Source organism: Sander vitreus, chromosome 1, assembly GCF_031162955.1.
Source record: "Sander vitreus isolate 19-12246 chromosome 1, sanVit1, whole genome shotgun sequence".
Taxonomy (NCBI): Eukaryota; Metazoa; Chordata; class Actinopteri; order Perciformes; family Percidae; genus Sander; species Sander vitreus.
The window spans coordinates 12,089,848-12,234,026 of NC_135855.1; the positions used below are offsets into that span (position 1 = coordinate 12,089,848).

Here is a 144,179-nt window from a genome sequence, read left to right on the forward strand (position 1 = left end):
GTATACTCCTTTTGCCTTAATGCTAAGCTAGCTACCGTACTACATGTGGCTGTTTAAAGATTGATCTCATAAAGAACAAAATGGGCAACTGTGTGTTCAGACCGAAGTCGTTGCTCATGAAAAGCATATAATGAAGTCCAGTGACTGTGTGTCATTGCAGTTTTATGGCCGTTGAATCATATTTGGCTTCTGAGGATGTTACAATAAATGTTATATGGCACTTGGAAATAAAGTATCACACTTCATTTTCTCTGAAAATGTTGAAATCTGAATGCATTTGATTTCTCATTGGTCTCCACAGAAATAATGACGAAACACCCACTGTCCTAACTCCAATTCTTTTCTGCCATAAAAACAAGTTCACATGAGGTTCACTGTGGGGAAGTATTCCCTGTTTCTCAAAGATCAATCAAGCCACACATGTGCGCGGACACAGCGCCAGTTCAAATCCTTGCTTTGCTGTCTATTAGTCAGAACTGTCTTCATTTTACACAGTGAGTCAAAGGATGTGAGCCAGCCTGAAAAGCAACAGCTGGAGCCTGCCAGGGGCAGGGAAGAAGACCATGATTTGAAACAGACAAGAACTTGGAAACATTCAGGCAATAGCAATTTCATTTCATTATTTATCTTGAACAATCAACAATGTTGCAAAAGAAAAAAAATAATAATTAAAACCACAAAATACAATAATATACAACAATACCTTTACAACAATACCTTTACATTACAATTCCATTCCTGTGTTTCGGTCTATTCTTTTCTGTATTGGTCAAGTAATGATTTTTTCCCGATTTACAGCCTCCCTCTCTTGGCTTAAAATAATTCTCCTTTGTCGGCTACGGCCGCTGAACAGGCTACATGTTGTAAACAGCCGTTGCCCGCTTGCCTGGTCCTCCGGTAACGTTAGCAGTTAGCAGGGTTAGCATGGCATGGCCAGTCGGGATCACTTTACTAGCTGTGTCTCAATTTGTTTTTGCGAATAACCAACTCGGGTACTCTAGCTATATAATTCATAATTCATGTGAGTACACAAATGTTGAAATGACATAAAATGCCCGTCCCTAGTAGCCTGAAGCTAATGCTTAACTGTTCAGGAGGAAATTAGCCAACTCTGCGTCCTTTTGGGCTCTAAGCTGTCCCCATCTTTCAAATACATCTCCAATATTTACCCGTGGTTTGTTATGTCTCTGGTCACACAACTGTTAGAAACATGGCGTTTTTTTTTAGGTTGGGTAGAATCTGCTTTCATGGCTGTAGTAACGTTACAGCTGTAGCGTGCTGGTTTACGTTTTTACAGGTATATCTGGCAACCTGGCCTGGCTGTCAAACTGGGCAGTTAATATGAGGCCTAATATCTTTTGGATTTTATTACAGTAAATATATTACATGGTGGACCTTTAAAAAAACTCTTGATGGTGTTTTAAGCCCCCAACGTTTCCTTCCAGGCAGCGCTGTGACCGTTGACTTCAAGGCACCTAACCATAACCTTAACCATTGCCTAATCCTAGTGCCTTCCAGGCAGCGCTGCCTGGAAGGAGATGTTGGGGTCTGAAAACACCAATAAACTAAAAAAACAAATGGCACTGGCATATCAAGCAAGGATAACTTTCTCCATAGTTGTCAGGCACATCCAATTATCAATCACAAATCATGTTAAGTAATAATGCTGCATTCCAATTAATGAACGCCAAAACAAAATTACGTGCCAAGAAACATCTTATTTTAATCCTGCACGTCTCTCAGGGTCAGTAATTAATGTTTGACTTGCTAAAAGAATCATACAGTTATCTTGCAATAAACATCCCCAGTGTGAAAATGGCTTCACTGAGGAAGAGATCAAAAGTGGATCCACATTAGCACAAAAGTATTTCCAAAGCAAAACTGAATTACCAGCCACTCTGAGATGTCTTTTGTAATGACACAGGCATTGAGTGTGCAGACAAATGGATTTGTTCTTGGGCTATTATCTCAGGCTGAAAAGAAATAACTCCATTAGCGTGGGGGGACTGTGGGCCTGGGTTTCTGGAGCAAGGAGAAGATAGACATGGGAAGGAAAGGAAGAAAAGAATAAATGGTGGATGGAATACATTTGGCGGAAGTAAACTTAATACAAACAGCAGTTAGTAAACAATATTCGTATTGCAAGAATTAAAAACAGGAGATGCATGAAAAAAAGCTTGTATCCTGTGTGTTCAAACTCTAACCTCTGATTTCCGATATAATATTTAAAATATTCAGTATACAAATGTGAAAATAAAAACATTAAGTGCCATAATTTAATATTGACAAAAGGATTGAATGTGTAATATACGTATAACTGTGCATTATAGTGTATATATATATGTATGTTTCCATTATCAGTCCAGCTCAGAGTTGTTTTCATCAAAGATTATGTGGAACGGTATACATGAAGACAAAATGAGTGCTACTATGTGCTACATTCTTAAGACACTGACTCAAAGCTGAGGTAGATTAGATCTCTGTCTGTTCTTTCTGCCTGTCTGCTCCTATTTGGACTTGTTTGCCTCTGCTGACAGCTAACTTCTGTTCTGAAGTAAACCCCACTTTTATTTCACCTGCTCTCCCTTCGCATTCTGCTTTTTGACACACACACCTACAGTACACCTACAGTATCAGAACAGTGACAATAAGTGGATCCATTAATGTTCATGCTGGTTTAAATATATTAATGAACTAAATTTCCAATAACATAATACAGTGCAGAAGTCGGTCCAGATAATCCTCTGGGAAAAATATGTGCCTGTGTAAAATTTCACGGCAATCCATCCAGTAGTTAGGTATTTCAGTACGGACCAAACCGGTAGACGGGCTTTGCCAAAAACCACGGAGCTAGCACAGTTAAAACATCAATTTTGTTGCAGTGCACGTGCCCGCCAAAGTGTATTTCTAGTTAGCCAGGCAGGAAGTTGGTTAAAAAGACTAATTGCTCTGGAGCATATCATGTTATGAACATCGGTAAAACCGCTGCCTGTTTGAGACGTCCACCCACATCTGCACAGCAGGATAGTGCTAAAAGAAAAAAAATGATGATCCATCACATCTGTTCATATGGAAATAAGGTATATGATTTATTCTGCATACTAGAGTTATAGGCCTTATGTGAAGGCTGGAACGGGTCCAGAGACTTGTTACACTCACATAAAAGACTAACACTAAACCAACAGGATGGCCAACATTTATTACAGCTGTAAGAAGAGAGAACCTCACACGTACACGAGTTCTGCCTCGCCAGAGCAGAGAGACACTTTAATACACAAAAAAATGATAGGAGAGTTGACTTTACAGATACAAAGGACATTTGGCTTTACAGATACATACTGTAGTTTGACGTTCTGCAGACAAGGCCATGCATCTTCAGCACTGGCTGTCTCCCTGCTGTTCTATCTAAATCCTCCCTGGCCCACAAACTGTCTGGGAATACAAAAGATTCGCTGACGAGGAGAAACAACTGATAATGAAAAAGGATAAGAATGAATATTGGAATTTCTCTTCGTGTTACATTTTGCAGTCTGAGTTGCTGCACAAACAGATTCTTAAAGGTCCACATGATTTATGATGTCACTGGCACCATCCTGTAGTCACTACGCTGGGTCATCATTTTTTTTGGCTTGAAGCAGAGTGCCAGAGGGTTTTGTGAGAGCGTTACAAAGTATGGTGTCTGAATATAATTTGAAGCCAACTGTGACATAAGGGCTCAAAGAGAGCAATGTTGTAAGAAACGTAGCCAAAAACATTTTCATGGGTTTTTTTTAATTATGCTTAATTGGGTGAAACTGAGTGTGGCAGAATTTTCAGCAGACATTTCACAATAGAGCAACTCTGGACTCTGGTCTGGACATATATATATTTATATATTTTATAAATATTTTATTCTCATAGTTATAATACTTATATGTCATACCAAATTATTTGAAACAAGATCAGTATCAGAAAAGAAAATCTTGTGATATTGTTAAATTGTTTATGGACGGTAAATGTTTCTTTTACACAGACTACAACTCATTAATTAACTAGTTAATTAATTAGTTAAATTAAAAAATAATTATGACTGAGTTGCAAATCCAACAACTTCTTAAAAGAGATTGATGTGATTCATTTGTTGAAACTGATTTCTACATTTTATGTATGTAATTAGTACAATTACAACAATTAAACATTTATGCTTCCACAACAGTCAACTACTATGTGTTTTACTTGATATAGGAATAGACTGTCCTTTAAAGCTATAGTGTGTAGTTTCTGTCTCCTCCATGAGGAATTCTAAGTAATGACTGCAATTGTCGTTGCATCCACATGACGCACACGTGTACCGAGTTGACCGTTTTCTGGGACACGTTTTCATGCTAATCGAATGTGTCTATAGCTTGAAACAAAATAGCGCAAACCGCTGATTAGCTTATAAAGCTATTCGTCGGGGCACGGGTAAAGTAAAAAGAAATCGCTATTTCTATACCACTAACAAGGCTCAAAATAGCACCACACTTCAACGGTAGCATAATGAGGGTCCCTACATGTAAACTAGGGGCGGACCATCTGGCAACTCTAGTAAATGCCAGAGGGACCGGACCATTTTTTTAATGTGGGCCAGTCAGATATTTTTTTTGAATATACATAAAATTGTCTTTACAATGCGCAGAGGACGGGTTTTTATCGCTTGCACGATTTCACTATGGTTATAATAATAATAATAATAATTATTATTATTATTATTATTATTATTATTATTATTATTAAGCATTTGGCCAGTTGGCAACAGCCGGGCTGTTTCCGAGATGGGCCGACTGACCCAATCAGAAGTTACTCAAATTGGGACATTCAGTCAAAATCAAGCACTTGCTCTGGGAGACCGGCTGCAGCAGCGAGAAGCTGCTGCTGACGGGCAGAGAGCTCTGACTGCTGTCCATCCGCGCAGCCGTCTGATGGCATCAGTATTAAATTGACAGTTTCATTACCGGTTAAAAACGTCTCATTGTCGCGTTAAATAGTAGTCCAATTCAGTGTTTTGGTACAGTTGATTTTAACGAGTGATGCGAAGTGTAGGCCTATGGGAGTACACATGAAAACCCTGAACAAGCAGCGTCGTTCTGCTCCGTCTTTCTGCTGTGCCCCATTCACGTAGTGTCACGTTTTACACTATGTAGGTTAAACTCTGCAATTAATGCATGGTTCACATGTACATGGGGAGAACAAGTATTTGATACACTGCCGATTTTGCAGGTTTTCCCACTTACAAAGCATGTAGAGGTCTGTAATTTTTATCATAGGTACACTTCAACTGTGAGAGACGGAATCTAAAACAAAAATCCAGAAAATCACATTGTATGATTTTTAAATAATTAATTTGCATTTTATTGCATGACATAAGTATTTGATCACCTACCAACCAGTAAGAATTCCGGCTCTCACAGACCTGTTAGTTTTTCTTTAAGAAGCCCTCCTGTTCTCCACTCATTACCTGTATTAACTGCACCTGTTTGAACTCGTTACCTGTATAAAAGACACCTGTCCACACACTCAAACAAACAGACTCCAACCTCTCCACAATGGCCAAGACCAGAGAGCTGTGTAAGGACATCAGGGATAAAATTGTAGACCTGCCCAAGGCTGGGATGGGCTACAGGACAATAGGCAAGCAGCTTGGTGAGAAGGCAACAACTGTTGGCGCAATTATTAGAAAATGGAAGAAGTTCAAGATGACGGTCAATCTCCCTCGGTCTGGGGCTCCATGCAAGATCTCACCTCGTGGGGCATCAATGATCACGAGGAAGGTAAGGGATCAGCTCAGAACTACACGGCAGGACCTGGTCAATGACCTGAAGAGAGCTGGGACCACAGTCTCAAAGAAAACCATTAGTAACACACTACGCCGTCATGGATTAAAATCCTGCAGCACACGCAAGGTCCCCCTGCTCAAGCCAGCGCATGTCCAGGCCCGTCTGAAGTTTGCCAATGACCATCTGGATGATCCAGAGGAGGAATGGGAGAAGGTCATGTGGTCTGATGAGACAAAAATAGAGCTTTTTGGTCTAAACTCCACTCGCTGTGTTTGGAGGAATAAGAAGGATGAGTACAACCCCAAGAACACCATCCCAACCGTGAAACATGGAGGTGGAAACATCATTCTTTGGGGATGCTTTTCTGCAAAGGGGACAGGACGACTGCACCGTATTGAGGGGAGGATGGATGGGGCCATGTATCGCGAGATCTTGGCCAACAACCTCCTTCCCTCAGTAAGAGCATTGAAGATGGGTCGTGGCTGGGTCTTCCAGCATGACAACGACCCGAAACACACAGCCAGGGCAACTAAGGAGTGGCTCCGTAAGAAGCATCTCAAGGTCCTGGAGTGACCTAGCCAGTCTCCAGACCTGAACCCAATAGAAAATCTTTGGAGGGAGCTGAAAGTCCGTATCTCCCAGCGACAGCCCCGAAACCTGAAGGATCTGGAGAAGGTCTGTATGGAGGGGTGGGCCAAAATCCCCGCTGCAGTGTGTGCAAACCTGGTAAAGAACTACAGGAAACGTAGATCTCTGTAATTGCAAACAAAGGTTTCTGTACCAAATATTAAGTTCTGCTTTTCTGATGTATCAAATACTTATGTCATGCAATAAAATGCAAATTAATTACTTAAAAATCATACAATGTGATTTTCTGGATTTTTGTTTTAGATTCCGTCACTCACAGTTGAAGAGTACCTATGATAAAAAATTACAGACTTCTACATGCTTTGTAAGTGGGAAAACCTGCAAAATTGTATCAAATACTTCTTCTCCCCACTGTATGCATGAACTGTGGTGGTCCGTTACACTGTAGTCTCAACATCACTGATCATTTTTGATCAATAGAATATCGAAAACATTACACTTCATAACGTTTTGTATCCATAACATGATTGTGTTATTGTACAATTTAGCAGTAAAAGCAGTAGCCTATGTAAGTCAATCCTACATTTTCCAACTTGGGAGCAAAACGTGCTCCTTGGGGAAAAAAGTTACCATAAAGCCAAACTAAACAACTGGACTTTAGGGTCAAGTGTTGTTGTATCTGGCCCATGTCCCAGGTGTGAAAGCCCCCTTTACTGGACTACTGAATATAATAATATTCCATTATATTTTGTATTTTAAATTGTTACCTGCCACCAGAATTTTGTGATTTCCTTGCCATAAATATAGACATTTTTATCATAAATTGGTGCCCAAATATTCATCAGAATGCAGGAATTGAAGTCTTTTACCCTCAAAATTTCCTGGGGGAGACCAGACCCCCCCCCTGCTTTATGTGTTCCCCCAAAGGCCAATTCTGAGCAGGGGACAGACAGTAACAACAAAGAACAACATACTGTAAAGAATGACAGTAACAGCATACAAACGGCATAAACAGACAATATGTGTACATTTGTTATAAACGTGTGCTCTTTAAAAAGTAGTAAGCATTGTTTGCCAGTTACTTACATTAAATGTTTAAAAATCTGTTACATAAGGTACTGCTTATATTATTTCACCATCTGTACACAAATGTAATTAGTGAATGCACGTGCCCGTGGGTGGGGTTGCATGGTAATGTGGGCTAGTGTGACTACAGTGCCAGGGCTGAATTTTGGTCCCAGTCCGCCCCTGATAAAACCGAAGCATTGAGAACTTTTTAAGTGTACAGACAGTTTATTACAAAGCTAGATTATAAAGACAGTAGCGTTCACATATACAAGCAGGCGTCATGACGGAAAAAAAAACATCCCAGAGAACGGTTCACTCAGCACAGATGTGTTATTAACCCCTAGGTCATGTTACGCCGGAATTGTCCTTTAAGACAAATATAAGTTTGTTTTTATTTTTTATCTATTTTATTTTGTCCTCGTTAGGGTCAACTTTTGTGATCCAGGCTTAGGTCCCTGATGTGAAAGCCCCCTTACTTTATATTCCATTATATTCTTGATATATTTTAAATGTCATCTGTGATTTCCTTCTCATAGGATAAATAAAGGTATTCCCACCATAAATTGGTGCAGGATATTAGTCTTTGATACTCAAAATAACCCTGGGGGAGGACACCCAGACCCCACACTTTGATTGACATTTTTATAAAAGAAGCAATAACACAAGGGTGTAACAAAAGACCCCCGAACCCAACCCAGGAGCTCTACTAACCATGTTAACAAAAAGGAGTAAGCTTGCATTGCTCAGGAAAGGAAATAAAGACAGAGTAGTAATTGCTGTTATAACTCAACACCCAACACCCAAACAAATGGTAATAAGTATAAGTGGTGACAGCATTATTACTAGTAACAATGAAAAACAAAACAAAACAAAAAAAACAGTGTTCAGTCAAGAGTTCCAGTCAAGCTCAGCAAAGTCAGGAAGTTAAGGCACTGGTAGTGGCAGGGTGAAGTGAGTTATTTCCGTGCCTATTGTAACACCAATGGAAGAGGTTGCCCAGCAGGCTGAAGCGTATTTTTAAGCCATATATGAGGTAACCTCCTTCAACCATAAGGATACAAGAGGGGGAAGTTCACTTTTCCACATGATAGCAATGCACTTGTTCCCAGCGATCAAGGCTAGTTTGATAAAGCGTATATTTTTCCTCCTATCAGCTGGCAGAGCCCCCTAACAAAGTCCTGGCAAATGAGGGATTTCGACTCCTAAGACCTTTTCAAGCCCCAATAGTGTGTTCATTTTGTACAGCTCCAAAACATATGCATCAGGTTACCTGTGTCTGTCTTGCATCTAGTGCAGGTTTCTGAGATAGCACTGTTCATTCTATGAAGTCTTTCCGGTGTGTAATAAATTCGATGGATAAGATTAAGCTGTAAGAGTTTGTGGCGGCTGTTGTAGGAGAAGTTTTGGGCTTCTGCACATATTGCCTTCCAGTCACTATCCCTGAAGGTGCGATCCAAACATTAGTATTTATGACAGGAACATTGTATCAGACTGGATTACACTGCATAAATGTGGACTTTGTAGTGTTCACTCCCTATAGGTGTCACAGCGACAACTCCATCATATAATAATCAGTCCTGTCATTTCAGACCCTGTCATTTCTCGCCTGAACAATAGTCGTCGGTTGATTCCCACCACTCCCTAGTCATCAGGTCATCACCTGCCAGCAGCACACCTGTCCCTCATCCCCTATAATCAGGCACTTAAGTATATGCTCACAAAGACTAGCCCCAATGTAGCATTAGGCCATTGTGTTTCAGCCATCTATTCCATGTTCTGCTTGTTTGTAAGTTTTGGTTGCTGCCATTTTTTTAAATCTTTTATCTGCTCCTGTGTGGCCTTGTTTGCCCTTGCGGACAGTCAACTTCTGTTCTGAAGTAAACCCTTCGCCTTCTGCTTTTTGACACGCAACACCTACTGTGCCAGAACAGTGACAATAAGTGGATCCATTAATAATCATGTTATCATAAATATATGAACAACAAGGTTTCCAATAACGTAACACGGTTCAGTCAAGAAGTCAATCTCAGTTGGTCCCAAAAATGCAAAATAAACGCATTTCTGCAATCACAGGAAACACTCTTTGAGCCAAATTTCCTAATCACTTTGAGTCAAGCTCAGTTTAGGAAGTAGAGGTTTGCCAAACTGGGATCTAATCCCAGCTTGCCCAATTAAGCTCAAAGTTGGAGGCACTTTATCACAAATGAGTTGTTAAATGTTGCTATGTATTGTTAAATTCCAATTTCATCCAATATCCAGACTGAGGGGAACAAAACAGATGCTTCAGCAGCTCACACTGCAGAGAACTGGTTGAGAAAAAACAATAACTGGATTGTGTTTTTGCGTTTTAGCTTTAATGCAAAAAAAAAGAGGAAGGTCACCAACAACAATCTCCTATGTGAGTAGGTGGAGTTCTTCTCCTCTTCAAAATGATTTTATGTAAATGTTAGCATGCCACAAAAGACTTCAAATCAAAGCAAGAGGGACACACCCTAAACCCATAACATGACTTCATTTTCCATTTTCCTTTTCGTCTGACACATTGAAATTCCTGCTGCAGAATAATGTCACAGGGGAGCCACTCTGGTCTCTGACAGCATACTGTATGCCCTGTTTTTAGTGGGGCTGGCACTGCAGGTTTCTAATAAAGGCGGAGTTGCAAACATGCTAACACATCGTATTACTGCTGAAGCAGCGGATAAAATGTGTAATTGTAAAATCTTCAGAAACGTGGGAGCAACAGTGACACTGTGACAAGGACTTAGTGACAGGCAATGTCAAATTATGTTTTTTCAATTATTATTATTGAGGTTAGATACAGTCATGATGAATAGTTCCCCACGTCATAAATCAGACGGATGCACATGACCCTGGTTTATGTAACTTATGTAACATAGTCATTCACTCACTGTTTTTGTATTATAATACGATATTTTATCAGAATCAGAAAGTTTCATTATTTAGGTTTGCTCATACAAGAAATTAATTTTTAACAATGAGTTTAGCACTTAAAACTCGTTCGGTTCTGCTCAAGCTTTAATTTATGCAGGTCACAACACTGAGTGATCACTCGTGCAGTGGAAAAATGAGAGACTCCTCAGAGGTAGGTGATGGTGTAATGTCTGCTGTTTCCACTGGAAAGATTAGGCACACATTGAGTGGAATTGTGGGTTTATCTAATTAGATTGCTCTTAACATGTTAGTTCTTGAGATATAAGATTACATTTATTATTCCCCTGGGGCTTTGCTTTTGTAACTCTAGCGGCTTTAAGCACACTGGAAAAGTACTACACATCTTAAAATGTGTCTTCTAGGAAATTTCACAACTTTGCTGTCACAAGTACAGTTATACCCAGTGTAGTGAAATATCTGGACAAAGTAATAGGTCTAAACTGAAACAAAGCTTTAGCTCAACAGGTGACCATCACATGCACTTCTATTTCCTTTCAACTAAACTAGACTTGTAATTTGATGCCAGCAGGTGACTAAGGAGCAGGTGGTCACTAACAGAAGCTCAGCAAACATGTTTTTAGGCCTTCTGGATTCAACTTGTAGTCTATGTACTGCCAACTACACAGGCCAGACATATGCTTTACAACATTATTTCTGGTGTTAGATGATTACACTTAGTTATATTGTTGAGTACATAATGATCAATTGCAGATTTAAAAAAAAAAAAAGCCTTATTAAGTTGAATTGAACTGTTTTATTCTTGGATATGTTTCAACTGCTGTGGAGAGTGAAGAATATTTATTTACAGTAGATCAGTAAATAACTGATGTAGCCTACTTTTATAGTAGGCTATATTATAGGCAGTGGAGTGAGAAGTAAAAATGGCAATACCATAATGTAAAAACACTCAGAAACAAGTATATTGAATTATTGAATATTGAAGAAAAAAAGTGATAATAAAGAAATCCCATTCACGGCAGCTATGCACTATTTTTCGAGCCATTTGATAAGAGAATGCCTACAAATCTGTACCTGATTTGGGAAAAACAGACAGTTACCAAGGAAAAAAGCATTCTGTAGAACCTACATGCTATTTTGTATCTAATAGTTCTCCAACTGTCTTAATCATTCTGAAACCAGAACACAACAAATGTTAAGGGTGACTCATTTTTACTCCTACGGAGCCCCGGAAGGGTCATGGCAAGAAGTTTTGAGGGGACTACTTTCAATATGTTTTGCGTTCTCTTGCAATTGTATATTGCATTCCCTCGCAATATATATTAATAATAATTTCTTCTTCCATTCCTTCTGAGCCATGTGTCTGTGTTGCATTCAGCTGCCCAGCGCAACGCCACATTATGGATCAGCTTGTTGAATTTTACTTTGAAATGGGAATGCTAATATACTGCTTAATGGGCATATTCATATCTGTTCTATAATCAATATTTCTTGAATGTATGAAAAGATCATTTCCGATGTCAGAGGTGTCGCATGTGGCGATGAACCAATGCTGAATTATCAGAGAATCTGCAGCTCCCCTCTGCCGTATATATATATATACATATATATATATATATATATATATATATATATATATATATATATATATATATATATATTATAGAGAGGTAACGCAAAATATATTGCGTGAGAATGCAAAACAGATTGCTGTGACCATTCTGGGGCTCCGTACACTCCTGCCACCTAAAGTTTGCATAACACAGGTAGGTTAGGAATTTGATGTAAACAGCATTACTAATCTTGAAACCTATTTTTATTACACACAGAATGAATGTTTAGCTGACAAATCTGCTACATTTGAATCCATCCCAAAATAATCTAGGCTGCTTTAACTGCAATACACTTAAGAAAGCCATACATCCTCTGAATGCCCTAGGTTTCTAGTTTGTGGTCATAACGTTTCATGAGGCTGTGATTATCCTAGAGGTCACAACAGGTCATTTTAAACTGTGTCGTCAAGTTGAAAAAAAAATGGTCTCATTACAATGAAATGGCCACTATGGGATCACACATGAATAGAATTGGGCTCATTGAATCCGCAAGAGTCTCTGCTTTCCAGTGAGACTCAATTTATGCAATTCCAAGACTGTTTAGGGGCCCCAGTATGCACAAATATTCAAATACACCATTTTAAAATAGGTGAATATATCAAATCTATACTGCATGGTTTTTGCCCAAAACTGCACAGGATTAGCATAAAGTGGGCATGTCTGTAAAGGGGAGACTCGTTGGTACCCATATAATACATTTTCAGGATTAAAATGGACGGCTAAAGCCTCTGAAAGAGAGTAAAGTCGGCCCAAAGGATTTGGGGGTTTTGAGAAAACATTTGTGCTGTAGCCCCAGAAGCCACCCCGCCCGCCACCCCGCCCCAGACAGTGCATCATATTTTGTGATCTTATGTTTTGTATGTAAAAAGTACTACTACAGTAAATGACAGTATAAAGTGAAAGAAAATGTAAATAGTGAAGTATAAGTAGGCTACAGTAGACTACATTATATTAAGAATCGTTTCTAGTATTTTGTCTTTTTTTTGCAAACATTCTGTCTTTGTAACAGTGTCAAAAGACAACACAACACAAACACACTATACATAATATTGACCACTGTTTCTGATATTTTGTCCTCCACATCTCAGCAAAACTAAAATCCACAACTGCATAACTCAACAATGAATGTAAAAATGATTGTCAAAAGTCTAAAGAATTAGCCTACTATATAAGTTAAATCTACATTTCTGCCACATGTCATCTGGTAGCCTATTTAAAATTATACGTTATATAAATGTAGCTACTGGACTTTAATTAGGCTACAGGACTGTTGTGTTGGATTACGTTTCAACTTTTATAAATGTGGTCATTTTTCAATACTCCCTTAACTTGTCTAACCATCTACACCAACTTGTCACAGTTATGTGAATTAACACTGGTTTCAGTGGGGCTTTAACAGCTTGGCTGCCGCTCCAGACTGAATGCAGCCTTTTAAAGTGACGGAGAGGCTGTAATTTGAGAGTAGCAGAGAGGTATTATTAGCCAAAAACCGAAGCGCGGCACTTGAGACATCCAGATGTTGCGTTTGAGGCACCAAGTGAAGTCGGAGTACAACTGTTTCCACGCTGAAACAAACTTTAATACATTGCTTTTCCTGTTCACTAGCAGTAATGGAAACTGACAGGCTCGATTAAAGGAAGAGAAGTGAGGCTGTTATAACATTTTTACGCCATTTTTACCTGTTTGGACAAAAGGACAACAACAAAGCCTGAATTTAACTGCGCAGCTTGGACGTTTAAACCTGACTGAAATGTTTGTGTTTCTACGCCGGGTTGGAGTTAAATAGTCCATCAAGCTGACACTGTCGCTAAAATAACGTTTCAAACTTTAACATTTAATATCTGTCAGCGTGTTTGGGACAAGTGGGCATCATGGTTTTTCTTCACTTGCTCCTGTGTGCCGGGGTGTTATCACTGCCTATGTGTGGAGCCTTTTTCACCGGACCGTTACAACCGGAGATGTCTAACGGCACTTTTCATCATTATTTCGTGCCGGACGGAGACTACGAGGACAACGACGACCCGGAGAAATGTCAGATGCTATTCAAAATGACCGACGAGCGAAAGTGCGGTCTCGACGAGGACCAGGACGCCGTCATACGGGATGATTTCACTATCATCAAGAGGCAGATTGAGGACTCGGCCAGGGTGCTGGAGGGGATCGGCAAAAGCATCTCGTACGACCTGGACGGAGAGGACAGCTACGGGAAATACCTGCGGAGGGAGACGGCTCAGATAAGCGAGGCGTTTACAAACTCGGAGAAATCTCTGCTGGAGCTGGAGGTGAAATTCAAGCAGAGCCAGGAGAGTGAGCTAAAGGAGGAGCACCGGCTCAATGACGACTTTCTGAACATGATTGTACACACACGGGACGTCCTGAAGGATACGGTGGACATTTCTCTGGGACTGAAGGACAAGCACGAGCTCCTGTCTCTGATCATCCGCAGCCACGGCACAAGGCTGAGCAGACTGAAGAACGAATACATGAAGTTCTGAGAGAAAGTAGTTCCTACACGTCTCATTACAGTACTATTTTTTATTTTCGTTATGGTGGAGTGTGTGACCATGAGGCAGAGGCAGAGGCAGGAGTTGAGCAATTTGAGCAGTCATATCAGGGATACAAACTAAACTTAACGGGCCAGTTCAACTAAATAAAAAAATAAATAAAAAAAATAAAATACATTTTCTTGTTTAACTCTAGAGCAGTGTTTCCCAACTTGGGTTTTCTTCCAAAGGGTCAAAACGAAACCATATGTCTGAGGTCACAAGATGGTTAATGGGAAAGGTAAGAAGAACTATTTGAAATTCATTTCTGACTTTTCTCTCATCTTCGCCGTTTCTTTTTGTAAAATACTCAACAGTTCCCCTTTTGATTGATGCTCAAAAGTATTCAAACTAAATGATCTCATCAGTTTTGTAAGGGAAGTTGTTCACTGCTCATGAGGTTGCAGGTAGCCTACACTTTGTTTCACTTTAAAGGGTCAGAGACAAAAACGTTTGGGATTCACTGCTCTAGAGGTTTGTAGCCATGCAGCTAGTTTTGGTTGAAATCTCCAAAGCTGGATTACCAAACGGGCAAAGAAGGCAACTGCCCCAATGCCTGAGACTCCCAGGGGCCCTAAAAAAACGCCCCCCATATTCACTGCGTGTCAATTGTGCTTTGGTAATTTGGTTCCTTGCAAATGTTGCAGATTTATACTACTAAAGTAAAATATCAGCTATGATGGGTCCTGCACCTGATTTCACGGCCCTGTTTTGTAGAGGCACCATGTGTCAGAATCAGTTTAAGACCGTAATTATTTTTAGCTCATGTTGGTCAATATTCCTAAATGAAAGTTGTGCTTCAAAAAATGTAATTGTAATATCGTGAGAGAAACAAACAGTGGTCCATTCATTGCAGAAATCTCCGTTGAGGGATGACATAAAAACCATGGCATATAAAACCAAAACTATCTCCGTTGCTAGGAACTGCTGCTGGTAAAGTAAGAAAACGTGTTGTTTTGAACTTAAAAAAAAAAAAAAAGAAGAGTCTGTTGGACTGTATGTGACACCAACAATTTTAATATTTATAAGGCAATGAGGAGTGGGCAATGTGGATAATATCCTCTTTCACAGTAAATGCAATTTTATATGACGATATTGTCAAGCCAATTAAGAAATTGTTAAGGAATAAAATAACCAGAAAGAAATGTCTGTTTTTGGCAGACCCAGCAAACTAAATACCAAACAAATCAAAGTACTTTATCATATTGATGCAAATAAAAAATCCAATATTGCCATACAGTGGTCCTGCTCAGTGATTTGCGATGCACCCAGAGATATTAAAGAGCTACCGAGCTATAAACAGTATGGGATAATCTTTACACAAATATCACCTGACTGTGTGAACTGTCATATTGACCACTCCTAGAGACCCATGGTAATGGTCATTGCAAACCATACAAACACACAATAGTACAATTACTTCATTCTGAATACAAATTACAGTTATATTTTCCAATAAATAATGTATGGCAATAATGTTAGTTAACATTATCGGTCCGCCAATCAATGTGCCTCTTATGGCCATTTTTGGTAAGTGCATTGAATTTGACTGTACACAGTCACAGGTTTGTGTGTGTGTGTTAGTGTGGGTGTGTGCGTATGTGTAAAAACAACGGCTTCAAACATGAGTCGGCCAATTGAAAAAGTGAGAACAGGAACTATCAGTTTTCAAAACACTAGTACTGAAGTCAGTTTAAGGGTTTTCCAAAAACCCATTCTGTCCTCTGTGACCAAAACAAACGGAGTGCGTATTGGAGAGAAAGAATGAAGTAGAATTTTGGACACATTGGACAGCTTATGTTTTAGTATCCATATTCACTATAGTGAATGCTATGTGTTTGGTTTGATTTTTGACCCAAAAGTTGGATAAATGAGTTTTGGATAACTCTTCACATAGGGTTAGGGTTGGGGGTGGACCTTGTGTTGTAGCCGGGTTAAGAGCTCCTAACACGAGCAGCCATTATTGTTGCTCTTCTCTCACTCCAGATGAATGTTTCTAAGAATATCAAAAAAATGTTTACATATTGACACCTATGTTGTAATTTTTGCTTTATGGGCTTTGCACACTTCTTTACTGTTCTGGTGCTAAACGTTGTACCATGGTTTAAAAAGCAAGGCCTTTACTGTGCTGTTATGCACAGGCAGTATAATCTTGGAAAATGTACAGTGTATTGTTAGAAGTAAGTAAATACTGTGAGTGCCAATATCTTTATTACAAAACACCTTAATATGTATTCATTGTTTATATAAAGTTTTGAAATAGAGCTGCATATATCTATTCTTGTTTACCTTTTTAAGATATGTGGTGAGATGTAATACATTGACAGATAAGACTGCAGGCAGCACTCATGGACTTCAGTGTCAAAGACGAATCTGTGTGACAATATTCTTAACAGATTGTGTTGTGTCTTAAATAAAGCGTTTGTGTTTAAAGTAAAATGTTGTTGCAAGACATTGTTTTTTTATGGCAGGAATTATCAATTTTTATGAGACGTTCCTTAGAAAAAAAACGCTATGATTTGGTCTTGGGTCGAAAAACATTTACTTTCCACTATTATTGGTCTGTTCTAGTAGCTAATGACGTAAAAGCATGCATAAAAGTGAGATTAGACCATTCCTTTTTTTGCTAAAAATTCCTATGGGGGTCCCCATTTTTTGTATTTAGTAGACCCAACAATGTGGCAGTAGCATGATGACCACTGGGACTGCATACTGTATTGCCACGTGCTTCATAATTACAAAGTTCCCCTCCATGTTTGCTTTACAAGCTTTTAAAGTCCGCTGTCAATTACACACACAGCCCTACTATGAGTGCTTTGAAGGAACAGGAAGAAGCTGGTTGTTGGTATTTATGAGGAACAGAGATGTAAGGAAGTTGTGTTGATGGTGTTTTGAGTGGAGTGGTGCGGTGGGCCTGGGTACAAACAAAGTTTTGTTTTTTTCTTGTATTTGTCACCAGTTTGCTGAAAACAATTTTTTTTTGGTCATACTTCAGCTTTTTTAACGTCAGGAATAAGATTGAGTAAACAGTTTGAGGCTTTGAGTCAAAGGAATTAAAATGTTATGAGTATGCACAACTCCATGCTGTTCTGAAAAGTGCCAACTGAACAGTATGCCATTTTCACTTGTGGTTACACACAGTCAATGGATACTTTAAGCTCTGATTACGCTTATGATGAGGCAACATAAAGGACACATAACATACAGCTACAAAAACCTTTAGCCTACATGTTTCCAGTAGAGGGGAATGCCCCCTGGTTTTCTCATTTAGATAAACTGATTATTGGCGTCATCTAGAGGGGCAAAAACATTTATGTAACATAGATTTCAAACAGTCGAGCTATCATGAGACTTGTGCTTAAACTATCAGCCTAAACTATCAAACACATGGTTCTATGTTGTATCCTGCATGTTATTGTATGGTATCAATTCCAGTGTTGAATAATGTTAACGTCCTTCACCTAGGCTAACCTTTGGTGAAGGTTTACAAAGTGCAGTCAGTTTCCCAGATGTCATACATGAATCTTACAAAATTCTGCTGTTTCTTTGTCAATATCAGTGTTTAAATTGTCTTTGGTAATTAACACATGTGCACTGGCATCAGTTGCAAAGGTGACTGAGATGTAATCATCGCTTACCCTTTGTAACTCAGGTCTGCCATGTCATCAGTTGGTTGAACTTGTGTGATTTTAGCAGGGGTCACTTGGATTGAAGACTGTACTGCACATCCACTGGGTACTGGACTGGTCATCTTGCCTTAAGGTATTTAACTAAAAGAGGTATGACCGAACACGGAACAAACATTTTTATTTCTTACATTATTTTCATTATTGATCAATGTGTTGATTAGTTTCTCAAATTAATTAATGTCATATTACAATTATCGTAATTTCTGACTCTTAAATTGTGTTCTCGTCAACATCCTAGTCGTAACGACTGTGGAAGTCTGACTTCTCCGAAAGCTCAGAGATATCTGACTTGAAACCAACAAACCTGGACACTTCATGTCAGCCAGTCTTTTGTTTAATGTAATTCTACCAAATGTAATGGATATATTGTCATATTGTTAATGCAAATTATTTTTAACCCTCACACAACCAACTCTGTAATCATACAGCCGATAAAGGCACTGTCGCAAGTCCTTAAGATGGGAATTTTTCGCCGGGAATGCTGCATTTATTATATATATTCAAGGTCACTAGGAGATAAATGATTTCCTTTGGTGATCATTTTTCATTTAGGGCCACAAGCAGGTCAGTTTTTACCTATTCAGTGCTATTTAGCGAATGCTAGAATTAACATGATAAATATGAAATGCGGAACATCTGTGTTAGCATGATACTGAAGTTTGTATTTAGCTCAAACCACCACGTGCTGTCTCACAGAGTTCTGGCATGTGGACTCTCTACTCTTACTGTTGTTAAATTATATAAATATATATTGTGTTTGTACAGTTAGAGGGCCCCAAGATCCAATAAACCTGCCGCACCCCACCCCCTCAGAAACAATTGCACATGGTTGAGATTCAGACTCACAAATAGCAACTGCAAGGAGACATGCTCTCTCCTATATTTGCCAATTTGTATGTAGGGTGACACTTGTACTTTATCTATATTGTTTATTAAACACATCCGTGTTGGCTCAGGATTCCATTATCCGTTGCGATTAAAAAGTAGAGCAACGAATACACTTACTGTACAGTGATTATGTCATCCCGTACAGCCTCCCGGTCAACCTTTCACCCACTTTCTCTCTCACACACTGACAACAGCACCGGCATTTGTGTTGACGGCGCTCGTGGGGAAGAGGAACCGTAGACAAAATATTAAAGGTAACGTAACCTTAACGTTTGTTACTGGAAAACACTTTAGCTAGTTATTACTGCACTTTAATACATGAACTTGAAAGCAAACCAGTTAATAAACCCAGCAGTGGAAGAAGGTTAGCCTCTCTGTTAGCTTTAAAACTGAACGTGTGAAATGGATTAAAGGTTATATAGAAAGAGCCTGGGTGTGTTTGCGTTAACGTTAACTAGCTAGCTAGCTGACAACTAGCTTAGGCACTTCTTCAAAGCGAAATATCTTCTCCTGCTCTTCTTCCTCTCCTCTTGTTTTTATGGCTTTCAGACAGACAAACGAAATATACACATGTACTTATCAGTTAAGCTCTTGTCACCTGGTTGTATAGCTAAGTGAACTAGCTATACGACGGGTAGCTATGGTCATCAAACTCTTCTTTGGTTTTTTTAATCGATATAACGTTAACCTTTATGTCGGTCACGGGGTAATCAAACTCAAATCCACCCGAAATCAGAACCAAGCTTTTTTTAGTTAGTTAGTGGAGGCTGCTATATTTACTTTAAACATATGCAAACAAGTTACAGTAAGCAAGCAGAAGGACCCACACTTAAATAAAGAGGACTATAGATCATGAATTGGATTGAAAAGGCTAAGTTACACAAAAGCTTTGTCCTAAGAAGAGCAATACAAACAGATGGTCACAACTGACTGAATCAAATGAACAACATAACGAATCAACTGCTGTTGCTGGAATTCATGAAAGCTGCAATGATTCATATACTTGCTTAATTGGCAACTTCTTAAATGGGACAATTAGCTGCTTTCATTGTCTTAATATTATAGTAAATTAAATATATTTGGGGTTTTGACTGTTGGTCAGAAAAAAACAAGACATTTGATGATCAATTTGGGCTCGAGGACATTTTTAAGTGTCCTGATTTTGTTACTTTTTGATAGACCAAACAATCAAGAACATTATCAGCTGATTAATCAACTATAAACATAATTGTCAGTTGCAGCCCTAGTTTTAGTTTACATCATTATGAGGCTACTAATGTGTCTGTCATGGGGTAGTATCACATTGCCAGACCCTCCTCAATAGCGCTGCGGAGGAGGGTCTGGCTAGTGCACACAACATTCCTGGATGGGAGAAAAAACGTGATCTGGTTTATTGGCATTTCTTTAAACCAATCACGATCGTCTTGGGCGGTGCTGAGCGCCGGACGCAATAACGGTGCCTCTGCAAAATAGCCTCGGAAAGGAAACTTGTTTTGGTGGAACGTGTGTACGTTCAAAGGTTGTTTTAGTCGTGCAACAGATTGGACAGATAGTCAGGCTAGCTGTCTGGATTTACCCTGCAGAGATCTGAGGAGCAGTTAACCATAGTCCTCATAAATTGACCGGAGTTTTGAATGCCAACACAAAGAAAGCAGAAACTGACATCCGTCGAAAATGAGGGACATCCGGCGCCACCGGAGCAATCCCGTAAATTAATCGTCGTTGATATAGACTAGAGACAGGGAAACAACTGACATGAACCAGAAGAGAGAGTTTCTCAGAAATGACAGAATGCAGGCAATGAGACTATACATGCACCTTTGACCAGTACTTCTTTAGTTATTTTCTCTGCAGAGATAAGCTCAGGACTTTGTGTACACAGTATTATTTTGTGTGCAAGAAAGTACTTTTAATTGAAGAGCCCCTTCTCTGGGTGATCATTCCCATTCATTTAAGTCACAACAACATTGTTGTTGATGCTTTTTATTGTATCAGTGCATTATTTTTACCTTTCTCACATTGGCTCGTGATCGCAATTTATTCACCTAATGTTGGTAATTTGATACATTTGGTTTGTTATACAGCCATTTGTTTCATTGTATTGATTACCTTTCTCATATAAACTACATAGAGCTGGTGGCCCTTTCTGATCTGGAAACATAGCCTAGTTGCCTGGAGGGGACCATTCAGAAATGTGGATGAATACATTTGCACGTCTCGCCCTGCCTGCCCTGCAGAGAAGTACCTCTTCTATGGCCTGCCAGGCGTTGAGGGCTTGCCGTAGACCGGGGCGGGCTGCAGGTCCACTACCCTCTCGTCTGACTTCAATGCAGCTTCGTGGGCAGCAGACACTAGGGTCTGCCTCCCTCCCTCTGGCTCGCCACTCAGTGAGGCATGTCCGGGCTCTGGATGAAGAGAGGATGATGGAGGTGGAGTGGGAGGATGGAGGCCAAAGTCTGTACCCATTCACCTGGCTGAGAGACAACTGCCAGTGTCCACTGTGTACCCTGGAGTCTGCTCAGGCCCGGAAACTGTTGATGTCTGATCTTGATATCCACACAGGAGTCAACGTTGTGGAGGTCACCAATGATTACAAGGTAGGCTACTGCCATTATCTTTACACACTCTGTATTATAGTCTATATTAAGAGCAAAATATGAATGTTTAAATGACCCAAACTGGCTGTGTAATAGCCTCCACACAGTTTTACAGTTCCACTGGATGGTAAAAATTGACATTTTGGTTGCATTAGCTTTCGTTATTCCCTCATATTGATGTACAAGTTTGATAATACGGTTAATCTTTTAATAATTAAAACCAGTTTGGCCCTCTGACTTTATGTTTTGGGGTTGACGTCCCGTTCTTGTGAATATGATATCTCAGGACCCCCCCTGGAGGGAATGTTTTTCAAATTTGACACAAATGTCCACTTGGACTCAAGCATGAACTCATTCAATTTTGGGTTCAAAGGTACACACATTTTTGGCCTAACTGATTTAATTTCATGTCTAATAGGACAAAGTGATGACATTTTATATCCAAAAGGTCAAAGGTCAACTTCACTGTGACATCTCAATCTCAGAACAATCAGTTGATGGCCTAAGCAAATAAAACATTAAGAGGTGAAAACATGAAGAAGTAGAAAAGAAGAGCTAAAACATTATGGCCAATTGCGATCAATACGTTTTCTGTCTCTCCACAGGTGTCCATTGTGTGGCCCGACCAGCACACCAGTGTGTTTGACGCAGAGTGGCTGAAGAAACGCTGCTTCTCTGATGCTGCCAGACAAGCAATGCAAGAAGAGCTTTTCCTTAACGGTGAGTCTAGCTTTTATAGTTTTCATTTCAATTTTACAGTAAAAGTCTGTATTTTAGAATGTCATCTAATTGGGCTTGGGTTGGTTTTGAGGACCACCTCCTTTATGCATGTACAGCTGCTGTAAGTGCTCTACAGGGATTTGTCCTACAGAAATACACTCAGTCGCCACTTTATTAGGTACACCAAGCTTAAACTAACACAGTCTAATGCAACAGTTCTGCAATAAATCCTACTGTCATGGAAGTTATAATGTTCAGTTTTTGTTGAAGCTGTTTAAGAGAGGTGTTGATTCAAATGTATGGTCATTTTGAAGGTGCTGTTGTATTGTATTGTGTTATACTGACAAGTGGTTCTCTTATTTTATCCACCTCATTTATATTAATGAGGGTGGCCCAAATAACAAAACATCTCTCTATATAATGCAATGCAGTTCAGTTTAGCTAGATACACTTAATAAATTGGTTACTGAGTGCATGTGTATCAGGGGCCTTTTATGTAGAACTTTCATTCAATTTGTGATGTATTTGAAAACTACAATGTGCTTATCCCCCCCAAATTAATTTACCATGTGTATGGGCACATGAAGTTGGTAGTGTTGTACTTAAGATTAAAAAAAAAAAAAAATACACATAATACACTTAAACTGCTGACAAAGAAGGTCTGTACTGATTGGATTGCACCGGTCTGAAACTAATGATTACTTTTTAATTGATTACCCTGTTGTTGATCAAAGAGATGCTTTTTTTTTTTTTTTAATATGAGGCCATAAATCACAACGCAGCTGTTTTAGCATTAACAGGATGAACAAACGCTGTCATGTATTCCTGCATTTTCAAAGCGGTATCTGAGAACAGTCATTTGTCTGCTTGGCAGGCAGCGAGTGTTACCTGCTTGTATGAATAGTAAACAAGCTGGCCCGATGAGGCTCGTCACGGATGACACTTTCCATACTGTGACCACCAGTGCCATTATGAACGTCGTAGTTCGAAGAGGTCCAAACAAATCCGTGTTAAATCCAAGCAGCCCATTTATATTCTCAATGACCTGACAGATTTAATGCTTTATTTTTCAATACAGAAATGTGATTAAATAGTCAGTGTCATCAATGTTGACTCCTTAACACAAACATCAATACAGTAACACATTCACTGTAATTTATTGCAAAATACAAGCGGAGCTCTTTTTCACATTTTCCTTCCAGTGTCACCACATTGCAAAGTTGTTTGTGAAATTGAGTATTTTCCTGTGTGACATTTAGGGTCCTGTGTTGCACCCATCGCAGCGCGGCGCAAAGCCCGATGCAAGTGTCTTTGCTAGTTTAAGATGGGCGTGCTGGTCTTACAGGGAGGTGTGTTCAGGTGAATTCTTGGCGTATTGCTATCTTGAGGCAGCGGGAAGTGATCGCGCCATTGACCAACAAAAACCTGGTCTAAAGTCAATAGCGCAGCATTTCATTGTTATTTTAACAGCAAATTAGTCAAATGCGCCTAGGCTTATCCACAGCGCGCGCACACTATGCTTGTTACACACACACACACACACACACACACACACACACACACACACACACACACAGGGAAGCGCAGCAGCACACAAACCTGCAAAAGATTACAAATAAAAATTATTATTATTATTAATATAAATTATAAAATAGTATGTCAAGGGTAGTCAACTGAAAATAATTTCAGCCTGACATTAGTGTAAAACAACAAAAAGTGTAGTCTGTGATTTTGTTCTGGTTTAGTTTGACAAATGCTGCCATATTCAAGTAGATTTTGCTGACAATATTAAGCCTTACTTGTACTGAACCACGTCACAATTGTCTTAATTAGGTGTGTTTAATGCTTTTAAATTAAACACACTTTTAATTTATAAAAAAAAAAAAAAGGGACAACTTAAAGGAGAACTATACTTTGAATTTAGATGTAATGGTAAACACTTGGCATGTAGCAACAGTAGAAATTGAGTGGTTTTGAATAAAATGCTTGTTAACATCTATTATGTAATTAAGCAGTGCTCTCTGTGTGTGTGTGTGTGTGTGTGTGTGTGTGTCTGTGTGTCTGTGTGTGTGTGTGTGTGTGTGTGTGTGTGTGTGTGTGTGTGTGTGTGTGTAGCTGTTTTAATGAAAATGAGTGGACTTTCTCTCTAACCTTTTCCTGGGAAAAAAAAAAGATGCCTCTCATTTAAACTCTTCTTTCACCGTTTTTTCTTCTTCTCAGTAACATAACAGGGTTGTTAAGGAAGGAGTTTATTTTAAGACTGGAAATAGAACCAATTTTACAGTACATTTACAATGGCCCAATATGTTTTACAGTCTGCCAGACAGCAGAGGAGAAAGTTCAGCTGTGGAACAAGGTAGCAGCATTTCAGTGGAGCGGGGGATGGATTGTAGTCGGGTTTGTGTACACACACGTGGTCCTGAAGGACCCACAGGGCTGAGTGGCTCCTGCTCTGTTCCAGGCTGATTAAGGCTATGTGTGTGTGTGAGAGTGGGTGTTGTAGAACTCCTCCATTCATGTTGAAGTGTAAACAGATCCCCCCCATAACAATTTACAGACAGATAGTCATTATGTAGAGTAGACTTTTTTTTTCTCAGCTCAGAGCCAGGAGCGCTCCTGCACCAAAACACAATACAAGATGAAGTGCACACACACACACACACACACACACACACACACACACACACACACACACACACACACACACACACACACACACACACACACACACACACACACACACTCTCTATCTCTCTTTCTCTCTCTCTCTCTCTTTCTGGGTTTAATTATTTCCTCCTGAGTGTCAGCATGAAATTCCTTGCACCGAAAAGGTCTACATTCTCACAAGATGGATGATGAACAGCGTTAACCTCCGAGGATTTTGGCTCCTTACTTCTCCATGACGTTAACTCACTGAAGCGTAGTCCACAGTTTGAATTTCTGTTTCCTTTTTCATGCAGTGCACCTAGATTTTACAGGCCCAAGTATGCCTGTTAAAGTGTTCTCAACAGTGAAAGTTAAGCACACATGGGACACTGTGAGGTCAATATGAAAATTGGAGCTCTGGGGATATTATTCAGCCTTTACTATACCTCCTGCTTTTATGTCTGAAGTAATGTTTTTTTCTTCTGCTTTTACCGTTTCTATGGAGTTGTGCAACTCAAACCGCAATGCGTGGTTCAGCAGCAGCTATTATTGGAGTGAAACGTGGAAATAGTACTATTGCTAGTACTAAAAGGCAGATATTACATTATAATGAAAACGTTTTAATCTTGTATTATACAGTCCCAAATATAGAGATCAACAAGAAAGTGTTGAATTTGGGCTTCTTATCGCTTAAATTGCAATCATTCTCAGACAGATTTTACTTAGAAATGACTTAGTTCTTCAGGTAGGCCTTGATTTTAAAATGTCTACTGTAGCGTATTGGATGCACATGTGATTTGTCAGCATCTCTAGTTTATTGTCCTTGCACATCTACTCTACAGTAGTCATAACTGAACTGAGGAACAGTATGTTTGCATGTGAAACAGTGTAAAGCAGTGGACCTTCTGAAAGGCTGACGTCTGTATAAATGAGAGTCTCATTCAGACCCCCTTTCTGCCTCTGCCATATGGAAAACTGATTTAAAGTGAGGGTCAAATACAGATCTGCATGTTCTTACCAAACACAAGCTCACTGCTGTCAGTATTTCCTTCCTTGGGAACGAACAAATCCCTGAGCCTGTAGGTATGTATAACCAGGAATTTAACCTCAAACTGGCTGCTGTCCGAGACTAAGGAGTTCCTACAGATATTTCCTCACTCAATGTATAATATCCCAATATACAGTTGTTACTGTTTGGACACTATTTTTTTGTTTTTATTCCAGTGCATGGATTTTGGTTGTCAAGGTAGTGGCGTGGCTCGATGGCTGGCAATGTCTTTCGGTCAGAAATGTCCAGCCACTACTACCATTAAATTTGTCTTGTTTTGTCTCGTTTATTTATTTCTATTTCATTGGACAAACTTCTTCATGGGCCACTCAGCAGGTGGCGTCTTTAGTCAAATATTGAATTGGCTATTATACTGCTATGTGACAACCGTGCTGTCATATGTATTTGTGTTTAACAAACGCCTTCATTTCTGTAATCGTCAACACAAGCGTTGCATCTCATCTCATTCATTCGACCTTTGGAAATCACACATGCTGTTTTCTGGCTGGCATGTGCACTTTGAACCTTTCATGTCATTTGGAGGAGGGTGATGATGATGAATGGCTCTCGGGAAGACAAACAGCGTACGTCACTCACAACCTTATCTGCAATGACTCTTCCTTTTACCGATACATCTGTCAGTGATTTACTCTTAACACCTGCCAAATGCTTTTAATATTTAAACCATGTCATCTTCTCGGCCCCCCCCCCCATTTTGTGCCTGTCATGTTTATTTAGTCGGGGAGGGAATCATGACTAATTTCATGTCATGTTATTTAAAAGAGAGATGTGAAACAGGTTAAATGGCTTTTTCGAAAAAGTAAAAAATATGCCCAGACACACAGCTCACAGCCTTTTCTCACACACGTATCCACCAGCATACATCGGTAGTTTGTAAAAGGAGTTTTTGTTCTTGGCTTTATAACATTTCTCTTATTGAGAAAACTTTTTTTTGAATCGCTCGCCCTCAACAAGGCATAATGGCATGTCATTTCTAGGGGTGGGAATCTCTTGGCACCCCACGATTCGATTCAGAGGCCAGCGATTCGATTCTAAACCGATTATCGATGCATCTCAATGCAACAGTTTTTTTTATGTACATTTCCATGCGTGATATTTAAAAATATACATATAAATCTGAGTTTGCTACTCAGAGTTTGCTAATCACTTCCTAGACAAAGCAGCTAGACAAAGCTTAGATTTTGACATATACAGTATTTGTCACACACAAGTTTTAATGAAATGTTTTGTCTACTGAGGTTTTTTATTTTGTAGTCATTCCATGCTTAAAGGACAATTCCGGCGCAAAACGAACCTAGGGGTTAATAACAGTGTGTGTTACATGTTTCTGTCGCTCTCTGGGACATGTTTTCATGCTAATCGAATGTGTTTGTAGCTTGAAACAAGCTAGCGCGGACCACTGAGTAAAAAGATAGATTATAAAGACAGTCGCGTTCTCGTATACAGGCGGCCGCCGTCTTGGGAGCTACTGTCTTTCTAAACTGTCTGTACACTTACAATGTTCTCACTGATTCGGTTAACATTTAGGGACCCTCATTATGCTACCGTTGAAGTGTGGTGATATTTAGAGCCTTTTTAGTGGTATAAATAGCGATTAGTTTTTTCTAGTAGTCTTTTAGTCTTTCCCTGTGCCCCGAATACTAGCGTTGTAAGCTAACCAGCGGTCCGCGCTAGCTTGTTTCAAGCTACAAACACATTCGATTAGCATGAAAACATGTCTCAGAGAACGACAGAGTGGGTACACATCTGTTAACCCCTAGGTTCGTTTTGCGCTGGAATTGTCCTTTAAGCCTTAAACATGCTTGTGAAAGTCACCTTCTCTCACAGTAATCTCCCATGTCAGAGGTTCAGTCATTTAGTGTTTAAAGTTGGATAATTGGCTTCTTAGAACATGAAACATGAGGTGGTCAGATGTAATGTGATAAAGTAGATGAACAGCCTATATGTGTTTTGCCTAATTATTTTATGTATGTCTTATTAGATCATGTGTATATATACAAAATGTAATTTGTTTTTCCTTTTGGCCATTTTTTCTTGCCTAAACTCTAAAGAGTTGTTGTCCATTATCCCGTCCTCTTTCAGTCATTCTGTTTTCTGATTTGTACTTGTCTGGAGACAGTAACTTTTAAATAAAAATCAACACATTAAAAAAATGATCGATAATTAACAGAACCGAGCATTGAATCGTTCTAGAGAATCGATTAATTTTCCCACCCCTAGTCATTTCTGTGACACATTGAGTCATTTGCTGTCGTCACTCAGAGTAACTGCATCAAGTTGTACTAATGGAAGTAAGTACCACTGCCTGGCCTTTCGGGCCTGACATTTCTTTCTGCTCTGCATTTTAAGTTTGGTGAAGTTTTACACAGCGAGCAACAATGGTTGAATGACAAAAGAGCTTAAAGATTTACGCCTGTTTACTATAATCATTTGCAGATTGTTTTTGTTCCTTGCAGTAGATTGCTCATTTCATATTTTAGTAGCAGAACAAAAGCTCCATTTGAGCTCCATGTTTCTGATTAGGCTGATGTGTCGGTCTTAATAAAGTTGATTTTATTCTTCTTATTCCGTCTTGCACTTAGTTAAAATTGGGATTTTGTTCTTAATTTAGTTTCCTTGTATTGATCAATACTGCTGCTATTATATAAAGCCCTCTGTAAAAAGTTAACAATACAATATTAACAGATTCAATAATAATAGATTTTCTTTTATTCTAGAAAGTTCATTCTTGACCATGGACCATGGTATCTTACAGTGTAGTTTAGTCCAACACTTTCAAAATATGATGCAAGTATGTAAAAGCCTAGGGAAAGGAGTATGCTGGACAGATTTTGTAAAATTTATGGTACATTTCTCAAGAGTGAGATTGACTAAAAACAATGAGTCACTAAAGGTGCAATGAGATTTCTAACTGTAACAGCTGTCTTCCTCTGACCTGCCAAAAAAACATTCCTAGTTACTAGTCGCAGCCAAATTTTGGCCTTACTTTAGCGGCTTGTTTTTGTACAGATTTCACAAAAAATGTACGGACAATAGGTGCTTTCCGACCGGATAGTACTTGTACTTTTTAGAGGAAAAGTACACTTCTAAGCAGTTCTAAGAACTACTCTCCCCCAAAATCTCTTTTTCCGTTTGCATTCCCACTGGCCAAGTGGCCATAGGGACTGGTAGGAGGGGTAAGGGAGTGACGCAAGCACGGTAACGATCTTTATAGCATCGTCACTAGACCTTAGCGCCACATACAACAACAACAAATGATGCTAATACTTGTGCACTTTTCCTATTTTAAATGCACGTCCATTCTCGTAGTAATTCACGTAATGTTTTGCTCAACACAGACGGGGCTTTATTATACTCGGAACAGACCCCGCCTCTGCCTGCTGCACTGTGGACGTGTGTGTGTGTGTGTGTGTGTGTGTGTGTGTGTGTGTGTGTGTGTGTGTGTGTGTGTGTGTGTGTGTGTGTGTGTGTGACGGCCGGCGAGCCGCAGGACACGTGGAGTTTAACTCCAAAAAGACAGTTAACCACGGGTTCCCGTTAATCTTATGATGGACATGTGTTGTGATATTTAAACGAACGAACCGTCAACAGCGAAATCAAAGCCTCTTATTTACGAGAGCGGTCTGAGAGACCTCCAGCTTACAGCGAGGTGTCTGAGCATGACTGGCCGAGCGACGAGCGCTTGCTGGCTGTCGCCTCACTTCATGGAGCTTCTCAACTCCGAAAACTTTGAAGCAAATTGTCAATTCGGCATCAATTTTCGCAAGACTGCCTATATTCGAAATCTAAACAGTTAATTTCTCGCCTAAAACGTTGTCAGAAGTGAATTTAATGACGAATAAGATGGTGAAAATTGTTAAAAATGTCCCATTGTTCTGCATGTCCCGTTGCTCTGCCTGCAAGTTCCGAGTTGGCAGTGGGCATGACTTATAAGTTCGAGACCCTGCTCTGAAGTAGGAGCTAAAAAAGTACGCTACAGTGGCCAGAGGAACTTAAAAATCCCCAAATTTTTCCTGTCGGAACACGACAAAAAAAGTGTTCTAAGAACGTTTAGTTCTAAGAACTGCAAAAATCCCTCCGGTCGGAAAGCCCCCAATAGTACTTTTGAAGAAGCCTTTTAATTGTTTTAAAGTGCAGGATGAAAACATTTTGTGCAGCAGCTTTTAGCTCTTTTGCTCAAAAGCCTTAAAATGAAATTATAATTTCCACATCCACATAGCTTTGAAGGTCATGTGTAAATTTCATCTGCCCATGTACATGAGCATCTTTGCTTTACTCTTTGTGGGTGTCTATGTGCAGACGAAAATGTATGACCACAAGCAGTTTGCACATGTCGACACATCGGCCTATGCAGACACCCAATGTCGTGTAAACGGAACAGTTTGCACGCCCTCTTTCAGTGTTTGCATTATTTTGAAGTATATTCAGCTATTTAGAGGAGCCTGCCCAAGAACCAAAGGGGAGCTGAAAATAGTGGTATCTTTAAATACACATGGGACCCATTATACGCCTGGCTTTTAGTCAGTTTAAAGACTTTGTTTTTATTTATTTTTTTTTATTTTTTTACTATTTTTAATACATTATTCTTTTTTAACTTTTGAAGGGGATATACTCAAATACTCAAAAAAGTTGTGCTGGTATTGTCTCCACACAGCTCTCACAAATTCTCCAATTAATGAGAGCCATGTGGAACAAAATCAAGTTTGACCAATTTTCTTTGTAGTTTGCAGTCTGGCTTGTGACAATATTGATTTTTATTTCCTGTTTTAAATACCTTCAATATACGTCAATTATTGTATGCCATTTACGGTAAACTTCTGGACTAAACAGACTCAGTTGAGTTTGGACTTTTCTCTATTAATTCTACTGACTGATTCTATAACTCAGCCAAGTAGCAGCTGATTTGTCAACTCCCTGTCTGGCTGGTGATTCCCCTTTGCCATCTGGTCTGAATTTAGCCTTCTCTGTCATCACTCGTCAGTTGACAGAGAAGGCTCCTGGAAACATAACTGCGGAGGTCCTTCCATGGAAAAACTGTTTTCCCCGAACCGGACAGTCACTTCACACACCATTTACCGCTTCAGCAGAACCGTCTTTCCAAACACGAGATTACATACACATGTACATATGGTGCGTTATCAACCAGCAAGGAATTTGACGAATCTAAACTGTAAACTATGAGTGTTTTTCATTTGTCAAAATTAGCTTTTATCATTGTGTGCTATTATGGACTATTGACAATAGTCATAAATAATGATGGTTAGCCAAAGCTTCCACATATCAGATGTCTTTTTCAAGAGAAACTAGGCCTCGTTTCAACAAATTTCACTATTTTTCACCCACACAGTTTATTTTTCACAGTGTATTCCTGTAATTCCTTTAAGGATCAACTATATTTGGGTTAAATCCATTCCCTTTGTCATCTCTTTTGAAATTCCAACACCTTTACATCAGACTGCACATAAAGCTTGGTAAATATAATGATTGGATTTTTCATTTCTCTGGCAAGCCAGACCTCCTGCTTGGCGCTTTATACAATACTGAAAGCATTGAGAATACGTTGGCAAAAGGGACATCATTCGAAAAACTACTGCAAGGCTCTGTAGAATTTTGGGAAGCTAAACTTGCTGATGGAGAAAGAGTTGTGTTTGGATTAGTGTGTGTGTGTGTGTGTGTGTGTGTGTGTGTGTGTGTGTGTGTGTGTGTGTGTGTGTGTGTGTGTGTGTGTGGAGGGCCTGCAGCTCTCCAGTGAGAAAACACTGCTCACTCTGTCTCCTCCAAACTGGGAGTGCAGCGGTTGGCTGCTCTGTCATCCAGGTATGTTTCACAGATAAAGGTGTGTTTGTCGAATTAGTGGAGGGTGGAATGAGTTTCTTGCAGCACCGGTGACATATACGTCACACACAAACACACATTACGCACATTGTGAAAACACAAACACACATGCTAATTGTTGACTGGAATATAACTAGGAACACTGTTTATTTTTTACTTTTCAAATGTCTGGTGCAAATAGGATTATGTTAAAACGTTATGCCTGCTATGACAAAAACTATGTTTTTCACAAGTAAACAGTTTACCAAATATATTGCTAAACCCTCTTTAAAACAAGTAATTTAGTTGCTCTTAAGTTTGGCAGGCTAATTTAGTTTAGCAAATTGCATAAAATTAACACTAATGAATGCACAACATGTTGCCACTATGGTAATGTAATGGGTGCTATGTCTTCTCAAGAACACTAATCATTACTCATTAAGCAGATTTAGTTCTTGCAGCTGTGAACAAGCTGTGTTGGGGGTGAAGAAGCCTGCTTAAATAATCTGTATTCACCTACACATGAAACAGTGTTAATGATTTATTACTTGCTGTCATTAATGGGGAAGTCAAAAGTTGCTTTATTCCGTGGTGAGGAGAAGTATTTAAAACTCTTACTTTAGTAAAAGTAGCGACACTTGGCGAAATATAAGAATATGTTTCAGGTAAGATTTATGTGTTGAAAATGTCACTTAAGAAAAAGTACGTGTATTATGAGTAAAATGTGTTTTAAAGTACCAAAAGTAAAAATATTCATAATGCAGAACAATGGCTCTAAGTGGGTGTTATACTATTGTATATTATTGGATTCTTATTACTGGTGTATTAATGTGTAAGTGGCATTTTACTGTCAAAGTTGGCCAAGGCACTCATTTATATATGTATGCCTTATGTAGCTACTGTTAGGTAGTTTCATTTGTAAAAATGCATCATATTTTATAAGATCATAGTATGTTTTGTGCATGAAATCTTAATGTGTTAAGTAACTAGTGACTGCAGCTGTCAAATAAATACATAGAACAAAAAGTATTATATTTCTAACCTAATTGTAATGAAGTACAAGCATAAAATGGGATGAAATGGAAACACTTGGGTAAAGAACAAATACCTCACTCTGTAATAAAGTAAAGTACTTACATTCCACCACTTTATTGATACTAAAACATCACTAAAATCAAATAAGTATCCAAGAATGGCATATTTAGAGATCAGATTGCAGCTGAAATAAGGCAATCTTATTCTATTTTATTTCCGTATAATCTCTAAAATGTGCTTCTAGTATAAACAGCAGCTTGAATCTAATTTATAAAGCCCATTCTTTCTTTAAAAAAAAGGTTGTTTCTGCCCATCTGGCTTTGAGCCTTCCATTGTGCATTCCACACACGGCCCATTGAAGGGAGCTGATCCGAGCTCTGTGATAAAACGTAACCAAGTCAAAACAAAAGCTCTCTGGATAACTGCAGTGACTGAAACAAAGCTTTGAAGGCTCTCACAGCTGCAGAGGAGAGCGACGCAGCCCTCTGAGCTTAAACAGAGCACAGTGAGGACAGAGCCAAACTGCCATGAGCTGCCTGACAGCCACAGGAGCCACGGCTTCAGGTTTCCTCATTTGGAAAAGCCACTGTAGCAGACCACGACCAAGGGGGAAACGGGAGAGGGGATTATGCCCATATACTATCTTGTCAGACTGTCAGCGGGGTTCCTTCAAGCACACACCAGTACAGCCCTTCCTGTGAAAACCACAGTGTTATTTACACAGATGAGCAAATGTACTTAAACCAGCTTTAACAAGCAGTGTAAACAAGCTGTGAACACAACATTGACATACAGTTTGAGAATTTAGCAACATTATCATTCATTAGGAGCTGTGTTTTTGGCCACTTGGTGAATAATAATAATAACTAATAACTTAATTTCTTTAGCTGCCGATTGCTCCACTATTTTCACCAGCCAGTCTCTAACTGTGTCCGTCTGTCGCGCTGAGCGGGTAGTGTACAGTGTTTTTTTTTTAAGAGCTTGTTTGTTTAAAAAAACTGCAGTTTGCTGCGGCTGAAAACAACGCTATGAGAGCTGTGATTCTAAATCTGTTATAAACACGGAAATATCAGTCCTATGATTTGTCCTTTTATTAGTTATTGCAATATTGCCTGGGCTAGCGCACACCAAACTAAGCTGCAACCGATGTTTCGTTTACAAAAGCAAGCGGCCAGAATCATTGGCTCCTTAGCTCCAAAGAGTCACACGTCAACCTCTGTTTCACAAATTTGGCATTCTTAACATTTATCAAATCAGTGATCTTCAAGTTGCCCAATTTGTTCATGGATCATTAAACAAAACACTACCTTTGAGTTTATTGCCATCATTTTTACCCCTAATCATCAATTTCATAATTATCCCACTCAAAAAGCAGCCCAGCTTTGCCTCAAACCCTTGAGGATTTTCTGGGTCTTTTTTTGTTATGTAACACTGTTGTTTTTCTACATGTGCTAAATGAATCAAATCAAAACAAAATCAGTAAAATGTCAAAAGTAAAAGTTAATATCAGAATGGCCCCTTTCAGTAACTGTAGCTGTCGCATAATTGCAGTGGAGAAGAGTATTTCCTTCTGACATATGTTTGAGTAAAAGTACAGGAAGTAAGTTGTAAGTACGCTCAATGGTGTTTTAAGCCCCCACCGTCGACTTCTAGGCACCTAACCCTAACTCTTGTCTAACCCTCGTGCCTTCCATGCAGCATTGCCTGGAAGACGACGTTGGGGGCTTAAAACACCAAACGCTGTACATTACTTAAATAAATGATGTACCTTTCCACCATTTGTAGCTCAGTTTTTTTACCGGCTCTGAATATGACCAGATTTGTATCTACAGCATAGTTGGGGTGAAAAAGCCCTTATTTGTTCTTTAATCTGGTGCCAGTGTGAGCTGACAAGAGACTAAAAAAAGAACTTTCTTCTGATCATTCCCATCTAAGATTTGCAATTAGCCTTCCCAGTTAAAGTACATGTGAGGAGCTGTTTATATGATTTTATATGATTAGAAGGCAGATATTCATGCAAAGTTCTCATCTTTTTTGTTTGACCCGGCCGCCACGGTGTGAACTCACTTGACAGCAACGAGCGTGTTCCAAATGAGATGCGTGCTAAACTGCAGCCAGGGCTGCACAGCTGATGTAAATGCACACAGCGTCCAGCGCCGTAGCCTCTTTGTCACGGGTGACACCCTGAAATGCGGAGTCCAAACACCGCCGTGCCTGTACAAGATATCCAGGTCCAGTTTCACAAGAGCAATTGTAACATCCAGGCTTGACCTTTGCCCCACTTTTTGGTTTCCCTCCGTCCTCTTGACAAGTTTTAACAAGCGGGGGAGTTCCTGACCCTTTGAACTGTGCAGCCAGAAGCTGATAATTTGTGACAACGGCTTGGAGGGCAGTCTGCGAGTCATGATGACCACTGTGTTTCTGACTCATTTTCATCAGTTTCTCGGTTTCATCTCGCGTGCTTTGTGCCTCCCTGCATCAACGAGGCACTAAAATTCCTAAAACAGTAAATCTTTTTGGCCTTCACAGTCACATTGTCTTCTAACGTTTTTTTTTAGACACTTGAGGATGATAAATTATGCATAGAGGTTCAGTGAGCTCGCCTTGCTGTGTGTCCGTCTCCTGCTGACTCTAGCCTTGTAATGTGTTTGTGATGCAGCCATTTGGTTGGCAGGTACTGAAAAGCGACACGAGGACGAGACACAAACATCAGACAGACAGGTACACAATCTCCTCAGCTAAACCCCCGTCCTCCTGCAAATGTACTTAGCAGCTGTTCCTGTGCAAGTCACTGGAGAGAGGCTGCATGGAAAAAAGGAGTCGAGCCAGCTGGGTGGAGAGCAGTGGGAGGATTTTTTCCACTTCTGTCTGTCTGTCTGATGGAGACGGGCAGATTTTTCTCAGCGTGATATTCATCTTGGAAGTGCGTTGACTACTGCATGCAGTGGCAAGCTGCAACGTTTTTTTTTTTTTTTTTTTAAATGAAAGACACAGGAGACCAAAAATAAAGTTACACGCACTGTCACACTGCTAGCCACTTCTAAGGTTTTCTTCTTCAGTATTTAGTTCCATTTTTAAGCCTGGCAAAAACAACTACACATTGATAATGTGTTTCGTTCAATATACTTGACTTGCTTTCCTTTGCCTGTAGCACACCAGACAGCGCTTCAGGCACATTATTCAACTTTCTTTCCGCCATCTCGGTAAAACAATGTGTCCTAAACGTAGCGATAAATGTTGACGGAATGTATATGGGAATGGGCATGCTCTATACTGTAGCTCATTCCTGCTGCACACCAGGATGGTTCTGGTCTTCTTTTTTTTTTTTTGTTGTTGAACCAAACAATGGGATAAAGTTGAGGCAGGTGTCTAAGTGAAAACATTAAGTATCTCCGTGCATTCAAACTTGTTATATCTGTGAATTCTGAATGTGGCTACAATTCATGTCCATGCAAAAACCTAACCTAAGAAGAAGAAAAAAGAATGTGATAGCTGATAAAGTTGCTATGATACAAATCAGTTCTGTTGTTGTTGTGCAGTGTTTGTTAAACAGAGCAGCTACAGGCCAGGACAAAGACAGACTGTTCGCTGGAAAAGCTTCATGTCGGTGCATTGCAGACACACGGCTTATTTCTTGTCAGACAAACAAAAAAACACCTGACTGTATTTATGTAAATCCCCACTATGATGAAGTGACATTTCTTCCACATGCTCTTTCTCAATTCAGAGCGTTATTATTGGGACTCCAAACTGCGCATTCCCACGGCCAACTACCAGGAAGTCCTCCATGACGATAAGGCGGCGCTGGCCTGGCTCTTGGCCCTGCGACGTGTTGGCATCGTCTACCTGAAGGGGGCTCCGGGAGAGCAAGGCCAAGTGGCCAGACTAGCTGAGCGGATTGGTTATCTCAGGCTAACATTCTATGGGTAAGACTCTGTGACGTTCAACCATTTTTTCTCGTCATCCCCAGCCAAGCCACTGTTTAATAATCTGACTCCCCACTAAATCCCGAACTGCAGACATTTCCACTGATCATATTTGAAGCTGGAGCAGAGCCCAGGAAGTGTCATTAGTCAAAATTAAACACAACTTGTATTTACATCCCTTTTCCAGGGAATCGGGGGGACAGCTAGTTTGATGAAAGAAGTCCTTAGATTCTCACTTTACAACATTAATGTTTAGGAAAACGTGTCCACCAGTCAATTATCTGTGGCTTTGATTCATTTTGTTTCCACGGAGAAGCTTAGAGAGGGTCTGTTGGCCCTTTCAGCACACCGGAGTTCATCACTTTGACTTACTGCAGTGCTGATTACTTGAGGACAGAGACGGGGGGGAAAACAACCTAAGAGCATTCCAGCTTTTTTAAGCTAGAGGAATTACCTGGTGCACTCAGTCAGAACAGAGGTTTGGAGCGTAAAGCTTTTCCACTGCCAGCGGATGAGCTCATACTGCTGGAAGTAAAGACACTGCAGACTAAAGCTGAAGGCCCGCCATCAGAGAAACTAGAGAAACCAGAGCGTCTTATGAGTCGGGCGTCCAAACGAGCCATGCAAACAGAACATTGAAGATAACTTTACCTCATTAGCGCTCGACTCCTACTGCATCTCAATGAAGTGTCTACTTCAGAGACTACAGTCTTATGCATTCCTGTGAAGCTGCCCACTTTCCCCTCAGGGATCCCTGCAAAGTTCATGTCATCCCATCCTTTTCTCCACACACCCTAATCATCGCTGCTTATCTTCAAAGTGAAATAATTAACGGGGAGGTTATTAATAAATGTTATCTTTGTCTTTAGGCACACGTGGCAGGTCCAGGACAAATACATGGCAAACAATGTAGCCTACACTTCAGGAAGGCTCAGTCTCCATTCCGACTACCCTGCATTGCACTTCGCACCTGGAGTGAGTAAAAATCGGACTCATATGGTATATTTAGAGGATTAAACTGCACTAAACGGATATGGTATCACTTATGCATTTATGCGCTGCTTTTATATGTTTGTTTCGGTCTGCTGGCATTCGTCTTTTATTTCGTTAAGAGTTGTAAAAACGAGCATTTGTGCGGCATGTGTGTGTGTGTCGTTGCTGTTGTAGGTGCAGTTTCTGCACTGCATCACCCAGGCCGAGGCAGGAGGGGAGAGCGAGGTGGTGGACGGCTTCCACATGGCCGAGCAGCTGCAGCGAGAAGACACAGAGGCCTTCAGGACACTCAGCTCGCTCCTCGTGGACTACACCGACACGGGGACGGACTACTGTGACTTCATGCTGCAGTCCAAGAAATGCATCATCGAGTAAGTGGCGATGGGCTTTCAGATCACCGGTTGTTTGTTTTTTTTATTCCCCCACTCATTTGCTATCTCTATATGAAGCAGAAACAGACCTCGCACATTTCTTTGAAGACTTTGTGTGTGGCATTTGAAATGGGACACTGCCATCTGCTGTTCAGAGGTATTATGTCCACATATACTTTAAATGGCCTCCAAAACCATGTGGAACAGAAGATTGGTCAAGTCAAGTCACATGTAAGCACAATAAATAAAGCACTTTTAAAGAGAGCAGTGTGTTATAGCAGCACAATAATATCGATCGTCGTAACAACCACATTTGGGTCTGATGTTCATGTGTCCGCATACTTTTGGCCATGTAAAATACCTGACGAGATCAGTCGAAAACACCATTCAATTAATGTGTCCTTCAAATCCTTCTCTGGGTAAAAGGACTGGAACCAAGTGATTTATTTTCGTAATTGATAAATCTATTGATTATTTTCTTGTTTGAGTCTATAAAATGTCAGAAAATATGGAAAATTCCTGTCAAGTTTCCCAGAGCCCAAAGTGACGTCTTCAAAATGCTTGTTTTGTCCAAACAGTCAAATATCCCATAGTACTGACTGTGCATTTGTGAAAGAAAGCAGCAAACCTTCACATTGATTTTCGCTATTTTCTGAAATGTTCCATACCAGATGATATCAGCTTATTCAATAATAAAAAATAAAAAAAAAAGATCATTAGTTGAAGCCCTACTAGCGAATTTGGCACGTTTGCTAGATATGACTTAAATGTTTAATCAGTTATCAAAATTGTTGCCAGTTCATGTTTTGTAAGTCTTCCGGGATTGCTCCGGTGCCGCCGGTAATTCATTCATTCACTCTTTTCTGCCGGATGTCCGTTACCTTCCGCTTTCTTTGTGTTGGAATTTTAAACTATGGCTAACTGCTCCTCAGATCTCTGCAGGGTAAATCCAGACAGCTAGCTAGACTATCTGTCCAATCGGAGTTTCCTGTTGCACGACTAAAACAACCTTTGAACGTACACGTGTCCCTTCCCGAGGCTATTTAGCAGCGGCACCGTGTCTCAGTCCGGCGCTTAGTGCCACCCGTGACGACTGTGATTGGTTTAAAGAAATGCCAATAAACCAGAGCACGTCTTTCTCCCATCCCGGAACGCTGTGCGGATTAATTGACGTTAATAGTCGTCTTTGTTTTTCATCGAACGTTTCTGTCCTTCCCTGTCTCCTCCGAGCAGCGTCACTGCCGACGGCCGAGTCGAGAGGATAAACTTCAACAACGCCACCAGAGATTCGGTGCTGGACCTCCCCGTGCATCAGGTGCAGCCCTTCTACAGAGCGCTGAAGGCCTACGTGGATATCATGAACCGGCCGGAGAACGTAGTCACCTACAGAATGATGCCAGGTCAGTGTGCACCTCTGTACACTCTACCGATAGAACAATAACTAGCACAGGGAAATGTGTCTGTAAAGCTTAACATCACAGTTACAGTCTTCTGAGGCTTTACGTACCCGAAATTATTATTCAGCGGCTGAAAAATTCAAATAAGACAGGACATGGAAAAACGTCAGTGAGGCTCTGAGAGAGAAGGATCCACTCTGCAGGATACTCAGGCTTGTAGTAAACAGGACACGGCACAGCGGCCTACAACATCTTTGTCATCATCACGGTCACTACAACATCAGTCAGTTTTGTCTCGGTCACTGTAGACCTAATCAAATTACCTCGAGGGTGGGGGCAACCCTCTCTAAATAATCACTGCTCAGCAAAGTCTGCAGCATCAAGTGACAGAGAAGAAGTAAGGGCTCCAGCACACTGCCTGCGTGGCGTGTCCGTTTTTATTTCGGCTCCCACGTTAACAGGTTAGAGCTCGCACGCTGCCTGCATGACCTGCTCGAGCCGCGCCGAAACCGTGTGCATGCTAGATATGGGACCGACGCCTATTTTTCACGCAAAGAAGAGTTTCCAGGCAAAATAGAATACGAAAAGATGTTTATGTCATTTTGATACGAATACATTTCATAAATGACATTTTGTTGTTTGGAAGTCTCTAGGTTTTGACATAAATGCAAATAAAAATGTAATTTAAAAAGTATTGATTTTCAAATATTTAACCTGTCAATACAGAACGAAATATTCTGTAGCCTATTTTGCCGTCAATACTGCCAATTATCAACTCCCATTTATCAATGGGAAACATACATGTGTACAGACAAGGCTAGCAGCAGCAGCGCCGCGTCAGACACGTTTCTGGTGTGCAAAGACATATAAAACACCACGCCCGCGCCACGCAACTGACACGCAACAGAAGCGCCACGCCCGCGCCACGCCGGCAGTGTGCAGGAGCCCTAATGCTATTGTACCAGACATTAAGGACATCAAAGCGTAGCAGCATGGTGCAATAAGTAGGGAGACAGTGTTTCTGTGTTTGGACAGCAGCAGCCAGGGCTCACGCCTCCATCCTGATGACGCGTCCTTTGAGGTTGCTTAAAGGGTTCAGCGTGCTTCAAACACACCTGTTTGTAGGTGTCGTCTAACCACGTCAAAGTGTTGAACTCGTTTTCCAAATAGCCCCACTCAAGGGTGGAGTGAAAAGCCCGCCGTCTTGGAGAGGAGCGAGACGCGAAGAAACGGCCATTCTCTGAACCCCTAGTCTCGCATTGCCAGACCCTCCTCCACAGCGCTGCGGTGGAGGGCCTGGCTGCTCCGGTTTATTGGCATTTCATTAAACCAACCACAGTCGTCTTGGGCCGCGCAAAAAGGGCCGGACGCAGGTACGGTGCCTCTGCAAAATAGCCTCGGGAAGGAAACTTGTTTTGCTGGAACACGTGCACGTAGGGAGGCGAGCTTTGGAATTTAAACGGCTGTCGAGTGTTTGATGAGAATTTTACTCAAAAAAAAAAAGAAGATAAATATTGTCGGTTCTAGCTCGGAGGATGTTTCCCCGAATCGACCGGAGTTTAGAACGCCGATACAAAGAAAGCGGAATGGGACGGGCTTCCGGTCCAACCGGAACCGCCCCGTAAGTGAAACGTCGTCAACATAAGATTACTAAACCCCTTACCTGGACGGTCCAATCATAAATTAGCAATTGTAACTAGGCACGGCATTACATACACGTAACATTAGCATGTCTGGTTTAACTACTTTCCTGCCTACAGCTGTAACCGATTGTTGCTTCCAAGACCGAGAAGCATTTAGTTCCTTACTGAAATGAGGATCAAATGATAATTACCTCATACCTTCGTAACTGATGCGTTTGGTGTTGTTGTATTTCAGGCGACATAGTGACCTTCGATAACTGGCGTCTGCTGCACGGGCGAAAGAACTACATCAGCCGGCCCGACAGGTTGCGACACCTTGAGGGCGCCTACCTGGACTGGGATGAAGTCATGTCTCGCCTGCGGATACTCCGCGCCTCGGTCCACGGGAACATTTGAGCTCCGATTTAGAGGTGAACGAGTGGCTTTAATCTGCCAGTTAAGCTCAGCGTTACACAGAGGGCAAAGTGCAAAGACATTGAAGTATCTGACAAGTCGACCGCTAACTCTCGTCAAGCATCCAATCTGAAATGAAATTTGAGGAATTACACAATGATTCGGAGTGAGGATGCTTTCCGAAGTCAGCTACATTTAAATGATAGCAACTTTCTAAACATGTAACATAGTGCAACACTTCAATGCAAAGATTATGAAAAACACCTTGCTTTCAAATGTTTAAGGTGCTTTTTGGATTCAGTCATAGGGACTAGTGACTAATAAGTTTCATAAGCTTAAATGTCCCTGAGTACGGCACATGATTATTTTTAAGATAATTCATCACGCCCAGTTCTCTGGTTAACTATTTAGCAACCTGGCTGCCTCAAAATACCTCTCTATTATCTATGTAACACACTCTAATCACAGACTTATGTTTTTCATGACAATAATACATTTCAACGTATTGCTCACCACAGTCTATAGTAAACTGTTGGGTATATTACTGTATATAGGGAGTAGTGAACGTGGGAGTGAGTTCAGACAGAGCCTTTATGTAAAGGTTTTTTTTTTTCTTACCGCCTGCAACACTATCTTGCTACCTCTCCTACACCCACCAATCCTGTGCCTAAACATTCATTCTGTAGAGTTGCAGTCTGAAGTAAAATTGCCTTAAGTATAGTAGCTGCAATGCACTGTGAAGTTTCTGCAGTTCAACCAAAATTACAAAGACACGTGTACGGTCTACTTAACCCTAGTGGCATCTGGCCAAACAGAAAAGTTTGGGTTCCATTTTCCCTCGCCACTGTCGCACTAAGTGCTTGCTCTTGGGGGAAATTGTTGGGTCTTTGTAAATTATAGAGTGTGGTCTAGACCTACTCTATCTGTAAAGTGTCTGGAGATAACTCTTGTTATGATTTGATACTATAAATACAATTGAATTGAATCTGCTGAGGTTTTGAGATACAGTGTGCCGTGAATGTCCAGTGATGCATTTCTAGATTTAGGATTGATCAATATCGTCACAAAGCTGAATACTAGCCTGTTAATCTTCGCTAAAAACAGCAAAGGACAGCAAAGATACACTTTTGAAAAACCTGCTAATGCCTTAATGTGCCTCTATACAGGATGATTGAAATATCACGTTGCTAAAACTCGACAGCAAGTTCTCTTTCCAGAAATGATGCCCTGATTATCTGTATAAGCCACAGATGTCACCGTGGAACTCTTCATCAAAGGGAAACTATTAACTGGGAGTTCTGTGCATTATCCAGACGTTTAGAAAGTTAAACTGAACGTTTTAAGCGGCACACATTACCTTTTTTCACCCCCAGGAGTTTCAGACAAAGCTATCCTGAGCATCCAAGATCCAAAACTATCCACATGGCTACCATGGTTAAGTGATACATTTTTTTTTTGTAATACAAGTAAACTGATCCTTCAAATAACCATAAACTGTTTTGATGATGTTCTTAAAACGGCACAATGTGCTCATGTTTCAATACGGCCAGTTGGGGATGGATGTATTCTGTATTCTTGCTCACTCACTGCTGTTACTGAAAGAAAATATTTCGTCTTCATCTTCTTCGCTAGAAAACCCTACCACTTTATTTCATTTGTATGTAACCTAACAAAAGACAATGTGGATGTAATTTCCCAAAGCCAAAGTCAGTGTGATCAGGCGTGCACAGACATGCTTTACCAGTGATGAGTATGATTGATGTTTATCCTCTGTGGATGATTTAAAAGGAACTTTAATCAACAACTGCATTTCGCACATTCAAAACTAAAGACAAACCTCCAGTCTTAATACTTTTACTGGTTGTGCTAGTGTTCAATATGGACTCAAACTATTAAACAAACTTGCATTTTGTAGAACAAGTTTGTCATTATTCTTCTTTCATAAAAGGACGATGAACTAGGCTGAGCTTTATTTGCGATAACTTTTATTATATTGCCAAAGCTGTACATATTCTATAAATACTTTTTTTTTTTCAAATGCTGGAATACTTACTCCTGGCATCTCTTTTCATTTATTCCCTCCCATTACAGCAGCCAGCTAGTACAATGACAGGGTTGAGTTGTAATACTCAGAGTTTAAAAAAACAATGTCCTTTTTAACTTAGGCATAAAGAGCTGTGCCCCAGTCCCAAACCAATGTTAGAGATCCTTCAGATCGAGTTCGGTCTCATTTATATATTATTTATATATAATATATTCATTAATGAAACAGCATATTCTGAATATCCTACAGATTATTTCTTTGCACAGTTAAATCACTAAAAATACAAGCATGTCAATCAAAAAAAAAAAAAATTTTTTCCAGTGATATAGCTATACCCATATATTGCTGATCTGGAGAAACTATTCACCACATGGATGCACAAGCACACACAAACTCGCACGCACGCACGCACACACACACACACTCACACTCTCACTGTGAAAGTAAACGGGCCAGCATTAGGACCAGATTCAACTGTTCTTTACTAATACGGAACAGAAACAACATTAAGACTTAATCTCTGGAATCGCTGTTAGGCTTTAAAACGTCTAAAGGATCAATCACAGGACGGAAACTGCTGCTGGTCGGTTTGGAGATTTTTGTACTTTCGGCACAAAACCCAGTCTGTGATGTGAAAACAGGTGTTTGTTTTTTTTTTTCCTTGGCTGCTTATGGGGGTTCAGGCACCTGACCAAACAGTGCCGGTGTTACACCATATTCTGGTACCAAAAGCTAATCCTTTGAAGTCTTTTTCGAGTGAAAATGCACGGTTTCCTATGATAGTTAATTAAATAATTGGATGTTGTACTGTTGGTCAGACACAACAAGTTTTAATAGGTCAACTTACATTTTGAGAAATGAGCATTTTGTCTATTTTATGACATTTCTTTGACCAAACGATTTATTGTTAATTAAAATAATGACTAGTTGCGGCCCCAGTGTGACTGCAGGTGGCATGGTTGGATGGAAGTCTTCACACTTTCTAAAGTATTTTCTTTTAATATTGTTCAGTTTCTGATTTTCTCATGATCAGTGTCAGAAATTGTGACTTTCCATTCTTCTGCTTCTCTTGACCTGTCTGCTGTCATTCAGTCTTTATAACTGGTAAGAGAAAGGCCAATAAGATGACAATATTCAGTTCCAGACAGGTCACTATTTCTAACAAGCAAGGGCCATCAGAAAAAGTGACCGTGTACCTGAAAATTGGGGGCTGAATAACAAACCAAACATATTGCGTATGCTGCGTTCACACAATGTCGCCCGAATGGGAAGAAAAGGGAAAACCTCAAGACAGGTCACTACTGTTTCAATGTAAAATGTGATCGTTTAACATGGACATTTTAAAAGATTGCTGACCTGTTTTAAAGACTGAATTACAGTAATAACAACAACCACTTGTATGGTATGAAAACATCCATGCAACATGCGCCCCCCTGCAGTCACACATTACACACTGGTGTAACACCGGTTTGATAGCCTGGTTGACACCAGACCCTTCTCAGCTGTATCTGAGAGTGGGTCTGGGGAAGGTTCATTCACAGCCCATTTCCAAAGGGGCGTCACCAACTGACGCCGCTCAAATGCCTCTGGGCGCAATTGCATAGACCTTCAACCAATCAGACCAACGATCCGGGTGGCGTAGCAGCGACAAGCGGCATCAACGGGTTGCTGCGCTTCGTTGGCCGTCATGTTGAATGTAAACAAAAAGCTGCTCGCCATTGCTGCGCTATCGTCATCGTATGAAGCCCGCCTCAACGGTTGTGATTGGTGCCTCGATTTGGAAAATTTGGAAATGGGCTTAAATGGGCTCTTGGCCAGACAAATTTGCCGCAAAGTTCATCATGGTTTTCCCAGGCTACCGGTTTGAGCCAGGTGGGTTTGGTTTCCTCTTCATTTCAATTCGGCGCACAGAAACGGCACATATTATTTATAAAAAAAAAAAAAAAACGTTCCCACAGCATCGCGAACCGTTTAGACTATCAAAGACGCGTATCACATCATCGCTTTGTAGGCTGAATTCAAATGCAAGGTACTATACCATCGCCTGTTGCTTTTTAAAAACACCTGCTGTGACATCACTAATTGGGGGGGTGTGGCCTGAGTGCAAAACACTCCAAAGTTTGCACCATACAGAGCAACACAGCGGCCGGTTTTGTTTTTTACCGTATGTGATTCGGAGTTAATTTACCTTTAAAAAGACAACAGTCAAGTCATCAGATTCACTCCAATCAATATGTACTATAGAAAAACAAAAAAAAAACTTCTTTCTTACATTCTTCACCCTGTGAAAGCCAGTTAACTCAAGAAAACATGGCTCTGGCAATGGCTAACTACTTATTAAGTATTGCACATCTAGCAAACCAACAATTTGTAACATTATTTTTTTTTTTCCAGAGAAATGTACAGTCAATATATGTATATATTAAATAAATACTATATATAGAAATATATATAATATTTATTTTTCATCCTCATAGTAACATGCAATTAATAACAGCAGACCACAGACGGGACATTTTACAGTAGAACTAGAACAGTAATTCAGCCTGGCCGGCTGATCTAGGGCAAGAGCACACATCTGAGAACACTCACATTATTTTGGGCTTCAAACACTTTTAAGAAGCGTTTACATGCGGTACGGTAGCATTTTCAGTGTGGGACGTCCTGCACTATAAGAGGGTCTCTGGATGTTGCACCAGTTTAAACTTGGACAGACTGGAAGTTTACAGTAACCACATATCACGGAATAACTCACACAGTCAAATTGAGACGGGGGGGGGGGAGAGAGAGAGAGAGAGAGCTACTCTGTAGTGAATGTCAAGGCTGTGCACGGGACCTGCGTGCACTCTGTGCCTCGGGGTGATCGCTCACATCTCCTATCGGCAAAAACAGTTAGGAAGAACAGGAGACTTTCACACTGAGGAGGTTAGCTCGAGGGGAGTCGCTTCTGCCGAGAAAAGGAGCAGGCAAACATTTAGCTAGTTGGTATGATCTATCAGGACGACAGCGGTGAGGGGTTGGAAGTATTTACACGACATCACACACCAAACACGTCTACACAACAGAGTCGAGAAAGGGTCTTAGGCTTGTATATACAAGAGGAGGGAGAAGGAATTATGTGCTTAGAATAAAGTTGGGCGGATTGTCAGAAGTCTGTGGTTTTAGAGCGTAGATGCCATTTCAAGTAGAGAGGCACTGCGAGTACGGGGGGGGGGGGGGGGGGAAGACACAGGGCGTAGACTAGCTAGGAAGGGGTCTCGGTGACAGAATCTTGGGTTTTCCTTCCGCCTCCTTCCCCTTCACTGCCGCCATGTAGGAGAAAAGGCAGAGGACCGAGTAACAGATCTGATGTGCCTGCAGAAGGAAAAAATAACCATGAGGAGGATAATGGCCCAGATGTGAGGTTACATTTGTGTATAGTTAAAAATAACACAAGGAACAAAGATAGACAAGAGGCTCCCTTCAGTCTAAATACTGTAGGAATATTGACTGTTGCATGCTTTAGGGTTAGTATTTAAAAACTCTGCAGGGCCCCTTTTCCTTCATGCCGTGTTGTTAGGGGTGCCAAAATCCTAATTTGCCTGAACTCAACTGATGAATACTACTGGTTCACCAGTGCATTGTAGTTTCTTTGTGATCTAACCAGTTGGTGCCCACGACAGGATATTGTCTTTATCACACACAAAAGTCCATCTCTTCAGGCTTCAAGTAATCCGTGTAATGCCGTGTGTCCGAAAACAGCAGTGGACCAAACCAACCAGCGTCTGGTGAGGAGCTTCTGACAGTTACAGGCGTGGTTTAGGCATGTGTGGCGCATGGATGTATACCGTTCCCGTTCGCTCAAAACAACAATGGTGTACATAATAGACAGACGGTTCGTCCAATCACCTGCCAGGTATTTTTTCGGTGTGAACATGCCCAAACATACTGTAAAATACAGTGCTCAGCTCATGCTAAAGTTGACTAAAAAGAGAAATAAAAAAAAATAAAAAATAAAAAAATCATCTTTTGGAAATTGATCTTAATGCCTTAATTTAAAAAAAAAAAAAAAAAGTAAATCACGAAAAATCCAACCTTTGTGAATGAATAATGTATCGTAAATAAATAAATGTTCTTCCTTAAAATACAGGGGGCATAAGTCAGTACATCCCTATGTTAAATTCCCATAGAGGCAGGCAGATTTCTTATAGGTACTGGAATGGTTTTATTTCAGTTAGCCTAATAGCTGGTTTGATTTGCATTGAGAGATGATTTTATGGAAAGTACCCCATGCCAATCTCTAGGTATGGTGAAGGGTATGTGATGATGTGGGGCTATTTTAATTCCAAAGGCCAAGGGAACTTTATCAGGATGCATAGTATCCTGGATCCATGAAATAACTGGCCTTTAAAAATAAGAAATCTGCCTGCCTCTATGGGAATTTAACATAGGGGTGTACTTACTTATGCCCCCTGTATTTTAAGGAAGAACATTTATTTATTTATGATACATTATTCATTCACAAAGAAAACTGGTGTCCTTAAAGGTTGGATTGTTCCTAATGTTTTTAATCAAGGCATTAAGATCAATTTCCAAAAGATGATTTTTTTTATTCCTCTTTTTAGTCAATTTTAGCATGGGTGTAATCTGTGCTGTACTGTAAAGTGGAGACATAACTTTGGTGCCACCCGCTGGTTACACCGAGTAAGGTGACTACAGGGCCAAACTCTCAAACGATGCTGTAATCCTTTAATGACCAGAGGGGACCAAATTGCTGCACTCTTAGTGATTAAGGTCACACGTTATAAAGTATGTGTTAAATGCTTCCACTGAGATTGTAGCTCCAGTTTTCAGACTTAGGTTCGTGTTAGTGCTCCCAGGGGGGACGGAATCAGAGTGCACCTCTACAGCAGGTTTACAGATACAAATGTCAAATTTTGTGAGGCACATTTCTACTGGGCACACCTTGCGACGGGTACTCTACATGCACTGGTGAAGAGCATCGACTCGGACAGAAGACCTGAGGACTCACCATGGGGGTCTTGTACTTGTGGATCACCACTTCTTTAGTTTCAGGAACTATGCCGGTGCAAAAGACAAAACAAAGAATTCAAAGGCAGCAGGAACCTTAATGAGTTCATGCTTGAGAGCTTTTGAGAGGGGGCGGGGGGTCACAGGGTTGGACGTTCAACAAGGTGTAAAATGGGATGTGGGCCAAAAAAGAGTCCGCCACAACAGTCAGGAGTACATCGAACTTAAGACAGAGAGGGTGACGAGGGTAAGAGTGGCTCGTCTACTGTTGATAAATACTGCTCTTATTGAAATGTATTAATATTCTGACTAATTCAATGATCAGATCTGGTCTTTCAACTGATTTTGGATCCATCAAAGGCCTTTATCTTTAAACTGTTTTTATGGGAAGGCATGGGATTAAATTCAAACTTGTGACTGTTGGTGAGACGTTCATGGCCCACAAAATGGACAAATAAAAAACACATATGTCTTATAACAGACTGCAAAAAAGTGTAAAGGTTAAAATGTGGAAAAAAAAAAACAAGAGAAAGGACAACCTTCCTTCCCTCCCCCCCACCCCAATGAACTGAAAGTTAAAAGACATCACAGAAAAGCAGCTCCAAGAGGCCAAACTCCTTTGACCCCGGACCATGTCACTGCCCACAGGACAGATTGACTTTTCATTAGTAACTGTGAACCCATAGCAGAGATGAGGAGGCTGAGATCGGAACAGATTATATATAAAAAAAAAAAAAAAGAAAAGAAAAAGGGGGGCTGGGAAATGTTAAATCCTAAACAAACAGTCCCACCAAAGATCTCCACTTGCTGAGATTCAGAGGCAGACTGCCAGAGGAAATGAGAGATGGAGTTTGGGGTGAATAAAAAGCAAGTGATGAAGGAAGCAGAGGGAAACTCATAATATGGAAAAAGAAGAAAAAAATATGAATCCATGAAAAGGATTGAGTGAGGAAATATTCAGCACGGAGTTTAGTGTGAGTAAGAAAGGAGAAAGGTGACGACACTTTACCTGCTGGAGAATGAAGGTTTTCATAGTGGCAAAGATGAGGGCAACATTACAAAAGCAGCACAGAGACACGACAGTAACCCAGCCTGGCACTCAACTTCAACTCCTGACGATCCTAGTACTGCACTGTCGTACTGGAAGTCCTCTTTTTTTGACTTGTACCTAGAAATGTAAATAATGAGCTAACCATTTAAACTCCTGCTCACTACAGTCCAAAACATAAAAGCAGTCTGAACTACAAAACTAATCCTCAAAGGACTAAGACTGATTTGTTTATACATGTTCATGGGATTGTAGACGACATAAAATTCTGAATATCAGCAAACTAAACCTTCAACGTTTATCTTTCTCTTTTAGCTGCCGTGATATTTGCTTCCATTAGAAGCTCTTTGTTTTCTCTAAAATGGGAACTTGAAATCCTTTTCACGCAATTTAAAAGGGTTGCTGTAAATGACTTTCATTCATTTATACGTTGAGGTACGCATCCGTCCATCTCCAAGAACGGACATCACTTCTTACGATAGAACATTTTAGTTTCTACTTGTGCCCGTTTGTTGTCAGAACAATATTGGGGGAAAAGGCAGCTGGACTTTCTGGGTATATGTGCAGTTTAGTGTCCCAAATTATTTTCCAAAAACTGAGTGTCCTAAATGATGAGGGTCTTATTTGAGACAGGTTGCCCGAACCCTAACCATAACACCAGTTAAACAGGTGGTTTAGCAGGTTCATAATTAAGGACATTGTATGGGGAATTTGGGACACTAAACTGCACGTAGAATCTTCCATAGGAAATTTGGGACACTAAACTGCACGTATACAGACTTTCTGTCCTCACGCTTCTGTTTAACGCTGCACTTGTTTCTCTCAACAACTCCACCCCTCTCCCACCTTATCAACTAAATCATACGTTTCTAGCTCTAAACTTTAGCGCTACCCATGTGATTGAAAGAACACCCACGTCCTCTGAAGAATTCTTCACTCACTTAATCACCTCCAGACACCGGTGTCTCTGTGTTCCTCAAGGTGAGCGAGTATCCAATTTAGTGAAACCCTCATTAGCTCTCGCCAAATACGTTTGCCGTGGAGCTGAGTTACTGCCGTGCCGAGTACAGGCCTAGAATCAATAGATGGTGTAATTACCAAATTCCTCCAGGACAAAGACTCCCTTCACTGTATTGCACTTTTTAATGTGACTCAGCTCTATGAAAACCTAAAAACAAACAAAACAAACAAACAAAACAAGACAGAACATTATTAACTCAACAACACTGGATGAAAAGTAAACACTTCATATTTAAAAGAAAAAAAAAAATAATAATAATTAGCCATGTTAAACTTGTTTTATTCAGTATGAAAGGTCAAAAATAAAACAACTACACATGGAGTGCAAGCTTTTAACAGCTGACGAAAGAAAAGAAAAGCACACTATGAGAAGTTTCCATGATCTAACGCATACATGGGCAACGGTTAAATGAGAAGAAATGCATTTAAGTCTGCTCAAAGCTCTAAACTAATTCAACATTACTTGTTTCATCAATGAGGTGTATCAGAACTGGAAGATTTAGAGTTATATATATATATATATATATATTTGGATGTAAAACAGCAAAAGGTAGTCAAAAATAACAAAGACATTTCTTATAATGCTCAAAGATGCAGTATGGCCCATATGATGCATACATGGAAGTTTCATATAAAAATGTAGACAAGGACAAAAAATTAGATTTGCCATACAGCTACAACAGTACAAAAAAAAAGAAGGAAAAGATAGAAGAAAAACAAAAAAGGAACCCAATAAGATGTAACTGCTAATAAGCAAACACAGCAGAGGTTGTGTACCTTCCGCTCCTTGCAGGGGGAGAGAGCATGGGAGAGAAATGGTTTGGATTATTATCGGACAGAAGAGCACAAACACTCGACGGCACTCCGAGAGGGCTCTAACCACGGGAGCCTCGTACGGATTCAAATCAAGAATCTAGCAAAAAAAATAAGTTACCAGAGCCAATATGAAAGAAAAAAATATATATATAAAAATAAAAATAACCTGTCACAAGAGGAATCAGCCCCCAAAAACTAGGAAATAGAAGAGAAAATAAGAGGACTAGAGGTGTGACTAGGGTATTGAGAGCTGCATTCACCTTTCTTTTCCTGGACTTTAAAACATCTCAGTCCCCCAGAGCCCTCCATGCCTCCTCCTCCAGCAACAAGGGCCGGCACCAACACCACGTGCTCACACAGCAGCGCAGATATACTGCATGATGGGACAGTAAATCCCTCTACCATGTAGGACGTCACCTCTGACACCATCTCACTGCAGAGCTACTCGGGACTAGACCCAGTGCTCACTCACTATAATGCTCAATTTAGTCATTTCAATTAAAAAAGAAAAAAAAAAAAAAGAGAAGGAAAAGAAAAGTCTTCTAAATGGCATCCAGTGCTGAATAAAGCTCCTGCAGAGGGTTTGGTGAAACAGTTTTACTCAAAAACCATGAAAACTATCTATGAGGACTCGCAATCTCGCAACTCTAAGCAAAGTCGGTGATGAAAATCATTTCTTCTAGAAATGAGGTGCTCCTACATTGAGCACCTTTGAGAAACTCATGTCTTAGGTTAATTGTATGAGCTTGTGTGATAATGAAAAAAATCGTTTCCAAGCGTGGCACTCTACCCCTTGCAATATGAAGAGCAAAAAATCTACTTGAGCCAAAAAAAACGAGAAAAAAAAATACCTGAGGTAGAAAAAGCAGAAGCAGCGGGGAAAAAGCAGGCAGTAATCACAACAGAGTGTAGCAACATCCAAGCTAAAGGGTTGGTTCACCAAAAGTATAGAAATACATTGTGTCTGACCATGCACTAAATTTAGGTTTTACAAGAGAGATTATGGGATTGTATTTGTGATGCTCACAGCAATTAAAAAGTATATTTAAACCTGAATTGACTGACTTTTTTTTTTTTTGGGGGGGGGAGCAGAATCAAGCTACAGTATAAACGCAACAACGACATAATCATTCAACATTATCATTCATTTGGAGTCATGTTTCTGGCCACCAGGTGGATGTAAGTTAGAGGATGGATACCCAAACCCGTTGGGTACCGCCGGGGCCCGAAGGGCCGGGCCGGGTTCGGACAGATATTTAGAAATGGTGTTCGGGTTCGGTCACATCAGCGTGATAAGGCATTGAACATTTGAAATTTAAAAAAGCTTATTATGTAGGTGCGCGCCTGTGTTAACGTGCGCTTGTTGCCCAGTGTGCGCCGATGCGCTCATCTGTTGACATTTCCGAATGCCTCCCTACAAACGTACATGTGTTATTAGTATGAGAAAAAAAAAAAAAACGAGATTTTAACTGTGTCGGGCTCAGACATAAATATCTTAATGCCTGCCGGGCTCGGGCCGGGCTCGGTTACTGCTCTATTGTTTTTAGCTGTGAGCACAACAAACGAAATTCCATTCACCTCTATCGTATTCGGTTGGAGGCTTCAATTCAACCAAAACTGATAGATACCACTAGAACTGACACTTAAAGTGACTTTTGTTGTTGAGAATTCGGTTTAAAGATGTAGGATCTTGTTTGCTACTTGGCACTACCTCAGTCTTTTGTTTTTGTGTTGTTTTTAAAGACGCTAAATATGTATGAAGTGTGCGTTGGCTGCAGTGGGTCCCTGATCTTTCAGCACGGTCTGTTCTTCAGACTATTCAACAAGAGTACATCACTTAATCACAGCTACACTCTAACAAATCGGAAGAAATATACCAACCCCGACTACCTGCGCAGGCGTGAAGACAACACATGACGATGTTCGAGGGTCCAAACTTAAATGTGAAAGTTGCTATTAAATAGCCAATTATTAATGAAAAGTCTTTGCTCAGGGTCATCCGTCTTACCGCTGATGCACAACACACACACATTACCCTTCATCTCCTCCCACACGGTCAACGAACAATGAGGTTGGAGCGCCACGGATGTCAAAAAAGAAACTTGTGTGGAAGGATGTGTTAATATTGTTTTGGGAAGCGCATGCATACAAACACGCACGCACAAACAAACAAATTAAAAAAAGCAAATCCAAAAACGCAAAAGCACAAACAGGAATTCTTCCTCTAAGGAAAAACATCAGGTACAAGCAAATGCCAATCAAACATGTTGTTGATCATCACTAACATTTTGACTAGGATTTGTTTTTAATGACAATAGAGGAAGACATCACGAGATGAAAGGAAATGAGGCAAACAGGAGTAGAAGAGCAGAAAGGTGGACAGAAGGACGGGATGAACTTTTAACCATCAGGAGTGATTATGTTATTGTCATGCCCTTGTGTGAGATGAGAAGCCGTTTCTCTTACCTGGCTGTGCATGAATTTAAGGTTGATCCCTTCAAGTGTGACCTGCAGCAGTCCACCTTCACCAGTTTTCATGTCCTGGACAGGAAACTCTCCGCCCAGCTCCGGACCTGAGAGACACAACACCCGAGTTTAGAGATAAGTACAGATAATACATTCCCCAAAGAAACCTGGTCCGGCGCAATATAGTTGTTAAAAGGCAAAATACGTGTCAAACCATTCTGAAATAAAGTATTGTGGCGCTGCAGAGATGTCCCGGCCTACAAATCGTATCCTACAGAGTAAATAAAAAAATCTTTGTTTGGTACAGATCCTTGCAAAAAAATAAAATAATAGTCACACTGAAAATGAAAATAATGATACATAAATGATCATTCCCTCCAATATCGTGAATCATATCGCAACCGCAATATCAGTCAAAATAATCGCAATTAGATATTTTCCTAATATCGTGCAGCCCTATTAAAAGATCTTAATCTTGTGTGAATCTGCCAAGTCCGCAAATTTGTCAGGTAGAAATTCCACCGCAAATGACCTCCCATATTTTGCCAAACACAGAGGTCGTAATAAAATTGATAATTGGGATACAAATGTCTCGTGGGAATCGGCGTCTCTGTGATTTGGGGTTGTAGTTTATTTTTGCACTTTTTTTTTTTGTTTGTTTTCTTTGCAGCTTTTTTCTGCTTTTTTCCCCAGTTGAGAATTAAGTTAAGGCTAAGTTGGCAATTATAAATGAAAATTTTGACAGCAATTTTGGGTGCAAATTCAGGAAGCTCATCTCGCTACACAGCATAAGCCACTTTCCGACCGGAGGGATTTTTCCGACTGGACCAATTTGGGGATTTTTAAGTCCCTCTGGCCGCAGTTCCTGTAACTCTTTCAGCTCCTACTTCAGGGCAGGGTCTTTTCTCTTTTCAGCGTATGGACCTAGGTCAACGAGGGTCGGGTTTCTGGTACAGACAGACCAACAACGGGACAATTTGAACAATTCGAATATAGGCTGTCTTGCGAAAACTGATGCCGAATTGACAATAAACTCTACAAGCGTGTCCTGCGGCTGGCCGGCCGACACACACACAGCCACACACACAGCCACACACACACACACACAGGCAGGGGAGAGAGATACCCGTTTCTCTTCAGAAGACTTGTTTAAATTATGACAAATATGCTGTATACATTAGATTTAGTATTTAGTTCATACTTTTTTTGGTGTATTTGTTTTCTGATTTTAACGCTATAAAGACCGTTGCCGTGCTTGCATCACTCCCTTATCCCTGCTAACCCTCCCTGTGGCCACTTGGCCAGTGCGAATGCAATTGGAAAAAACGGTTTTGGGGGAGAGCAGTTAGTAGAACTGTTTAGAAGTGGACTTTTCCTAGAACTACGTTCCTGTAACTACTTGGTCGGAAAGCGGCTATAGAGACCGATTTGCAGAAAGAGCAAGTCTCCAAAACATCAGAGGAGCGAAAATCTCGAAAGGTGATGAAATGGATATGCATGGCAGCATGTGGTAAAGAACATTGTTCTATCTTTCAACAGGCTCCACATGTCAGTAAACTCAAGTAAAATACTGATTATGCTTATCCCGGGAAAATGCGCCGCACGAAACAGTTTTCAAAAGGACATCACAACTCTGCAGCCACACAGAGGTGTGATGGTGCTTGTCTTCTTTCCAAACCGTTTATTACACCACGTTCCGGTCGGTATGCAACTTGTTTGGGTTTGTTAAATCCTGTGAATTACATTTACATTATATTTAAGAATATGTGGGTTAGTCTTTTGTAATAACGTTGCATTACTGACCTACTGATTATTTCATGTTTCTATATATATTTTTTTTTTTTAAATAAATGACAATATTTTCTGCCTTTTTACCTGCTGCTCAAAAATATATTTTACTGTGACCATGAAAACAAGACATGTTCTCAACAATAAACAGTAAATAAACGATGCCCAGTTATCCCTGAGAAAAGACTAGTAACTGATGACGGCTGTTTTTGAGATAGACAGAAAGAAGAAAAAAGGTCACTCCATACCTGGTTTAATGCTTTGCTGTCTTGCTGCAGCTCTTTCCATACTGTCTTTAACACAGTAGTAGAGTTCACGACACTACAATGCAAAGAGGAAAGCTGTTTTAATTTCTTACCGTTCTCCTGAAGTGAAGAAAAGTACAGGATGCAGAGAGAGAGAGAGAGAGAGAGAGAGAGATGCAGTTTTGGACCTTTTTGGTAAAGAACTTGTTGAGCTGCGTCTCTTGGCCGTTGCGTCTCCAGAGGCACAGCACCTTGGTCTTGGGGCAGTAAGTCATGTTGATGAGCTTCTCGTACCACCAGCGCTCGTAAACTGTGCCGATGTTGCTGCGCAGGACTATACAGTCATCGCAAACCTGAAACAATGATGGGGCAAGTTTAATATTAGTAAAACATGCTACAACATGCTCTATACGCAGCATTAGGGAACGCCTCAGATAGTTTGAAATAACGTGGTATTTTTTTAGATTCAATTTTTAGATTAGATTCAACTTTATTGTCATTGTGCAGTGTACAAGTACAACGACAGCGAAATGCAGTTTGCGTCCAACCAGAAGTGCAAAAAAAAGAAAGAAAGTGCAATGTGATATTCAAGTATAGACAGGTGGTGCATAGGCAGGACAAGAAATGTATTGCAGTGTTATAAGAGCAGAATAAATATGGCTATGTAATATGAACAATGTATAAACATGTACAGATATGTGCAATGTAGTAGCAGTGACATTATACTAGCAGTAAGGATAATATAGATAAAGATATATGCATTGTATTAACAGAAGAGTTTGAAATAACTTGGTATTTCACAAAAACTAATTAAATAAAAACGCCAGTTGTAATATTAGGAATTACAGACTTGTCCTACCTCCATGAAAAAGATGTCTCCTGTGGTATCAGTGCCAGCATGTACAACAAATGTTTGCTTCTTGATGTGACGGCTTCCACTGGGCCTGATGGCCAGCTCACGGCCGTTCTAAAAAAATAAGATATAGTTTAATACAAATAATTACAAAGGGCGAATAGAAGTTGAAGTCAACTAAATAAAACAAAAAGGACAGATAGTCACCATGTTGGCGAGTTTGTCCAGTATCTCATTGATCTCTTGGCTGTATGTGAGGCCAATGTGGGACTTTCCCATCAAACGCCTCACTTTCTTCTTGATGTCATTTTTGTTCAACTAAACAAACAAAAGCATCAAAAAGTTGAGATATCTCGAGGCAAAAAAAAAAAAAAAGGAAACTTGGCACGGATCGACACATGATTAAAATAACAAACTAGGCCTCCGTACTTTCAGCATTAGCATGAATGCAATCATGTTGTGCAGCAGGGTGGCCAGGAGTCGGTCTTCATCATCCTCCAGACGCTTGCGGTCATGATCCCCTAGTGACAAGTATCTGTGTTGACACACAAAACACAAAAAAAAGCCAAGTATTACTAGTCCAGGTGTCCAGGTTTCATACATTATAAGTACAAAGTTACCTAGTTAACCGTGAATAAAGTATGTAGACGGATCGTATAAAACGTCAGCCATGTTGAACCTTTCGATCATCTCCTGAGGTCCCTGGTCCATACCCATGCCCTCACGCTCCAACATCACAGCATCTAAGTAGGCGTCCTCCCAGAACTGCATCTGGTCCCACAGAGTGGAGCGCTCCTTACCTGGACACATCAACACAGTACACATGTAGCTCCGAAAATGTGCACAGCTTGACATATTCATCAACAAATGTACGGCTGATCTACTCAAACAGCACACATGCAGCCACAAGAACAGATTCTTTCATACCAGCAAATTTCAATTTAAATACATATCCATTTAAAAAATAAAATAAAAAATACAAGTTCATGGCCCTGATATCTCTGATACACACATTATGACCAAAATGACTTCTGTGAGTTATTTTTAAAATACTCATTTTATCTGCTATATACATTAGATTTCCAACTATTATACTGTTTGGATTTTTCATGTTGCTTTCTACAGCTTGTTTGTAAGTTACTACAAGCTTTCACTAAGTAACAAAGTACAGCTTTTGTAAAATGTTCCTGTAGCTCTCCATTTCGCCAAAATCTACTTCAGAAAATTAACAAGCATTTCAAAAGGTCTTTGTCATGCATGAAAACAGTAAGACCAATTAGACTAATTCAATTACACATAATTACACAGTATAGTGTAATTATAGTAGTATAACTCTGTACAGCAGGAACTAACATAACAGGTCTAATAAAACCTTTGCTTGAATTGGTTTGATAGCAGCAATTCAAAATTGCATGTACAGAGGTGCTGAGCTGATGCCTTTAAGTGCTGCTCTTTGTAACGTTTCTGATATCTGATACTGCGGAAATGACTTTTTATTTTGCAGTCCGTTTTAAAGATGTGGTAGGCACTTTATTTTTGGCGTCATTGGGCAAAACGTCCATAATAACCTTTCAGCATATTGTAATTCAAGTGGTCTGGGAGGAAACTATAGACTTCTGCACCTCCTCCTGGCTCTGTTTTCAGGCTTTAGTAAATCTAGCCCGCGACGAGTCAGATCTACGTGCACGTCACTTTTGGTGAAAGTTCAGCGCTGACAGAGAGGGAGAGCTGCAGGAGGAGGTCTCACTCTACTTCAAATCAAGTCCTACCCCAGCTTGAATTCAGAAATAAAGTTGAAAATGGCCAAAAAATTATTGAAAACCTAAAAAACAAAAATGTCGACGATTTTAAGGATAAAGTAAATAACATCAATAATTGTTACAGGATGCAAAACAGAAATTAAATATTTCACTTCTAATATGTTGCCCAGCCAGTTTCATTTCACCTAGTTTTCCCTGGTAACACACTGGAAAACTTGACATTTCCCAATCCTAATTTACCAGCTGGTAGCTCCTTTGAGTGTGCTCAACTCATAATTACATTTCTGAGAGCACTTGAAGGCAACAGGCCCTTAAATAAGCAACCAAGCAAGTCCTTTTTTTTCCAACATGAAATCTGGATGAAAATATAGGTAAGCAGAAATTAAAATGTTAAAAATGAGAGTAGAAGCGTATGGAAATCTGTCTTTGATCTCCGTCTGAGGGGAAATTGCGACCAAATTCTGCCAGAATGCTTATATTTTCCATTTCTATCTCATGCTAAGAAACACACAGACGCAGCTCACCAGAGGACAGGAAAAACCCCACATCACAGATCAAACACAGAGCTAGTCCGGGTGAACAATGGATTCACTCACTCACTCATCCCACCCCACACACAGAAAAAAAAGGGCAAAGGAGATAGATTAGCCCTACTTAGAGAAAATGTTTCCATGGCAGCATCCTCTAGTTGATCCCAAACGGAGCTCTTATCGCGGCCTGGAAGAATTTCCCAGGAGGAGCAGCAGGATGGAAGAGAAGCAGCGAGAGCAGGAAGGGGGGTTAGGCAAAGAGGTGAGTCGGTTTAATGGCAAAAACAAGAGCAGAGCGAGCAGAGAACCACATCCGAGAAACAAAGACATACCACGCTCATTTACTCACTAACGTGTAGTTTATAGCTTAACACAGGACGTCGATGAGCAATAATGTTGTTACAGTGTGGTGATGAGGTTGACGGTAAGTCATTATTGTATTTACATATTTAAAAAAAACAAAAAAAAAAAAAACTAACAAGTTTAACTTGGGTCAAATTAATTGAATGTCGTTTTGCTAAAAATACTTATTTGCAGCAGATGCAGTCATGACTTACCATAATGGTTTTTCCATTTCATTTTCAGTCACTTTAATTGAGTTTCACACACACATGCAATTTCATTACATGTTTTGAAATCGTTTGCCAAACATCTCAGACAGCAATGAATACAACTTCCCTCTTCACTTTGTAAAACTGAGCCCTCGCATTACTCAACATCAGGGTATAACCTTTCACCTTTATTGATGTTCAGTCACGGTTTCATAATAAAAAATTGAACATTACACCACTTCCATCTAATCACATGTATGACTTCTGCTTTTTTCTCTCAGTCATGGGTTAGTGAAAGTTCAGTGGTTACATTAATAGTCAAACCAATAAAGCAAGAGCTTGCACCGGTCATAGTGAGGGAAAGGTTAACAACATCTAGCAACACTTCCGTTACATTAGTGGAGGTAGCATTGAATATTCAAGGTTGTTTGGTTCAAAAGATTTTCTTTGACGAACAAATATGAGGTTAGTAAAGCAATGCAGTGCTCTAAAGAACACAGGAAGGACACGTTTTCTTGAAACGTCAGAAACAAATGTCAGCTGCTTGACCTAACTATAAGACGAGTGTCTAAACTCGAGAGCAGAACATACCCAGCAGGCCTTCGCAAAGGTAAATCCTCATACTGACGTCCTCCATGGGCTGCGCAGGCGGCCCCTTCACCATAGTAGGTACTTGATCTTTTGCAGTTTGTTTCAGGGTGTGGGTCTTTCCCTGTGGAAACAGGACAATTGAAAACAAAATGAAAGGTTCACGTTTGTAGGCCAACATCTGCAGTACGTAGTTTGAGTATTGATGCATCTGTTTTTTACACTATTTTGACCATAGCACCACTGTTATCCCAATCTGTCTGAGAAGCAGTACCAGACGGTTGTCCACATAGAAGGACTGTTTAAGTGGTGTTAAGACTTCTTCCTGTCCAACTTGATGCTCTTAGGTCATGTAGAGGAAAGTTGGAGTGGTACTCTCACCCGTTAACCACCGTTTAAGCTTTAATACACCACAAACCTTCAACTGCTGGCAGTTGCAGGATTGCTTCATTCTTGGCCAAAGAAAAACACAGAAACTCATTTTCCAGGACATTAAACTCTTTCTCTCATTTTCAGGTGTTTTGAAGAAGTGGAAAACTAGTCTGCAATCTTCCAGCTTTTCTAGAACGCATGGGGAACCCTGAAATTCCACTAATTACAGACACCTTCTGTGCAGCTTTAATAAGTTCAAATGGAGTACATTCACAATTGAATTGTCTATTATCTAATATAAGAACTGTATCATCTACTCATAGTGAGTTTTATACTTACAAACACAGTGCTGGTGGCTGGATTGGTTTCAATTTCACTGTCAGAAAGAGTTCCTCTGGACTGAGCTAAATGAGCAGCAGTTCTGCCACCGAAGCTGTCTGCTGTGCTGCTTAGGTCACTGTCAGCTCCCAGAGTCTCTCCAGAGCTGTTGCTTATCTAAATAATAAATATCCAGGTGTAAGAACAATACATAAGCAATGTTTTAGGTGCAGAAGGTTTGGTATAAAAGCAGCTAAAGTGGCATTCATGGTTATTGACGTAAAATTATTATTATTATTAATTTTTTTTTTTTTTTTTTACACAATACTTTCTAACACAAAACTCCATGTTTCAATGGTTGTACTATTCCATCATGTCTTGTGCATCACTTTATTACTAAGTCTGTTTGTATAAATGAACTTTACCTGATGAAGGTCTGAAAACATCATCAAAAAAATGAGTGCAAGTGATGGACAGTGTGTGGGATTTTTTTGTTTTCTTACACAATTCCTCAAAATCCCACCTGACAAATTTGGTACCTTTGAAAATGTTGAGGTATCCACTATATTTTAAAATAAAATGATATGGTTTAAACAATGTTTGGCTGCACACATCTGAGTTTATAATGACTGGCACCGGCTGGTCAATAAACTTAAGGGGTTAAAGGATTACATAATGCTAATATGTGCAATAATCCATAACCTACTAGCAATCAACCGATTCTCAGTTTTTGAAGGGAAATGACACAAGAAAAGAAAAAAAAGGTTTAAACCAAAAATATCATCCTTGGAATCTACAGTTCATATTTGAGGTGATGTGTAGCTGGAATAGATGGGAATAAAATGCATAATATGTGAGTTGGTCGTGCCCTACCACTGTGCTGGCCTCGGAGTCCTGGCTGGTGCTTCTTGTCAGGATTGGCGGCTCTGAGCTCCTTCCAGACTCTGTGTCGCTCTTCTGTAAACCCAAGGGGGGAATTCATTGGTACACTTCATTAGTAGACATTAAAAATGTACTTCACAACATTAGCAGTTCAAAAACCAACACCAGACTGAAAGCTCCCTGTTGGAAAGCTGAAAGGCAAAGTAAAAGTGTAGCCATGTAAACCAAACAGACACTGAAGATCAGTCTCAAACATGTCTTTTTCTGTGTGCATTCTGCAGCCAGGGGTCAAAATAAGCAATATCCAGCAGCCAAATGCTGGTAAAATATGCAACTGGCTGGTAGATTTGCTTCACTCACATGACCACGAGTCTAATAATAAAGGCTGTCTGTATGTCTGTCTGTCTGTCTGTCTGTCGAGTGGCTGGTCCAATTTTGAACCCTGTTTGCAGCCCTGAGAGTATTTGACTGTAATATTATGTTTATGTTTGTTTAGCATCTCAAAAAATAGTTATAAATGAATCTAGTTCTCTACTTGACAACACAGCAATACTGCATGAACAAACCTGAGATCCAGATGTGACACTGAGGCCACTATCAGCACTGATCTGGGATTTCTTCTCCTCTGCATCCGTCACTTGGGGGCGCTGCTGCTTTGCTCCATCAGACCCTTAAGGACAGACCATGATTATCAGCATGTTTTCAAGATAAGGTCTGCATTATCTTCTTGCCTTACTCTCGCCTCGCTCAAAGCCACCACACCACAGAAACACTGACACTACGCCCATCTTAAGTGCCAAAGCCTTCATTTAAACACTGCATTACACTCGTGACAGAGCAAAGCAAACAGTATAACACTACCTTATTCATGTTTGTGAAACATTTTTGGGAGCAAATACTTTTAGCTGCCTCTAGCTAAAAATACAGGGTGACTATAATACATCTAATCTAAAAGAGGTAAGAAACCTTTCATTAAAATGTTTTCACAACTTTCTGTACACAATACTGGTGCTTAACTGAGCAGTAACAGATGACGTTTTTTAAAGAGCAGACAGAGGAGTTACAAGCAGAGAGTGCCATAAAGCTGGGAAAAAAAAGTTACAACTGAAAACAAAACTGCAAGAGTGCGACATTAATTTCTCAAGTCTATGCTGCAAATGTGCTCCAAGTTACAACAAAAACAACCAACAGACACAGGCAGTTAGGCATGCAGACATACTGGTGGACGGTAAAGGAGACATTTTCGGTTTCAAGTGCGATTTAGTACTTTATTTGTCACCTCGGTAGATGCAGACATAGTGACAAGTAGATCCTGACGCTTCCTTGTTTTTCAGGTCGGTTTTTTTTTGTGACGCTAAACTTTTTGCAAACCATTTAATAAAGCCTTAAAATGTGGAATGTTGGCTGCTAATACACAATTTACAGCAAGTCACTTGAAACTGGAAAAAATAATACAGTTTAAAAGTGTAGGAAAGGGCAGCAGGTATTCATTTCTTCTCATCTTGAAGCATGGCGTCAAGGGGAAAAAAAAAAAAACACACTGGAAAACAAAATGACATTATGTTTGAGCTTAAGCCAGTGATTATAACATAGAATCTCCATATTTCTTTATGTCAAGGACCCCAAAACATAAAATATTTTATTTTAAAGGTTGTATAGAATTAAATAATTTACCTTCCTAAAGTGTAGACAGGTAAAAGGAAAAAATTTACTTTTATCCAGTAGGCACGTGTTGGCTTTTACAGTACCGTTCTGCATCCCACCTTGTGAGCTACAGCTATGATGTTAACAAAGCTGAGGTCATACTGTATTATAGTAAAAGTAGCACATCTTGTAGTAACGACTGCTGGAAGAATTGCCATGTGCAAGGGAGAAAACTTAACAAGACTGGCTGCCATCTTAAGTCTTGACTAAACAAAACGTAAACTATATATTTTGGAACTAAAACAAGGGTGTAATTTCTCACAGCGCTATATCTGTGAGGAATTCCGTGACCCTTGTTTTTATATAGCAAATTTAACACCACTATGATACCAACTATGCTGCGTATAAGAAATCCAGTGGCATGTGAGTATTAGAACTCGAACATCAGAGTAGCTCCACTCCATCTCCAAAAATAATTCTAAATCTCAGCTGAAATTACCCTGATCCACATCGGATTTGTAGTACCTAATAAATCCAATCTTGATCTTATCATTTCACATCGAGACTCTTGTGCCTATATTGTTTCCGTTATCCGTTCAGACATTCTTATTAGGAGCACTCCTTCCCCTTTTATTTATTCATGTATAAAGACACTGGTGAGTTTGGAAAGGTGGAAACAAGGGGGTGGGAAAAGGTCAACGGATGAACACCCCAATCTTTTTTTTTTTTTTGGTGTGTGAAAAGTCTCTTACTCTGTGGTTTTTCCATAGCTTTTTGCTTATCCTGGTGCTTGCTCCACAATTCTACCCAAGATGCATTGCAAGCAAGGAGAGAAAGACAGAGAGAGAGTCAGAGAGCTGGTTGAAAAGGCATGTATGGTGGATGAGCATTCAAATCAAAAAACAAAAAACAAAATAAGCATTTGAGAATCTGTCACTGTTGAATGGAAGTGTTTTGTAATGTTTGCATGTAGCTGTGCTTTAATCCGGACAAAATGAAAAAGAAGTATTTCGTTGTCAAGTTGGAACCACCGTGTGAAACAGCTACTAAGGTAACATTACAACACACCCAGAGCTCCCGGGCCAAAGTCCTGGAGAGCCACACAGTGACGTCAGAATGAGCTTTGGCTCTGATCACAGGCCACGGATTTCATCGACTGCATTTGTCTGGCTCTCCAGAGCAAAGGTGAGAAAGCGAGGGATGATTGATTTCGGAAGAGAGCATGGGATGAGGGTTGAGAGGCCGACCAGCCAGCAGGTGAAATGGAGCAGTTGCAGAAGCCGGGATGCAAGTCTCACAGCATACTGTAGAATTGAAGGGGCAACTTCTAACAGGAAGAGAAGGGGTGCGGGCAGGAGAGGCGTCAGGGTGGTTGACTGAAAGTGTCCCCCGTATACAGACCCAGAGTAATTCTCGGAAATTTAAGTGCTTAAGAGATCATCAAGTCTTCTAAGTCAGTTGGTTCTTTGGCGACCAATAGATAATTTGCATCTTTTCTGGGACTGTTTACAGGGGAGTGTTGCTTCCACCCTCCATGCTGAGAGCAAAGGGAGCTGCCATTTTCTACAGCACGCCTCGCAGAAACCTGCAGTAAAGGCACAGACGAGCACCGATTTTGACTATCGATGCGCATACCTCTGGTTTCCCTCGTCCACTACTGCAGATTTAGGTATTGGAAGACCAAAACAAAGACATGCATTCAAGGTGCTAAAAGGCTGACCACAGAAGTCCAGAGGGGAGGCAAACAGGGGCACAGATGTTTCAGGAAGGGGAGACAAACACACGCAGTCCAGGCTGGCACACAGGGGAATATTCCAGACACTTTCTTAAGTCTTCTTCATATAATTTAACCAGGGTAATTCTGAATTTAGATTTCCATTTTAAATATTTTTTTTATTTTGTAAAATCATTGCAAGAGACAGGGTATACGATAACAGGAGTTGGTTTTTTTTGGCGGGATTTTTTTACAATGCCTGTTTTCAGTGATTATCACCAGTGTTTCAGGTCAAAGTGTATGGAATATTTAACACCTGTAAGAATCTGTCAGGGACAAGTGAAGGGATCTTTCTTTTAAAAGGGTTGGAGGGAGGGGGTGGGAGACTGGTATTCAGGTTGATGAGCTTGTAGGAGACAGGGGTAGGGGATCTCACAATGCACATGCAACCGGGGCTGGGGTGGTGTACACACCAATCGAGGCAATAAAGTTTTCCTCGTTCAGACTTCGGGTATCAAAATGGCGGGCTCCTTTGCCCGTTGTGTGGTGCGGCAGCTGCAGGTGAGGAACATTCAGGAGGCCCTGAGGTCTGGCAGTCTCCATACGACCAGAAGGACTCTCTTTACTCCCGGGGCTGCCAGCACTGTCTGTGGGGCTTCGCTTGCGTTTTTCTGGGTCTACCAAGTTACCAAAATGAAGGGGCCAAAGACAGAGTTCATCAACATTACAGAAAATGAAAATATGGGGAGGTTTAAACTGGGAGAGGATTCATTCCTTATTTGACAAAGAAGAAAATACATTGATGAGATCTAAACTACCGTTAATGTTTTAATGAATCAACGTCTAGCGTGCAGCTTAAAGCTTAATATAAACACAAGGCAAAGTGTTAGTAGCACAGGCCAGCTGCTGTTACACATTCCTCAGCACAACAGGTTTTCAAAAGTTTAAAAAAAAAAAAATCTACTATCACACAATCCAGCATTAAATTGATGCATTGTGCTAACCTGCGTATGGAACGTACCTTTGGTTTGATAATGTGTGCGTGCTATTTCCAATAAACTGAAGACACTGGCCATTCCTCCGAGGCCTGCGTTAGTGTAAGAATGCTCCAGACTGGAAACTGTGCACTTCAAGATGTCCAGCATGCCTTTGTATACCTTTCTGCTCACCTCCTGGAAACCAAACACAGCAACAAGGTTTATAATGATTTTAACAAGACAACAACATTTGTGATGTTGAGCCATATGAAAAAAAAACAGTTGGCATGACATTTTCTTGAATTAAAAAAGGACAATTCCGGCCCAAAACGAACCTATGGGTTATTAACAGATGTGTATCCACTCGATCGCTCTCTGCGACATGTTTTCATGCTAATCAAGTGTGTTTGTAGCTTGAAACAAGCTAGCGCGGACCGCTGATTAGCTTACAACGCTAGTATTCGGGGGACAGGGAAAGTAAAAACAAATCGCTATTTTATACCACTAAAAAGGCTCAAAATATCACCACACTTCAACGGTTGCATAATGAGGGTCCCTACATGTTAACCGAAGCATTGAGAACATTGTAAGTGTACAGACAGTTTATTAAAAAGATAGTTTAGAAAGACCGTAGCTCCCAAGACGGCGACCGCCTGTAGACGAGAACGCGTCTTTATAATCTCCCCTCATTATGCTACGGTTGAAGTGTGGGGATATTTTGAGCTATTATACGTTATATACGGTATAACGCTATTATATTATACGTATATATTTTGAAGATGTCTGTTAAATAGGTTTGCGGTGTCTTGTAATCCCATATGGGATGGACAAAGTGTTTGGCATGAGGCAAAAATTAAATAAAACTAACTAACGAACTACAGCCCTAATATAATTCATTCAAATTTGCTGAAAGTGGAGAAAAACAAATATCTGCAAATAAGCATTCGGTTTCTACTAAAGAAATAAAAATGCCTAAAATAATTACAGCAGACTTCAGAGGTCCAAATGTATTCTGGCTTTTATTCCTCTGGCTTTGTTGTTAACATCATGCATTGTGCCAACAGCGGGAAGGGCAAAAACAAGAGTCTCACCACATCGCGTATGATCTCCTGTCTGGCGTCTTCCTCCGACTGGATGGCTCGGTTCAGCTTACTCAGGACAAACACGCGAAGCTGCTCGTTCTCCAACAGGCGGCGCACTTTTTTCATGTTGAGCCAGCCGACTCCCTGACCATCCAGAACACTCTGCACCACCTCCTTCAAGAACTGCTGGTTCTCGCTGAATCAAAACACAGTTTCAGTCATATTCAACAGATGTAGCATAATAAAATGAAGTCTGTTATGACAATATGCTCTTATCTTTCATCGTTGTGCATTTGAAAGAATCAATTACCTCGTGTTGTTGACTCGGCCCTGAGGAGAGGGCGATTCTCTCTTCACTGTTGGACTGTGCTTGATTACTGAAGACTTCTGGTCCACCAGTGCTCGAGGTGCGCGAGCGCCTGGAACAAGTACCGAAAACAATGAGGTTTCTGAACACCACAGAGCAAAATAACAAAAGAAAAACTGCAAACTAATAGGTCACCAGACAGAAAAGCACTCAGTAGAAGTAGGCTGGACACACACAAAGGCACTTGCTCACCAGGAACTGTGAGCCATGACAGGAAACGACTTTCAAACTATTAGGCTACCACATCAAATAGAAAAGAAAGTCGTTTACATCACTGTGTGGGGAGGACAACCACACCTGGAATATACTGAAGGTTATATACTGCCAATGAGACAAATTACTGGAGCTGCTAGAGTCTATTATTACAAGAGAGGTGAAGGACAAATCAAACAGGGACATGGTGTACATACACACACACACACACACACACACACACACACACAAATTGTTAAATGATTGTCTTGGTGGTGGCATCACACATTAGCAGCATAAAGATGTGAGGTCAGATGGAGGGTCGTGTGTAAAACAACTACATCATGATGATCATGCATGAAAGAAAATAAAGAGAAGAGTGGATGGCAAGGAAAATGAGCTGCACTACAATGGCACAAGGTGACTCATTTTAATACACTGCTGCAACGCTGTGGGATGCTCGGCATCTGCGTGTGCCCCGTTTGTCGGGGTTGGGTCAATCATTTTAGCATCATATGATAGTATATTCATTGAAGAGGCTCAAAACATTTAGGCAAGTCTATCTCATTCAATTGACTCATACAAATGCATTTGAGACTTGACCCAGACTTGAGTCCAAACCACTGCAGCATTTAATGAAGCTGCTCATTAATGAGCGTCACATCTTGTTGTAGAGGTCTCTGATGTTTTATACCTTAGAGACAGACGTAAAATGTTCACACTGCTATTAATAGCGTCAAAGATGTTGCACATTCCAGCATCTCACGACAAAATTTCCTTGATGTCGATTGTTTTCATTCTATTTAAAGCTGGGCAGACAATGTGCGTTTGTATTAATCATGTAGAGGTTATGTTAACTCACACGACACGTTTTAATTAGGGATGCACCGAAATGATATAATGAATATAATGAAAAAGGCCGAATAACCAAACACGTTTCTTTTGCCAAGTTTTTCACTATTGCATACATTAAATAGTCAAAATGTGCTTTTTACTATTTTGTCTTGCTTTTCAAAGAAAAAAACAACTACAATTTCTAAATATTTATTTAACACTGAACATTTTTTTTTAACATTCCAGCAGACATACCAACAAAGCACAACATTAAATACAATAAAAATAGTTTTATTTGGCCGCCTTTGAGTCCCTCTTCTTGAAACAGGCTATATTAGGTCTATAACTGACTGCCAAAAGAATGTCTCTCGCTGTGGGTGCTCATGCATGGAGCAAACAAGTGCCTAGGATCGGAATCGGTAAATATTGCAGAGTATTTGACAGTGCTTCCACACTGCCGATATGTTTAGCATTTATAAAGCGGGTGCGCTTCTCACTCTACGCTGGTTGCGATTTGAAAGTCCTTTTTTTTGGTGCTATTTTCGGCTGAATAATTTCGGTTGCCGAACATTCAGCGCATCCATAGTTTTAATCAGCCTTTCTGCACAGCCAGCACCTAAAGTTTATTCAAACGAGACAACTACGTCTTCAACGATGTTGACAAAAAAGGGAGAAAGGCAGCATTACTTTGTGCAAGTCTACTATGAACGGATAGTTAGAAGAAAAAAGAGACATGTAGCCGCAGGTAGCTGGAAGATGCAGACAATATAGTCAATGTTTTGAAGTGACATTATTATACTGCAGATAGATCACACAAACACATGATAACTACTACACCAGTAATACTAAAAACAAGCTCTCTACAGTTTGTAACAGTTTGGCAGCCACGTGGGACTGTGGAACTGCTCAAACTGCAAGGCAGCCGACCAAAATCTCTTGACATGCTAGGAATCCAAACAATCGTCTGACAGCCAGATTGTTGATGGTTAAAACAATAAATCAGGCCTCGTGAGCCACTTCAGACTGAACGTCAATGGACAAGCAATCTGCCAGAAATGTATCCGCACGGTGTCCGCCCAAGTCCCTTTGCACTTGTTGACAGCGTATTGGTTCACATGTTGATGAAATAAAATCTCTCTCTCTAAAAACGTGGAAGGCTCTCTCTAGAACTTGTCCGTTCTGTGCTACTGTAGAAACATGCTGGTGCCACATGCCGGGCTTCATGAAAGAGGACCCGCGACCTATGTAGATTTGTATGATAGATATGTACGAGCATTCTAAGATAACAATTCTTAGTTTCAGGTGATTATACACTAATAAAAAACATAAAATATATTCCATTTCTGCCAATAGATCCACCTAAACTTTAAGGTTGAGTCAATACAGGTTATCGGAGTACAGTAATCCACAGCTCTACTGTCCTACACTGTGATGAGTGCATTTAGTGAGTGCGTTCTGAGCTAAACAAAGACCACAAATATAAAAGACAAACATAAGAGTAAGATGAGCTCACAATTTCTCCATTTTGTTACTTGCTGATTGTGTTTCTAAGGCAAGAAAGGATGGGGGAGGAGCAGAGGACAGAAAGCTTTCTGATCTGACATCTGTCATTACACGCTGGTTTATTGTCAGTTTTATGTGACAGCAGGGATCTATTGTTTATTATTGTTGCTGGAGTGTCATGGTGACAAAAAAAAATTAGCACAAGCAGACTTTTTCAGCGTCTTCTTTGTTTGAAAATCAATGAAGCATAGCTGTTTGAGAATAAATCATGAAGTGATTACAATAGCACTTTAAACTCCAAAGGCATTTTAGGAGTAAGATAAACATCACTGTAGGAAGAGGGTTATGGGTTTTGTCTCAGGCTAAATGAAAAGGTTTGTTTGTAACAAACAGTAGTAGCTCCACTGGAGCCTCCGCTGAAGGCTTTCATCAATATCTTTTTACGGAGGCTAGAAGAGCCCAACGGTTTATTAATGGAGGATACTTCAAATTGTTTGTTGACCTGAGTAACAATGGAGAGATCGCAATGAAGCCGTCCTGAATTCCAAGTCTGGGCCAGCAAACACTTAAATGCAACCACACAAGTCTGCTTGCAAACAAAGTTAGACCACCAGCATACACAGCGCCCAAGTGTCTGACTCACATTCCTGTCATTCACAGTCAGAAATATGATTGATGATAAAATACTTTAAAAAGAAATATCACTTATCATCAATCATCTAGGGGGATTTGGGGAACATTACTGTACATGTAGCAGAATGGTTTGATCCCATCCCCTTCATCTAGTATTGTCTGTGACACCAAATACCTGTTTGGATGGTCCACCACTATTTAAGGTCTGTTCTGGGGTAAAACCTACACGTCTGTTATTGAGTATCGTCACCTCTGCACACATTCTGTAGAGCATACTGACACAACTGAAACATTTTTGGTCAACTTGATGGATAGGAAACCATTTACACTGAAACACAAACCTAATTGGCCTGCACGTACAAAGAAAGAAAAACCTGAAAAGCCTTTAGGGAGACAGCCTCAGTAAAGGAAGTGTTATAATGTGAGCTACAGGTAGTTTTTCTACCGACGATGGCCTTCTTTATGAATTGATTTAAGATTTTATGATGGGATTGTCAGCATTCATTATAAGACAATGGCATCGGTGCAGATGGCCCGATGTAAAAAACAAAACAAAAAAAAACTGGTGTGCTGCCATAACAGGCGAGGACTGGAGAACTCAATGTTTAGTTTGTTTGTACAGAAGGGTGTTTGATATGAATAGCCACAGAGTGACTAGTTTAGGATGCCAAGATGCGCAATCGGACAATTTAGCCCACGGCTCTGAAACTTTTGAAAGGTTTTATTACTTCCGCCAAGGAGGTTCCGTTTTTGGTTTGATTTGTTTGTTTGTTAGCAAAAGTACGGAAAAACTACTGGCCCAGTTTTCATGAAACTTAGTGGAAGGGTGTAGCATGGGCCAAGAAAGAACCCATTACATTTTGGAGCGCATCTGAATTACAGGGCAGATACACAAATTATTTTTCACTCAACATTGCCAGAACAGGGCATGGCCTTTCATGTGTATTGCCCGTTTTACTGGGCCGGTGTTTAGGTGCATCAATTGTTGTCTGCTTTTTATTCGTCAATTGATTGATTGTATTATTTTGTTTTTAAATTCAGTGGCTAGGCGGGCTCCTGAGCTACAGTAATGTCATCTTGGAATATGTGACTGTGTTCGGTGCTCTTGAGCAAGGCACCGAACTGAGCAGTTAGGGCGCCTGTCCATCAACAGCTCCAGCTCCCTCACTCATCATCTCGACATCTCTCTATTAGTGCATGTATAGGTACTGAGCATGCGTGTGTATTTCAGGCCTGTGTGTAATGTGTATTCTAACAACATAGTGAAAACCTATACAACCTAAACAAAAAAACTTTAATTATTGTTATTGCATTATGTCTTTCATTGCTGTCTGTGTTGTGAGCCATCTGACTTGTTTCCCCTCTGTGGGTTAATAAAGTAAGCCAGCCAGCCATCCATCCATCCATCCATCCATAGTATGTAAAATGTACAACTACCTCATGAATATGGCACCACCAGGGACAAATCCCACAGTATAAATGAACATTTCTTTACATTTTAAATGTTTTACTAAACAGAAATAACACTGTAAATTGAAAATATGTAATTTACTTTAATCAAGAACACTTTTGAAATATACCTTTCATTGCTTCTAAAAAAAGAAGAAAAAAATGGTTCCAGTATTGCTGTAATTATACCAACAACTATCTAAAGCCTCTTGAGATCTGACAAACAGTGACAGCCTGTCCCCCCCCCCTCCAACCCCACCTGGAAACTCCTAGGAGATGCACAAAATGCTCTGAAACATTGTGCCTTATCTATGAAGTCTGGAGTGTTCAATCTAAACAACTGTAAAATTGGCACAACCATAACGTATCTATCAGGTTATAGTTTTCATGACAAACATCTAGACAACCAGTGTCTTGCCTGAAATAGCCTGAATATAGTTTAACTGATTTTGAAATAAGATTTTCACCAGTTAGGTTTAACATTTGCATATTTTTACTGTAGTCACTGCTCATTGTGAAAAGCACAATTATAGCATGATTGGCCCCAACCGCACTTGTACTCTGTGGGAGCGTATAAAGGACAAGAAAAACAACGAGAAACAATGGATGCTGGTAGATTAGCTTCTATTCTATTCTTATACTGTATCTGCAGCAGCCTGATCTCTGCTTCATTTGCTTCCCTGTGGTTATTTGTTGCATAATGTATTGTTTAACGTTTCCCTGTGATTTCTGATGTTCTGATCTAGGTATATTTAAGTAAGTCCTTTGAAACTTTCTTGTGATAAGGCTAGTTCAATAAATAAAGTTAAACATAGTGTGGAGTGAAACAACAGTTAGTCTGAGGAAGGGGAACAGTCACTATGGATGGCGGCGTGAAAAAACAACAGACTCAATGCTCCACTGGATCTTTGATGACACACACGGTGACTGAAATGAGCACAGACAGAGGGATGCCGGGAGATGTGGTTGACTGGCTTGGAGAAGCATGCAGCTCATTTGATTAAAGGGCATAACCCACCTTCTCCGCTCCCCGGGCCGGCCTCTGTAATTATCTCCATTAGAGAATTTAGCCCAAATACTGCACACAAAACCCAGAATTAGTGCCGCGAAAAAAATTGGACAGAGAGAGGGACACCGGCCCAGACACAACCAGTCTGAACATCAACCCATAACACAGACATGCACACTCAACGTGGCGCCAAAACAGAAAAAATATAAAACATAAAAGAGAAAAGGGCAGACAGAACAGAGAAAAAGACTATGCACTGACGATGGTGTCAACCCAAGTGCTCGATAAGATGATAATGCCATGTGTTTGGCAACACATTCAACATTTACAGTGCCAAGTAGGAGCTGTGTACAGTATAGCTCATACTTTGTTGTATATACACATCAGTGGCCTGAACCATGTGAATAATAATGAACAGTCCAGTTCAACAATGAAAATGTAAATCTAGAGCAATGGATGGAGTCGTTTCTTTAGAATGTGTGCATGATTTAAGGCGGGAATCTTGTTTTGAGCACAAAAACACAAAGACAATCATGATACACAGTAAAATATTTCATAAGAAAACCTGAGATCGTCAAAGCGTCATCAATGTTTGTTTGTTTTTACATAGTGAGTGACCTCAAAAAGGGAAGGAAACATTCAACAATGGGAGCCACCACACAAGCAAGCAAGGATTAAACATATGAGAGTCGGGAGGCAGGGTGGGACATAAACTCCATTCACTGAGGACAGATCTTTCTGTGAACGTCATTCAAAGACACTGAAACATTAATAAGGTAAATGCAGTGTAAAAAGGACTGAACATCCTTCATGTAGTAATACGGATGCGCAGATGCCACACCACTAACAGCTTGCAGTGACAGAAGAAATCTTTTGACTAGAGCCGCAAAGATTAATCGATTAGTTGTCAACTATTAAATTAATCAGCAACTATTTTGATAATCGATTAATCGGTTTGAGTCATTTTTTATGAAAAAATTCTCTAATTCCAGCTTCTTAAATTGTAAATATTTTCTAGTTTCTTCATTCTTCTATGGCAGTAAACTGAATCTTTGAGTTGTGTACAAAACAAGACATTAGAGAACGTCATCTTGGACTTTGGAAGACACTGATCGACATGTTTCACCATTTTCTGACATTTTTTAGACCAAACAACCAATCGATTAATCAAGAAAATAATCGTCCGATTAATCGAGAATGAAAATAATCCGTAGTTGCAGCCCTACTTTTGACTATTAATGTGTGCATCACAGTGCATCAAAAGGACTCCCACCAGTCACACAGAGCAGAATGGCAAAGGAACAGAGGGAAAGGCATAGATATACATGGACATTAAAAGGTGTATCTTCTATCTTAGTCCAATGCTGAGAAACAGGGTGTAAGATAGATATATGTCACTTCAAGGATAGAGAAATGCCTAGTCAGGGGGCTAATACAAACTATCACACCAGACATAACATACCCGGGCTGTCGGGGTCATCTGAATGACAAAGACAAAACACATCATAATCAAAAAGGAACAGAACATTTTCTATGGCAGCTATTCCACATGGAGTGGAGCTATTGAGTCCCATGCTTCTACCATGCTGTTTTTTTCTCTCAGTCAAAGTGAAAATCCAGCCTGAACAGAATTTATATTAGCCTCTTAAACTTAAAAAATAAAATATATAAATAAATAAAATACATATTAGCCAGTTTAATAACTATTTCCAAGTGCAATTTTAGTCTCTGAAACAGTTAAGACTTTCATTAATAGCTGAATTTGAGCATCAGCTGGGACTGCGATTGGATTCATTTTGTTATGTTTAGGTTTTCATTAATGCGAAACTGCAGTCAATCCGACATCTGTACAGTTGTTTTGGATTGCTTCCTCTTTCTCCGTTTGCGTGGAAAAAACACTGAGACCTGCCTTGACATGCTACCTGGGCACATCATTTGTACCTATGTACTACTCGAAAAATGCTTAATCTGAACACATTCTACACTATCAGATAATGGTATAGTAGAAAAGGTTTACTTAAAAAAATAAATAAATAAAGGCTAATTAATGAGATAAAAACACCCACAAGAAAACAAGAACAAACTGTCCAAGAACATGGCAACAACAAGTCTGTTTTTGAGTGGATTTTCCTGTTAAGAGAGAAAAACTTTGATACATCCTCAATATTCTCCTATAAAATAGTGCCATATCCGTTGGGAAGAAAGTCAGGCTATAAAAACAGATCTGCAAACCTGCTTGCTCCATTTCCTCCTCAATATCAAAATTGAAATATTCTTTTACCCAAAAAAGTAATTTAGAAACAAAAATGGAAACAAAAAAGACAGAGAAAGGCAGACATATTAATTAAATAAGAATCCTAAAATAAAAAAAAAGACTTATCAAATGCTTTTCTGTGTGTACATTAGTTATGGTTTACTTTTGTAGCAGGTAAGCAATGCTGGCCATAAATGTATCTAGGATTTGTTTATTATTTGAATTGTATAGAAGTATATTAAATGAGAGGATTCAAATCATAGTATTTGAGTGCAATCTAAATTAGATTGATAAAATAGCAATAAGAAATATCTTAATACACAGGTACCTGACTGCTAACATAGAGCCAGTGATGGAAAAAAAATATTAAATGAGTGGGTCAGAAAAACACATACAGTATGTTGACGATAATGACAATAAATCCTTTGTTATTGACTTTTATCCTTTAACTTTGTCAACTCTCCCTAGTGTACCCGTATGCCCTGGACAAAATATTTTATCATGTTTCTTATTAGACCACACTGAATAACTAGAACAGACAATAAGATGACATAAACATCAATTTCATGAGAACTTCGAAGTGGTCAAGTGGTCTGTGTTTCCCTACCTTTTAGACTGGGGAAAGGCGTTTTCTCCCTCGCTGCCTTGTTGGGAAGAGCAAGATTTGACAGACTGAAACTGGTGCCGTGGTTCTTGTAAAGATTGCCTGTAACCACAAAACAGGAATAGAATTGAAATGATCTTGCAAAACCAAGGGTAATATAATTAACATGATTCACGCTCCACATAAATACTGAAGCAGCAGATGTTTACTCTCATCTAAACGGTGTCCAACTGACCTAGCTGTGGAAAAATAAATCGTTAAATTAAGTCATACTAGAAGACTTCATGTAAAACAAACCAGTCACTCCTGAACAAGACACAGCATCAGAAGCGTCTCGCCTGGACTAAAGACAAAAAGGACTGGACTGCTGCTGAGTGGTCCAAAGTTATGTTCTCTGATGAAAGTAAATTTTGCATTTCCTTTGGAAATCAAGGTCCCAGAGTCAGTAGGAAGAGAGGAGAGGTACAGAATCCATGTTGCTTGAAGTCCAGTGTAAAGTTTCCACAGTCAGTGATGGTTTGGGATGCCATGTCATCTGCTGGTGTTGGTCCACTGTGTTTTCTGAGGTCCAGGGTCAACGCAGCCGTCTACCAGGAAGTTTTAGAGCACTTCATGCTTCCTGCTGCTGACCAACTTTATGGCGATGCAGATTTCATTTTCCAACAGAACTTGGCACCTGCACACAGTGTCAAAGCTACCAGTACCTGGTTTAAGGACCATGGTATCCCTGTTCTTAATTGGCCAGTAAACTCACCTGACCTTAACCCTATAGAAAATCTATGGGGTATTGTAAAGAGGAGGACGCGATGCGCCAGACCCAACAATGCAGAAGAGCTGAAGGCCACTATCGGAGCAACCTGGGCTCTCATAACACCTGAACAGTGCCACAGACTGGTCGACTCCATGCCATGCCGCATTGCTGCAGTAATTCAGGCAAAAGGAGCCCCAACTAAGTATTGAGTGCTGTACATGCTCATACTTTTCATGTTCATACTTTTCAGTTGGCCAACATTTCTAAAAATCCTTTTTTTGTATTGGTCTTAAGTAATATTCAAATTTTTCTGAGATACTGAATTTGGAGTTTTCATTAGTTGTCAGTTATAATCATCACAATTAAAAAGAAAATACTTTAAACATATCAGTCTGTGTGGAATGAATGTATACATTATACAAGTTTCACTTTTTGAATGAAATTACTGAAATAAATCAACTTTTTGATGATATTCTAATTATATGACCAGCACCTGTAGGTACACTTCAACTATGAGAGACAAAATGAGAAAAAAAACAAATCCAGAAAATCACATTGTAGGATTTTTAATGAATTTCTTTGCAAATGATGGTGGAAAATAAGTATTTGGTCAATAACAAAAGTTCATCTCAATACTTTGTTATATACCCTTTGTTGGCAATGACAGAGGTCAAACGTTTTCTGTAAGTCTTCACAAGGTTTTCACACACTGTTGCTGGTATTTTGGCCCATTCCTCCATGCAGATCTCCTCTAGAGCAGTGATGTTTTGGGGCTGTCGCTGGGCAACACAGACTTTCAACTCCCTCCAAAGATGTTCTATGGGATTGAGATCTGGAGACTGGCTAGGCCACTCCAGGACCTTGAAATGCTTCTTACGAAGCCACTCCTTCGTTGCCCGGGCGGTGTGTTTGGGATCATTGTCATGCTGAAAGACCCAGCCACGTTTCATCTTCAATGCCTTTGCTGATGGAAGGTTTTCACTCAAAATTTCACGATACATGGCCCCATTCATTCTTTCCTTTACACGGATCAGTCGTCCTGGTCCCTTTGCAGAAAAACAGCCCCAAAGCATGATGTTTCCACCCCCATGCTTCACAGTAGGTATGGTGTTCTTTGGATGCAACTCAGCATTCTTTCCGCTCCAAACACGACGAGTTGAGTTTTTACCAAAAAGTTCTATTTTGGTTTCATCTGACCATATCACATTCTCCCAATCCTCTTCTGGATCATCCAAATGCTCCCTAGCAAACTCCAGACAGGCCTGGACATGTACTGGCTTAAGCAGGGGGACACATCTGGCACTGCAGGATTTGAGTCCCTGGCGGCGTAGTGTGTTACTGATGGTAGCCTTTGTTACTTTGGTCCCAGCTCTCTGCAGGTCATTCACTAGGTCCCCCCGTGTGGTTCTGGGATTTTTGCTCACCATTCTTGTGATCATTTTGACCCCACGGGGTGAGATCTTGCGTGCAGCCCCAGATCGAGGGAGATTATTAGTGGTCTTGTATGTCTTCCATTTTCTTATAATTGTTCCCACAGTTGATTTCTTCACACCAAGCTGCTTACCTATTGCAGATCCAGTCTTCCCAGCCTGGTGCAGGTCTAAAATTTAGTTTGACAGCTCTTTGGTCTTGGCCATAGTGGAGTTTGGAGTGTGACTGTTTGAGGTTGTGGACAGGTGTCTTTTATACTGATAACAAGTTCAAACAGGTGCCATTAATACAGGTAACGAGTGGAGGACAGAGGAACCTCTTAAAGAAGAAGTTACAGGTCTGTGAGAGCCAGAAATCTTGCTTGTTTGTAGGTGACCAAATACTTATTTTCCCGAGGAATTTGCAAATAAATTCATTAAAAATCCTACAATGTGATTTTCTGGATTTTTTTTTCTTCATCTTGTCTCTCATAGTTGAAGTGTACCTATGATGAAAATTACAGGCCTCTCTCATCTTTTTAAGTGGGAGAACTTGCACAATTGGTGGCTTACTAAATACTTTTTTGCCCCACTGTAGGCAACTACACCCACTGTGCACTCTGGATTTGAATGCATTTGTGAATTTGTGAGGGGGCGTGTTTAAGCTTAAGCTGGGTGTTAAGTCGTCAAGAATGGGTGAACTGGGTTTGACTATTGGTTTTGGTGCTTCAATTCATCAACGCCAACAGAAATCAGCCCACGTTCCATGTTTTACAAGCTTGACTTACTGTAGCTGAAAGGAAACCAAATGAAATTCAAATATTCTTACTGGCAAAGGACATGAGTCCTCCAAATCCATCATTGCTGCTGTTGGAAATGGTGGAGTTTGGCGAGCTGTTGCGGGAGTCTCCCTCCCCATCAGACTCTCCTGGGAGCCTCAGGCTACTGGGACGTAAAGGACGCTGTGCCCTAAATAAAATGACCAAAAGACATTACAGTGCGTCATAGACAGAGACATATACATACAATATGGGAAACTCTTGAGCATTCACACCATATCACAACATCCCACCACCACAGATTCAAGACCACCATGAATGGAGAGAGTAATTTGACATGCTGGGTTTTGATAGAGAACATTGCATGGTTGGTCAGAGAGCCCATTTGAATGATGATAATGCATTCATTCAAGTGATGAACAAGTTGAACACACTTGTTGCCATTGAGGTTCTGGTTGAATCGAGGGGTGTATGACTCCACGTGCTCTTCTGCATCAGGGTCATCCTCTGAGGGAAAGCCATACTGAGGCTCAAAGTATGGGTTGTCATACTCTTGCTTTTTGTTGGCTTGGTCGGCCAGGCCAGCATCAGCTGGAGGTCTGAGGAATGGCTGACTGCCCAACGCGGAGACAGGGTTCTGTAAAGCGGTCCCTGCCGATGCACTGAGGTCAGGTGCTTCCCCCTGCTCCTGGAAAAATGAGCAGAGAGATTACTGAATTATGGACTATTAAATATCCTTTATTTTAATACAGATAAGATGAATTCTGCATAACACTAGTTTGGCCATATTCACTCTTGAAAAATGTACAGCTCATGTTGAAAGCTGCATCTACAAAAAACAATGACTAAATAAATAAAGCCCTATCCAAACAGGAGACATTTAGGGCGCTTTCACACCTACAGTTTGACTCGGTGAGATTCGGTGGTGAAGTTGCAACATTGTTGCATTTTTCATTTAGTTCGGTTAGCTTTCACACTGCAGTTTTTCAGAAGCACCAATCATTGTAAACGAATGCCATACAGACGAAACGGCCATTTGTCTAATGGACAGAATGTCCGAGTGAAACTCGCCGACACTTCTGGTCTCAGAAATAACGGAGCAACACCAAATTCATAACGTCTTGGGATTTCTGTTTTAGTGTTTTTAATATTTCAGAAGGCGGCGAACAATATGAGCAGCTGACTGACAGCGAGTGAAGGAGAGGGCGGCCCTGATGAGAGGGAGATTATGATGTGTTGTCACACAGACGACGAGCGAGGCAAGGCCATATTAGGTTATGGATTTGAAGGTTTTCATCCCTTATATACACAAGTCCGTAAATTGTGTGCCAGGTTGAATTGCAGTCTAGTACATGCACTGTTTTTGGTTCACTTCCTGTATTTGGGACGGATCACGTTATCACCTAAACTAACCGAACTCCGGTGCACTTGAAAGCGAACCGATACCCCACGTTTTCAAGCGGACCAGAGTTTGGTCGTTTGGTCCGCACCAGAGTTTCGAATGAGCTTTTATAACGCCCCCAAACGAACCAGACTATCTGACAAAACGCTCCAGGGTTCGGTTAAAACAGACCAAGCGACTCAGGTGTGAAAGCAACCTTAGTCTCTACAAAAGTAAAGAAGAGGAAAAATACAGTTTCCTAAAGTGAATTTAAGTTTTGCACTAATTGGACAGATCACACACTTGGTTGACTCCCTGGATGACTGTGCTGGGACTTGAGCTTGCAGTTGTGCTGGAGCTTGAGCGAAGAGGTTGTCCATCAGCGGGTTCGGCAGGGCCGTCCCCATTCGGTGGACCCTGGGAGCCACGACTTTCCCTGAAGTCATGGAACTCTTGAAACTCAACCTCACTAGCGTCTCCCAGTGCAGCATGGGTAGGCGGGTCCAAGCCTAAGACAACCAGATCAAATATTAAAAGGGAGGAAATGGTATGAATATGGTCAGTGCGTAACTTTGTATGTATCAAACAAAACTTACTTGGTGTGTCTCCCTGGATGTCACCTTGGATCATCTCACTCACAAGATCTCCAAGTGAGGAATAGGACGAGCTGGAGTCATCGTACGCCTCGCTGTCACTGCCACTGCAACAGATAAAATGCATTGCTATGAGCTGCCTGAAACTAGCTATGAAGTGGTAAAATAAACTCAACTAAACTTTAATTGTTATGCTGAAAAGGATCTTGTGCTTTTACCTGTCTGTGGGGTCAGACTCATTGCCCTCATCCTCCAAGGGACCAGCCATAGCTTCTACCAGCTGGGAGCTTCCATCATACACTCGGTAGACCACTGGCTGTAGCTGGTGAGCATACCACTTGGGCTTGTCTCCAATTAAGGAGGGGTCAAACACATCTGAAACAGAGTTGTGCAGCGTAAACCGTTTATAAAACTCACTTGAATGCATACTGAACAAGATACAGACTACCGTCATCTCAAATGAGCCTTACTGTTATGTATCCTCTGAAAGGCGAGGTTGGAAGGATTGAGAGCCCATTCTCCATAGAACTCCACTGCCTGGGTGTGAGAAAGTTTATCTGCAAAGCAAGAGCGTCGTGGCCGAGATGCCAGAAAAGAAGTACACTGAAAAGCCACCACAGGCCGGGGGAAGAGGCGCAAGGTGCGAGTGTGCATCTGGAACCCCTGGAGAACATTTGGGGAGTTGAAGAACCGTACCATGGCGACCCTGTAAAAGAAAAGTTAGTTTAGCTTAATATTTCAGTCCGAGCTATTTATAAAGCACCTGTTGAAAAGCTTGAACATAGCCTCGCAGAACATAAACTTGCAGAAATGCAGCGTCTTCTCCCGCAATGTAAGTTCATGCACCAGATCGGTGTGTTTTACACAGCCATACACAGAGTTTGTTATGCTAATAGCAAGTTGTTATTAACAATCTAAACACCAACGCTAATTGTATGCAACGGTATAGCCTAATTAGTTATGCATCTTAAAATGTGTTGAATTCTTGTAGATGTTGAGGCTGAGACCAACTAAACTTAGCACAAAAAGTAAGGACATTTGTGTTTGGTAGATTATTTCTCTGTGGTAACAATGTTTTTTGGCAATAAATCTTAGACCGTTGGAAAGCCTGTTTAGTTCCCTTTCAAATGGTTCCCCATTTGTAAGGAACATGCATTTGTGGGATGAGCAGCGCTGAGTATGTGGGTTGCGCCCTGACTTGTGACAAATGCTGGTTGAAGAATGGGATGCCATCCCACAGCAGTGTGTGACCAGGCTGGTGACCAGCATGAGGAGGAGGTGCAACCCACATACTCAGCGCTGCAGCTCATCCCACAAATGCATGTTCCTTACAAATGGGGCACCATTTGAAAGGGAACTAAACAGGCTTTAGATTTATTGCCAAAAAGCATTGTTAGGACAGAAAAATAATCTACCAAACACAATTGTCCTTACTTTTTGTGCTAAGTTTAGCTTCTCTTCTCCTCCAGCAGCACCTGTCCAGCATTGTGTCTCTTCACATCAGCAGCAGAGGGAGCAGCAGAAGATGAATGACACCACAGGACTGTTAGCCAGCTTATTGTAAAAGGCTTGCTGCTTTTCTAAACAGTGGAGTCCATGGTCTTAAACATTAATTTGTTCTAGAGTATGCAGTTATTCTAATGGTTTTTGTAGCCTATACATGCCTGACAATAGACCTTTTTTACAGCAGACATGCCATAGTAGGAAAAGCACAGGTGTATTCAAAACCATTACTGATGGCTGCATTCCACTTAGGAGAGGCCCTGGTATTGTGCATGCTGACTCACTGAAATAGCTTACTGGGACACTTGATGGAATTGAGCCATTGTTAAGGTTATCAACTTCAGCTGTGCTTTTCCTACTACGACAAGATCAAAATGTCTGCTGTGAAAAAGTTTGTTTAATCTACAAATTATAGAAATTATCTATAGTGTTACAAACAAGTATACAATACCTTCATGTATTTTTCTTTTTCTAAAGATGGTGAAGGGCCTCTAAATATTGGCCTTTTTCGAAAAAATAAACTTGTCATTTTAAAAATACATATTTATTATGCTCTTTGCATTACTGGTTATCAGCCCTGAAATTCCATATAACTGTATCTCTAAATATAATTCTTTAGTTTTTCCCTTTTCAGAGTTCCTCACACCTCAAATAGACAGAGAGAAACATGGCAAATAGACCATGGAAAGAGACATTCATATGGCTTGCCTGGTGGCTACATCCACAGAATCAACATCATTGCCGTAAATTAGAGGGTTGAACTCTGTGGAGGACGGCGAGGCTTTATCTCGTCCAGGAGGGAGCAGGGGCATCTCGTGACCTTCCTGGAACTTCTCCAGGTTCAGGATGGGTTGGGTGTTCAAACTCATGCTGGCCAAGGCCTAGAACAGGTTACAGTGGCACAAGTTAGAAACAAGGCAGTGGATCTGAAGACAAAAACACAGCGCTGTGATGGACCACTCCCACGATTGGCATCAACATTTAGTTAATAAAATAACTTTTTTCTACACTCAATGGGACATTTTTGCCCTCTCTATGGAGGGAAAACAATTAGGGTAAAGGGGCTGACTGCTAGAATGGGGACTTAAACATGACCCAATAGAATTAATCGAAATAGTAATCCCTCTTACTACCAAGCATTTCTGCCGCCCAGCAGAGTGCTTAAGTGAGGTAAGAGATGATCAACTATAGGGCCACAACCCCTGTTTTCCCCATTTTTACTGCTGTCACAATTTGGCTTTACTCTTATTACATACAGCAGCTGAGGGATCAGTTTTGTGAATGTTGATGCCTGTGGTGGGAGTGTCATTTTGGAGAGGAAGGGCACGAGGGAAGTAAGTCACTATGCATGGTTTGCTTTAAGGGAACTGCTGCAGACTCAAGTGTCAATGTTTAGCTTAGCATAATGGAACATTTAGTAGCTGGGTCTGGATGAATGTTAACTTTGTGATTAGCTTCATCATATCTTGTTTTGGTTACGAGAACACTCACTGATGCCAAGATAGATGCACGCACATTCAGTCATGCTCAAGCCAGAGCTAAGCAGTGTATCAAAAAACTGGTCCACAACATTCTGTGACACTGTTATGCATTTTATTCGAGTCTTGGAAGAGTAGGAGACAAGTAGTAGTGACAAGCAAAATAATGTGAGAGAGAGAAGATATCCGTGCAGGGGCATTACACATTCCACAGGAGGAGAAATGAGTAACCTTATTTTCAGAGGAGAAGATCTGCTTTTGGGTGATCACGGTCAACCTAACCAGACACTAGGAAGGGGATAAGAGAGATGCGAGGAGAATCACATGAAGGCCTGGGATGATCACTTTGTGACTGACACTGGAACAGCACATGACGGAAGGGTCACAACCATGGCCCTTTCCCTTTTCTTTTCTTTGTCTCCTTTCAACAGTACTTCCCTCTTTCTCAGCTTTTTGCTGACAGCGATTAAGTATATTTTGGTGCCAACCAAATGAGTCAAATAAATCTAGCTTAATGAAAAAAATGCTAATGTTATTATTGATTTGTCTGTGCAAAGAACGAGATGTCTTGCTGCTTTATCATTTCCAAGTCTACAATTTACTATAGAAAGGAGAAAAGAAAAAGATACATTTGTGTTTGTTTGGAGAAAGTGATGGACGGCCAGTAGAGCAAGAGAGTGAGTGAGAGTGAAGATAGAGACATTTTGAGAAAGAGGAATATGAGGAAAGAATAGATGTTTTGTGCTCAACATGAAAGACAGTGAGAGACACAGACAAGCACAAACGTGACCAGACTTCTTCTATAGAATCCAGCCACTAAAAGACACATGAAGGCCATCCATGGTGACCAACTGGGACAAACCAGTGGTTACGATGGAGTGGTGATGACGGATACAAAAACGGCAGATCTTTTCAGGAGCATAGATAAAAACACTTGCACAATAAAGCACCTGTAGCAAAATAAAAGCCTCAATAGTAACGTCTAACTGCTCAGATAAAAAATGTGGGGTGAGCTGAAATAATACAGCCACCATTTTTGTAAAAGAAAAAAAAAAATGAGTCGCTAGTTAGGACCAATTTATTTTTGTTATCCAGTGTTAAGTGCAAGTATTTTCAGTGACTCTCACATTAACAGCATTCTGCTTTGGCATCACATTCTTCAGATAATCAGTTAAACTATCTTCAGTGACATTTTCTCCATTCACGGATATCAATACTGCTTGTTTCCAAATATACAACTGCTAAACTAAGGCTTTGCACACTCTTAACACCAGCCTCTCAGTCACACATCCGCACACATGGGAGAGAGCTGCTAACAACACACACACACACACTGCTAACGAACCGGCTCTGATTCAAGGCATACAAAACAAAAGAGGTGTATGCAAGGATTTTAACCAAAACACAGTTTGAACATTATATATGAGGAATATATGAGGAAAGTTCTTTGATGGTTTTATTCACTGAAGCTAGAAAATGAAAAGTTATTATACTGCATAAAACAGCTTCAGAGTATGGATTGGCTTTGTAGCTTTTTTATTTAAAAAAAGGTCGCATGGCACGAAAAGAGGATTTTTAACATTAATATGAGTTCCCCCAGCCTGCCTATGGTCCCCCAGTGGCTAGAAATGGTGATAGGTGTAAACCGAGCCCTGGGTATCCTGCTCTGCCTTTGAGAAAATGAAAGCTCAGATGGGCCGATCTGGAATCTTCCCTTTATGATGTCATAAGGGGAAAGGTTACCTCCCCTTTCTCTGCTTTGCCCGCCCAGAGAATTTGGCCCACCCATGAGAAAGAGAGAGACATCATGGCTTGAAAACAAGCTAAGCATGGCAGTTGGTCAAGGCCCCCCTCCACCTTGCCCCCCTCCCCTCTCCTCCTCAATAGCATTTAAAGCTACAGACACAGAAATGGCACATCCTAAGTAAAGCTCATTGTGGGACTGGCTCTAGTGGCTGTAATTCTGCACCAAGGCTGAATTTCGGGAACGAGACGTATTACAGTATTAAGTGACCATTAAGGCCTATATATGAACAAAATAAAAATAAAAACATTTAGGTGAGGAAACATCTAATTAGATCTGATACATTCTATAAGTTAGAGACACTGAGAAAGAAAAGCAGTATGGTCTTCCAGCAGTGGGATTGAAGTTGGAAAGCTTGGGTTTGATTGCAAATGAGCCCGTGTATCAATGTCACAGTAATGTCCCCGCCTCTCTCCTCCTCAATAGCGTTTAAAGCTACAGACACAGAAATGGCACATCCTAAGTAAAGCTCATTGTGGGACTGGCTCTAGTGGCTGTAATTCTGCACCAAGGCTGAATTTCGGGAACGAGACGTATTATAGTATTAGGTGACCACTAAGGCCTATATAAAAGCATCCAAAAAGCAGCATGTCGTAGGACCTTTAAGAGTGTTGGACTAGTCCATGTGGCGTTTAAATGTATGAATAAAAACTAAATGTTTGACGATTTTAGTATGTTGGTCTCGTTCATAGAAAAATGGGGAAAATCATCAAGGATTTCATAGATTGTTGCCATTTGTGAGCCTTACTATGGTAGAAACATTTGTCCATTTAGTCGCTCAAATGAAGATAAATGACGGCAATTAACTCCTTACCCATTTTGCAGAAGACTTCACTGTGGAAAAACAACGATGCATGGCAATGTGATCAACAGTCAATGCTAAAATCTTACACATGGCTAACTTCTCTTGGCCAATAAGCACACTGAGTGATCATATCAGTAGTTTCCATATTTGCTAAGAAGGGTCTTTGTGTGACTGATGTTGCACATAGCATGGACGTAAGAAAAGTGAGGTGTTCCCATGAATCAGAACCAGGTTCTGATGTTATGTTAGATAATCGGGTTAGAGGGGCAAGTTAGTTACTACCAGCATTACTAAAGGTTTTGCTTGGAAAGCAGGGTCCTAGAATCAGATTTTACCTCCAAGAGCTAGAGCATGCAAAGAAAACAGGAAAAAAAAAGAAAAAAGCATTTGTTGATATTAGTGCATTACAAAACCCATTTCAAATGCTCTCACACTCATCGACAATGCATACAACCATGTTGAAGAAGGAAGGCCACTACTCTTCACACTGCTGAAAGAGAAGTTTTTCATTTATACAAGAGTGCAATCAGCTAATGGGAGCAAACATGAATGGTGGGCTCCAGACCAGCACCGGGGTTGATATGGTTCCATATATGTGCCAGTAGGAGACGCACTGGTTTTGGGCTAAGCCCTGGCAGCCACAGTGCATCAGAATTAGAAAATATTGCACTGATAACATGTAAGGGAAATCACCCAAAATCCCATGCAGTACCTGTTTTAGATGTTTCTTAAGCTCGCATGCTTCAGGCTCTGGAAGCGGTGGTAGGATCTCTGCATTGGTGGGCGCTATAACCTGTAGACACAAAAACAATCTAAATTTAGATAAGAAAATAAAGTTGTTAAACTGATAGATGAATTAGACTTCATAGTGCTCATATTATGCTTTTTGGCTTTCCCCCCTTTCCTTTATTGTGTTATATATCCTTTTTGTGCATGTTACAGGTTTACAAAGTGAAAAAGCCCAAAGTCCACCCCAAAGGGAAAACACTGTTCACAAACTGCTCCAAACTGCTCTGTTGTAGTCCAGCCTTTACTTCCGTGACGAACGTGCATCACTTTCGAACACGTTATAATGCTCGCCTAGCTGCTAGCGTGGCACGCCCTCATACTCTGCTTCTGACTGGCTAGTAGTCCTTACCTAGGTACTGTGCATGTACGACTCCCAACAAAGATGGAATAGAAGTGAGATGCCTCACTCTGTGGCTAAAACAGAGAGCTCAACACACAGGGTGAAAAGAGGAGCTGCAGCAAACAAAATATGGTGTTTTTTGAAAATGAAACCAAGCAAACCTATTCTGATATAACCTCTAAATACAATTATGAACCTGAAAATGAGCATAATATGAGCACTTTAATGCGGACATCATCATGAAAACAGACAAAACTAGATCAGAGGGAACACCTGTCGATGATGTACTGACCTTGCTGCTGTCAAGGTCCACAAGCCAAAGATCGTCTGGCATTTTGAAACCAGCTTTGTAGAGGAAGAAGCTGGCTGGTACACCTATAATGTAGGGAGTGGGGGCAAGGAGGAGCTGTGGGGAGAAAACATACCAATCCGTCATAATTGGAGGTTACCACAACGGCCAGCATTTGCAATTGAGAACTGCATGAAATCTTAAAAATATGTTCAGAACAAATGGTACAAGGTTTTACCTGTTCAGCAGAGGCCATGCATGTTGGCAGTAAGGGGATGACAGGGAACATGTACTCCAGAGGGTAGATCATGGCCACAAAGGCCATGACGCTCATAGACAAAGCATTGTAATCTCTGGACTGAAGAATGACCTGAGAAAAAAAACAAAATCAAGAAACTGTTGGTGGTTGTTGTTCACTGCCCTGTTATGTTCATACCGTCATATCTAAATAGACACACAGTCACCTAGTTGGCTTCTTCCTCTGGTGCTCTATCACACAATTATAAGTCTCATATATCCATATTTCCTTTTTTTTTGTCTGTAAACACCCCGATACTGCCTTGGATTCGTAACAGCAATATTAAAAACTGAGCTTTTACGACAAATTCATCTGGCAGCACAAATTGCTCGAAAAGAAGTCACTCTGAAAGCTTCCAGCCAGCACTTAGTTCAGCCAGACTGAATGTAATGATGTATTGAATTCATCTTCAAAAAAGGAAAATGGATAAATACAAGATGGCAGCCTTTCACACAGGCAGAGAATATGTATTCGCAGTGGATCGACCCCATTTAGGAAGAGTTTTCTTTCAATCTGTATTTTAAGCTGAATTTCTAAACAAACAAAATAAAAATAAAAACATTTAGGTGAGGAAACATCTAATTAGATCTGATACATTCTATAAGTTAGAGACACTGAGAAAGAAAAGCAGTATGGTCTTCCAGCAGTGGGATTGAAGTTGGAAAGCTTGGGTTTGATTGCAAATGAGCCCGTGTATCAATGTCACAGTAAACCAATAGCAACAACAGAACACTACACCAGCCAAACAGAGATTTCTCTTATATCCCTACTAATGCTGCTAGCGTTAAAGATAGCAGAGACAGAGATAAAGGGGCTTTCATTTCAGTCATACGGTTTTCTTTTTGCCCATCATGCTTTCTCCACTCCAGAGAAATGACTTCAGTGAGCCTACATCTAACAGAACATGTCTGATGAAGGTCACTCAGGGCATTTATTAGGAGGTCTTTGAAAAAGTGTTTTTATCCAAGCGGGGACACGCAGCTGCACTCCGGAAGAAACCACTGACCAATCATAACACACTAAATATAGCTCTGTCCTTTCTCCTCAAAACAATCAGTTCGGTCTTTAATAAATTCCCACTGGTGATTTGGTTGCAGCCGAAGACAACCACACATCTGCTCCTGGGGCCTCATGTATAAAAGACTGCGTAGCTTTCATACCGAAGACGGTGTAAAGTGCGTACCGACCGAAATATTCAGATTTATAAAACTGGGCGTACGCCAGGTCCTGCGCACATTTCCTTTCAACGTTAAAATTGAGCACAAGTGAACAAGCCACCGACCCCGCCTTGCCTCCTCCCATAAATAACTACTCAACGGACTATAAATGCGCCCCTGACGTCATCTATGTCTAATCACAAGGCTAATCTTGCACAAGGCTAAACCAGACACAAAAAAGAAAAAACATTACCAACTGTGAGATTGAGTTAATCAGTTTGGAGGTTTGTCATCTCGTATAAGCAATGAAAGAAAATCGGCAGAGTGTGGAAAGGAAAGCAAGAGAAGAGTGGCGGCGGCGCCACACAAAAATGCCGCGCATGTCAGTCCAAATGACGCACAAGAAGCTGTTAAGCTGGAGGGGGGGGAACACATGTGAGGCCAGCGTCTCCACAGCAGCTGACAGTGCACACCCTGGATCTGCTGCGCCACGTACCTCCGCATGAATGAAATAAATACAATAACAGAAATATGTGCCAAATTATTTTAGAAAATTTAACAATGTTCTAAATAACATAAGCGAATCATTAAAAGAACTGGTTAAAACAGTTAAATCTGTTTATGACATCCAAAGGGCGCTGTAAAGCTGCTGCATTCGGCCCAGTGTTTGCTGGCCCGGGTAGGGCTCATTTCCTACACCTTGTTTACTTAAGGCGTTTTTCCATCACATGGTACCTGCTCGACTCGCCTCAACACTACTCTACTCGCCATTTTTGCTTTTCCATTATGAAAAAAAGTCCCCGGTACCTGCCAGCAGGAACTTTTTTTAGTATCACCTCCGTCGAGGTTCCGAGCGAGCTGAGGTGATACCAAAAGGTGACATGAAAACCTGCAGACTACTGACTGGTGGGAGAGAATCGTCACTAATCACTGCGTCATCATTGCTAGCGACAGACGGGGGTGTCCTGAACACGATATTACGAATCCCACTATGGCCACGCCAAGACCCGCCCTTCAATAGCATTTATTGGCCAGGCGTCCATGCTTACGCAAGGTAACGTAACCCGATCTGTTCAGGTCCTATCCCCTGACCAATCGGCTATCCTAACCTTAACCACTTGAGGTCAAATGCCTAACCCCAACCAATCGAGATGCTTCGTAGGGCGGGTCTTGGCGTGGCCATAGTGGAATTCGTAAATTTGCGTCCTGAACAAACAACAAATAGTTTAGCCAGCTGTGGTTTTTTGTTGCTGCCTCCAGCTTCTTTTGAAACAAAATGTGTCTTCTGGCTGTGGCAACAGCCACATGCCGAGATCAAAAACAACACACCTTCGACGTTCTGTGTGTGTGTGTGTGTGTGTGTGTGTGTGTGTGTGTGTGTGTGTGTGTGTGTGTCGCGTTAGGTCGCGGCAGTTTCCTGCGGCGCCGCTATGACGACCAGCAACGCCCGCCTCACGCATGAGGCGGTACTAAATCTGCAATGGAAAAAGGAAGACGGGGCACCGCGTCCGAGTCGAGTCGACCTGAGCCGAGTAGAGCTGGTACTAGCAGTGGGTAAGCGCCATTACTTACACATCATCCACGGGATCAATTACGCATCGCACAACTTCGCCCACCCGACACCGCGTTTCTTCCTGGGGAGATGGATACGTGCGGAGATGGATCCCAGAGTTTGCGTGACGGCCCGCACATTCCCACTCGTCATTTTTATAAATCACACCGTGTGCGTGACAACCAGCGTACGCAACCTTTTTGTGCCTACGCAACGTTTATACACGAGGCCCCTGGTCTTTAAAAGTACAAAAGAAAAAGCGAAGAGACAGGCCCCAGGCGATAATTGATAAGAGACAGTTTGCATCTTGAACTGACTGCTGGGCGTGTCCTTACCTTGTGCTCTAGCAGGACACAGCTGAGCACCTGAAGACAGGCGTCCACGCCCAGCAGCTCTAAGGGCAGGTGCAGGGGGAAGTCGACCATGGAGAAGCGAGAGTTGTCAGGCAGGGCAAAGGTGAGTGGCCGTTTGAGTTCATGTGGTAAGACTTCCACATCCACACGCCTCTGACCAGCCACTGGTACCGGTGAACGAAGCAAACGGTACACCCAGGATTCAATCTCCCGCAGGTCGGCCAGCAGCTGGCTGCCTTTCTCCTCCACCGACAGCGCCCCAGTGAATACCCGCCACATGGTGTCCCTAGGAAGGACATAAACAGAGTGTATATTCAGAGTGATTCCTTTACAGTCTTTTGTTATTTTCATTATAGATTCCCCCTTTGAAGATAGATAACGCCCCTTTGAAGTTTCCTAACCCCAATGATGAAGTTTTCAAATTCCCTGGGTTTTTTTCTGACCACTCTTCCAAAACAAACTATATTACATGTATAATGATATAAAAACAGAGAGATAGTCAAATCTGAGAAGCTGAAATCAGTGAATATCTGGCATTTTTGTTTGATAAACTTAAAAAAGACGTTTAGCACTAGCTGAAGAGGCCTAAAACATGTAACACAGAATGAATAACATCATATGGCCTTTTTATTCTCCCCGCCTCCAGTCTCCCCAAGAAAACTAAACAAAACTGAAACAGGAATAGTACACAGTGTGATAGAAATTGTAATACAAAAGCCACTCTTAAAAGGCAACACCTTACTGGAACTAATTGTGTAAAAGTGTTAAGTTGAAAAAAACAAAAAACAAATCACTGCCAGTTTGAACAGGGATGAGAAAACTGTACGAAGAAAAACCCACTGCACATTGTGTAACTGCATGAATACACACAAACATACATATACAGTGGCTCTTATTGGCATTGTTATAATAAATAATAAATGATAAATGTTGAACCGACAATATGCTAAATATGTTAAGCTTAACAAATAAGTAGTCAGTCCACAGTAATTTTAGGATTAAAACTAAATCATTGGCTCATTTTATAACTGCAAACAGCAACCATGAGAACTCGGTCAGTGAAATCATTATTATTAAATTAGATTGAAAACACAGGAGAGGCTCTTAAGCAATTGCCGATATATTGATATGCAAACCCCTTCACTCCACACACACACAAGGTGTCATTAAAACCTCTCTAGAGTGTATACTCAGAGTGTGTGTGTGTGTGTGTGTGTGTGTGTGTGTGTGTGTGTGTGTGTGTGTGTAACAAGGAGGGAGATAAATCATTAGTCCTTTGAAGCCCTCCCACCAACTGCAGCTGCTACCCGAAGGCTGCCAGAGACCTCAATCTGTCAGAGCCGCCATAACACAAAGCGCTCGCAGCCATTGTGCAATGGCTCTCCTCCTTCTCTGTCATTGCCACACCACTGTTCAACCAACCATGTCGGGAGAAGAAAAAAAAAAAGAAAAAATTCTCAGATACGTGTAGCCTTTGGCTTGAATGGCCTGAGGCCATCAAGGAAACCACAGATCTATACTGACACCGATTTTTATGTGACAAATGCATTTGACTGATTGATGATATGTGGTTCCGCTGCATGTTACCAGAAGACGGAAAAAAAAGTCAAGGTATGAGATTTACTGACATTCCTACTAACCCTTGTAGTGAGTGATAAGGGGAAAAGCTGTGCTGGTTCTACAGCTAGGCTATAAATGGAGGACTGTGGAGAAACCATAAATGCTCCTTGGGTGACCAACAATCATAGATTCATACTGGACCTAAGCCAGTGTGAAGGGACAGCCTAATTAGCACTTTGCCACTCCAAAATTGCCATCTATTGTGTCACCCATGGCAACAGAGTAGCCAAAAGCGAACTGCAAATACTTCCACATCACAACACAATGGCACAAGAAAATATAGTCTACACAGCTTAAACAGATTATTCTGAATCAATCAGATAAAATAAAGTTTGTCAGATATTGATCATATTGTATGTGTATTTTTATTTCATTTTTGTAGTACTTTGCTAAATGCCATTTCTTCTGACTGTTATGTATACAGTGGGTATATCATGCAGCTCCTCCACACTTTGTCCGTTTCTCTTTTCTGGTTTAGGATTTTAACTTGTACCCTTTTTATAAATTAGAAAGGGTGCATAACTAAAAAGCGGCTCAGGTATCAACACATATTTGGCCTAGCCAACTGACCTAAATTAAAAGAAACTACTTCACATAGACAATTATATAACATGTACTGTATTATTCCTAAAGCATGTCTCCGTGCATTAACGTTAACCTATAGCACTGGATGAAATAATGTTTGCCGTGATGCAAAATGCACTGTGGATATTTTGGTTGCCGTTATTTATCATCGAGGTGGAGTGTGATTATAGCATAAAGCGTACTGTGAAAACATGACACAACAAACAAGCTGCAGATGGCCTGCAAAGCTGCATGGAGCCACAGACAAAACCTCTTGTATTCATTTTGCAACGCAAACGCACGCGCAACAATTGGACAATGAGAGAAGCAGATGGTCAAGAAAGAAAGCAGTAGGCATTGCAAAAAAATCAGGAACACTGTAAAACAACAAATCTGCTATTTATTGTAAACTTGTCTAGCCTTGAAAATGTTAAACTGAAGCAAAAAAGGATTTTAAGCAACTGCATTAATGCTGTGTTTGTTTGGTCAATAATTTGCATGCAATGCCATGTCAGCATGAATGTAATGATGTTATGCAACAGCTTACAGATGATGAAGGTTATCAAGCATGAGCTGCATTTACCTAATTTTGTTGTGATTTTAAGCAGTTCCAATCAAAGAATTGATAAGTGTGCATGTACAGATTTAGGGGCCATTTTCCCCCCGGCCCCCTAGAGGCTGTCAAGTTAATTACAGTTGACAATACAAAACGTATACGTCGCCCTGAACAAGTCAAGGACTAAAAATCTATGATGTGAAAGTAAATACCTTGGTTTCATTAAAATCAAAAGTTGTTATGCACTTTGTAATACGAGCGTACTCATGGCAATCTGCCTGATAATGAGATCTTGTGGTCAAAGTTGACATTTGGCCGAAGGCTGGCACTACAACAAAGCTCATGGGAGTGTCAAAAGCAATAAGCGTTCTGGCAAGCATGAACGTAGTCAGTATTTTCATAGCAATCAACCAGATTTAGGTATTTCTAGCGAACTAACAAACTAACAAAGTTTGTTTTGACAGTAAGGGTTGGGTACCGAAACCCGGTTCCACTATGGAACCGGTTCCTACGCAACCGGTAGGAATCGGACCGGATTAGAACGCAAATTTCGGTTCCACTTAATGTGTCGACTGAAATATTTTCCCTCTGTCGCTCTGAAACGGACGTAAAAATATCACACTCTCTCTGTAGTCTACCGTAAATGTAGGCTACCATATTTTCCCTCTGGGAAAGTACTTTAAAACGTTAATATAGTTACATTTTAATCATTTTCAATAAAAAAAAAAAAAAAAAAGAGCCTTTATTTGATGTCATTTTTCAGTATTTCAAGAACCGGTTTAGGAATCGGAATCGTTTTAAAAAGTACCGGTTCGGCATTGGAATCGTAAAAATCCAAACGATACCCAACCCTATTGACAGTGGCCCAAAGAACTTTGATAGATCCACCTTTCAACCAAAATAGCCCTAAGCGGGGGCATCTAAAATAGTACATCTGTGTTTTAATGTGCACCAGGGTGAAATGGTACACATATATTGAAAAAAAAAAAAAGAGCTGTATGTATCTACATCTGAAGATGCAATCTTAAACCTCACCTCTGGGTGGTGCGAGGGAGCCCAGCTCGTTGAGTTAGCCTCTGACTGCAGCAGTCCACCAGCCTCTTGAGAATATATAAGCATTCCCTAAAGGTGGAGAAGAAGGGGTAGTGGCTCAGTATGCACAGCGAGGTCAGCGTGCTGTTGCGGTTCCTGGCTGCCATCTTAGCAGCGCTTTGTCTCTGCTGTGGGGACTTGCCGGCATTTAGCTCGGCACCCGGTTGTCCGCCCTCTTCTCCAGAGGCAGGCGGAGGCGCTGACTCAGCATTGTTAGGGGGCGATAACACGAAGGGCGGGCCTCCGCTGCTGCCATCGGACCAATCGCTGGCGGTCTCGGCCGCCTGTGCCGCTGTCTCTGTGTGGCCGCTCTTGTCCCCGCGAGCACGATGATGTCCTCGCTGAAAAGAACGGTAGAAATTGACGCAGATTCCGTAGCGGGTGATTCCGGAGTCCTTGTCTGTCAGCGTGAACACAAACGAGGAGTCGTCGCGGAGGCTAACCCTACGCTGGCGTATACTCAGGCAGCCCTCTGGTTGGCAGAAAAACACCACGTCTGGTGGGAGCGGGAAGTCGTGGTGGTCCTCCAGTGGGTAGCGGCGGAGGAGCTGAGGTGTCTGGGCCACATTGTCACTACTTGGTTGCCTGGAGGGGAGATGGACAAACATTTATTTTTGTCTTTAAAGCATATGTAGTGCTGTGCCCATCATTAGTTCTATGTGGTTTCAAAAAAACTCTGTTTTCTGTCCATTTTATAACTTATATCTGATGTATCTGCAAATCCATTTCCCTTAAATAAACACAGCTTTGAATTTAATTTAAAATGGTCACTATGTGATGAGAGAAGCATTTCATAAGAGAAGAATCAAAGCCTTTGATCACTTGATAGCAGAACACCATGGCTAACAAAGCCCTGACAGTAGTCCGGTGGTTAGAGAAGCAAATTTCTAACTATATTTAGCTGTTAAAATCCAAGAACAAGTAACACCCATCCCACAACAACTCGGAAATTCCCCTTAAGCATAACACTTAAAAATCGCTGAATGTTCCAATAGAGACACTCAGTGGCTAACTCTAAAAACAGTGGCAGACAGGACAGTTCTCTCATTTCAAGTTATGTTCACGTGAATCATCCTTTTCCCCTGTGGCTACTGTGCAACAAAGATCATATGGGAGTAACTGCTGCATCAACTCCAAAACAAACGTGGAAGTGCTAATGAAGTTAACTTACCTTGCTCCGACTACCACCAAGTAGTCAAGAAGACGAGGGCACATTTTCTTTTTCTCCATCTTGGATTGACCACGTCCCGTGCGTCACGGCATCCAGGATTTATGTTCTCTCTTGAGTCAGTGTTGCCTTTCCATCACAACTGGGAAAGTTCAGGCGTGAAGTTGAAACACAGCTCCTTGATTATCATTGCGATGGTTCAAAAAAATGACAGAGTCAAACCTGCAACACAAGAAAGAAAAAAAAGTTGGTGGGGGGGGGGTGGAGTTCTGTTAGGTGTCTTTACATGGCCACAATTTAAATAAACACTGTTACAAGTGTAAACCAGTGAGAGAAACAATGTGAATGCAGTATGAAGAAATCTGGTGCGCTACACTGCATGACATCGACCAGCCACGTGATTTTTCAGAGTTGCAAAATTGGGCTTAAAAAGGAGAATTCCTGTTGATTTCAACACGTAGCTCTGTTGTTTGGAAATTTGGAGTGCTGTCAGTAGCAAGAAAAATGAAAACAATCGGTGCTGCCTATACGTGTTATCCCCCTGCTAGAGCTGCAGTTCAAGAGCTATGCATGGGTAACTAAGCAACAGTGAGCTCTTGAACTTTTGACCTGCTGCAGGCCACTCTGCTGGCTCAGCTGTGGTGTCAGGTTACAGCCTGTTGCTAAATAGTCATTACTAAGGACATAAGAACGGCAAATCGGTTTTTTTTGTGGAAAAAATACATTTTGGTATATTGGATTGTAGGAGTTCAACAGTCGACTAGTGTGGACTTCACCAGAAAACAGGAAATAAACAGAGGCATGGACTAACACAACTCTGATGCCTTTCTGTCACATCTACTGCAGTCAGACTCGCTGCGTTCCCTCGGAAGGAATCACTACACATGAGTAGGCACTTGTAATGACATTTTGAACATGTTTAAAGGCTAAAAACACGTTTAAAACCTGCCCTGTTTAAGCCTGTTGGGTGCTAACGCTAGCAGCGGGATAACACGGTGTAGGCAACACCGATTGTTTTCGTTTTTCTCGCTACTGACAGCACTCCACATTTACAAACAACCGAGCTACGAGTTGAAATCGACCGGAATTCTCCTTTAATATGGCATCATGATTTATATGATCTATAGTCTTTTTTTATGTTAAAGGTTCTGTAAGGTAGGACTGTGAAGATCCAGGACAAAGCCAAAAAATGTGAACATCGACAACTTCTCAGTCCCTCTCCCCTTTCCGCTAAAGCCCAAAACGGTCTCCTAAGCCCCTCCCCCCACAAGGGAGAATGAATGCGTGTGCATGAGCAGTGACTGACACGCAGTTTCAACCCTACATGACAGGAGGTGGTTCACGTACAGGTACATTTAGACTGGCATGACATCTTTCTTCAAATTTATGGAGATAGGATTTTTTTTTATCAGTTGAGAAAAACATAAGAGCAGACAGAAAACAATGTGGTGCTGTCCTTGGTTGTTCAAACACAAATAACTCCTCAGGGAAGCCGTTTTATTTCACGAACTACCAATGACAGATCAGCAAAGATGCTAAATGTAATTGCATTCTGGTTGAGGCTACTACTTTAGTGGAGAAACTAAACTACAACTAATTTCCTTTTTGTTCGACTGTTAAAATCTGACTCTGGGATAAGAAGCCCCTGAACACAGACAGAGATAGTTAATCTTGTAAAGATGATTTCTTTCTCTCAAACATCATTGCACCTCAGCTAGAAATGTCACTGCAATGTCACAACGACAGTTTACTTTGCAAGAAATGAAAGACGTTACTGATGTCATGATGACGTTTTTACAGAGTGATCATCTCTGTCAGACAGGGTACATGACAGAAGAGACACAGCTAGCGGAGCACAAAATATGTCCGACATGACAAGCCTACCTCAAATAATAGAAGCATCCATTTAAAGAGAGTGGACTCAAAAATGCATGGTCAATTCTTGTAAAGCGTTGATAGTGTTTTAGGATTGATTTGTTCTGACCATCATGTCAGCTGCTTGTTTTTGTCGAAGGATAAAGACTTTTCAGTAGAGGGATAGTAAGCTGTTTAGAGGCCTTGGTGGAATAAGCACCCTTCATAGCTTGTACTATGACCCTGTGACTGACTGGCAACTGTAGCAAGCTCAACCAGCACCTCTACAGATTCCTATTCCCCAATCCTTAGGGGCCACTTTCAGCTCCAGTCTAGCATCATCTCATAGATGCCACAACATACTGTAATCTTTCAATTATTAGAACAGCAGGGTGGAAAATGCGTAGCTATTCACTGAAAACATTCCAACATCAAAACATTTTTTTACCGCTAAATCTATTCCCAGAAACACCATTTATTTTTACATTTCCACATATATTCCATGTCACGCTGTTAGCTGAAAAAATTGTATACTTTACTGATATGCATAAGCATAGGTGTGATTGGCAAAGGACAAAAAAAGCAGGGAAATATACGCCGTACCCATGACGCTTCGACAGCACCCCCCCATTTTCTTTTTCAAATGCTATAAAAATTGATTGAAACACCCAAAAATCAATGAAAGTAAATATTACTTGCATAGAATGTTATATGCAGGGGTTAAATTGGGATTGGTTATGTGGGGGGGCTCTCCCTAGGGGGGTCCGGTCCCGGGACATTTTTATTTTTTATTTTTTTAAATAAACCATTAAATGCCACTTTCTGGAGAGTTTTGTGCAAAGAAATGGAGAAATTGAGTCTTAAATGATAGAGCCTATACTTTGCATTGTTGTAGTATCAACAGGTATTAGGGCATTTAGCATTTACATTACTGTTAATCAGTCATCACTTGATTACACATTGCATTACCTTGTTATAATATAAATAATGTGCCACATGAAGAGACAGTGCAGCATATGACAGTAGCAACAGCTGAGAAGATTTGGGTCTGTGGTCTCACACACACACACACACGTAGCCTCTCCAGCCCACATTACCACGCCCATGCAGCCCCACCCACGGACACGTGCATTCACTCAATACATTTGTGTACAGATGGTGAAATAATATAAGCAGTACCTTATGTAACAGATTTTTTATTTTTTATTATGTTTGATTGTCCGTGTTTCTCTCTGTTGACACTGTACATACTGTCTGTCTGGTTCTCCATCTTTTCATCCGTTTTAACTCTCTAACTCTGCAATTTCAATGTTTTTTCATGGCTGTCTGTGATGATACTTCAGGGTTTCTCCTTGCTCAGAATTTGTCTTTGCGGGAACACACAAAGCAAGGGGAGGAGGAGGTCTGGGGGTCCTCCCCCAGGAAATTTTGAGGGTAAAAGACCTCAATTCCTGCATTCTGATACATTTTAGGCACCAATTTATGGTAAAATTGTCAATATTTATTGCAAGGAAATCACAAAATTCAGTAGGATTGACTTAGGCTACTTAATCAGTGATGTTGAATGTAGCCTACAGTGTAATGGACCACCACAGTTCATACATACATGTGAACCGCGGATTAATTGCAGAGTTTAACCTACATAGTGTAAAACTACTACGTGAATGGGGCACAGCAGAAAGACGGAGCAGAACGACGCTGCTTGTTCAGGGTTTTCATGTGTACTCCTATAGGCCTACACTTCGCATCAGGCGTTAAAACCATCTGTACCGAATTAGACTACTATTTAATGCGATAACGAGACGTTTTTAACCGGTAATGAAACTGTCTCAATTTAATACTGATGCCGTCAGACGGCCGTGCGGACAGACAGCAGTCAGAGCTCCGGCGAAGATCTGCGCCCGTCAGCAGCGGCTTCTCACTGCGCAGCCGGTCCCCCAGAGCAGCATGATCACCGGGGAGGGAAACAGAGATCCCGTTTGAAGGTGACGTGCTTGATTTTGACTGAACGTCCCAATTTAAGTAACCTCTGATTGGGTCGTAGTAAATTAAGTACCCTAAGTTTAAGATTAGGTGTTGGTCATTCTCAATACCTTTCTACCCCCCCCAACTTATCAACTCTGGACTCTGTGCTGCTGCCAGCATGTGTAACGTACGTTACTCACCATCGCTCGACTGTTAGCTTCAGCTGGCTAACGTTAGCTGTCAACCTCCCGACTAACGGTTACCGCTAGCTAGTGATCTAGCGAGGATTAGCCCTTCAGACCACAGTGGACTTCAGTGGACTCCCCATCCAAACTCCCGACTGGACCTTCGTCTGCCACAACAGCCGGACTCTTTCAAATACATGTACTCCCCGTCTCAGCCGATCACTTGGTAGCGTTGGTCAGCTGTCAGCTTACGTCATCTGCTACGTCGCTTCAGCTTGCATTGCCAACATAAAATAAAAATATTGTCCCGTTGTCGGCTTCAGCCAAGAAGATAGATCGCCCCCACACGTCCAAAATTCGTATTCAAATAACCTTCCGCAACGATTGCAGGCTCTTTGGTGGAGCTCTGCTTTGAATGAAGTTACATCGTGACAAATTAATGGACCACTTGCGGAGTGATATGAAGACATGAATCAGAGGCACAAAAAACGTTGACAGCAATGACCGGTCATTGGTTTACCAATACCCCCGACCCGTGCCTTGCAACCCCCCCCCCCCCCCCAACAAAACAAAACAAAAAAGCGGATTTGCATGATTTACGAGAGCTTCATTTTCAGGTCGGAAAAGCCAAAATCCGGATTTATCCGGAAGAATCACACCCCTGATAAGGAACTTGCAACACTCCTACACAAGGCAGTGAGTTCAGAATCCAACTCAACCTGCTTCATTTTAACATCCAAGTCTGTTTGGTAACTACTGCTAATACCATTGTGTTACCTACAGAGATATTAAGAGCCACAAAAGAGCATAACAATGGGTGTTTTCATTACAAAGAACAACTTGTGTCTGCAGTACAAGTCTGGCTTATTGAGACTAGTCAAGAGAACTTGGTATCTCTGTCTCTCCCACAACAGATTTCTCCCAGCATGATTGTTAAACGTTGTTATAAAATGGCGGCTCTACAGAGAAGCCCTTGCTCTTTCGTTCTGAGGGACGAGCACCAAAACCTGAATGCTAACTGCTTATGCTTTAGACTGCTGTAAAACAAACGCATATCAATTATTATACTTCATACGTTACTTTTCATCACAGTGAAACAGGGACAAGCCCACATTTGCCAATGTAGTACATGTCTGATGAAAAAAAAATGTTTCTACTTTTACCAGAGCATGTCATGCCACGATCAACAGCCTTTAACCTAACACCAACAAACGCCTCATTCAGAAACTCCACCCTGAAACATAAACACTATACCCAGAGCAGTATTCCACTCTCTCTTCAAGGCTGTTATCCCTGAACTGATAAGCTAATGGATGTATAATTTAGCCAGTGGTTCATACTGTACAATGGATTCCTATTAAAAAGAGTCACCTAGGGGAGAAAGGACTAGACTATTTTCTACTAGAAAATGTGCCAAGTTTAAAATGAGCTTGCAAGCCAGATCCAGGCTGAGAAAAAAGAAATAATATGAACTCTTTATATTTTAGATAACCAAACAAAACTCTGCACTTCAAGCTTAATTTCATGTACTTATTTGAGAATTCATTCAATTCAAAAGGCCCATTAAAAAAAGCAAGATTTATGTCATAAATATATTTTTTTTTAAAAACATAAAAACAATAAATGACTAATAAGATTGGACTTTGTGCACATTTTGTATAAATTCTCCTCTTTCAGTGGCGTTATAGGAGTCGTTTTTAAACGGGGGGGGGGGTCCTATCAAACAGTTGCGTCGTTGTCCAGCGGATGTGTCACATTTCACAAAGGTGTCAAAGTGCACTGGATACATTTCAGAGGCAGTATACCTGTTTGTTAACGCAGCCTGACCAATTCTGTGTTGCTGTTAGTTGTCCATGTTTTGGGGGAATTACATTTGTTATTGACTTGCCAACATGTGTCTCTCTCAAAAGCTTCAGAGCTAATTTACCACTTAAACAGAAAGCCTGTCGTTCCAAGAAGAAATGCTCATGAACAACCACTTGTTTTTCTTTATGTTAAAATTGATATCAGCAGAAATAAAGAGAATGCATCTCTATCTATACTGTTGGGGGGGGGGGGGAATTGTTTGGCTGTATAGCCTAGACATTAATACAATAACATCACAACCTAATGTGATTAACACGTGGTGAAATGCATGATTAAATATAAATGAATGTCAATTCTAAGTAAATGTTGACATTTCATGTGAATTTCATGATACACTACACTAAGACAACAGGGCGGACAAAAGGACTGCATGTAGCCTGCGTCACACATCCTATCAAAGGGTGTCATTAACCCCAGCAGCCATGGCAGCTGTGTCCAGTGGACATTAAGGGTGAATTTATCACAAAGGGCTTCAGATGCATTATGTGTCTAATTATGTCTAATAGCTCTACTTGTCAGTAGAGGAGCCATTCACAGGGGGACATAATACAAGACTGAACTAGACTCATCTTAATGGAGCATGACGGTAAAAAGTCAAGAATTCTACTAAATTATGGAATAGAGCCAAAACAGAGAATGCTGTTGCCATTTTATTTGACACATTAGTATAAAACATACACTCACCTAAAGGATTATTAGGAACACCTGTTCAATTTCTCGTTAATGCAATTATCTAATCAACCAACCACATGGTAGCTGCTTCAGTGCATTTAGGTGTGTGGTCCTGGTCAAGACAATCTTCTTAACTCCAAACTGAATGTCAGAATGGGAAAGAAAGGTGATCTAACCAACTCTGAGCGTGGCATGGTTGTTGGTGCCAGACGGGCTGGTCTGAGTATTTCACAATCTGCTCAGTTACAGGGATTTGGACGCACAACCATTTCTAGGGTTTACAAAGAATGGTCTGAAAAAGGAAAAACATCCAGTCCTGTTGGCGTAAAAGCCTTGTTGATGCCAGAGGAGAATGAGCCGAGTGATTCTAGCTGATAGAAGATCAACTTTGACTCAAATAACCACACGTTACAGCCGAGGTATGCAGCAAAGCATTTGTGAAGCCACAACACGCACAACCTTCAGGGCGGATGGGCTACGCCAGCAGAAGACCCCACCGGGTACCACTCATCTCCACTAAAAATAGGAAAATGAGGCTACAATTTGCACGAGCTCACCAAAATTAGACAGTTGAAGACTGGAAAAATGTTGCCTGGTCTGATGTCTCGACTTCTGTTGAGACATTCAGATGGTAGAGTCAGAATTTGGCGTAAACAGAATGAGGACATGGATGCGTCATGCCTTGTTACAACGGTGGTGGTGGTGGTGGTGGTGTAATGGTGTGGGGGATGCTATCCTATCAATATGGGCCAACATTTCTAAAGAATCAATGCCACAAAGAATTAAGACAGTTCTGAAGGCGAAAGGGGGTCAAACACGGTATTAGTATGGTGTTCCTAATAATCCTTTAGGTGAGTGTAGTTTAGCCACATTATGGAATACTTGTGATTTTCATGTTTGGGAAAAAATAAGGTGGTCCATACTTTAAAAGGTTAACATAAGTGTCAAGAATGAGTAAGTTGGCTAACACTGTGCAATATTTGATGTGTGTGGTGCAATAAGAAGTCACCGTTCAAATAACACTCCATAGTGGGCTGAACCATCTCTTGAGTCAGCTTAATGTCAGCACTCATCACATCTAGTAAACGTATTCAAATACACTGCAAGCATGACTGTCTGTGCATGTCAATGAACATAAATAAGTATATATACACTCTGAGACAGGTAATAATACATATACCCTCATGTTGAAACACACACACTTCTTCACACTATTCTAGCTATTTCTACAGACATGGCACAGCTCTGAGCATGTTGCAGAGTGGTGAAAACTTGAACCTTCTTCACAGCAATGGCTAAATATAGAGAGCAAATAATTCCAACCACATTATATATTCCAACAGTGAAAGCTGGGCCTATGCAGAACACAGATCTCAACCCTCTTTATCATGCAAAACCATCAGGACAATGAATCAACATGCAGGTCTGACAACATAAATGCTTCCTGTTGCAAGGCCAAAATGGCTATTTTATGAAGCAGCAGAGCTGGTGCCATCCAGCACAAAGATACAGGACCACAGCATTATTTTTAGATGAGGGCTGAAGGACTACGCCACTTCACTGATTGTACTGTACTATAATGTAATGAACGAGCTTGGTATTGAACCTTTGTTTCTCGCTCGCTCTCTCTCTAAATAAAAAAAGAATCATCACAACAAGGTGTAATCTTCAAAGGCAAGATAATGATGTAGGTTAACACAACAGATGAATGTGGTCAGAGTTGTCTGCAGGCAGCACTCATTGCTTATGTAAGCACAGAGAGGAGATGGATATGATTCACAGGCCTCCATCATGGACAGCGTTTCTTGCCAGTCACTGTGAACACCAGTAAGCAGCGATGGAGAAGACTCTGTTGGAGTAGTTGTAATTCAGAAGGATTTACAACTATGGATTAAGAAAAGTATTGAAAAAAAAAAATCACAAAACCAAAGCACTTGCAGTGTTCAGTTGTGTTGACATTTGAAATCAATCCTACGGTTTTCACTTTGTAACATATATGGCTGATCAGTAGTAGTCAGTATTTGGCACTCTAATAAAATATTAGATAATAATGTATTAAGAGTCTAATACATTCTTATCTAATATTTGTATATATATCAGAATACATATTAAAATATTTAGCACCAGGATGAAATAGGTTCATTCATTCTATACTACTCTGACCTCCTTCTTGAGGACATTGATAACTACCTCATCCTTATGGTCATTCAATCCATTTACGATTAAATCAACTGCATTATTTCATCAGTCGTGTTTGTGTCGGAAGCTGGTTGGACATTGTGTAAAATAATACCACTGCAGAACGATGCTGTAACCACGATGAGTTTACAATGACACACGGCATGTTACGGTTAGATACAGTTACAGCTAACGTTAGTTACGAATTGTAGAGGACATTTTACTATCGAACAAGCCAACTGTGAATATTAGAGACATACGCTGAGAGGACAGCATTCGCAGTAACAAACTTGATAAGGCGATGCCAGTGCCTCTTCGAGGGGAGCTGGTCATGTAACATGTTTGTTATTTGTTTTGTATTGTATAGGCTGTCAGAACTTTGCTAATTCTCGATGTTAACCCCTAAAGATACGTCCTCTCACCTCCATGTTCAACCATAAAGATGCATCCCCTCACCTACATGCTCCCCCGTGAAAATGTATAATCTTCTAGCTACGTTACATTGTTCACCCCTTTAGATCCACCCATCCTCTCACCTACATGTTCACCCCTAAATATGCATCCATCCTCTCACCTAGCTAGATGTTAACCCCTAACCTCTTACCCACATGTTCACCCCTAAAGATGCGTCCTCTCACCTAACTGTTAACCCCTAAAGACGCACCCACTTACCTCCATGTTCACCCCTAAAGATGCACCCTCTCACCTCCACTCTGCTAGCTTTATGGTGTCCTACGCCACGGATGGATTAGCTAGGTAGCTAGCTAGCTAGCTAGCGGTCTACTTTGCTAACAATAGCTTGAGCGAGTTACCGCATAAATAAAAGCCTGTCAAATGTAAAACAACACTGGCGACATCAGAAAACGGTTCGGACCCAACAGCCACAAATGCGTTGGATGTATTTAGCTAAATATCACACACGTTGAGTAACGTTAAGAACATCCTTAATGTTACCTGCTTACATTAGCCGGTTAGCCGCTAATGTTCGCTGCGAGACCAGCTGCTGATAACGGCCTGGGTGGTGGATGTCCTCCACGGTCACTGAGGGGGAGAGGCAGCGGTGTATGTCTGAATTCAACCGTCTTTCTTTTAGATTACGGTAACGTTATATCATTGGAAACGACGGCTGAAAAGGGGTAGCTGTTCCGTGTGACTGGTTCGCAGCATAAATAGATGATGCGAAAATGTGTGTCCACCTCTCAGCTCGATGGACGGGTGGCTCAGTCAGTTACAACCTGCCTTCATAACATCCTCTTCATCATCATCAGTCTGCAGGGAGTTCCGCATACTGAGACCTAACGGAAGCGACACACAAGCCTGGCGAAAAACACTTATGCTCTCCCCCGGGTAACGTTACTTAGTGTGGCTGTGATGGTAGATCAGTCTGAACAGTTTGCAGTATTTTATATCGCCTGACAGGGCCGGCCAAAGCCTTTTGGGGGCCCACAAAGTCTTATCTGATATAGCCTCCCCCCCCCCCCCCCCAATACTACTTTTAACACTACTATTTGCTTTAAGAAGGGTGACTTGAGACATGTATGTAAGCCTACTGTTTAAATCCAGCATCCAGCATAATCATATCTACCCCTTAATATATATGTATACATATAATATATATTATCACCATCACCATTTTATCAGTCTGGAGCTGGAAGTCCCAGAGCCATGGTAAAATCGAGTAGCTGTCATAATAAAATAAAAAATAAAATAAAATGCTCTGCCGGCGATCTGTTGCTGATGTTAATAAACAACAGACTGTAGATGATCCGTAATCTGAACGGATTTAGTCTCTCTGACTTCTAAACATCACCATCAGCCACACATGTTCTGTACAGAAGAAGCCATTAAATCAGACAAATATCAATTAAAATCCCTCCAATTCGAAAACAATAAGAAGGGGATCCAACCTGCGTCCCTTTGCTCCGTGTCATCCCCCATCTCTCTCCCACCTTTCCTGTCTATCCACTGTCACTCTGAAATAAAGGGGAAAAAGCCCCCGCAAAATAATCTTTAACACAAAAAACAATCAAAAGTTTATATAAAACATCATCATGTTGAGTCGATTCTGAACCAGTCAGCTGTTAGATCAACCAGGCGTTTCCCATCATGCCCTGGGTCATGCAGTCGGTGGAAAGCAACTGCGCTGCCTGCCTCTCAAACCCTTGATCTCGTGAGGTTACCGTTGCCCACGTGTGCATGACGTCAGAGCAAGTCGGACACACATCTTACCGGAATCAGTGGCCTGAATTTCCTCTCATTATGCAATTATAATATTAGCAAAATCCCAATCAAACTGTCCAATTTTCATAAACACATTCTTTTGGCTTGGTCGCTCTTATTTAAACATAACTTCTCACCTCATCGATATTACATTTGGCATAATAAGGACATTCTGTTCAAAAACAAATCTTTATTTTTTGAAAACTGGTACAGGAATAATATTTAACTTGTTGGCCAACTCTTTGAATGGCAGACTGTACAGGTTTTTTTTAGATTGTTTGCGGAAATTTCAAATTCCTGTTTTGGTTCTGGAATCAGAATGCTGCTGGGAGGCATTCATTTCCCGTGGCCACTGACTCACAATATGGATTTATCTGAAACTGCTGTGGGGAGTTTATGCTTTTTTGCGGAGCGCCGTACTAAAAATAAAACAATTAGGACTTCATACCAAAAATATATTGTTAATATTCCTTATATAATCCCGTAGTGGAACAGTTTAATAGAGAATGTCCCTTGAAAAACGTTTTGGCCTTTCAAATATGTGCTTACTCATAAAGTGAGAGAAGTTATGTTTGCTGGACTTTGCAGACTCCCTGGGATATGATTTGTTTATGTATTTTGTAGTTGTGTGTATGTGTACTTGTATGTGTTGTTTGTAACTGCAAATGCTCTCATTAAATTAATTGAATTAAAAAATAAAATAAAATAATAACACACATCTAACCGGCTTGCACTGGACGGCGATCGCTGGTGATTGATTCTGTGCACCTTTGGAGGTGCCTCCCATAAACACATCTAAATCTCCAACAGAACTGTCTGTCTGTCTGTCTGTTCATTCTGATTCAATTCTATATGTTTTGTATACTGTACGGTAGTGTAGTTCGTGAACTCTGAAGATATCTTCAAGGGACAACTTAAACTCATCTTTGTAAAAAAAATATATAAATAAATAAATATATAAATATAATAAATAAATATATATATATATATATATATATATATATATAGATCTTACAGCAAGCTCTCTTTCTAAAGTTATTCAAAACCCTCTGCGCTTCCATCATTCGTCATTGGAAGTCACAAGTCAGTAATAAATGTTTCACAAATAAACGGGATGGTGTCCCATTTAAATACCAAATACAGTACATCATAGTATATGTACCATGACAAGCCCTAATCTATTTAAATCTGTCTGATTTGAGCATCAACACATGTAAAAGCCGAGCAGTAAACAAGTGATTGTGATTCCAAACATATCAGCACTACAGCGTAGCTTTAATTTATACTGTACATACGAACAAAAGTATTAAAATAGGTTTGCATTTCTATACATCAATAATGTTTACAGTGTCATCCTTTGAAGACAGGAATTAAATTAGATCAGAGATGACAGTTACAGTATATACAGTACAATTAACCTTGATACCTACATAATTAACATAATATGTACCCTAAGAGACAAAGATTTAAGAACCAAAGATTGATGCTCATTTGATCAGAGTACAGCACACAATGACAAAATAATTTCAGTTTCAGTAGACCTGGGATTTGATCGGGGGTATGGTGGAAAATTCACCCCAATATCAAAGAGGCTACTTTTAAACTTAATAGTTAGTGTTTGGCTAGAGATGCCATGCAAGCAGCAAACCAAAAAACCAAAAGCAAACCTCACATTTCATTTCAAAGGGACACAAAAGAAACAAGAAAAAACACTGGTATGGGTTTAAAATGCCACACTCTCACATTAATCTGCTTCTTTTAATATTGATGGAACTGTCAAAAAGAAAACCATTAAATACATTACTAAAGGGTTAGAAGCATGTAAGAAAATCGATAACAAAAACATTCTTAGAGCATCAATTAAAAAGTAAATCAAATTTTTAGAGGGAAGGCAAACGGCTTGATACAATACATGGTCAGAAAATGCCACGTCACCACTGTCTTCTGTCTTTATTTGTTCTTGCTAAATGGAAACGTGTGCCTTTAGGGAATTCTTCTTTTATACTGAGCATAATTAGGTTTACTGATATTAAGCTTGACATTTAATTTAGGCAACTTTTCAACTAGCAACGTAACAATGCAGCTAAAGATGGGAATGAACTTGTATAACTCTGCGGCACTTGCTTCCAGTGGCAAGAAAAACAGCCTATTGTCAGGTGTTTTTCCAAGCAACTGTTGAGGAAGAGGAAGACAAACACTCTGGTTACTATTGTTTCTGATTCTGCAGGCTCAAGAACATACCAATGTTAATAATAAAGAATGTGGAAGGACAACATCCATTTGATTTTGTTTCATTCAACCAACCAATAGGTGGAGCTCACTGTATTTTGCCCGTTTACTATCAGAGTCAACCAGTGATACGCCAGGCAGAGGCAGTCAATTATGGTCTACTGTTCCAATTAGCCATTCAATCTTTTAAATCAAAAATGTACTTTATATATATATATATATATATATATCATAGATTAATTTAATGGCAAACACAACCTAAGCAGTTAGAGTTGCATAGCAAGTACTATAGTATTTCATATGTTAAGACAAGACAAAATGTCTGCTGTAAAAAAGCCCTATTTAAAAAAAAAAAAAAAAAAAAACTGGTTTGACCATCTGGGAGAGCCACAACTGGTCGTTAAACAAAAACATTAGCGATATAGCATTATATATATATATATATATATATACACACACACACACACACACACACACACAGACAGACATGTTGGTGGATGAAAATAAAAGACAACCCAAATCCAATATTTAAATTCAAATGATCAAAAAACATAAGATCCATCAACAAGTGCTTTTGCCTACTGGTTATTGTAATTAAAAACGGGTTTTTTTTTTTGCGAGTCGTTCATTTGTATTTCAATTATTGTTCCAATTTTAGCTGCAACAGGTTAGCTGTCAAATGCAATTTTATGAAAAGCCAAAATAAATTGCAACTGAAAATGGTGTATAAAAAGGAATACATTACAGTAAAATGGTTGATTTTAACTGGCACCTTTGTAAGAGCTGAAATAGTTGGAAAGCCTTGTGTTAGGACTGAGAAAACGGCATTTTACATCTATGGTTATGAAAGTTTAATGGTGATGTCTGGACATGGCTACACAGACACCTAACGAAAACACTGTCACTTCAAAAACAGGCTGCAGTGCCATCATGTTGTCCAGTTTGTTTTTAAGCCCTCTTAAAGCAACAGGAGCATGAAGAGAAAATAAACTTCACAATTATAATTTTGCATTGACATTTCTTTATCATCCGTTATGCATTTCAAGTTTACACTGCACAGGAGAATGCGTGGAAAAAACAGCATGAGTATAAACATCAATCTCCGTATATTTTTATATATATATATGTTAATGTTTCTACTCATTTCCTGTTGTTCTCTGCTCCCTGTCAACAAAGAGTTTGGTATATTTTTTTTTTTTTCTTAGCGAGGCTTTCCAAAATCTGACCAGTTAAAGCTGTTGGTGTCGAGTACCTGTTCAAGGAAGATACTTGGACCATGGTAGACCTTTAGTTCAAGGTAGTTTTCCACCTGATATTCAGCTATACTGTACACGTTTTCCTCAGTGTCATTCATACAGTATTATCAAAAATAAAAGTCAAACTCTCTATATGTTCAAACTATATGTATGTTACTTATACATTTCTCACAACTTTAAATGATAGTGACAAAACGATCAAAAAAAAAAAAAAAAAATCAAAATATGAAAATAACCGAACTGCTTTGTAATGAAATGAATAAAAGTACATCTCACAAACATGACTAAAAAGGTGTTAATAGAGCCAACTGTTTTTCTATTTTGATTCAGAATACAACTGTGTCAGGATGGATGTTTATTCATTTTGTGAGGAGGGTCACAGAGATGGTAGCTTGACATACTTTCTCTTTTACACTTAACCTTTACATGCAATCTGAAGACACATTAGTATCGCCCATTTCAAGGTACCAGTGCTCTGTGTAAAAAAGACTGAGTGCACAGTCTGCAGAGTTTTACTTACTTGTGCATTAGTATGTGATTGTACAATCTATGTGTGCACTCTATACATTTTTCGTGTGAAAATAAATATACAAATTACATGAAAGTTAATGGATCTGACTGTTAATGGATAAATCTATAAATGACCAAAAGGCTCCCTTATGCACTTAGAAGAAAACTAAAGTATTCGAATGGAAATTAAAGAAGCCTCCAATTCCCAGAGGTCTACTTCCGTAACTTTACCTGAGCGACTACACAAACCTTTTGATTTCTGCACTTACTCCAAAAGCAACACACGGTTTGTTGCCATAGCACAATGCACAACACCAACCAGATGGCCTACCATTTAACCCTAACATCAATAAAGTGAACAGCAGATGTGCATCTGCTCATGCTTAACTCTGCATCTATTTCCACCTATTGCACGACTGCAAAGATCGCTATTTCAACCGAATGTGCAGCTGTAATCCTGACGTTTGAAGCAGCCACAGCCAAGACCTGCTCAGATTATAATCATTTAGAGGATGAGTATAGAACTGCACTAGAAATTGACATAACTTTTAAAAAGGGGCGCTATGCAGTTTTGGCAATTTCTTCGCCGTTTTTCTTCGCTTTTTGTCTCGCAGGTTTCTCTATAGAGCTCCCCCTATTGCTTCGGAATAGATATTTGGCAACACTGTGGAAAAACTCGCTCGGCCAGTCAGCTGTTTCCTCGTTCTCTGTTCCTCCGACAATGCTTTCTGCTTCTTTTTTTTGCCGGCTCAGCCATGACGATAGTGTGAAAAACTCCATCGCTACCTTGTTCTTATAGCTAGCCGGTTCCTGTATGTGTGCAGTGCAAATTAAGCTAAAAAAAAAAACTGCATAGTTCCCCTTTAACAAATATTAAATCTAAGAAGACTGGCTAAAGAGCCTGATGCTGGTATTTAATATCGCCACGATCATGTCAGCATCTACGCAAAAGAAAGAACAACAAAAGGCTCAAAGACAATTAGGTGTTGATGTGTCTCCTTATGAACACAAACCCATTTAGCAGTCTGTTTGAGAGCATTGGCCAATGATGCTCTCCTCCCACAAGAGGGGAAAAAAAAAAAAAGAATCTCAACGCTATAACCAATCCCTGACCAGATGGGCAGAAAGGAGTCAGTGGTCCTGCTGGATGCCATGTCTCTCTCTCTCAGGCTTCAGAAAGAGTGTGATATCGGGTTTGCAGTCACTCATTGACGTCCCAGATTTCAGAGAGCAGCGGGGGAAGCTTCTTGTCCTGGAGGCGAAGGGCAAAAACCTGCTCCGAGTGGACGCTGCTTAGTGTGCGAAGGCTCACCAACTTCATCAGCATACGGGGAAACATCAAATGATCCTGAGGAAACCATTGAAACTAGTTTAAAAAAAGAAAGAAATACTACTAGGAGAGAGTCACTTACAATTAGTAGCAGCATTACAGTAAAAAAAAAATAAATAAATAAAAAAGGAACAAAGTGTTTCTTCTCATCTGGCAAACAACTGCTCTTGCAACAATTCAAGCCCCCCCCCTCCAGTCTGAAAAAAAAAAAAAAAAACTTAACCTCAGCCCTGACCCAATGTGCTTGTTGTGATGACGACACCCAGATTAAGCTGACTAACTGTTGGTCACGAGAGAAGAGGTTGCGTAAAGCCCAGGCACTTACATTTGATCTCTTTATCATGATGTAAGAGCGCAATGCGTCCACGTAGGGTTGCTGCAGCCTCTCCACCAGCTCATGATCCTGCACGTTTGGCCGATCTGAACAGAGTTTACCCAACAAAACAAACACGTTTTATTTACTTTTATAGAAGATCAGATTTCTTTTTTGGTAAAAGGTGATTCATTGCTTTCTGAAAATGCAAGTGTAAATGGCCAATTTGTCCCTTAAAGAATTGACAGGGACATCATTAGCTCTAAATTAGGGCTGCACGATATGAGGAAAATATCCAATTGCGATTATTTTTGACTGATATTGCGATAGGATTCACGATATTGAAGGGAATGATCGTGTTTGTATCATTATTCTCATTTTCATTGACTAATATTAAATCTTAAAAAATGTAAAATGATTATAGTGCGATTTCTGAGAGGATCCGTACCAAACAAAGATGTTTTCTGTAGTCTGTAGGATGGGATTTGTAGGCCGGGACGTCTCTGCAGCGCCACAATACTTCATTCAGGACGGTTTGACACATACTTTGCCATTACCAAATATTGCGCCCCTCTGCGATTTGGATATTGCACTAGTCCGTATCGCGATTTCGATAAAATTGTGATTAAATGTGCAGCCCTACTCTAAATACACTTTCACTTTGAAGATTTACTGCATGTGTAGTTTATCAATTCTAACCTGCAGAAAAGATGTTGATGGCGATGAGCAGGGCATATTCTGCTTCGTCCAGATGTAGGTCATTCATTCCTTTTGAAAACTCAAAGATGGGGTTAATGAACTCAAACTGAAGCCCTGTGGAGGTGAGAGGGGCACACGCAAAAGAAAAGTCACCTTAAAGAAGGAACTCAGAAGAGCAACAAATGTTTCCTTTTCTATATAAATTACATATCAAATATTGTCAAAACTCTACGCAGTATTTATGAGTTCCATATTGTGCATTTCATTTCTGATTGTAACTGTCTAGGAGTCGAAATAGTTTAGGCATGCTTGGGTAGGGGGAAAAAAGGCTATTTGCATAGAGTAAGTATGGACAACTTGGTTAAGTCTGCTCATACTTTCGTTTTGCATGCGAGACAGATCGAATACAGGCAATCGGCTTAAGCGATAGCTAATATTTATATATTCCATAAACATCTGACAGGCAGAAATGAGTAAATGCACCTGCTTTGGCGAAATCCTCCTTATTATAGCTGAAATCCTTCAGAAACGTAATGCTGTCGATAGCAGGGTTGTACCGCCGAGATGTCTCCAGCAGCATAATCTGAGGAAGACAAACATATCTTGGTGAGTGGAATATTAATATACAGCCAAACTAAGTCAAACAGATATGCAGAGATACCCAAATAAATTGTCAAAAATAAATGCAGTAAGCAACTACCTTTTTAAAACAGCAGTAGAATGTCTATCATTGACATCAAATTAATAAATGCATTACTAAATTATGTTGCATATTGCTAAAACTAACAAATTAAGACCGCACTACCACATTTTGAAATGAGCCCGTTGTTCAAGCTCTTGCATTTGGTTCACTTGTAGCATATTCAAGAATGTGCTGATTTGAAGTCAATGATGTGCAGTTACAATACCTTGTATTCATAGAGAAACCAACTTTTCAAACTGTAAGTTACAGCCACAAGAAACATGCCGCGCGATAAATAATGACAAACCTCAATGGTTGACGTCTTCAATAGAGCAATCTGGTCCTCCCTCGTGAGCTCCAAGAAACCAGGAAGCTGTTTAGCAAAATCCACAATCTCCTGGACTGACATGATTGCAAGCTCAGTGAAGTGGGCGAACCGCTGCTGACGCACTTCTCGGTTCTGCATGTCCTGACTCTGTGGCCACGGCTGTGGGAGGCACACACCAAAAACATTCATTTACTGGTTAGCATAGAGTAGCGATCAGGATTAACCGATTCTGCCATAACCGCGGTTCCATAACCGGAAGAATTGTATATATAGTTTATAAGATGGATAGAGTCTTTATTGTCCCATAGGGATAATCATTTCCACAAAACTACTTTGCATGTTCCATAGCACAACAACACATATAAAAACACATAAAACATGTAACACATAATCACATTAGGACACCCACATAGACACATCAAATGTGAAAACTACAAAGCAACTGAGGTGGTGGCGTTCATTGTAATTAATGATAATAAATATTTGACTTCATTTTCTATATTAGAAATATTCTCCATGACTCTCAATCTACCTACACACACCAGCAGATACACAGCAACAACATTTTGTTTCTATAGCAGCCATATTTTCTCCTGAAGCTACCATGTCCTGGCAGAATATTGGCCACCCAAACTGAACACCTATTAGAGCTGGGCGATATGGGGGGGAAAAAAAAATAAATAAATAAATAAATCAGATATCACGATATTGTTGACCAAATACATCAATATCGATGTTGCGGCGATATTGTAGGGTTGACAATTGGTGCTTACAAAAAAATATTTACACAATGAGATTTTTGATAAATAATCATCATTAATGTGTATATAATTAAGTGGGTGAAGGCAAATAATAGAAACGCTAAAACAGTCTATTAAAACCAGGGACAGATAACATTTGTGTCATATCACGATATTACGATATCCAAAATCTAAGACGATATCCAGTCTCATATCACGATATCAATATAATATCGATATATATTGCCCAGCCCTAACACCTACCCAAAATGAAGCCCTGTACTTATTAAGGTGAAGATAATTTTGTTGTCCTAATTAATCGTTACTAGCGCAAACCACACAACAGTATGAAGGTACTGTTTTATTTATTTGGCCATGTCTTTAAGTAGGTCTACTAAATATAGCAATATGTGGGTGTAATAACATCACTGGTTTCTATATGCTAAATATTACATGAGAGACTGGTCAAAAACAACCCAAATCTATCCTCAGAGACGTTAACTTACTGTCACTTTCGGTCGGTCAAGGAAAGACCTTTTGTTGCATTGCTTCTGCATGGACACCAGCTTCTCAATCATGTCCTGCTGCTGTGGATCCAGTGCGGCCGTTTCCTGCGGAGGAGTGGGGGTGACCACTGTGGATGTGCGGGCCGTTTCCTCCTCGTGCTGCTTTTTCATCTTCTTCAGTCGGATTTGTTCCTCAGAAAGCACACCTACAGTTTAAAGAGGTATAAACTCAGCTCAATCTCTGATTTAATAGGGTGTTCCATTTTATTCTGAAATGCAGTGGAATCTAAGTTTTCTCTAGCTCTGATTTATTTGGTATATACAGACACTTACACTGCTCCAGCATGCCCGCTTCCCGACACTTGCGCAGGCGGCACTGCTGGCACTTGCGCCGCATGTACATGTCCATTTCACAGCGGCCGTTGTTCTTGCAGTTGTACTGGGCACTTTTAATGACGCTGCGTCGAAAGAACCCCTTGCAGCCCTCACAGCTCAACACGTTGTAATGGAAACCAGAGGCCTTGTCACCACATACACTGCACACCTCATTGCCCAGCATTTTTGGCGCAGGCCCCTTCTTTCTCTTCACTGGCTGACCATCTATACACATAAACACAAAAAGGGGTGATAAACCATATTAAGAACTTTTAATTTCAGTCGCAATTCTTTGATGCAGCCACTTGTATTAGATTAAACTTTATTGTCATTGTGCAGAGTACAAGTACAAAGGCAACGAAATGCAGTTTGCGTCCAACCAGAAGTGCAAAAAGAGCAGAAAAGTGCAATGTGATATTCAAGTATAGACAGGACAAGAAATATAGTGCAGTGTAGACAGTAGTGTACAGTTGGTTAACAGAAGGTGGTTTAGAGTAATATAAATTAAATATAAATGTGTGCAGTGTAGGGGTGGGTACGGTTCATGAAAAAACATCTGAACCGCTCGGTTCGCATGTCTCGGTACGGAGCGTGTGCGTGTGTGTGTGTGTGTGTGTGTGTGTCGCACGGTTCGTCAGTACACTGTTAATGTGCACTAACCACTTACTGCCGTAGTGCCCACTTTCGACACCTACGTTAAAACACTTAGTGGAAACGACGAGGGGGATGAGCGTGATGAACGCAACACATGGCAGCTGATTGGACGAACGCGTCACGTGGTTCTTGCTGCTCCCGAATTTCAAAACAGACTCTAATGGCGTCTCGTTCTAAATACGATCTTGTATTTTACGAAAATAGTTCACCTGAAAACATTTGAAACACGCTAAATCTGTCTGCTTTTTTGATCGACAAAGGTCAGTTTAAAAGATTTTCGTCAGATTTTGAGAGGCGCCGAGCCGACCGCTCCTCAGGTGGAGTGTGCAGTGCTGCTGCTGCAGGTCACGTCACATGCAGAAACGCTAAGTGGGAGAGATGAGGAAGGCTGCCCGGAGTTGGAGGATGCACTAGCGTCGTGTATATAGTCTGGTGTGTGGGAACATTTTGGATTCCATGTTACCTATGATGACAGCGGAAATAAAACAATAGATAGAACTGCCACTGTGTGCATGTATTGTGCAACATGCATTCAACATGCTAATTTTAGCTATATATCATATGCTGAAGTATATTTCTGGAGTGTTAAAGATTAAAAGAAAAAATAACAAGAACCGTACAGAACCGAAAACCATGACCCTAAAACCGTGATACGAACCGAACCGTGGGTTTTGTGAACCGTACCACCCCTAGTGCAGTGTATTAGCAGTTACCTTATAAGAGCAGAATAAATATGGCTATGTAATATGAACAATGTATGAACATGCACAGATATTTGCAATGTAGCAGCAGTAACATAATAGTAGTAAAAATAATATAGATATATGCAGTGTATTATAAGAAAACCAGAATAAATATAGATATTCAGTATGAACCATATAGACAGATATGTACAGTATGTACAGCTATGTGCAGTGTGGTAACAGTACCATTGTAGTGCAGAAACAGTAACATTATAAGAGTAGTGAGAATAAGTGTATGTGCAGGATGAATAGTATGAAGATGTATGGCTATGTATGTGTTACAGTATGTACATTTGTAAATAAATAGAACACCATGGGTGGGATCGGAGGGTTGGGGGCTTAGTTGGTTGGTTGTCACCGGGATGCAGAGCTAGAGTTCAGAAGGGTGACAGCCGCAGGAAAGAAGCTTCCTCTGAACCTGCTGGTTCAGGTGTGGAAAGACGCCTTCCGGAGGGAGGGGAGTGGGGTGAACAGTCTGTGGTTGGGGTGAGAGCAGTCTTTGATCACTTGCCCGGGATGGCCTCAATGGAGGGGAGTGAGGAACCAATGATGCAGTTTTCACCACCCTCTGCAGTGCTTTACGGTCGTAGGCAGAGCAGTTGCCATACCAAACTGTGACACAGTTGGGGAGGATGCTCTCGACGGTGCAGCGGTAGAAGTTCACCAGGATCTGAGGAGACAGGTGGACCTTCTTGGGTCTCCTCAGAAAAAAAAAGAGATGCTGGTGAGCCTTCTTGATCAGGGTAGAGGTGTAGAGGGTCCAAGAAACTTGAAGCTGGTGACACGCTCCACCTCAGTCCTGTTGATGAGAATGGGGATGCGTGTGCTAGCTTTAGACTTCCTGAAGTCCACAATGAGCTCTTTGGTCTTCTTGGTGTTGAGAGCCAGGTTGTTGTCAGTGCACCACGAGGTTAGGTGCTGGACCTCCTGCATGTAGGCCGTCTCATCGTGGTTGCTGATGAGACCAATCACCGTAGTGTCATCTGCAAACTTCACAATGGTGTTAGAGCCATGTACAGGTGTGCAGTCGTAGGTGAAGAGGGAGTAAAGGAGAGGGCTCAGCACACATCCCTGTGGTACGCCGGTTTTCAGGGTGATGGTTGAGGAGGTGTGATTATCTAACCTAACAGACTGAGGTCTGTTGGTGAGGAAGTCCAGAATCCAGTTAGAGGGAGGTATTGATGCCCAGTTTAGAGGGGATGATGGTGTTGAATGCTGAACTAAAATCAATGAACAGCATTCTCACATAGGTGTTGCTATTTTCAAGGTGGGACAGGGCAGAGTGAAGTGCCGTAGAGATGGCATCCTCTGTGCTCCTGTTCTGGATTGTGAGTACTGAAAAGTATTTTCGGCGACTGAAAAAGGCACGTGTTGAGGATGAGGACCAGCCTGAACCAGAGGTATCAGTCTAAAACAGAGCTGAACAGTCCGACTAGAGTAATTAGTTATGTTATTAATTTGTTTACAATATTTTCAGGCTTCAACCAGTGAAAGACAGGGTCAGGGAGAGAGAGAGAGATATTTGTTAGGCATTGAAGTAGGAGAGGTCAGCATCCAACAGCGGCTCCTCAGTTTTTGATTGTTGCAAAAATAAGTACACCCTTTTTGATGCCTCTTTTCAGGTTAGCCCTGGATGAGCTATAGGCTTGAGCATCACCTGATCTTAATGTGATGTCTCGTGCCTTCATCCATGGCTTCTGATTAAGGAAAGTTGTATCTGTTTGAGGGTGGTGACACTGTTGATGTTTGAGTTGATACAGTCCAGAACGGAGGAGGCATATGAATCAATGTCCGTGTGGGAGTCATGGGTGGCCTGAGGGTCGAACACTCGCCAGTCAGTGTTTTCAAAATGCTTCTGAAGTGCCTATTCAGCCCCCTCTGGTGACACCGACTGTTCGTACTGTTGGTTTCACACGTTCTATTAGTGCTGAAGATTTGGGCAGTAGAAACAATGAGAGGTGATCCGAGTGCCCTAGATGGGAGAGGGGAGCAGCTTTGTATGCATCAGCCATATTTGTGTAGACTTGGTCTAAAGTCTTTTCTCCTCTTGTATACTGAGGGTTATTCAACTTGTGCTGGAAGCTAAACAATGTCTGCTTGTCTTCCTTTTTACTTAATACATTTGTTTTAGTACTTCAAGGCATCCTATCTAAACAGATTGGTATACAGGACTGTATGGAACCTAACATTTTAGTAGATAATATACCTGCATATATGTACATGAATATGAAAAGCCTATTCTGCAATTAAGATAGAGATTAATACCCACAACTGCTGTATATAAAAATGGTCAAAGTATGGGCAAGACATGTCTGAGATTAAAGCCCAGTTTAGAGCAAAGATTTGCGACGAGATGAAAATAGCAGGGAAAAGTTCCAGTGGTGTGAACTGGCCCGTCTCAAGACTCATCTTGTAAACCTGTTTAAACAGCCCGTATCAGCTCGTAGCAAAGTCAGCTGGTCAAGTCAGTTTAAAACTGTCAGCTGGTCCAAATGGCAGAGTTTTGGACGAAGGAAAGAGAGGATCTAGTCATCAATTTGTTTGAGGAAAAGCAACATCTGTATGACACAAACCTTAAAAAAATGTAACTTGGGTAGGAAAATACTAGGCCTAATCTTCCCACCCCTGTGTAATTGGATATATCATACAGAACAGTGTTATAAAGTGTATGTTTTTTTGTCAGTATCTATGGGCTGTAGCTTCCCTGTCGCTAAGAAGCCCAGTGTTTATCATCAGCCTTTCCCCTGGTGAAATACTGTCTCGATAGTGTTTTCTCTGCTGATTAGAGGGGACACCAACTCCTCTAAACGACGCAACTACTTCGGGAATAGACAGGGAGAAATTGACAAAAGAGGCTCTTGGGTATTCCGTTGAAGCACCCATGGATAGCACCAAATTCTCGACCCTCTCGTTTTTTGTTTTTGTTTTTGCCACTACTAGAAATGCAGATGTAGCTGTAGCTCCCTATCACCATTCGCATTCATATTTTATTACGCTACAAAACGAACAAACGTACAGAGAGTCTGGCCGCATTTGTGTAAACTGGCAGATTTCAGAACAGAACGCATTGCAACTAATTTAGTTGCAGTTTTCAACTTGTCTTTGGTCTGAACTGGGCGTTGAAGATTGGCAGAAAACAAAAATACTGGTTAGTCTAGTCACACACACACTTTTTTCCCAGAATGGTAATGCATTCCGTAACATCTGGTTTTTCTACAACTATGACTAATGGTAGTGACTAAAGCAGCTTACTGTGTAACGCTACTTCAGAAGAAAATGTTGTACGACTACATTTTCCTGACAAAGATATGTTACTGGTTACGATGCAGATCCAGACATCAGTCACAAAACATCACAAGAAAAGTACGATGCATTATTATTCATTCAACCATCTAGCATTATATTAGAGTTGAAAGCTCCATCTTGAATAGATGTGAAGTACATTGTGCTAAAAAAAAATTGTCATTTTAGTCATCATTTTCTGACGAAGAACACACTTCCCCTCAACTGACTTTAGCAGTATAGATAACAGACACTCAACGGTCCCGTTATTGCCGACATGTGAACCAAGCACAGACACAACACTGCCTCATTCACAGACTCATGGAGGTGCGCCGCTGCAGAATGAAACCGCCAATTAGATTAATTACCTTATTAATCGAAGGTGCTGGAGTAGTTCTGGATCGTTTTGGGCCCACTTTAACCTCTAGTTGAATGATTATGAATGCAGCTTACTCCAAGTCAGTTTAATTAATACTTCAGCGGAGATATTAATTTCCAAACATGTCTAAGCTGTCCTATCACATAAAGGCCTAAATTGCCAAAAAAAAAAAAAAAATCTTTAAAAAATGTAATGTCAGTTCTGGAGAGAAACATTTCAGTTGGGTACTGCGGCTGTTAAAGGTAAGTACTTTCCTCTCACCTATGCTGGCGGCAGATGTGTCACCTGCAGATGGGTCCAGCTTAATGTCCCCTGGCTCGACCTGCAGAGGGCTACTCATGTCAGTCAGTAAAGGGCCATTATGGGGGGGGGCGGGGAAGTCATCTGGCTGGGAGAGGTCAGCCAGCGACAGCAGGCCGTCATGCTTCATTGTGGCGCTTCCACTGCTCTCCTCAACCAAGCAGTCCAGCTGCAGCTCAGAGGCCCCGTCAAACACTTTACTCTCATCTGATAGAGACAAAAACACATTCACATTTAAAACATCAGCCAACTTGTACCATCATTCAGCTTGTCTTTATCCCAGGTGTCCACAATAAATGTTGACGTTCATCAGCCAGAAGCTGGTACACAACAGAAACACACATTCAATATAATGCAATACTTATGGTATAAATACTACTTTTGTGAAGCTTATAATACTACACGTCTGCTGAAATCGCTCTTTTGTTTGAGGCTACAGAAATCAGAGCAGTCATGCAACTTATGGATGCATTTCAGAAAACTGATTCAGCAGACGTCCATGCATGAACTTGGTTTTATTATATAAATCAAAATAGATGATGGAATAAAAAGGCCAGCCTGGATAGCCAATTCTAGAGCGTACAACAAGACAATTGTACAAACTCGCTGGCACATTAAAACAAAGCTTTACTGAGAGAACTGAACCCTGTCCAGTTTGATCTCGTACATTAATACGACTAATACAGTGGTTCCTCTTACCATGACCAACATCTGGGATATCAGTCACAGACAACGTGGACATCTTCTGCACAGCAGCTTGTCATTACGAAATCAACTTGTACCTGTGCAATTAAAATAACAATCACACTCAATGACGATGGCAATTTGACAAGTATAACCAAATAAAGAGACTTACGTATTAAAGTGTGGGGGAAAAAAAGGAAAGGGATTTAAGCCTGTTGACACTGTATACATGTACACATTAAAACGAGGGATGTGGTTATATTACATCAATGGCAGGGAAATCATAATCACACGCCGTTCTTAGAAAGATCTGAATATGAAAGTTCTTAGAATCAACTAAGATCCTACCTAAAATGTGTGCACAGGAAAGCCAACTGGCTGTAAAAGCAGAAATGAAAGTTTGTCATGTGCCACATATGGGTGCATTTCAGGAAACTGATTCAGCAGACAGACGCGCAGGACTTGGGCTATTCTTAACCAAAAATATAGGCTTTCTGCCATTTATTGCGACAAATTAAAATAACTCATTAAAAAGATGTACTTTTTGTGTGATATAATAATATCATAAAGCGCTGTACTTCAAACCCATTTCATGACAAATTCATGACTATTATATCAATTATGGTAGCGATTTTTTAAAACTTACTCTCAGGCGCTGTGATAAAATATAAGTAAAAAAATAAAAGTATTAGAACAAAAAGTCACCAGTGAGATAACTCAAGGGAGTCTAGGGCTGACCCAAATGATTCAAAGCTTCAACCGTTGCCATGGTCATCAAAGTCCAAATCAGTATTTAAATGCTTCGTGGGGGTTGTTGTTGTTTTTTTTTTAAGTTATAACATATGCATGTATTCAAATATATTTAAATATTTCTCACTGACGCTTCAAAGCCCCAAACATGGTGTTTGAGACAGCCCTAAGACAGTCACAACAAAGATTATGAAGTCAGGTCAAGCTCAACACTGAACGGATGAAAGGAAAATGATGGAACAATTGTGATTAAACACGACTGTCGCAAATCACGTAACTCGTCAAGTTGCGTTCACTGGAATACAAAAAGGGAAAACCATAATAGAAAACAGAACACGTGAAAAAAGCCACGATAGCGGTGACAACAATTATTTTAAAAGCCCCGCTGATAAGCTTCTAAATACCATAGTACACTAGTAGTAGGAGGTTATTGTTCCAGCAGGTCAAGATAAAAGCTTTAACACAAGAGGTAATAATAAAGATGCCTTGGCGGCTTTGGGCTTTCTTTTTCTTTTATACGACTGTGATCACGTAATGTCGGCTTATATCACACTCAAATACTAATTATTATACTAATTACTAATAATACTAAATTATGTTTTTCTTTTTAATAAATAATAGCTTATATTTTTCTACTAAAAACAACGTGACCACTACAAAGCAGTTTTGCCATAGATAACATCAGTTGATGCCTAAATAAAAACAAAAATAGACAACATTTTGTTACATAGCCTCATTTAGCTCAAATTAATTTGCAACAGCGCTGTGACCAGCATAGTGGCGGACTGACCTTACCTTTGAAGTTGATGTCTTATTTATCGTCTACCCATCCTGGCCATGTGAGTCCACAACCTCATTCTGTCGATATTCCTGCGTTGAGGGAGTATTTGCTCGCGTGATGAGTCTTGAGGATGCCAAACTCCCAGTGACCTATTGGGCGGAAGTTTAATGATTCGATATCTTCAAGACAGTGAGTAGGAAAGAAGATGAGTCCTTTTCTACAATGCCCAATGGGAGACAGGAGGGAAGACAGAGAGAGTGAGAGAGAGAGGGAGGGAGGGAGGGAGGGAGAAAGAGGGAACACAAGAGGTTACTATTGGTCATTTGCATTGCTCATAAATCCCCACAGGGCTGTGGTGCCCCAGCCTTTTTCCCTTTTTGAGTATTTAAGCAGCCCATTTTTACTAAAAACAGCCTCATTGCACACAGACACCTAGGGATGACCCTGTCTTTTCCAGTATTGTATAACCAGTATTGTGGCCCTCTGCCTCAGAATCTGTAAAGGTTGTTACCACTCGAAGCCTTTCTCACAAAAATGCCACACACCGTATAAAGAGAAAATTCACACAACATTACATCTAGCTAGACTTAGAACCTGTCTAATATTAACATATTGAGAAACCACAAATCAAGAAATGTCAAATGCCATGTCAGCATAGTGGATCATAAGTCTAAGCTCGTTTCCTTTCTGTTAAAGCAAGATCTGAAATCGGTTTTACAGACAGTAGATCTGGTAATTAAACGGTATCAAGTTTTATTGGGGGAATTCACATTCTTTGGTTGTAAAACATGTCTACTTTGCCTGTAACCTCATGTCATCCCCACACTGATCTCTCTGCACAAGTCCAATGTCCCCTGCATCTTATCAGCCAGTCACCTTTGTCCATGAACATGTTTTCATAGAGTGCTGGAAATGAAATGAATACACCAACAAAATCAATGAAGCACTGAATACCATTGAACACTTCTTTTTTTGTTTTTCAACCTCACACTACTGGCCACACAATCATCACTGATACATTATACCTTAGCATCTAACTTAAAAGACAGGACCAGTTCTTATATTACGCATGTCAACTAATCAAACGTCAGTTTGCTCCATGATGAACAAGTTTGTAATTCGACTCGATTTGTAAAGCCAAGAAAGTATCTTGCTGCAAATTAGACTGCTTATTACACAGCACATGTAAATATAAGTGAGGTGAGATGAAACTAGTGCCAAAACAATGACTCCATCAGCACCAATTTAGATAATCAATTACTCATTTAGTCATTTTCAAGGCAGCAATACTAAAAAAAAAAAATGAGTATTTGCTGGTGTCTTCTATGATTGTTTAAGACTCCTGGTTGGACAAAATGAGTAATTCTGTAATAAATGTATTTTTTTTTTTACAAATATCTGACATGTTATAGACCAAACAATGTACCATTGCAGTTCTATTAGCAACACTGTGCTGAGGACATTGACAAAGCCTGTAAAAATTGCAGCAATGTATCAATTGGTCATCGTCAGCAAACCATGTTGGTGGGTTATGGAGTGATTGTGAGAAAGCTGTGCTTATACTGTAAGTGTACAAATACAGTCAGCATGACTGACTGGGAAATGTCCTTTTCTAAAAGTCTCAAGAGTGCCAACGGATGTAACCTTCTCCGGTGAAGCAAAAATGGACTACATTACTCAGCAACAACTTGGAGTGAAAAGCAAAGAGTCAGTGCTTTCAGGAGTCACAGGCTCCAAAACGAATTAAAGTTCCCACACTGATGGAAGAAGTAGTACATTTAGTGATTCAAGGTCTTGCAGACCCACCCAGATATTTTCACTTCTTCTGAAAAGAGAGCTCTGCTCAAGTTAACACCATAGACAATGAAAGAAAACACTGGGTGGAGCTGTGCTGGGAATTATGTGAGGTCACCACCAGACTAATAAAAATGATAAAGATGCAGGACATACAGCTAACAAGTTTATAAATTACACGCCCACACAGAAGACTAATCAGACAAAATAAGTGAAATCACCTGTGTAAGTGGACCAGGGATATTTAGGGGCTTTCAGTTAAATCGTTGTTTTTAGACATATGCACACTGCAGCCACTAATACCTAGCAAAGGACAAGAAGTAAGACCAAACTGTAAAGCTAAATGAGCTCATTGGCAGTTAACGTTAGCACCAGGGGATAACTTAGCTACGGTAACGTTAGCTAACTAGTTAAGCCAGTGTCCGTTAATTGTCATTGTCAAAAAAAAGAGCATGTGGCAATTTAAAACCAACACATTTGACAAGGTTCGTGTTGACACTGCTGATACCTGCTTGCAGTTTGAACACAGACTTGCGGCTAACATTAGCCAAGTTGGTTCATATTGTCAATTAACGTTAACTGGTAGCTAGACAAACAAATACAGCCAGTTAACGTTAGCTAAATGTCGGCGTGTAAACATTAGCTTGCGTTAACCATATTTTGATGTAACATTACCATTGGTTAACGTTAGCTAGCTAACTCGCTAGCCTTCAAACATTGTTTGGATTAAACTGTAAAACTGGATGTTTACGTGAGATTAGCTTCATAGCTTCAATCCAAACAAGGCCAATCGCGTTAGTTAGCCTAACGCACTCCAAAGCAACTCCCTTTTTTAACAGGTTCAACTTAACGTTAGCTAGCTTCATATCACGGCTACCACAAAGAAGAAGACATGAATTACCATCACACATGGCAAAATGTGTTGACTTGCCAGTGACTTGACGAGTGTTCAACTACTTGTTAGTTGGGGTATGCCACTCCGTCCGTTTGTGGCTGTTGACAGCAGCTCTGACAACCGAATTTAGCATGTTAGCTCACTAGCTAGCGTAGCTAATCATCATGTGATTCTGCCTCAGCGGCTCGGCTGCTGGGTGGGCTGGCGCAGCAGGAAACACATTGCATCAGGCTCAGAGCCACTACCATTTAGTGCCCAGTGTGCAGTCTTACAGGCAGCTGGCAGTGGCGCAATTTTGAAAGAACAGACCAAGAGAGATGTATTTGAAAATGTGTAGATTCTAAGATTTATAAATGTGTTACATTAGAAAGTAATCTAGTGATGGGCGAATGAAGCGTGATGAAGGTTTGGGGCTTTCTTTCTATTTGTGCCAAAAAAAGATTCGAAGCTTTGGTATGGGGCTTCAAACACAGCGAACACAGGGACATCTGGTGGCTTGCAAAACGTATAGCAGCCATGAATGTTTGCCCTTTGATACGGCACTACAACGTCTCTCTGATTTGAATAGTTTGTCTCATATGTGCAATAAAAGTTCAACTGGCAAGCCTGCGTGTTATTACATCTGTAAAACGTTTGATCAGAAGTGCTGCATTAAATGTAGATGGCAATGTTACAGTAGTTGTTTTAATGCATTAGGCCTATCCAAAAAGCCTACACATTTTTACTGACACAAAACCTCAATGGTCAGTGACATTGTGGCGATGGGATTGGATGATATTCATTAAATTAGCTTGTTCATTGTATTGCATTTTCACTTGGTGCAGGTGGAAATGTTCTCATACTTAACATGATGTCTTTAGTGTACATCACGAGATTTCTCAGTTCTATTTAGTATTAACATAGTTTAGCAGCAAAACTTACAAAACAGTCAAACTGATAAATGATTGGGCACATACTGTATACTACACTGATTGGTGACATATGCATACCAGCAGTGGTAGCACAATCACTCCAATCCCTCACTTAAGGAAATGTAGCAGTAGGCTACCTCATTGTGCAAATATTTAATTTCATATAATAATAATAATAATAATAATAATAATAATACATTTATTTGATACTGTTAAGTAGGCCTAAAAGGGTAAAGAGTCACTTATTGTCTGCAAAATGCACTCAAAAAAGTAATAGTACAAAAAATGATGTCCCCTGTCAGTATTATTGTATTACTGGATTATTATTTTCATGTATTGGGTAGTTTCATCTACAGCAATGTATATACATTATTTTAATGTTCTGTATGTAGAGTAGGCTATTAGTGTGTACGGTATAGCTGTTAAACATGATAATACACAAAGTACAATTAAGTGCATGAAAATTGTACTTTAGCACAGCACTGAGTGATATTCTTGCCTGCAGGCTAGCAGCCCCCTTTTATTTCGCCATTGCTGTGTACCACTTGGCATGGTTCCATTACCTTTGGAACATTGGTCCCAATTAACAGCTCCACATCAGCGTCAATTACAGGAATTTCCACAGAGCTTAAGTGTGGCCAAGCACTTAACTATTCCTGTTGTGGAATGTCGTCACGAATCACAGGCACCTTGCACTGGGTGTACACTTCAGGCAATTCAAAGTAGGTGTTACCAGTAAGTGCAGCTATCTCCAGTCCATTGTTTTTCTTCCCTTTTGAATGGATGTGAAGGATGGTAGGATGTTTCAGATTACACAATTTGCAAGACAGACGCCTATGACAGTCCTTGCTCATGTGTCCAACTGATAAACACCCAAAACAAACACCTTTCTCCTTCAAGAAGTTCATCTTTTCACTGTGTAACTTCTCCATTTTGGGACACAACTCCAATTTGTGACCCTCTTTACACAGCAGACAAGACACCCTTGTTGGTTTATCAGGTAAGTTTCTCTCATTTTGCATTTGCGTTACAGGTTGAGAATTGACAGCTGCCACAGAAGTAGCGAAACTGCTTCCTTTTCCTTTAAAGCGGACTCCTGAGACTTTGTTTCCTTCTTTATACTTAGGTGTTGAGGTAGATGTGTCCTGAATGTTTCCAAAGAGTGGATTGGAAGCAATAGACACTTGCCTTTCAATGAAGTTGACAATATCACTGAAACCTGCTTGGCGACTGTGCTTCTCCTGCAGCTCATAAGCAGTGTTTCTCTATTTTCCCCTCAATGGTAGCTTCAAGACAATAGCACGCATGTTGGATGGCATATTCATCTCTGACATGTAGCTGATGTCCTCCATAGCATTACAGCAGACACATAAAAACAAAGCAAAAGCTTGCAAAGCTTCAATATCTTCTGATTTTACTGATGGCCATCCAAGAGCTTTCTCCATATATGCAGTGGCTATTTTTTGCTCATTTCCAAAGCATTCTCGTAAGATGGTCCTTGCTCTTTGGTATACTGCTCCAAAAAGTATAAACAGGCTATGCTGCTAGCAGCCTTTCCTTCCACTCCGTGCTCAAATGCTCTGATAAATGTGCTGTATCTCCATCAAAGGTTGGTATATCCCTTGGAGGTAATGATAACGAAGAATGTCGTTGCACTAATAGAGCTGTTATTTCATTTTGTCGTTTCATGATGGAAAGAAGATTGCCTTGGTCCACATTAGTTTGCATCAGGTCAACACTTTGAATGGGTTCCTTTGTGTGAGCATGATATGTTTCCTAAAATCTTTGAGGCATGCTTGGTTGGGGATTCAGAGCATGAGCTTTTGGTCCAACATGCTGTGAAAATGTTTCCTTGTGTCGTGCTCTCATTGATATGGAAGTTTTGTCACCTCCTATTGGTGGAAGATTAAACTGCTGATTGGAGTATTTAGGCTGTGCCTCCATTAGCACTGCAGCATTGCTGCCTCCTGTTGGTGGATGATTGACCTGATTGTTTGAATATAAAAAAAAACCAATTTATTTAACCTTTATTTAACCAGGTAGGCCGTTGAGAACAGGTTCTCATTTGCAATGGTGACCTGGCCAAGAAAAGCATAAGCGTGCAAGCCAACATACAGTTTCACATTCAATACAATACAAGAATACAGAATACAATAGGCTACATAAAGTGCAGATTAAGTAAGCGTTACAAAGCTGGCGCAGAGTGAGGATATGCGAAAGTGATATGGTAATAACACAATATACATGAATAGACAGTCTATATCACTGCTGAGATGTAGTAAAGAGTCAAAATACAGTTAGTGCAAATTGTGGTCTAGTTAGTGATGTAGATCAGTTATAACGCAATATATATGAATAGACAGTCTATAGAAATGCTGAAATGTAGTGAAGAGTCAATATACAGTTAGTGCAGATTGTAGTCTAGATAGTGATGTAGATCAGTAGATGTACAAAAACTGTATGACAACAAAGGTGGGAAAAATAACAGTTGAGCATGCCAGGGTAGATGAATAGTGCAAAAGAGCGTAAACAGATATGATAGCAGTGCAGGTGAAGATGTGCAACTGTGCAACTATGCAATGGGGCATGCCAGAAATAATGGAATAAGGGTGTGCAAAACAGTGCATGAATGATGGAGAACAGTCAGCACGTACAGTGATCGGACAGGAGCTCAGACAGACGTACTTTAAAGGCAGTTAGTGGGATAAGGGTTTTGAGTTTCAGGGGTTTTTGTAGTTCATTCCAGTCATTTGCAGCTGAAAACTGGAAGGAGTGGCGGCCAAAGGAGGTGTGGGCTTCTGGAGTAACCAAAGAGATGTAACTGCTTGAGCGAAGGCTGCGGGTGGGTAAACATTTAAGCTGTGCCTCCATTGGTATTGCAATGTCTGTGCCTCCTGTCGGTGGATGATTGAATTGATGAAATTCCATAGCAGAGAGTCTGAGCGAAGATTTGCGTTTAGAACTTCGCAGATAAGAATTTATTCCATCTGAATGAGCTCTGGAGCTCTGCACATCAGAACCTCTGTACACAGTAACCTTTGCAGTTTGAACAGCAATTTGACTTTGCAATTCCTTTTTTCTGTCGGATTTGCTCCTCCTGAGCGCCCAGCTCATGTTTTTCTTTAAGGGCAGCTGCCTTAGCGAGGAGAGCAGCCCTTTCCGCCTCTGCTTTTAGGCATGCAGAGGAAATTAAAGATCTTGAAGACCTATGACTGTAACGGCCAGTTGATGAGCCTGTTTTACCACAAACATTAAAAACACTGTCACCTGGACCAATATCATCAGTGACCACAGTTGTGGCTGGTGCAGTTTTGAGCACAGTTTTGTTTAGTGCAGCATCATCATTGTCACCATCATCATTGTCATCATCATCATTGTCCCTTTTTGTCAAGCAACCACTTTTCCATGTTTTGTATTATTGCTTTATTGCCATGCATTTGGGTTTCAAACCATTCATTTTGTTTTGACATTTCATCCTCAGTACGGTGTTCATTTTAGGACATCCTCAGATCTCAGACTCAAACGAAAAGGCATCAGGATGAAAAGGTCTCGGATGAAAAGTCATCAGGTCACAGGCGAATCGGCATCGGAGTAGCCTAAAAGTCACTCAGTCTCAGGAAAACCTCTGTCATCTTCAGACAAAACAGCATTAGGTCTCGGAAAAAACAGCCTTGGACCAAAAGTCTTCAGTCTCAGAAAAATCTCTGTCAAGTCTAAGAAAGTCAAGTGTCAGACCAAAAAAGCATCATGTCTCAGAAAAATCTCCCTCAGCTGAAACTGCTTCAAACCAAACGGCCTCAGCGTCAGAAAAACCTCTGTCAGCCTCAGACAAAACTTTGTCAGAAAAAAAGTTGTCAGAGATAACGTTGCCCAGATGAGGGAGCTGACTAGCTTTCTGAATGAGCAAAAGTAGATATCAGCTTTTACAGTGAATACCCGGTCTCACAGCAGTTTGTTAAATGTTCGTGTAGCCTACACGACACGTTTATTTCGTTTTTATTTTAGTTTTTTCTGACGCTGAGGCCGTTTGATCTGAGGCTGACATTATTAGTTGTTTTAAATAAATGACTTTTTTGAAATAACAATTTATGGTAGGCCATAACATATTAATTATTATATTCAGAAGATGATCCTCAGATCAATCGCCGTGGTTACAGCTCAATAATAATAATAATAATAATAATAATAATAAGTTTATTTGATATAGCACCTTTTACACACAAAGTCACAAAGTGCTTCGCAACATAAGCGTTTGTAAAAATACAGTACAGTCCAACAGAAAATAAACAAGGGAAAAAAAGAAAATAATTATTGAATGACCAATGAAAATCATTTTAACGATTAAAACCTAAACCCAAAGTTTAAGGACAAGAGTCAAAAGCGAATTTAAACAAATGTGTCTGTTTTCTAAAAGCTTCAACAGAGACTGCAGAAGGTAGGACAGTAGGAAGGGGGTTCCACAGGTTAGGAGCCACTGCTTCAAAGGAACGGTCACCTTTAGTTTTTAAACGAGTGCGTATGACCACCAGTAATCCTTAGTTAGAAGACCTGAGGGACCTGTTAGTAGTGTACGGATGGAGCAGGTCAGAGATATAAGCAGGTGCCAGACCATGCAAAGCTATATAGGCCAGAACAAGAACTTCAGCCATCTTGTATCTATCCTAACATCCTTTGTAGCCTTTTCTAAGACTACCTTTTCAAAGTTAAGAAGGGACTAGTTTTAGGAAGCATTTTCAGGAAATTCAAAGGATAAGCAGATTGTTGCCGAGGTTTTTGTTCACAGAGTAAGATGTATATAGCTTTGTATGGGTATGTGTACACATACAAAATGTGTTTTGGCATTTTTGGCACACTTCTATTTCAGCCTACTGCACATAGACACAAGTACTTTTGCCTATTCTGCTAAAATAGAGACCTGTGGTGCCATGCCAACAATCTCATTCAACCATTTCACAAGCTGAGGAAAGGGTCGTGACATGGGTCAGAGCGTATCAGAGGTCATAAATGATGAACCAATCAATCGGCTCTACTCCGATATACCTTGGTTTTCATATGAACACCTTTGGCTGGTGTGTTATCATTTAGAGCAGACGGTGAATCAGAGGGTTTATGTTATACAAGGCTGCATTACAGAACATTCTAATATGTCAGCATGGCAATATCTAAAAACATGTCATTTAAAGCTTGCTTGTCAGGTGACTGTCTATCCAGGCAAGCACAGAGAATATGGTCTGATCTATCTTTATTCTCCATACCAGATGAGCTCTTATCCTATGGCAGAAGAAATAGGATACCCCAATGTAAACTAAATATTTCTAAACTATAGGCCTAATTTGGACCTACCTCAATTACAACTTTAAATAATGTTGTTTGAGGCTGCAGGGGTTTTGCAATAGCTTCATGATATGATGCATATAGGGTTGTGTATAGGTTTTTCTTGTCACTGTTTGTGAAAGATGAGCAATAGATGTGGCTGTGTGATGTGCTTCAGTCTGGCTACATATCACTTTGTTTGTGTTTTTTTATTGTATGATAAAACAATACGTCAAGTGTTATGTATTATGTGTCATGTGTGAATTTGAACTCGAGGCAAATATCCCTCTGGGGACAATAAAGTATCTCCTGCAAAGTGGTCTCCATGATATGTAAAAATTAAAACTTTGTCATAGGACTATAGCAAAGACATCGTTGGAAAGGTCTCAACCTGGAAAGTAACATATGTCAGGCTGAAGAGGATACATTACTCCTGCTTTGAAATATTGACCTCTGAACCTTGAACCCAGTACATCTTTGAAGGCTTGTCATTTAGCAACAGTGAAGGTGCTACACACATAAGACCAGCTGTTATAGAAAGCTCTGGACCTCAGCTGTCATGTAGATATGGTCTCCAAAGTTTACCCACGGTAAGCACTGTCAAATATGGTAATAAGCTATTTTCACCTATTTAACAATTCAATTTTTAAAATCTGATGACACCAGAGTGTTCCCCATCCCAAAAAACCCCAGGGAGTATCAAAAATTCTACACTGCCAACTTCTACTTATGAGAAATATACCAATATGTTTAAAAACTACAACTCCCACTATAGACGCGCCCCAGAACCTGTTACAAAGCTAGTGCACTTGTAGTTCTTCCTGGGTGGGTGGGTGGACATGTTCGACTCCTATGTTTCTGCTGTCTGCCGTGAATGGGCTTCATTCCATTTCAGATTGCCGCCGGCCGACCGAGCACACAGTACATGAGACAAATACATGAAACGTATTTTATTATTATTGTTATCTTTATTGTTTAAATCCTCATATACAACGTTAGACAAAAACATCAATATTACGAATATTATGTATTTGTATCTTTCGTCTGCTGAGCGGTAATTACTACGTCCGGAATATTTCGCTGATTTTTGTAAACGTTATTACGGTGCATAACTTACTGGAACAAAACTGAGCAACGTGTTGTTGCTGGTGACAAAACCACTGATTAAATATGTACATTGAAGCGATATTGTCGTTAAAGACCCGCTGATCGCTGTCCGATTCTCTGATATGAATGCCCGCATTGCATTGTGGGATATCGGCTTTGAATGCGCCCCGCTCGGCTCACATCGTAGCCTACTGTTCTGTCTTACAGCCTACTGTAATATTTCACCGGTAATAAGATCGAAATAATATTATTAAAATTAAGAAATGAATACCATGATAAAATCGAAATAAATGTTGATAGATATAGCGTTATAGTTTTAAAAATATCAATAAACAACAAAGCAATCCAGCTTCCCTGGCCGAAATAGACCGAAATAATAACAAATAAGAAATACATACAAACCATGATAAGATCTGGTGAATAAATGTTGATTTTTGGGCTAAAAATACCAATAATAGCAAAGCTGCATACAGCTTCTCTGCTGCTGCCTGACTGGCAGAAGGAATCGTGCTGTGATCACGAAAGATGCTTCCCATTGAAATACATTAGTTTAAAATACGTGCTGACCCCACACGAAGAAAAAAAAAAACGAGCTAAACGTGTCCGTGTACACGAATCAATAGATTAAATTACATGACCATATCACGAACTGTGGTGAGACTGGGTTGACATGTAAGTAGTTGTATACAATTTATTTTGTAGATTAGCGTGAACTCGTGTGTGTTGTAGCAGTGTTTTGCCATTGAGAACAGGTGGCTAACTGCTGGCGCTAGCTTCTAGCTAGTAGTCCTTACCTAGCTACTGCACATGTGCGAGAGCTCAACGCACAGGGTGAAAAGAGGAGCTGCAGCAATGTGCAGTACAACAAAAATATGGTGTTCTTTGAAAATTAAACCATGTAAACCTGATATAATAAATACAATTATGAACTTGAAAATGAGCATAATATGAGCACTTTAAGGGATGATTGCACTTTATTAAGTATGTGTAATTATTTTTACTTGTGTAAACAGTATACATTTGTGAAACAAATGCTGGTGATATCATATTTGTCCAACTGCATGAGAGAATTTCGAACACATAAATTAAAAGCTATTACCAGCACATAGAGCAGAAGCATCATGTTCGTGCCCACATCTTGCTCCTCTGAAACCTTTGAGTCAAAACATGAATTGCTAGCTTCCACTACTGATCCACTGCCTTGGCCAAAATGGGCAGCGCCAGGAGCGCTCAATGCATTTCCACATTCCAGCCGCTCACACACCACCTCAGCTTTACTCAGGGTCCAGTCTGTGTCACAAACCGTTTGCCACACATTGCCATGACGGACCGCTACTCTGCCAGAGCACTCATCTTTACCATTAGCCAACAGGACCTCCAAACTTCCTGTAATATAGAGTAAACTAAAATGATTATATGGTATCAGACATTTCAAATTCATTTTAATGTAGTCAAATATATGACAGATAATTAATCAAAGAAGAACACTACTGAATTACTTTATTCCTTACATTGCACACTATTCAGATTTAGAACACAATACATTTGAAAAATATGAATATAATAATACTAATAATAATAATAATAATAATAATAATAATAACTTTTATTTATACAGCGCCTTTCATGAAACCCAAGGACACTTTTTAATAATAATTACATAATTACAGCGGCTATACTAAAGGAGGTTGTAGGCTGTGGTAAACAGGTGGTGTTTCAGGAGTTTGTTTTTTAAATGTCCAAGGATGTAGCATTTCGGATATCTGCAGGGAGGGTGTTCTAGAGGGATGGGGCTGCAACTCGAAAGGCTATGTCTCCGAAAGTACAGAGTCTGGTGTGGGGAATGGAGAGCAGGCCAGCGTCTGAGAACCACAGGATTCGGGGTGGGGTGTATGGATGGAGCAGGTCGGAGAGGTACTGTGGGGCCAGGGCAGGGAGGGATTTGTAGGTGAGGAGGATTTTATATTTGATGCAGGACTTAATTGGGAGCCAGTGAAGGTGGATGAGGGTTGAGGTGATGTGCTGCCACGTCTTGGTGTGGGTGAGGACCCTGGCGGAAGAGTTTTGGACGTACTGGAGCCTGTTTAGGGTTTTGCTGGGGACCCCAGACAGGACTCCATTGTAGTAGTCCAAACGGGAGGTAATGAAAGCATGTATGAGGGTTTCTATATAATATAAGAACCTGACGTGCTGATAAAACACTAATCAGTAGAAAGACAAGTTACCTGCATCAGTTATATTGATTTATTTAAGCATAGCTTTAATACAGCCTTAATAGGCAGAGTGAGACAATCTATTCTTTTCTTTGCTTTCTTTAATATGATGAATTGAGGGATTTAAAATGTATTCATGAAATTAATGGGGACACTGAATGTCACACTGAGAGCAATGAAACAACTGTGTTCCGCTTGAAAAGCCATTCTTAATCTTTGACCAGTGGCAGGAGTTACGCCCCCCAGCATTTACAAGTCCCTATTATCAAATGACCGAAATTCCATGTAATAACGACTAAACCATCTTCATGACAACTGAGCAACTCTACTGTTTCTGCGGAGGAAGACCAGAAGATGTGTTTGAAACACCAAGTAAGTGTGAACCTTTCTGTCAAGCCATGTGGGAATGAGATTGAAAGTGGCAATATACAGAAACAAGTTTTGTAAAACGAAGCGAAAAAAAGCCATACATGAAATTGACGTAGTTATGGAAGCGATACAACTGAACAACAAACAAGACTGTATTATCTTTAGTCATTTTTGTATGCTTTTTCTTACCTGTGCACACAACACCAGCAACTGAGCTTGTGTTGCAAGTTTTGTCTCTAAATGGTCTTTGTGGACACTGACTCAGTGTTGACTCTAATCCATTGCATTCAATTTGATCAATCCAGGTCAGTCCCGTGCCATGGCCATACTCAGCCACAGTGGTCATTTTATGAGTCCTCCCACAGTCCAGCTGTCTGCACACCACATCTGCATCATTCACATCCCAGGGTTCACCACACACATTCCCCCACTGGCCTTTGTCGTAGAACTCCACTCTTCCAGCACATTGACTGGGCCCATCAGACAACTTCACATTACCTGGAAATGACAGTTATATGAATTTACAGTCCAACTTGGTGTTTATTTTTATTTGTGTACTTTTTTGGTCAAAGTTTTTTACCTAATTACCTAAAAGAAGAAATTGTTTTAATTATTTTTCTGCTGTGATAGCACCCCCCTACCCAAGTGTTTCAACTGAAACCCCAGATGGGGGGGCACCAACATTGTTAGTTGTTGCTGGGTCCCATCTGTGATTTGAGCACTTTTTGCATTATTCCGTGACTATGTTAGTTACTCCATGATTTAAATGACGAGGTAACATACGGAGTAATGAGGTTGCTGGACTATTACTGGACTCATTGCTTTTACTTTTGACAGTCTGGTCATTTGTCATATTGTCACCATATCTTGACACGTAAAAAAGGGGCAGCTAAGGCTAGCTAGGCCCACCTCCTTTCGGAACCTGCCTCAGCAGGTGTTGAAATAGGTCTAACATGAATGAAAAGTAACACCTAGTGGTAATCAGTGCTAACGTTAGCAAGCTAGGTTAACTAGCCTAACTTGCTAGCTTCCACTTTCCAGGTGAAGTACAAACTGAACAGCATGATGGGTCCTCCTAAATGTTCAACGTAGAGACAAATGTCTTTGAAATCCTCGTAAAGCAAAAATAAATGTGTGTTCTGAGGCTGTGACCCCACAGGAAAATTTGTTATTAACCACCCAGCCAAATCTCAATGACTAAAAAAATCGACATGTGTATAAAATCAGGTTTTAAAATTGTGAAAAATAAGCAGTTCTCTATGCTCTGAGATAATGGGGGGAGGGGTGCCAAGGCATGGGCCGCTGCTCATTGACAGACTCTCATTGCAGCTGTGTTAGTTCGCTAGCACATGAGAGGCATATGAGGGGAATTCAAATTTCAATTCAACTTCAAGTCTTACCTGAACATTCGACAGATGCCTCTTCAAAGCGATCGTGCCCGGTCCTGACATATTCTCTCAGTGTGCACAGTGTGAGGGAGCTCTCCCTGCCGCTACAACTGATTATATACACTCTTGGATGTCTGCCCTGACCATATGATCCTGAGAACTTTACAGGATCTCCACAATTCATCTCTCTGCACACCACTGCAGCTTCATTCATTCCCCAGTTAAGATTATATGCTGCTGACCATTGGCCACCATGGTGGAACTCCACCCTGCCTGAACACTGGTCACTCCCATTGATCAGTCTAATGTTAGCTGGAGAGCAAAAGAAGAGAGACTCAGCCATTAGTTAGTTGGGGTTTGGACACGTTTGAAAAGAATAGGTGGTTAATTGAAATTGTATGTGATATTCTGATTGATATTGTAGCAGAAACAACTATGCTATTATTATTGACAATAATCAGCAAAATATTCATTTGAGACATTAGGGGCGGCAGATACATTTAAGCATAAAAACAAGGGATGCACCGAATCCAGATGGGAGTAGGATTCTGTATTCTGTATTCGGTTTCAGATTCGTCAGAATCTTAACCAGTGGATTCGGTATTCGGCCGAACCCCAAAAATCTGGATTCGGTGCATCCCTAATAAAAAATTGTTTTTTATGTTGCTCTGGCACTTGAAATTGGGGTGTCATCCCACACATGTTTTCACATGTTGAACCTGATTTCATTCATGTAATGTACTTACACATAGTAAAGCATGTGTTACCTGAGCATACAACACTAGCATCTTCATTGTGGTCACAGTCGTGTACTCCAAAACCTCTGTGAGAGCAGTCAGCAAGAGATGTCTCATGACCAGTACACTCAACATCGTCCAACCAAACCTGATCCTGACCTCTGCCGAAAAACGCCTTGTGCTTGACCGAAAGAGCAGTTCATCTCTCGACATACAACATCTGCTTCCTGCATCCCCCATTTGTCATCACAAACCGTTCCCCACTGTCCATTGTGGTAGACTTCCACTCGGCCAGAGCACCGACTAGTCCCGTTCATCAGCCGAAGTAGTATATTGTCTGTCAGATGGAAAAGAAAAAGAAGACAATGGCGTGTTTGTTCAGAATCCATCCAAAAGTAACCACATGACGTTCAACACAAAATTACTGATGTAGTTTGAACACATAGATGACCTACTTGTACAGACAACAGTAGCATCGACACAGCTTTCCTTGAATTCCTGAAGTCTGCACTGTGAGAGAGAGCTCTCTTTCCCAAAGCACTTGGGTTTGACGCCACCTAGGTCATGTGTCTCTCCAAAATATAGCATTTCAGCCTGATCCGACAGGAGTGCCACAGTTAATCTCTCGGCACACCATGTCAGCGTCTGCCTTGGTCCAGTCATTACACACTCGTTTCCAGTTGCCATCATGGTGGACTTCCACTCAACCGCTGCATCGATTGCTTCCGTTGACCACTCTCACATATTCTGCAAAATATGTAGATCGAATTTGAACTAAAATCAACAAATACACAAATGATTGTGTGTAAGTAGAATAGACTGCAAAAAATAATGGACGGATTAAAAAGTGAAGCCAAACAGGGAGTGCCAGTTTGCTTGGCTCTGTCCAATGCTCTTTGCACTTTACAGCAGCTGGTCAAGTACTGACCTGTCTATTGTATTTCTGCTGCAACAGCAACACATAGCAATCATTTTAAAGCAGACAACACATTGTGATCTGACAATCAGGCCATGCGAGCGGAGTGGAGCAGTGAGAATTTCTGCTCCTCACTCACGGAGCTGTTCTTTTCCCTTCGCTTCACTCTGCGTCTGCACAACATCGTAACATCTTTAAGAAAGCCTCCACAGAGCATATGACTTGGCGTGAGTACAGATCTATTTAAGAAATATGCTAAATAAAAAATGACACTATATTGTGAAAAGTTCACAATGCTGTTGCAGGAATTTCGTACATTCAAGAGTAGCTGCGGCCCATATAATTTCTCTTGCCCCCATTAGCGTCAATAATAATGATCTTACGCCAACTGATAGCCAAACTTCTCCAAATCCTTCACACCTATCAGTATAGTAATCCGATGTAGCGAAATTACTTATTCAGATCAGATCTTCAAAAACGTACGTGGTTTGAAATAAAACAAATCTACCTGCATGTTTTTTATTTGATTATTTGTTTGCAAAAGTTAAAATGAAGCAATGCCTTCAGGGAATTTCAAGACAGAATCGAGTAGAACGCATCTGCGTCAGCGTGGTTGTTGGAAGTTGAAGATTGGAAGTTGGAAGTTGGAAGCTATAGCCTACTGTTGACAAAAAAAAAAAAATGAATCGAGGCATCAAGCGACACAAGGGGGGGGGGGGGGGGATTAAAAGAGAGAGAAATATAGAGAGCACTGTTGGCTGACGGTGAAAAATGCTGAAAACTGACTGATTTGTTTTTAAATCAAGTGCAGCTTCAGCTAGCACTAGCGCTAATACTGCTAGCACTGATGTTAGCGATGCATCTGAGTCAGCACACCAGGGAGAAAGACAGGACAGTGAGGTATATGAGGAAGAGGAAGAACAAAACGAGCAAGAGGAGGATGAAGAGATAAGACATGGATAACGAAATGCCAGGGCCGTTTTTGGTCAGGGCCCTAAAGTATAATCCGTTTTTCGGTTTAAACCAAAAAACAACTAATCGTATATATCCTCATTTTACTTAGAAATTAGGTATAATTCATGTAAATGAGGTCTGTTGACCATGAATGCAAAAAATAAGTGTAAAACTAATGTGTGTGGAATGAAGTTGGATAAAAGGGGTAACCCAGAATTGAGAGATAAATGACTTGCTTGACATGCTTTATGAAATGGTCAATTATGCCAATAACATTTATGACCCAATTCATAAGACAACACAAGGGCTAAACCACATGACCACTTAAATGAAAAGGCTTCTTTTTATTGCAACTTTTAATGCAGAATATTCATGTGACATGGTTGACCAACTTAACTGCCATTCATTTTCAGTGTGATGAACTCTTGCAGATACAACTGGGCCACATTGCAAACCTCTCATCATATTAGTGAGGAAGCTGCCATGTTGCTTCTCTCATCCTGGTCTCCTCAGGCCCTGCAGACTGGACCACACTTGTGGTTTACTGCTAGAATATTACAGTAGGCCACTTTGCTGATTCAGATTTGCCACTTGAGTCCACAGCACGATACAATATATGATAAACATGCACCAGCCTTTGTGAAAGTGTATGTTCTGAGAGAGAGAGAGAGAGAGAGAGAGAGAGAGAGAGAGAGAGAGAGAGAGAGAGAGAGAGATCTTGGTTGTAACATTTAAACGTTTGCATGATTCTGTGCCATCTGCTGCTGCTCCAACAATACAATGGCAGTAAATATTTATATTGCTTACCAAGTTTCCAACCCAGTAGCTTCTTGCTGTGAGGCCACAGTGCTTACCATTGACCATTCCTGATTGTAATTCAACCACACAATACCTATCATTTATTATATTTTATTATCCAATATTGGCCAACTACTGTTTCAAGGGCTTAGTATGAGCAGTGAACATCTAACGAGCTGGGTGATCCAGGCACAGGCCCAACACTGAGGAGGTCTACCATGCTCACCATGAACTCTGGTCCAGTCTGCAGGGCCTGAGGAGACCAGACCAGAAAGAGAGAGCCTCCAGTACACTTTAACTTGTTAATTTATGTTCACATTAACATGTTCATTGGCAGCTAATGTGGTCAACCATGTCACATACAATATTCTGCAGAGCAATTTAAAAAAGCCCTTATATTTTTTGCCTTTTTTTTACTGGCTGGTGTAAGATAGTAAAAGTAGTCAATAACGCCACACATAATGCTAGGGGAATGCAGATTTTATTTAAAATGTGATTTAAAACGTATTATAATCCTATTTCTATTTTAAAACAATATCCATTCTTACTCCCTTTGTGGCTATTAATGAATGTTGCTCAATTAAATACTTTATATAACTCTAAATAATTAACTGTAGCTTAATCTGAAAAGCTACAGGCAAAAACTAAAGTACATTGTTCTTCTGTTATTACAGCTCTCATACTTTTATTTTGACACGTTAATGTTACTTCCTGTCCGGAACACGTAAGACCAAAATGACATTATAAACGAGACCTGTGTTCCATCAGATTTTCAATGATTATGCACATTATAAAAATGAGCCCGTATTCCCGCTCTTAGGTTTAAAACGGAAACATGAATAACAAAAAAACAACAGTTGAAAAACGAGCAGTTTTCCGGTTAATTTTTTAATTTCTATGGACATTTGAAAAACGAGAAAACGGAGGTCATAGTTTTGTTTTTCGATCCGTTTTTTCGTTTTTGGTTTAAAACGAAAAAACGGATTATACTTTAGTACCCTGACCGTCGAACAAACCATTCATACAAACCTACCACACACACACACACACACACACACACACACACACACACGCCCGCAGCAAAATTGGCTATAACAATATTATTTAACTCTGACATTCCGATATAGCCTAGGCCACAGTGATAGAGAAACTCTCTCTTTTCTTTAACAGCAAAGAAAATGTAAGTGATTATCTGAGGCGCCGCTAGAGGGCGGACTATCCCGAGGCAAAACAGGAAGTTGACGAGGATATACATTTGTTTACTTCGCCGAGGAAGAAGCCGAACGAAAACAATCACAAACCGACCCGCCAGTCGGTTCTTTCTCCTGCACGTGTTGGATTTAGTATTATCTCTTCCTTTCGACCAAAAGGACACCATGCCTGTTATTTGTGCGGCAATAGGGTGCAACAATAAGTTTGTCAAAGGGTCGGAAATCAGATTCTACAGGTATGTTTTCACCGGTTGAGCGGAAGCGCCATTTCACGTTAGCTTCAACGTTAACTTTGAAACATTACCGACATCTCCTCTTAAAGTAGTTAAAAACCACATTTGCGTATCGATTTAATAACTTTTACTTAAATATCGTGTAATTACATCGAAAGGCATATTTTCTGACAAAGTTAACGTTATTAGCAACGTGTTATTTAGCTTGTAAACTTAGTTAGCTAAAACACTGAGCTAGCGTAATCTATTTTTATAAACCACAAGCATTTGCCTTTTTAAATGCAGTAAAATACAATAATATTAAATATGGCCTGTTGCAGCTCTTTTTACTGCTGTATTTTAACGTTATTACCACGTATAATTGTCTTAAACTGGCGCGGCAGTTGAACTGTATCTTGTAACGTTAAGCTGATGCGCATGAAATATCAAAGTCAGGTTTATTTTGTTTACATGGTTAAACAGTTTGGTCCGACAAAAAAAAGAAATCAAAAAGATGTTCGACTGATGGCAGTGTAGTAGAAACTGAAATAAAATAATGCTAGGCAATAATAATCAACACAGAAACATAAATGAGTAATAAAAGATACCCACAACATAACAACATAGTGCTAACTAGCTAAGACTATTGGCACAACTTTTGGAAGTACACAAGAGGTAACTAACTCAGTAACGGATTGGTTGCTGATGAAATGATATCTTGATAAAATGTTACTGCATCAAAGTTGGTGCACCGGTTGATGCTTCAGACAAATGCTATGTCCACTTGCATATTTCCAACATACAGAAAATACTACACAATTTATATATGTGGGCGGTATCTTGGCCAGGTGTTAAGACAACTGAAATGCTTTATATATGCCCTATCTGATAAAGCATGATTTCCATGACTGTGTCTAGTTGCAAGAAAATGTACAGTGTTTAACACCAGACCCACTATGCTCCTTAGGGGTTCTATTCTCTCTAAATGCTACGTCCAAGATCGTCTGTATCCTTTTGTTTAGTGCCGATGGGCCAATTATGTGTCATCGGTCTCCACTTAGTCTGAGGCTGTGCCAAAGTTTCCCTCTCTACAGCACATTTCCATCTCTTTGGCGCGGCAAGGATATGATCAATACCCAGCCTAGGGCTGGGCGATGTAGAGAAACTCAAATATCACAATATCTTTGACCAAACACACAATGTGGATATTACGGCAGTGTTGTAGGGTTGACAACTGGTGTTTTCACAAAATATTAACACGATAAGAGTTTTGGTAAATAATCACCAATAATGTGGATCTAATGACTAAGTGGGTAAAGGCAAATAATAAACCGCTAGTAAGTCTGGT

At 40.5% G+C, this 144,179-nt stretch overlaps 5 protein-coding genes across 18 annotated transcripts in view; 3 read left to right on the forward strand and 2 right to left on the reverse strand.

The window, feature by feature from the left end:
* Nucleotides 1–13,451: 13,451 nt before the first annotated feature.
* On the forward strand, nucleotides 13,452–14,553 carry fibinb (fin bud initiation factor b). The gene has a single exon (XM_078265592.1). It carries the CDS (start codon nucleotides 13,846–13,848, stop codon nucleotides 14,467–14,469), a length of 624 nt encoding a protein of 207 aa, XP_078121718.1. The 5' UTR covers nucleotides 13,452–13,845; the 3' UTR covers nucleotides 14,470–14,553.
* Nucleotides 14,554–19,246: 4,693 nt separating this feature from the next.
* Nucleotides 19,247–43,485, forward strand: bbox1 (butyrobetaine (gamma), 2-oxoglutarate dioxygenase (gamma-butyrobetaine hydroxylase) 1). The gene is made up of 8 exons (XM_078266497.1): nucleotides 19,247–19,348; nucleotides 21,226–21,691; nucleotides 22,297–22,411; nucleotides 36,703–36,901; nucleotides 37,771–37,876; nucleotides 38,069–38,265; nucleotides 39,499–39,665; nucleotides 41,541–43,485. Exons 2-8 carry the CDS (start codon nucleotides 21,287–21,289, stop codon nucleotides 41,699–41,701), a joined length of 1,350 nt encoding a protein of 449 aa, XP_078122623.1. The 5' UTR covers nucleotides 19,247–19,348; nucleotides 21,226–21,286; the 3' UTR covers nucleotides 41,702–43,485.
* A 2,191-nt stretch (nucleotides 43,486–45,676) lies between these two features.
* madd (MAP-kinase activating death domain) lies at nucleotides 45,677–106,646 on the reverse strand. 9 transcript variants are annotated; one of them, XM_078265719.1, is made up of 35 exons: nucleotides 106,207–106,646; nucleotides 96,536–96,754; nucleotides 95,308–95,949; nucleotides 91,515–91,818; nucleotides 88,411–88,542; nucleotides 88,176–88,289; nucleotides 87,467–87,547; nucleotides 84,377–84,433; nucleotides 83,376–83,548; nucleotides 81,635–81,870; nucleotides 81,383–81,539; nucleotides 81,168–81,271; nucleotides 80,875–81,080; nucleotides 79,625–79,878; nucleotides 79,241–79,380; nucleotides 76,255–76,353; nucleotides 67,717–67,825; nucleotides 67,416–67,602; nucleotides 66,369–66,519; nucleotides 65,821–66,024; nucleotides 62,556–62,659; nucleotides 61,981–62,064; nucleotides 61,129–61,284; nucleotides 60,421–60,541; nucleotides 59,403–59,465; nucleotides 57,668–57,788; nucleotides 57,418–57,523; nucleotides 57,196–57,306; nucleotides 56,995–57,102; nucleotides 56,324–56,488; nucleotides 56,139–56,211; nucleotides 54,103–54,209; nucleotides 50,899–50,968; nucleotides 48,687–48,800; nucleotides 45,677–47,096 (listed from the first exon to the last, which is right to left on the reverse strand). In XM_078265719.1, exons 2-35 carry the CDS (start codon nucleotides 96,592–96,594, stop codon nucleotides 46,987–46,989), a joined length of 5,022 nt encoding a protein of 1,673 aa, XP_078121845.1. In that variant the 5' UTR covers nucleotides 96,595–96,754; nucleotides 106,207–106,646; the 3' UTR covers nucleotides 45,677–46,986. The 9 variants fall into 9 exon arrangements, with proteins under 9 accessions (XP_078121845.1, XP_078122011.1, XP_078122253.1 ...); XM_078265885.1 differs by having other exon boundaries at nucleotides 48,754–48,800; nucleotides 106,207–106,645; XM_078266127.1 differs by lacking the exon at nucleotides 84,377–84,433 and having other exon boundaries at nucleotides 61,984–62,064.
* A 2,084-nt stretch (nucleotides 106,647–108,730) lies between these two features.
* On the reverse strand, nucleotides 108,731–126,916 carry nr1h3 (nuclear receptor subfamily 1, group H, member 3). 5 transcript variants are annotated; one of them, XM_078266852.1, is made up of 11 exons: nucleotides 126,739–126,916; nucleotides 124,028–124,162; nucleotides 122,498–122,580; nucleotides 121,760–122,005; nucleotides 116,399–116,665; nucleotides 116,066–116,271; nucleotides 114,799–114,978; nucleotides 114,293–114,392; nucleotides 113,810–113,923; nucleotides 113,123–113,217; nucleotides 108,731–112,833 (listed from the first exon to the last, which is right to left on the reverse strand). In XM_078266852.1, the coding sequence occupies exons 3-11, from the start codon at nucleotides 122,538–122,540 to the stop codon at nucleotides 112,669–112,671; spliced, it is 1,416 nt and encodes a 471-aa protein (XP_078122978.1). In that variant the 5' UTR covers nucleotides 122,541–122,580; nucleotides 124,028–124,162; nucleotides 126,739–126,916; the 3' UTR covers nucleotides 108,731–112,668. The 5 variants fall into 5 exon arrangements, with proteins under 5 accessions (XP_078122978.1, XP_078122820.1, XP_078122888.1 ...); XM_078266694.1 differs by having other exon boundaries at nucleotides 124,028–124,230; XM_078266762.1 differs by having other exon boundaries at nucleotides 126,709–126,916.
* Nucleotides 126,917–142,498: 15,582 nt separating this feature from the next.
* The window catches only part of arl14ep (ADP-ribosylation factor-like 14 effector protein), a 13,933-nt gene continuing 12,252 nt past the window's right edge, over nucleotides 142,499–144,179 (forward strand). The window contains exon 1 of one of the 2 annotated variants that reach the window (XM_078267029.1): nucleotides 142,499–142,855. In XM_078267029.1, coding sequence (XP_078123155.1) covers nucleotides 142,785–142,855 — 71 coding nt within the window. In that variant the 5' untranslated portion in view covers nucleotides 142,499–142,784. The remainder of the gene's footprint in view (nucleotides 142,856–144,179) is intronic. The other variant, XM_078267194.1, reaches the window with a different exon arrangement.

Coding starts and splice junctions, on each gene's coding strand:
- bbox1 (XM_078266497.1), top strand. CDS start 21,287: ATGTGGATGAATACATTTGCACGTCTCGCCCTGCCTGCCCTGCAGAGA. Junction 37,877..38,068: donor CATTGCACTTCGCACCTGGA/GTGAGTAAAAAT, acceptor TTGCTGTTGTAG/GTGCAGTTTCTGCACTGCAT. Junction 39,666..41,540: donor CACCTACAGAATGATGCCAG/GTCAGTGTGCAC, acceptor GTTGTATTTCAG/GCGACATAGTGACCTTCGAT.
- fibinb (XM_078265592.1), top strand. CDS start 13,846: ATGGTTTTTCTTCACTTGCTCCTGTGTGCCGGGGTGTTATCACTGCCT.
- nr1h3 (XM_078266852.1), bottom strand. CDS start 122,540: ATGTCCACGTTGTCTGTGACTGATATCCCAGATGTTGGTCATG. Junction 116,272..116,398: donor AGCGGGCATGCTGGAGCAGT/GTAAGTGTCTGT, acceptor TTTAAACTGTAG/GTGTGCTTTCTGAGGAACAA. Junction 112,834..113,122: donor TCATGATAAAGAGATCAAAT/GTAAGTGCCTGG, acceptor TTTTTAAACTAG/TTTCAATGGTTTCCTCAGGA.
- madd (XM_078265719.1), bottom strand. CDS start 96,594: ATGGAGAAAAAGAAAATGTGCCCTCGTCTTCTTGACTACTTGGTGGTA. Junction 91,819..95,307: donor CTCCCTCGCACCACCCAGAG/GTGAGGTTTAAG, acceptor TGTCCTTCCTAG/GGACACCATGTGGCGGGTAT. Junction 47,097..48,686: donor TGTAGAGTACCCGTCGCAAG/GTGTGCCCAGTA, acceptor TTCCTTCTGCAG/GCACATCAGATCTGTTACTC.